Source organism: Pholcus phalangioides, unplaced genomic scaffold (genome assembly GCF_987345545.1).
Source record: "Pholcus phalangioides strain wild (caught in Gottingen) unplaced genomic scaffold, Ppha-v1.0 ptg000024l_1, whole genome shotgun sequence".
Taxonomy (NCBI): Eukaryota; Metazoa; Arthropoda; class Arachnida; order Araneae; family Pholcidae; genus Pholcus; species Pholcus phalangioides.
The window spans coordinates 6,861,057-7,005,235 of record NW_028301616.1 but is presented as its reverse complement, the minus strand read 5'-3'; the positions used below and the strand labels follow the sequence as shown (position 1 = coordinate 7,005,235).

Below are 144,179 nucleotides of genomic sequence, written 5' to 3'. Positions count from 1 at the left end.
TATGTTCCGTGTGACACGTGTCTGCTCGACATATTACATTTATGCATAGATTAAAGGGAAAAAATATCAGAACCTCCTGGATTATTCAGAAAAGCAAAATTGATGGGAATAGAATTTTCTGCTTAACGGAAATTTCTTGATACAAGATTGGAAAGAAAAATATTGCATATAGCATTTTTACTAGAACACTCCATGAATTGATTCCTTTGTACGTATTTATTATGCAGGGAAAAAATGTCCTTTATGTATTTGAGGTTTTTAGATACACATGCCAGATATTAAAATCTATAGCTATATTGAAAGTATTTTTCTTTACTGTTACATTGAATTTCAATATACATTTTTTTAAATATTGCAGGCTATTGAAGAAAAACTTACAGCGGTATTTTATCTTACCGTACTACTTCGCCACACACCAACTCCGGCCATATCCGTTTTAAGGGATTTACTGCCTTAAACGAGTTTGGTTGGAAATGAAGGCACCATGTTTCGGTGGTCGACTTAAGCTCATTAGGGAAAATTTATCGCGTTATCTGTATTCTTCCCCCGGCTCGAACCAGGGACCTGAGGAGTATCTTACCACCACTCCACGCTGGCTCCTACCTTTTCGTACTGGAGTCACATCGTGAGGATTCAGGTTCAAATCCCGTGGTTGGGGTTGATGTGGGTTTTCTCCTACTTCGAGACTATAATGCAAGCCTTTCTCTCATTCGATAAAATCGTTCCGCAGAAAGTTGGCAGAAAAACGGTACTTACATAGAATGAAAATTCAGGCATCTGCAACTTCCACTTTTAATATTTGAGGCTGATATCATTAATAGAACACGAAACACACAGAATTCTGACAGCATAAAAATCCGTCAAAGTCACGTAATATATATACACATAAAATGTTTCAGAACGCATCGATTCGGAGGAATGTTCACGGGGTATATATACGGTCTAGAAGTACACTGGTGTAAGAAATTAAGAGAATTTGTAGACTTGTTCGATTATCTCTAGAACTACTGTACCGATTTTAATGAAATTTGGAATGTACATACATTGATACAATAAAAAACAAATAACCATTCAATAATTGTAATACACACGCATGATCGTGCGTAACACTCGTTGGAGTCGGAAGGTATGAAACAGCGGTTGCAGAATAGACAAAAAAATGGGTTAATAGGAGGTATGGTCCCCTCTTACAGATATACAGGTCTCGCAGCGTGATTTCATACTTGAAATTAGGCAGTTTATCATTTCCTGTGGCAATTGGTACCACTCGTTCAGCAACGCTGTTTTCATTCCCTGGATGGTTCCCGGAGGGGGGGTTGCGAGTTGCCATTGCCCTCCCCAGAGCGTCCCAGACATACTCTATAGGGTTAAGGTCTGCAGATCTGGCTGGCCAATCCATCCGGCGAATATCCTCACTCTCTAGAAAATCGTCGAGCAGAAGAGCTCTATGTGGCCTCGCGTTATCGTCCATTAAAATGAACTCAGGGCCAACTGCACCCCTGAAAAGGCGAACATAGGGCTCCAAGACCACATCCCTATACTTCACACCAGTCACAGTGCCTCTTTCCAAGAAATGAAGAGTTGTGCGGCCATCCAACATGATGCCTGCCCAGACCATTAAACCTCCTTCGCCATAATGGTCGATTTCGCGGACATTGGAAGGTTGGTAGCGGGTCCCTGATTCTCTCCATATGTAGGTACGGCTGAACCGGGACTCATCAGTGAAGACAACGGTCGCCTATTGATCCATACTCCAATCTCTATGCTCTCTGCACCATGATAAACGGATTCTCCTGTCCGTAGAAGTGACCGGGACGAAAACAGCACGTCTTCTTGCAAACAACCCTCTCTCATGAAGTCTTTTGGAAACATGAAGTCTTTTGGAAACAGTCACCCTCGATACACGGGTTCCTGTGGCTGCATACAAGTCACGAGAGAGCTGAGAAGCTGTAGCACTCCTGTTACGCCTCGCTATAATCGACAAATGGCGATCTTCTCTGGCCGTCGTGGCTCTTGGACGACCTTGCCCAGGCTTTCTCTCGATGGATCCGGTATCCTGGAACTGTTTCCATAAGTTACACACGACGCTGGGCGTTAAAGTGAACTCTCTACAAATCTGGACTTTAGATTGGCCTGCTTCTAGCCTCCCCACAATTTGCCACCTCATTCCATCATCTAAACGTTGGTGGTTACTCATTTTTACTGTTACAATTTGAAATTAACCGATTGCTGCAAAATAACACCAATAAATTCGCCGAGGTGTGCTAGGGAACGAAATGCGTCTTAACTTACGCGCGCTTATAAAGCCTGTTTCTCTACTGGCTCCACCTACACACACGTGTACGCTTACGTCTTTGACGTACAAGATTTGCATTTTTGTCTAGAAGCAGTGGTTTTACATTCAGTTCAGTTCTTTTCATGAAATTCGATAAAATATGCAAATTCTCTCAATTTATTTCACCAGTGTAGTAGTAACGAAGTAGGGCTGAGGACGTTTTTGGATAGGGCATCAATAACGATGTGATTGAGAAAGAAAATTTTCGGTAGTAGTCACGATTCTTTTTGGCTTCGTTTAGCAGCAAATGAAGTTGCGACGAGAATCGGAACAAACGGCTATAATCAATAACACCTTTTATTTTCCAGTGCTGAAAACAGAAATATCTCCATGTGCTAAAATTAACCGTACGTTAGAATACACCTTAAATGATACGCCATTATGGTGACCATTTTTTCAATGTCTCCTTTAGTTTGGCCCTCACACCACTACGACGCTTTTTCCAAGCACTACGGTGATAAAAATGCAAACTCGAAAAACCACGCTGTTGTTATAGATTGAGATTGATATATTATGTTTTCTGTCTTTTGCGCGTGTATCAGTTAATAAAAACCTGTGAGGACATCCTGCACAGTAAACTTACCAGCGTGAGTAAACCATCTCATGAGAGTATCAATGTCAAATTCTCGGAAATTGGAAGTTGCCATTCCCACACACATATTCAATGATCCTCCATTACCCAATAAAAACACCGAAACAGTAATGTTAGCTTTATTCTCCAACGCAAAACTTTTTTTTGTTTTGAGAATTCACGTAAAAATAAATGGAATCACCGTCGCAAAAAGGAAGGGATACTAAAAGTTGTTTATCTTTGTTACAAGAGAAGAACGATTCATCTATAAAAATCAGATACATCCGAACTCTCGAGAACGTGTTTCTGTCTCCAATTTTGTCCTGTATTTTGGTGCCTCTTCTCACCATGATCCGATACATTTTCTTTTGTCGTCGGTGTAACATGTGCTCGAAAGCAACATCTTTCTCTGCTCTGGAACACATGTATGCTTCGAGAGTGAATAACACGTCCAAAGCGGATTTACACATCCCATACATAACCAACGATAAATATATACAATGAGAACAGAGAGAAAAAAAAATCAGACTATGTATGCAATTTAGTGTTATTCGTGTTTCTGAAAGACAGGAGAAAGCTTTCAGAGGGTACAGCTATTTCAGAAAGGAGAATATATATAAGGGTAAAATATACAATGGGCTGGAAAATGAGGAGAAAATACGGTTTTTTTGGGAAGAGAATAGAATATATAGTCGGTGTTACACGTGTCGGTTGGACATTTTACATTTATGCGTAGATTGAAAAAAATATCTGAACCTGAATCACTCAGAAAACAAAATTTATGGAAATAGAATTATCTGCTCAACGAAATTTCTTGATATTAAATTGGTAGAAAAAATTGCATGGGATTTACTGAAGAATTCCGTGAATTGAAACCTTCGTATGTATTTCATTTTGGAAGATTTTTTTTTTCTTTTTATTTGAGGTTATTTCATTTATTTCTATATGCATATGACGTTTTGATACATGCTAGATAATAAAATCCAGAGCAGTTGAAAGTATGTTTCTATACTGATGTGATGGATTATCGCCAATGGAACCGCCAATCGACTGCTTTTACCAGTATCGATTGGTGAGGGACAATGCAAGGTTATGGTGTCGCAGGGAATTTTTCTCTAATAGGGTTGTCAATAAATGGAATAGCTTACCCCCGGAGGTAGTTAATTGTAACACAACTGACACGTTTAAAAAGAAATACGATAAACATGTTGGGGTAAATCGAGAAGAGCTCTATCCATACTTAGAACAAGACAAACATAAGTATTCTTTATGGGCGTTGTATAATATTTTATCATGTGTATATATTGTTTATAATTTGTGTTAATTGCATTTTTAATTGGTTTGCTGTATTTTTGAAACATATGACATCCATATTTTTATGGGCATCTTTTTATCAGCCACCTCGTTGGGCATTTTGCCTGTTGTGGTGTTGTATTTGTATTTGTATATTTGTATTTGTATTATCGCTCCGTACCTCGATATACTTTGAATATTTCACGGCACGGAATGGAAACTTACCGCTGTAGGATATTTCACTTTGTTATCGTTTACATTTAACTTTATGTTTGAATGTTATGTTCAATGTCATTTAATCGTTATTCAAGAATAAGATACCTAGATAAAGATGGCGGAATCTTAACAGCAGCTAATGGTTATTTTTTACAGCGGAAGGAATATCGAGCGGTGCTCAACGCAGCTGTTATTGTCATTAATGAAGTCGGATGACACTTATAGTATAATCACGTTCGGTTCCGCTCCGAAGGAAGGCGGGAAGGCGCGTGCAATCATTAGGAAATTCTGCGATTATTTTTTATCATTAAAATAACTTTGATACACCATTCTAATGCTACCACCACATAACCATACCAGTTGCTCTGCGGAATTTCTTACGAATCGGTACATCCCTGAATATATTTCAGTGCCCTCAATATACTTGTGGCCCCTAACGTTATCCATGTTATCAGAGTTGTGCTTGTTTCGTCTTCCTGCTGGCACTGGCTACATTTTGAAGTAAAGAGGTTAAATACTTGAATTTCTATGTTATGTATATTATATGTCATCGTCATAATAAAATGAATAGTGATTTTGACACCCAACCTCTCGTCCAGGATTTTCTGCAATAAGCTGCCACTGAATATTTGTACTTTAAATCACACATGCGCATCTCACCAACATTCCTCTAAAGAATTTCTATCGAATGAATTGGTGAGTGCTGAAAAGTGCTGCGTGTGTACGCCATGCACTTGAAGCAAAGTTCACACCAACGCATCCCGGATCACCGAAACAAGCAAAAAAGGAAAAGTTTGGAAAAAAGGCTTAGCTTAGCACGAGTGATTCTGATGACTGCATAATATTGTAAATTGAGTTCGGACAAACAAGATCCACTCAATGTTAACACAACATTGAATGAAATTGTCAACCACTCCTTCATATTGGTAATTGTTTGGTTCTTTTTTGCACTGAACATTCGATCTAGTTAACCATACACCAACTCCTGTCATATCACCATATGGTAATTTCCAACCAATGAAACTGGCTGGGAAATGAAGGCCTCCATCTTTCGATGGTCGCCCCGAGCTCGGTAGGTAAATAACTTGTTTTTGATCATCTTTCCCACGGATTCGAGCCCGTGGACCTTGACTGTAACATACATGGTGGAAGAGGTGCATCTTACCACTGCGCCACTCAAGCGCGGAAAGAGCGATGTGCATTCGATCTGGTTCCAGTACAATGTAAATGTAACTGTTCAGGGGATCTGCTTCGTACCATTTAAAGTATTATTGCCGTCTACCCCTCAAGGGCAGAATAAAAAAAAAATTGTCAGATTATTGTATCAATGCATAGACTTAAATGCTGTTGGTATGACTGTGCTCTCTACGCAGATCATTGTTTAAATGAGGCCCGCTCGTCTCGAAAACAGGAAGCCAACATCAGCTAACTACCACTGTGTTGCCAGTGGTAATTGAATCTAAGCTCCACCGATGCGAGGTATTCACGATTCTAGAAACACAGCAGATAACACAAGTGTCACTGTATCACATTCAGCCATAATCATAAGGGTACCGAAATGAATTTTGTTTTTAACACAATCCATATGTATATAGATATACAACTAACTTTCTGTTTGGCTGTCTGTGTGTTCTGTATACAAATCTACAATTTTAGATCGATCGTTGCCAAATATTGAATATACGAAACTTGGCCCGACTTGAATAATAGGCTACTTTAAAAGTTCGTCAGAGCTGGGAAAACGCCGAAAATGGGCAAAAAAACTAGGACAACAATGGTTTCTCGGCCTTAACAATGGATTTCGGAGTGTTTACTTTCATGGTTCCCAAACATTCGTTTCAAACATGTTTACTCCTTTATAATAATTTGTCACTTTCTTAATAATGCCAATACATGGAGAAAACCCGGACAGCCGCGGATATTATTGATAATTCTCTTAATATAAAATATTAAATAAATTTCCATACATCCATATTCTTAAATCTTTCCATTAAAAAAATGTTCATGTGAATTGGTATGGATTCAGTAATTCCAATAATTTTTTATAGAATTGTTTACCAAAAAAAACATATGCTGAGGAAACAATAGTCGCAGAATCAATTGAACTACAAATTCAACCAACGTAACTGATAAACTCAATTAGCTAATTCGCTGACTTAAATGACTATTTTCTGACAGCTGACTGTATAACTAGGTCTCTATACATCTTCATAAACGATTGCCCTGAATTCACTGAGTTCATTTCTTTTCTTTAGGGATAAATCATAAGAAAAAGGAAATTTTTTTGGAGGAAAGGAAATGTCGTGTCAATATTCAAATTCCTGAAATGTCGTTTCAATTACTGATAAAAGAAGATAAATTGTTTCCAGCGTAGGGCGTTGAACTTCCAACAAAAGAATAAAAAGACAGAACTCAGTTCATTTGTTGATGTTTTCACATATGTTGATCAATGAATTGTTATTCAATCATCTTAGTTCTCCCTATTTCTTCCTTTTTCCCGAATTTCCGGAACACTGATCAATCGCCATCCAATTCGAGATAAGTGAACTCATCAAAATGAATGATATTCATTCCTCGTACTATTAAATAAATGGATTCTTATCATTTCTACTCAGTTATGCTTTATTATTTTCTATGGATGAAGAGAATCTTTTTCCAATAGTTTTTTTTCACTTTCTTTGAAAATCTGAATTCGATTAAATCACATTTGATTTTTCTTTCCGCTAAATAAACTCTTATGTGAGAGTTAGGGTTATTTTTTGATGTTTTCTACATTAAAAAGGATTATTATTTTTTTCTTAATGTTTACCAGCAACAGATCTTTCATGAATTCTGACAAATACAATTTTCTACTTGTCAGAGCGATATCACAAAATTTCGTGGTGTTTTTTTTTTCTGAGTAATCAAATTTTTTTGAATTGAATAAAACATTTATTAGATTTGATTAAATGAAAATCATTCGATTGAATTAATTGAGATTGGCAGGGATTTTCTGAATATGGTAGTATGTTAAGAGGAAATGTGATGTGCATTTTTGATCGTTCTAAAAATGTTCGTACTCCGAGAAAATTAACACATAACGTGAAAATTTCCTCAATATATTTTATACACATAAAGATATCGTTTTTTTATTCCCGATGCATGGGGAAAAAAATATTTCCAGGTCCAATAAATACAAGCACCATCAAAAAGCATTGCCAAATCCAAAAAGTAAAGCAAACCAGAATCTATCAAATGTAGCAATTTCTTTCAATATATGTCGTCCTATCATAATTTTCACTATATAACGGACGATCTCGATTCATGATCACAACATGATTATTAACAGGGCATAGTCTCTTCATAATACCAAAGCTGCATCAATTTCCACCTGGTAATTTCATCCCCACCAGTCCAACTTCAAAACAGCAATTGCTTGATTTATCTGGGAGTCTATCGGCAGCTTCCTATTATTTGAAAGACACGTTTCTTCTCTACAATGATACGTTGGGAAAGTTACATCCACCCATGGAAAACACTGGTCAACAAATTTTAACTTTTTTTCTTACAACGTGAGTGAAATAACTTGATTTTGGGGTGCTGAATTCAAATATGAATGTTAAAAAACTCCATCACGTACAGTTTTTTTCTGTGTGCATGATGATCAATTTTTGAAATACACATACACTATGAAAAAGTTATACATCTTGAAAATGGATATAACTGGCATATTCTTAATAACAAATTATAAATAGTATATTTATTACGACAGTTATTTTACCATATCCATACATCGTTATAAATGAAATAGCAGAAAAAAGGTTTTTTTCCCCATACACATATAATGTACATAGAGTGCACATGCATATACCCAAAATGAAATCCATACTCATTTTTCCAGTATTTCATAAAAAAATATATATTTGTTTCTCTTATGTATCGTGTTTTGTCTTCTTTCTGCAAAAAACCAACAGTAATCACTCATCACTGAAGGGTCCCACCTGCGAGAGAAACCTGGGCCAGATTTGTGCACAGCCTGCATAATGTTTTTCATCAGCCCCGGGGACGTACGCAGGATCGATTTAGGAGGGGTCACAAAAGTTTTAGGGAGGAGGGCTTCACAAGGATTTTCGGCCAGATAAATGTCTAGTTATTAACTTTCAGAAAACCGAATTCGATTAAAATAGCTGGTAAAAGGTCTCCAAAAATAGCTGATCATTAGTCTCCAGAATATTTATACTTTTTATATTTTATTTTCTACAAAAATATTTAAAAATATATTTTCAATTTTTGATCGTCTTAGGAGGGACATAAGCAACCCCATCTCCGCCTGCATACACCTATGATCAGCCCCAAATTAATGTGAAGTGGTGGCAGCAAAGCATATTGCAAAACTTATTTGGAGCATTAAATGCATCTGTGACATTAACTTAGTCCCATATTTTGACTAGAAGGTTGTACATAAACACGTGGCCTGTGTTTCCTCTTTCAATTGGAAAAAAAAACGGATACTATCCGGTTGCAATTGGAAATTAAGACAGAGTTGCCATTCCTTAGTTTTATATTAAAAAAAATAGAAATATGAATTCTAGTATCATATTTCACACGTATATAGCTTAAATATGTAAATTTTGATGCATATTCAAAATTAAATACCATACAACAATAAAACTAGAAGTGATAGCCATTTTTTAAGGCCAGATCTGGAATCAGCATCCGAAAATTAATTAAGAAAGATAAATTTTTCCGTGTTAAAAAAAACCTACTTAACTAGTGTAATTAATTGACCCCGGTATGTTTTCTCGTAATGTGGCTTTTTTGAACTGGATTGTTGCATGCAAGCATTTCGAAGGGTATGTATTTTATTGGCCCTAAAGACCAGACAAGACCCGTACTCTGTCCCTTGAGTGATATAAGCCTTTAACCCTATTGGGTTAGGTCTTGTTGTAGAGAGGCAGGAGGGCCGGGGTGGGCCCCCCCTTAGGATCTGCACCAACAGCCATGGGAATCCCCCCCCCCACCGACCAATGCCCGAAGCAGGCGTAGAAATAAAAAAAAAAATTGAACATTGCATTTTTTTAAATTTTCCTATCGACGATGATGCAATTGGGTTCCTACACACATGCTTGGAATTCTGTAGAAATGCTTTCTTTGGCAGCCATGATGGAAACCTGCAGTCTACGTTTTCTGATCTATTTCCACGGTTCTGATATTTACCAGCTCGAACAGATCATGGGCCATCATATTTTACTAAAACTTCGTAGTTAATTTTCAAATATTTTCAAGATATTTTGTGCAAACATTGTGTGTCAACAGAATATTAACTTATACACTTAACTTACGTAACGTTTGAATAAGCGTATGGACCAAAATTTCCGTTAATTTCCTCTGAACAGTTTCATAGAAAGTTAAACACATTAATTTTAATTTAAATGCATTTTTTTTTTTTAAATCTGATTAATAGCGAGACACTAATGCGATTCCATGAATCGTATATAATGGAACGTCCTATGGATAAAGCTTATAAAAATAATATTTTTTGCACAGGTTTTTTCCCACTAAAAACTATGAATAAAATATAAGAAAATTAACAATATATAACAAAATATTGAATAAATATATGTATGATTTTTTTTGTATAGAAAAAAAAGAAAGATTCTTTCCATAAAAACTAAAATTTATGACTTTATATTTTGCTTCATCGTACGTAAGTATCTTCTTTTTTCCTATGAATATAACGTTTTTTTCTCTTATATCCTATTATTTATTTAACCTGACTTCTTCTTTTAGTTACAAAAATAAGAAAAAAAAATCCAAATTTTAAAATTCTTTTCAAATCTTTTTTCCCCGAAAACTCCTAAAAAAAAATTTCCACTGTCACGCGAATCAGTTCGTTCTTCGTAAAATATTTCTATCGTCCTAAAAATTGAATATCTTATCAGTTTAGGGAAAAAAAATTCATTGAATTTTTTTTTTTTTGAAAATCAAATTTTTTCGGTGAATATATATATATTTTGTTTTTGTGAAATTATGTATCACCAAATAAGGTAGAAAAATCGGAAACTTTCATGTATTTCATTTCAGTAAATGGCGCATGGATTTTATGTAGGAGTTTGTTTTCTCCTCTGAATAAATTCGAGGAAGGATGAAATGTACGGCGTAAATATCTATAAGCGTGGATGTAGGCTTCCATCATGTTTAGAAAGTGAATAGAAATACAGTATCTGTGTTGTTTTAAATAGAAAAAAAAATCGCTGAAAAGATTTATTATCATTTTGGTTTTTATACAAGTGTGACGTCATTCTCCGCTACCATACGAAGGTTTTTAACAACTGGCTGTTGCAAAGATGAATTTTTGGAAAGAGAGAAAATTCAACTGCCTATGTGGGGAATCCAACCAAAATCGTATTATGATTTTTATCATTTCATTAATTTTTATTTAAATTATCTTTTTATGGCTTTTCCTTCCCGTTATTCAAGTTCCAAAACCTTGGCGATCAAATTTAGTATTTACCATGACTTGATGGATTCACGTGCAAAATTAATTGTAGTGAAGTGAATTTATACGAATTTTATTATTTTTTTTTACAACCTAATTTTGTAAAAATGAACTAAGCAGCAAACTCACAGATCACATAATGACCCACGGTGTAGTTCTGGATCACTTAAGTGACCGGCGGCGCAGTTCCATATCACTAAAACGGCCCGTGACACATTTACAGATCACTTAAGTGACATGCGACGCATTTCCGGTCCATCCGAGCATCCCGCGGTGCATTTACAGATAAATCGACTTGTCCACGGCACAGTTTCATAGCATTTGAGTGACACGCGGCACATTCCTAGATCACTTAAGTTCTCTACGGCACATTTATAGGCCACTTGAATAATCCACGGTACATTTACAGATAATTAAAAAAATTACTCTGGGCACATTACCAGACCATTCATGTGGCCCGTGGCAAGTTTGTAAACCAATGAAGCGGCCCACACTCTGCAAAAGGTTGAAACACCCTTGCCTTTGTCAACTTGCCCCTGTATCCCCCCCTACATTACAAATTATTTTAGGGCAAATTTGGCTATCCAAGTCAAATATGCATAGCTGTAAAAATACAATACGTAGTCGCTTGTGCAATAACAAAAAAAAAAAAAATCTAGCTAAAATCTTTATTAAATTTTCATGGACGAATTTTTTTCCTTTTTTATTTGCTAAACTCGTTGTTTTACTTGTGAAATATGTCTTGCGCGTTCACTTTTTTTCACTTGAATTCACTTCTACGTACCAAGCCACGCACGTCTAAAAAACGCTCCATTATTTGCTCACGTCGGAATATAAATTAGCTCGAAGTTACACACGCCGAGACCTGTATACAGAGAGAGAAAAAGATTTTTGTGTGCCTAAGCTGAAGAAAAAAAAATGCAAAGTAAGAAATATTTTTATATCTATATATTTTTCCCTAAGGAAAAGTAGGATATAAAGTATACAAAACCTTGATTTAATGAGTTCTGCAGCGCACGTGAAGAACTACTACAACCCAAAAGTTCGTTTCGAAACACAGCGTACGTTCTCGCAATGGAGGATACAGAGGACGTGTCTCATCAAAGAGATCGTCGATGAAAAATGTGAAAACATAAAAAATTTAGAAATTTTTTCAAGAAAGTAATACATGTAATATTTAATAAACTGGAGTACGTGGTTCAAAGTAAAGTATTTGTTTAAAAAAAAAAAACTCTCTCGTGTGGAAAAGCTTCTCAAATTGAATTTGGATCTGGTTCTAGATTTCAATCATGAAAGAATTCGATCAAGTTGTGGCCGAATTGCTGTAATGAATTCGAGAGATTAAGAGGAATCTCTTCAGCACTCAAAGAGTCCGGCACCATCATCTGGACGTAAAAGAGATATAGACGAATCTCGTTTCAACAATTAATACAAATACAACGCCACAACAGGCAAATTGCCCAACGAGGTGGCTGACTTAAGAACATCATAGATCCCCGAGCCATTTTTTGGAGGCCCTACCTACTACTGCTACACCACACATGCACCCTGCCGAACCCCCAACGAACCGGTACATGCGGGAATGTGCGTGTACGTGTAGTGAAACCTGACGTGAAGTTTTTTTCGTAATGCTTGTTATGTGTAGTGCTGCCATCTGCCACCAGTTTTTCTAACTATGAGTGAAGTGTTATGATTGAATGATTTATCGTTGTAGGACTGTTGATCTCTGTGGCGAGACTTTTTAACGGGGAGATCGGCTCGCATTTGCGCCTTGAAGTTGGGAACCACAGAAAACCAACTTCAGTCGACCACCACTGTGGGGTTCGAACCCGGATCCTCGCATCGCGAGTCCGTCACTATTACCACTCGACCACCACAGCGGCACAGGTATAGCGGAAATCTTGTTTTAACGAACACTTTTCTAATCCCCCAAATAAGTTTGCATAGGAACAATGCAAAAAAAAAAATAATAATAATAACAACCTGGAATTCCTTTATAACGAAATGATTTCTCTGGTCTGTGGGAATTCGTTATAATGGAATTCGACTGTATTTTGAAATGGTCTGTTTTCCAACATATTAAGAATTAATGGAGCGGTAACCCAAGGTCAATAAGATACTCCCGGTAATGTGCCAAAGGATGATCAAAGGTGTCACGAGTTCGATGCGGGGTTCGTCTTTGTCAGAAACTTTCCTGACACAGGAAAGTACAACAGAAACGGACACATGACCATACAAAAATGGACAAATGGTCAAATTCCAGGAGAATATTACATATTAACATTTATTTTACATGGTCATTCTCTTAGGCCGGGATTACACTATGAAAGTATTCTGAAAGTTCTTTTATAAAATTTGAAAAATCCAACCAGTTATATAATTCGTTGCATTTGCTCAAATGTAATTATGAGCTTTAAAGGCTGGATTTTACAAGTTTTATAAAAGAAATTTTATCAAACTTTTATAGTGTAATCCCTGGTTTACAAATAATGTATTTCTGTTGTTGCCTCGATATTTGATTTAGAATAAATTTTTGTACTTAAAATTCCGTTTCATGAAGAAAAACTGAGGAAATTTCTATTCGCGCTGTCATTTTAACCATTTTGTCATGAAATACAATTCGAGCAGGTTTTAAGAAATCATTAAAAGACCCACATAAATTGACTAACCGGGTTGTGGTTTGTGGCCTTAGTCCAGGATTAAACTGTAAAAGCTTTATAAAGTCATCTTATGACTTGAAAAATGCAACCAATGAGCATATCGGTCACATTCGAGCAAATGCAACTGCAATAAGCTTATTGATTGCATTTGCCAAGTTGTGTAACATAATGGTGTATATTTTAGGGTCTGTGAATTGCATTTACCATTTACGCTATTTATTTTTTTGCCTCTTTATCCGCTGATTATATCACGCATTTATTTTTTGCTTGTCCTCAAGCTAGTATTACACTGCCTAGGCCAGTATTGCACTGAAAAATGTTGATATAATATATTTTACAAAACTTAAAAAATGCAACCAATAAGCTTATCGGTTTCATTCTAGCTAATGCAATCGATATTCTTACTGGTTGTTTTTTTCAAATTTTGTGAAATATCTGTGATAAAACTTTTGTGATGTAATTCTCCAGCCCTAATTGTTCATTTCTTTGCCTGTCCTCAAATTATTTCTCCTATTTACGGTATTTACTTTTGGCAGCTCCTCAAACTATTTCATTCTATTTTGCAAGCCATTTCCACCTGTCCACGATGTTTTTCAAATATGGAAAAATACACTTTCAGCGATCCGCGTCTGTAAAAATAACTAAACGTGGGTTTTTCCACCAATGCCAACAAAATTCCAAAAGAAAAGAAAAAAAGCAATTTGGTCATGAATTGGGGAGGTCAAAAATGTGTTGGAAAGATTGAATTAATAGCTTATTATCAGGAAGAAAGACTACAACACTACCTATCGGCTGGAATTTTAACTAATTTTGTTTCTTGTACGGCGGGAAAAAATCAGACTCTGACAAAACTAACGGCACAAACCACACCCTGGTAATTCATAATTTGTTGATCTTTTAATGATATTTTCGAAATTACCACAAATTAATGAGCCATTTTGTATGCAAACACCTTCCATAAAAATCGAACACTATAATTTAAATTTTTATTCCATCGGTAATTATACAAGCTTCCTACATAAATGACATTCACATTCTAATACAAGTTGATTTGAAAGCAAGTTAGTTTCAAACTTTAACTGCTTTCTGATATTCGAGATGTTTGGAATTAATCTGAGTTAAAATATTGTGGGCGAAAAAAAAAAATTTCAGAGAAATGTGTTTTTTTGGATGGATTATATTTTCAGAAGCATTAGCATTACATTTATAAATTCATGCAGTTTTCATTTGTGGGCGTTTCTTTTGAAACTGCAATCAGGATTACAGAATGTGAATGGTTCTATCAGCAGAATGTTTTTTCCGTCAAACATACTATAACATCGGAATTTTCAGAATTATAACCATACTAGCTATAATACAAGGCGCTGCCCGGGTTTTCCTTAATGAGAATTTTTGGATCACGTGATAACTCCCTCTTTCTTTGAGGGACATACAAACCGCGTTCAAGTTAACCAATATGGAGACTTCCTGCGCGACTCATGAAAGAAACAAATATAGATTTAAAGAAACGTAGAAATAAATATTTTTTCCCCTTTTTTAAGGGGCGCTAGGTATTCCGATCCCCCCCCCCTTGAACTTCAAGTTTTCGATCTGCCTGTTTCTGCTTGAAAATATGCTTAATTATTAATAAAAGCACACAGTGGAATCGATATACTTTACGGCCCATAATTAATTTTAAAACAACCTAAACTATATGAATTTATGTGCAGTTGAATATTGAAAGACAATACGGAGACATATTAATTCTCATGCTTGAGGAGATATAAATGAAATGTTGAAATCAATATTATATTGCATGAATATCCAACTCAAAAGTAGGTCCGGCTAATTACTTCATGTTTAATTTTCTGGGATTCGTATCTCTAAGCAAACTTAATATTTCAAAAATCGAGAATTCAATACAATTTTTAAAATTATTGATTAGTGGCGGAAAACCCCACTAAATTTCCGCGTTTCTACAATAAAATCGGCAATTTTAACATTGATTTCTATGGGGATCATTCTTTACAAGGATGACGTCACTCTCCGCTACCAGACGAAGGTTTTTTAACAACTGGCTGTTGCGAAGATATATTTTGGAAAGAGAGAAATATTTCAACTGCCCCGGCGGGGAATCGAACCCACGTCCTTTCACTTTCCTTGGGTGCCCTAGGGTGAACGCCCTAGACCAGTGTTTCTCAACCGCCTGGCCGCGACTGATCTGCCGTTTCCTTTTCTCCCATTCATGCTCTGTTAATCATGTGTTTGACCAGGCCTTCCACTTACAAAAATAAATGAAACCGGGCCGCGGGCTTCCAAAGGTTGAGAACCACTGCCCTAGACCACTAGACTACAAGGGCACCGAATCGCTCAATCTTTCCTTGGAGCTCGTGTACCTGAAAGGGACCGTACATGGACGGTCCGGCCTAACATTTTAACGTATACCGTAATCGTAAATATATAAATAGAAATACAATATAATATGTCTAATCTTTATAAAAGCTGTTGTCTGAAACAAATGTGATTATAATCCCCTTTAGACCTGCTGGAAGGACTTATTAAGTCCCTTGGGGGTCACAAAGTGTTTGTATTTATGTGTTTTTATGTTTGTACCTATATGTATGTTTATGTTTGTACCTATGTGTATATTTATGTTTGTACCTATGTGTATGTTTATATTTGTATATATGTCTGTGTTTTTGTGATTTGTTCACTAAAAAAAAAAGTAGCAACCTATTGTAAAGGCACGTACACGTCTGAAACGCATTGCTAGGGAACCACGGTAACTAAAGTAAAAGGTTCCGAAATTGATTGTTGAGGTCGAGAAACCGTTGTTGCCCAACAGTTTTCCCGCCCATTTTGGGCATTTGCCCAGGTCTGACAAACTTTTAAAGTAGCCTATCGTTAAAGTCGGGTCCCATTTGGTATATATGAAAAATTTGGCGGCTATCGATCTAAAATTGTAGATTTGTATAGAGAACACACACACACAGAAAATCAACTTTTATGTATATAGATTTACTCCTTAAAATCTTGCTCTAATTTGTTGCTTTATACCTTTACACTTGAACTTCTCGTATGAGATTAATTAGGGTTCGTTATAAACATCCGTTCTGGATCCTGTTAAACGCTTTTGCAACATATCATAGATTTCGTGAGAACATGAATATTCGGTTTCAAAATATACATTAACAATATTTTAGATCGTCGGTCCCACCAATTGTACTAATGGGGGGAAATCGCATTTGTCTCGTCAGCGCTAAACACGGCTTAACGCAATGCGTTTCGTATTACTAGACATTATTGTGTTCGCATACGTAGATGATAAACATTGGTATTTCTTCGTAATTTCCCACGCACTGCTTTGTGTTACGACAGCACCAACCAATTTGTATAGTCTCATTTAGGATAACTCGTCGTGATATCAGATATCCGCGTTATAAGCAGGCGATGGGGATCCTTCTTAATGCTTCATCGATTAGCTCATCGGATGTTGCAGTAATACGAGAATTAAGCTGCGAAGACTTACCGAGAATACGACACCCAAGGAAATTAATTTCGGCGCTGTCGGGCTAATCTCGGAAGGGAGCTGCGCCAAAGTTTCCAGAACGAATGAGCTGCTGTTCGTTCAATAAACGGATATCCTTTTAATGAAAGTTATTCCAGGTTGACCTTTCCCCCCCCCCCCTCTTCTCTTTCCGAATTTCAAATGAGGCTGAATATTTTTCGAGCCTTAAATACTTTTATTAGTACTTGCACTCGTGGATGAGCGTTACAACCAATAATAAAAGTTTTAATCTTCCTCACATAATCGGAGGAATAGGTTATAAATAGATTAGAAAATAGCACTCATCCTCTCGTGTTAATTAATTCCCATGCTTCGACACGTTCTTTCAATTTACACTCGTTCGTTAGATAAGAATATATTTTTAAGATCGGTATAAGGCGTAGGGAAGGGGGGTAGATAGGATGTTGATGGTACGTACAGTTTTAAAATGCAGTTCAGCTGAAGAAACTGCGCTATCGCACAGCCGAGGTATTAACGTCTCAACGCCAAGACTCACGTAGGGTCCATCAGACCCCTGATACACATTTAAGTAATATCATTAAAGTACAGGAAAATGGTTTTCCTTATTCCAAAGGCATACATTTGGACTCTGCTCTGGGACAACCTCTCTGTCTTATTACACACCGCTAATGGAGTAAGTGCCACGGTCTCTGAAAATTACTTCATCATTTACTTCACCGTTGCCTTCAAAAAATTATTGCCTAAAAGATTCTTGTTTAGCCAGAATGACTTCAAACCATCTTCATGGGGAGAAGTACAGTAGACTGTCGATATTCTCCGGCCGTGTGTAAAACCGACCCACCGAATAGTCTGTCTTTTTTTTTTTGGTGGATATTTCTTGGACTATAGAAGAAAACATGCATGTCTGTTAGCAGTAGTGTATATTATTTAAATGGGCTTTTTGAGTCGACTTCTAGCAATCCGGTGATTTCGAAAATCTGGCACGCCCTGGTCTGATATGTGCTGGGTTGGCTGAGAGTCTACTGTTGTTTTCACTGTTGCCAAGCTTTTGAAACGCATTTTGAAAAACCTTGAAAACGTGCATCAAGTTACTGGACACCAATTTGTTTTCTTTATATAAAAAAAGAATTTATCACCGAAATGACTCTTGTTTTTTCACAAAAAATAACACTATATAAATACTGTAGATGTTGCCTGAAAATAACGATCAGAAGAAATGAAGAATTTCACGTTTGTGGGTTGAGAAAACGTGTCAGTGGTATTAGGAATATGGTCAGTTGAATCCCACGCGTGCGCTGCCGGGTCAATGGATAATAAAAACAAAATATACACAAAAAGGTAGATAGAAAAATATTTATTTTTTTAAAAAGACAATTTTTCAAACAGCAGAAAACCCCTGATTAGAAGGAAATATTCAACACAGATTTCTATTCAGTACTTTTACAAGTATAAGAAACAGCTGCCATGTCTCCCAAATTTCTACTCCATCTTCCGGAGTCCAGAAAAGTTCTTATGTATCCCGAATTTCGGCAGATTGTAAAAAAATGCCTACTTTTGGGGAAAAATATTTCTAAAGAATTTACGGATTTTAAAAAGACCGTCGCACTCTTTTTTTAATCCCGAAACGACGTCACAAGGCGTCTAGTAAATTGCCGTCATTGCGTCAAATCACAAGATAAAATTTCGTTTTCGGTGGGTGGGAGACGAAATTCATCAAAGAGCCCAGCGCCAATGCGTCCTATCGACATTTGAGATTTACGAAACGACTAATTTATATCAACTTGACCATATGTCCCGTTTTCGGCTTGATGCTGAATTTTTTGTTGGCGAGATTTGATTTTGGTGTACTATACATAGTACGTAATTTATCCACTGGTTCAGTGGTTCGCAAATAATGGGTCGTGACCCCCCTAGTCGTCTAGAGCTACGGGGGTCGCGAGAGATTCTTAAAAATAAAAACTTCCAAATGAGAAATTAATTTTTATTTTTAAATATGTCAAAACCAAAGAATGCCATTATTCAGCTGGACTTATTACCATATATATCATACAATGTAATTTCATCAAATTGTACTTGTACAATAATCAATATATCGGCTCCATCAGGCCAGAATAACAAATGTGCAATGCCCTTGCAAAAAAATAACGTAGGAAATGACGTTTAAATGTTATCTCTACTCATGTTATTCTATGGAAGTTATTTTCCTGAAATGTTTTGTAATGTGTTTCAATAGGGACACTTGACAGGGTGACTTGTTGAGAATCACCCGATTTCAAAATTGTATGCAATGAAAATTAAAAACCCAGAATATAATGATAAGTAAAATGTGAATTTACGGAATGGGGAGGGGGAGGAGGAAACGTGTCTACTTTTTATGAACAATTTTTGTTAATGGTCTATTTCAAGTGTAGAACCATTTTGATATCGAATGATTCTTTCTTAATCACCCTGTATACAAAAATCAAGGACCATACACCTCGCTACACTTACATATTTCATAAGGGACACTAAGTGTATAAAAAAAAATAAAGTACATATTTTTTATGATATAAAACAAGAATTGAATATCTTTGGAAGTCAATATTGCCAAATAAAAATCGTAACAAACATTCCGAAAAGGGCTTTTTGGACAGTACATTTACTCTCAAGAAATCGAAATGTTCTGGAAAACCGGGACATATGGTCAGTTTATGTGAAGGCGCGAGACATATGGTCATCATATGAGCGTTTGACGAAAATTTTTTCGTCAAAAGGCGGGGGGTCGCGCTTCAAAAAAGTTGAGCACCGCTGCAGTGGTTGATGATGATTAGCGACTTGGCGCGAATGCCCGATTTTTCTTCATGGCTTGCCTGATGTCACGTTTTTGCGAGAGAAGGGGGAAAATTCCCACAATATTACTTTTCTTTATGAAAAATCCCTATATTGTTTTTCGAAAATCACTTTTATATTTATTTTTGAACGGAAGGGTTTTTTTGGACACAGGCGAGAACCTCCCTGATATTATCATTCTCCAAAGTTGGACGCTATGATATAATATCGAAAATAAATAAAATATCCTAAAAGAACCGTAATTACCTGATCTATAAAAAAAACACAATGTGTCTTTGGGTGGTGAGCTCCCAAGCGAGCCCCAGTGCTCGATTGAGCCCTTGTTGCCTTGCCATAGTTTCCAGCCTGCCATGAGGCTTGCCATTGGTATTTGGATGGAGGGCTCCCAAGTTAACCCCAGTGTTCTCGGTTCAGCCCCTGCTGCTCTTGCCAGCCCGCGCTTACTAGGCGTGGACCAAAGTGTCTTCGGTAACGCCCTCAAGCCCCCTTCCCTCCCTCCCCACAGATCAGCCCTCTCTGGACTCTGCTTGATCCGTTATATGGATCTTTTCAGTCCCGACTGGCGCTTGTTAATCGCGGAACAATGGGTCTTTGGTTCCGTCAATTTGAGGTACACGTTTGTCAAAAGAAATTAAAAATCCACACGCCCATCCCGTCGAGGTCACCTGTCCTTCACCCACGAATCGAGCCTATTAATGGCCAGTTGCCTCAATGCAAATCGTTGAAATATAATCCTATTGAATGGTGGTCTATAGAACAACTAAAATATTGATTATGACTCATAGCTATTAAACTCTTTTCTCGTCGTTTCGAAACCATTTCTCAATCCCCGCAATAGAAGAAATTATTTTGATGTTTAACACGTTCCGAATGAAACACGAAACAACGCTTCCATCAGGTCAACACTCCCGGTGTGTCACGAGGATTCCAGCTAATCCTTACAAGACCAAAAGTAAATCCCAGCGAAACCACCGTCCTAATCCTCAAATACACTAATGTCTCACGTGTCGATAACGATGTACAATGTCAAACTTATGAGTTTTCCCCCCTTTAGCCGATTCGTTCTCGGTAGTGGCTTCATAAATAACACCGTTTGTTTTTTCCTCTGGTGTGTACGTCGATGAACGAGCCTCAGCAGGGTGTGAACAATAATGGGACCCCCCAGAAAAACAAGAGTAGATTATGCCATTAATCCTTTCACGGGAATTTCTTTGTCTGAGCACGTAAGAGTTATATTTCACCACACACACACACAACACCTCAGCCTCACGACATTTTCACATTTTTTAGACTCTACCAACATGTTTTCAAGCTTACATGGACTTAGACAGTACACATACATGCATAGCTCTCAAGAGACACATTTTTCTGCTTTTCAAGTTTCTTTTCTTTTGTTTATGTGATATTTCGAGGGTAAAAATGGAGAGAATTTCGCGGAAGGTTTACTGGATATGTTTCATTCTTATTTGGTTTCGCTCTCCAGGTTCTATTCTCGCATGTTTTTTTTTTTTGTTTTCCGCGTCTCAGTACTTTAAAGATATTCAGCCTGTCACTGTAAATCTCAGCTGCCTCGGTGATTTCTCACCGATGTTAGGCATGTTTTCTATTTTTTGATACCTTACCATATGCTAGAAAACCAACTGAGGCAAATATGTGGAGACCGTGTTTTAGTTCTCAGAATGGCTGCACTGAGGATTGTGATAAGCTCTGAAAGTTTATTATTAAAAACATTTGTTTTGAATCTATCTTTAGTTTTCAGGTATAGTGATTTGATTCATTCCTTTTCATCTAAATATGTTACTGCCCAAAGTTGGCCAATTCGCGAAGTGGCCGGGTCCGTCGCGAATAGGCCAATTTCGTTAAATATTGACCCAGCCAATCTCCGAATTTCGGATATGCTTGCTATAAACTCATTTTAGACAGAGCCACCAAATAGCACAGTCTAGGAGGCCATATCTTTCAGCACGGCACCACGGCTGTCATTGCTGGACCACCCTTACCCTGAGCCCCAACCAAACAATTTTTCGGCCCGGCAAGCATGCCCCCCCCCGTGCAGGTTTAAATAAATCGTTAAAGAGAGAGAATTCAGCGCTCCCTTTGGTCCAGCGCCCAAGGTCCCGAAACCGCGTGCACTCTTGGATTGGGGTGAAAACTCTAAGCTAAGATTCTTGGAAAGAATTTTAAGCTATTACTTTCTTGCGAAGTCAAAATGTTTCTTAATAAAAAAAAATTCATTCCGTTTTGCGGCCCCTCAAATTTAGCGGCCCGGTACGGATGCACCTTTCGCACCTTTCTATGTCCGGCTCTGACGTTACACTATAATGTAATGATAATTATCATTCTTAAATACAATTACATTGAAAATTGCAGAGTATACTTACATAATCATTCCTGAATGGCCCTACGTTCATTGTAGAATAAACTCACTCTTTACTAATAAAAAAAAAAGTGAATTTTACATCTACATATAGAATAAAATGTAGAATAAACTAACTTTATCAGCTCTGAATGAACATATATTTGTTCTAAAGCGAACAAACATACTTTATCACTTTAAAACAGCGTATTTAATCATAATTTATTGACGTGACATTCACTGAACATACTTAAAAATCGTTTCCTTAAGTAAATTACAATCCTAAGTAATGCGAATCTTCAGTTTCAGATGTTTGGATTACATGCGGAAGCAAATATTCTCACCAATTATTGATTTCTTTTCCGTGAAAGTAATCCTACATGGATACACCTTCACAATTTTACTGAGAGTAAAATCACAAATCAATAGATTTTGCTTTTAATAGGCTAATTAAATTTTTATTCACACAACTTTCACAACACGTGTTGCTTAAAATAAAGCCAGATTGAGCGTCATTTCCATGAATATATATATTTTTTAACGTTTCATTCAGACTAATATTCAGACTGGAGATGACATCCACTCAAAATTTTCGTTTGACGCACAAACATAATCACGGAACTTTAATTTCCTATTAAAAGAGTAGTTCTCGGAGCACGTAATTCAGATGACATTTTCAAAGAATCCACTGAAACTGTTTGCTGAGCGAACGAGTCTTCCAGATAGTTAATTAGAAGGAGATGCCGAATATAGATAGCATTCTATCGGAATAAAATCAACCCGTTCGTTAAATCTGAAATTCGGTTACCCTTGCCTTAATACCCGAGATTCGAATATTAATAAAGTCCCGGAAACTTTTGATAACGCAGTTTATTTTGGAGTCTGAGAAGAAGATTTGAATAATCATATGAGTGGGTGCTGGAAGTCCTCGAGAACGTCGTATGCGGGGATGCAGTATTATTTTGTCGAAGGATGGATGGAATATTAATTCAGAGACAAGTCGAGATCCGAATCCTATATTCATTTTGGGAATAAATACAGGGTGGAAACTTAAGTTCGTTTCACCTCAAATAACTCGTTAACCGTTCACTATAGAAGCATCTTTTAGATAGAAAATGGGTAAATTTGAATAAATACACAGGTCTACAAAACAAACATACTTTTTGAAAATTGTTTCAGTTTTTGTCTCTGATTCTTATATTGTTTTCAGTGCTGATTCTAAAAATGAAACCCATTTTTTTCTCTATCACGTAAGGGTTTTTCACTAAAACGATTTCATATTTTGGGAGGAAATAACTCAAATCCAAATATTTTGGAATTTTTATTACATTATTTTATCACCTCATAAATACATACTTCGCATTTATATCCTAGCTCTATCATTATAATGATAGTCCCTAAAATCAACCTAAAATCAATAAAATATATTTGGCAATGATTTAATAAATTCATTCATAACGCACAGATTCAATGTGATTCGCATACTGCTCATGTATTACCGTTGAAATTTGATTTTTACTCTATCTCAGAAAGTGGAGCGAATATAACAAAACCAATGCCACATTTTTGGAATGAGCACCACAAAATCATTCTAAAATCACTGAAATATATTTGGATATGATTATTTATATTTGTTTATAGTGCACAGTATTAATGTGATACGTATGCTGCGGTTATAGTATAACTATTGAAATTTAATTTTCATCTTCTCTCAAAAACCTACACGTGATGGAATTTTTTAATTATTTTTCAAGTAATAAGTATCCAAAAGACTATAAAAGAAGACTAATTAGTTTTAAGAAAGTTTGAAAAATAATAGTAAATTAGCTATATTTAATACCATTTTTTTAAGCATTATGAAATTTGATCAATGAAAGAATACCATCTATTTAATATAGAGAATATGAATCTGTTGGACATTCATTTAGATCACTACTTTCCTAATAATTAATTTCTATAACTTCTTCTTGTACGTATTTGCCGCCCTAAAATTTTGATTAGGGGTCGTTCAAGTATTACGTAAGCAAATTTAATTTTTAGCCATTTTTGAACTCCTCCCCCACCCCCTCGTCAGCAAAAGTCAGCTGACCCCCTTCCCCCCTTGTCAGCAAAATTTCGTCATCAGCTCTGCCACTCTGAATCCTAACGCATATTGGTTTGGTGGGATCAGAGAGGTACACGGGGAGGAGGGGGGGGGGCAAAAAGGGACCTCATGCCCCCCCCCCCCCGAAGATCAAAAATTTATTTCTTTAATGCAAAAACAAATTTTGAAGTGAAATTTCGGAAGTAAATACTTTTATATTTTAATATAATCAATTTCTGTTAATTTCAAAGTTATTTGAAAGTATGAACTCAAAATTTATCTTTAATAAATTCATTGCGATCCACCCTCTAAGCCATATAAGGATAAATGACATAAAGGCTCTTTGCCCGCCGACCAAATATGGCCCTGGGGCTTATCTGATGTGTGGCCTGCCCTCTTCAAACCTAATTTTGTAAAAATGAACTAAGTGGCACATTTACAGATCGCTTAAGTGTCCCGTGGTACAATTCCAGAACATTTAAGCGGCCCGTGACACATTTTCAGATCACTTTAATGACCCGGGACAGAGTTCCAGAACACTTAAGCGATCCGTGACGCATTTAGAGATTCTCTTGAGTGACATGCGACGTACTTTTAGAGCACTTTTAGGTGGCCCCCAGTGCGGTCCTACATCACTCAAGTTAACCACGGCAAATTATTCAGATTATTTTAGTGATCCGCGCCTCCCCAGCCCCCCGTCGATGATGACGTAATACTTGAACGGCCCCTTATGACTTTTGAAGAATAAAAAAAAATCAAATTGACGACAATGTATTGATTGGAATTCACTCTTTTTCTTATTTTGACACATAATAGCTTTTATTTGAAATTGGGAATTAAAATTTCATTGCACGCATGTATTTATACACGTACACATACACGCGCACACACACAAGTAGCGAATTTCTAAGGCTATATATTCAGCAGGTAACAACAAGCATATGATGGTGATGAAGTTTTCTATTTGATTGAAATATATTTTAAAATTTTCGATTAAAATTAATGACAAATCTGAGACAAGGAATGAAAATATGCTATGTTGGAAAAATTTCAAATGTTTATTCATATCTGCAGTTTTTCGTTTGACAATTTCTTTACATTTAATAAAAAGATAAACCTTTCGGAAGAAAGTAATTGGATTTTTGAGATTATGTAATATATATTGCAATGTTAATAATCATGCTGTTATGATTTTGTTATCATGTTTATTTAGAAGACTCTTTTTGCACTATATAATTCTTTGCAATAAAGTAATGAAACACTGTATAGACTTTTGATTTTCTTTAAAGGCAATGTAATCCGTTTTTTACGTATTTATTTCCGGTTGTAAACATTTTGAAAGGGTTTAGTGAAGTGAGAGTCAGGCAAAATGCCCAACGAGGAGGCTGAGAAAAAGATGCCCATAACAAACATGGATGTCATTATATTTCAAAAATAAAGCAACCCAATTAAAAACACAATCACCAAAATTATAAACAATATATGCACATGATACAATGCCCATAAAGAATATTACGGTTGTCTTATTCTAAGTATGGATAGCTTATCGATTTACCCCAACATGTTTATCGTATTTCTTTTTAAACGTGTGATTTGTGTTACAATTCACTACCTCCGGGGGTAAGCTATTCCATTTATTAAGTATAACTTAAGTATATATTACTGAACATTATAAATATCCACTTATATTGGTTAAGAGATAGGTCGCAACGAGTTATGGTGGACGGAGAATTCTCTGGTTGGACAGACGTCACAAGTCGAGTTCCTCAAGGAAGTGTCCTTGGCCCCATACTTTTTTCACTTTTTATCGATAAACTCGATCAGGGTATCGATGGGATTACTAGCAAATTCGCAGATGATGTGAAGCTAATGGGGGTAATCGGGAATCAAAACGATAGGGAGTTGTTCCAGACCAACTTAAACAGGATTGCAGCATGGGCAAATGAATGGGGCATGACGTTTAGCGTTGATAAGTGCATGGTCGCTCATTTTAGTTCGAACAACCCACGGTTCTCTTACGAGTTGGATGGTGTCACAATCCCGGATGCAACTAGGGTCACCGATTTGGGAATTCTCATTGACGAGCGGCTTAGGTTTTCTGAACATTGTTCAGCGGTGGTCAAAAAATCGAATAGAATGCTTGGTCTCTTTTTCAAAAAGGTCTCTTCGCGTTCTCCTAAAGTCATTCTTCCAATTTTTCGAGGATTAGTTCGTCCTGGACTGGAGTATGCTGTAAAGTTTTGGAGACCATACATACAGAGGGACATAGAATTGGTTGAAGGGGTGCAGAGAAGAGCTACGCGTGTCCTTGTTGGCACACAGGGCTTGAGTTATGAAGAGAGACTTCATTTTTTGAACATGTTTACATTGGATGAACGCAGGTGTCGAGGAGATATGATCGAAGTGTTCAAAATTTTCAATGGGATGGATAGGATGGACCATGAACTTTTAGTACACCGCCAATCGACTGCTTTTACAAGGGGACACCAGTATCGATTGGTGAGGGACAATGCAAGGTTATGGTGTCGCAGGGAATTTTTCTCTAATAGGGTTGGTAATAAATGGAATAGCTTACCCCCGGAGGTAGTAAATTGTAACACAATTGACACGTTTAAAAAGAAATACGATAAACATGTTGGGGTAAATCGAGAAGCTATCCATTCTTAGAATAAGACAACCATAAGTATTACAAATACAAATACAAATACAACGCCACAACAGGCAAATTGCCCAACGAGGTGGCTGACTTAAGACATCATGGATCCCCGAGCCATTTTTGGAGGCCCTACCTACTACTGCTACACCACACATGCACCCCGCGGAATCCCCAACGAATCGGTACATGCGGGAATGTGCGTGTACGTGTAGTGAAACCTGGCGTGAAGTTTTTTTTATTGTTTCTCTGTAATGCTTGTTATGTGTAGTGCTGCCATCTGCCACCAGTTTTTCTAACTATGAGTGAAGTGGATTATTTATGGGCATTGTATAATATTTTATCATGTGTATATATTGTTTATAATTTGTGTTAATTACATTTCTAATTGGGTTGCTGTATTTTTGAAATGTATGGCATCCATATTTTTATGGGCATCTTGTTATCAGCCACCTCGTTGGGCGTTTTGCCTGTTGTGGCGTTGTATTTGTATTTGTATAATATTCAGAGACAGTATTGAGATTCTGTTTCGCATGTTCGTAGAATAAACTTCACGAATTTCAGCGCTGATTAAAAATCTAAGAGAACCTAAATTTTATACAGAATACTTCAGACATTCTGAATATTTCTCTCCACGGTCCTCAAAGAATAGGGATAAACGGTTATGTAACTTCAAGTCAACAGATACAGTATAATATATTCATGATTTATATAATAGAGGTTTATATCACATGCATTTACGTATTGTCCAAATTTTCTACGACGACACTGACATCTTTAGTCTCATTGCATTATTGTTCACAGGAAACAGGAAAAAAAACACATATCATAGGATGTATGATATGATATACGCCCTTCACCTGGAAGCATATAAAAATCCGAAAATTCACAAAATGTACCAAAGTACGAAATAAATTTCGTAAGACATTTTTACGATATTTCTGTGAGTGCAGATATCATTCCATGCAAATAAAATCCGAGATTGTTTTCGTGTTGAATTGATAATAATTTATTCTTATAATCCTTCACGTTCTTCCACTGAAATCACTTAAAGTACATCAAGTTTTTGGAAAGCCTTCTTCATTCTTCTCCACATAATGCTTATTCAAGGACTGATCGGAAAAGAATGGTAAAAATCTCACTCACTATTGTTAAATGAAGAGAAATGCAAATCTCTATGAGCCAGAGAAATGAAACTTCTTTTCAACGAATGAACAGAAATATATAATGTAATCTTTTGAAAATGTTGCACAAAATATTTTTTTTAATCATTGTGCATAATATGATGAATATATTTATTCAAAAATATAAATATTGGACCCAATTTAACGTTAAGCCTTTTAAGATATTCTGATTGAAAAGAGCATTGAGAATATATGCATTTGTGATATGTGTTTATTTAGGTATGTTGTGTTTCCAATGCATGTTCGACGTCGTAGGTTTAATGCGGAAATGCAATGAATTTTGAAATTCATTTTAGCTGTTTTTCAGTGAGCGAATATGAATCTGAATTCAAAACGAAACTCAGACACCGTTACAACATTTGAGCTTCCCTAATATACATATGTATTGCTTTTAGTGGAATTTCTGTCTTTCAAATTTAGTCATTTTCCACGGCTGCAATTATTCAATAGCTCTATTGATTTGTTAGATTTGACTAATAACAAGTAAAATATGACAATTTTGGAAAATATATGTAAGAAATATTGCATTGAATAATTATACTTTCTCAAGTTTTTGATATTAGAGATTTAAATAAGAGATATCGATTATGTGTCGCATTATACAGGAGGAAAACTAAAACCCTTTTTTAACCGTTATTCTTATAAGTATGCTTCTACAGTAGAACCTCTCGATAATGGACACCCGTGGGAACAGAAAATTTTGTTCTCTCACTGGGAGTGTCCGCTTATGGGGAGGTACAATATGCAGTGGAACCGAGTTTATACGGCTTTCACATTTATACGACGTTCGGCTTCTATCATAATCGGTTCCTAAACATATTAATGTTAAAATATATATGTTACTGTGCAAAAGTGATATACCGGTGGTTATGCACAGTCATCAATCGTCTCAGTATAAAGAAAGTTTGATTACATTTCACTACATTTATCATTTTTATCGGCGATTATGCATAATTCCGATGATATATATGGGAAAACCTTTCTTCTGTTCAATTAATCCAATTAATTATTTTTACCTGTATATGATACGTGCGCTACGCATATTTTGCAATAAAAAGTGAAGAAATAAGTCTGAAGAACGCATTATATCAGTCTTATATTGTTGGTTTTCTTCACCCGTATTAACAAGAAAAACCCACATTACCATTTGAACTAACCATCCTGGACCACAGTTATGTTCAGTTAATAAGTAATTACTTAATGATTTATAATTTACCAACACGAGCATGGGATTAAACATAATCTTATTGAATATGATAAATTCTCGGTTCATGACCGAAAACTGCTAAATTGCAGTTTGGAATAAAATTAGAGTTTGCCTGATTTTACTGCCCGCTAATGGGTAGTGAAATGCATTAAAGCCCTATTCCATGGGACCGGGGATCAGAAACTGTTAACGGGGAGTGTCCGTTAGGGGAGGTTTCTCTGTAGTTGCAAAATCATGTTTCATGTACCGAAATGCTCCGTCTTCGTGATGAATGTGTTCCAAAATGCTCCGTGAACTTGATTGTATAAAAAAATTAACTAAATCATTTATATATATTAATACAAGTATTGTTTGGATAAACAGTGGTTATGTATTCCGTATTGCGCCTTCCACTGTGGATGCCATGGGTCTGTGGTTGAAATTTTATTAAATTGTAACGTAAAAGGCTCTTTTGTAAAATGATTATTCTGATTTTTCGTTTCAAAATTTTCTATATTGCTGTGTAAAAATTTATGACAAATTGAAAATCGTTAAACATTTTATATTGGTTCGTGACCCGCGTCTTCTTGTCTAACCACTCAAGTGGCGTATGGAAGATCGACAAATCACGTATAGTATAGTATATTATAGTGTAGTATAGTATAGAACCGAGCACGCTCAGGCTCTGTTGCTTTTGCGATATAAGCTCATTGATCGTGAGATCGTGTGCGTGCCGGAAAAAAAACTCAAACCGGCAAGCCGGCCGGGACCAAAATCCCGCCAATCCCCAAGTAGCACAACCACACCCCCCACACCGAACCCCTAATCCCAGGGCACATCACCGCTCGACAAGCCAGGACAGCACCGCGGGCGCAATCCCCCCTCAGCCCCGCCGACGCGGACCCCCGACCATCCCCACGAACCTCCACCGCGGACACGAGAGGGAACCTTCCACAGGACGGGGACACTACCCCCACCAAGAAAAACACGGACGCCTCGCAACAAGGGCCCCAACCGACGCGCCACTCCCGACCACGCACGAAGCCCCCCGACCGCCGACACCAATTCCCGCCCTCCTTGCAACCCCCCGCACCCCCGAACGGTCAACCCCCCCCCCCCTCCGAGGAGCCACATGCGGGCGCGACAGTCAAAGCCGCAGTGTCCGAGTGGCATGGTGGTAAGATGCTCGTCTACCATCGTGAAGGTTGTTGTCAGGGTCCCGGGTTCGAACCCAAAGGAGGATATAGGTAAGATATTTTCCCTAACGAACTCGAGGCGACCACCGATAGACAGCGCCTTCACTTCCAACCCATCTCACTAATGGCAGTAAATTGCAATAGAGCGATATGGCCAGAGTTGGTGAAGTAGTAGTCAAAGCCGCAGTTTGCCAAAAGACATGTGCCACATCATCAAAAAAAAAAAAAAAAAAAAATACTACAGATATATTAAATTGGTCCTCTGCAGCCATTGCCGAGAGGGGTATTCCGTGAAGTGCTGTGAACTTTGACTCTTACGGGTTCTCCGCATCATCATCTTCGTCGGTGAGATCTTGTTCTGCATATTCGACTCGTCTGTTGACCAGTCTGGCAGATCGCCTGAGTTGGCCCCTGTTTGCTGATGTTGTCTCCTCATCTGGGCTGTTATCTTCATCCAGTTTGGCTTATAATACGCCGTTTTCCTTTACTTTACTGTATCTTACAGATAAAATCTGGCTTAGCAAAGTTTAATAGTTGTTTCACTGAATTTTATTTCCGATTCTCTCAATTTAGTACGATTTTATAGATCTTATAAACACGTAAAATTTCAGCAGCTTTGAAAAAAATACAGACCGGGAATCAACATTTCTTCGATTACAAAAATATATATTTCACTTATATAGCCATATATTGCACAGAAATGGCACTAAAGGATATCTTACACTTTTTTGAAACATCGAAAAAATTGAGAAAATAAATTGGCATAATCAGTTTTATTTTACCCACACACACTCATATTATTCACATATGCAGGGTTGCTTAAAATGACGTTCAAAATTACTAGTGCTTCATTTCTAGAGAGAAATTACTTCTTTCGTTTATTGTTTTAAACTCCTATTTATGCCATTAGAAAATAACGGGGAATTGTGTGTGCTTTCACAGAGTCACGTGATCTCCCGACGAATGATGTTGGAGACCGTTCCCAGAACTGCCAAGGCGGTGACAGCTGGCGTCATACTCCCTTCAGTAATATAAGCTCGATGCTTCTAATATTTCCGTGATCGAGTACCCAGCCAACTTGGCGAATTCTCCATAACAAGTATGGGCATGCGTCTCCATCCTGCAGGTCACCCAAAACAAGCAACCAATGGAAAAGCAGAATTTATTACGTCATCAAAAGGGCAGCCCTCTTTTTCAGGCGTTTTGATAAGTATATTTAAAAGTGGCCTCCTTCCTCGCGTGTGCCAGTTCTGAGAGTGGAAATATAGTGCGTCACACAAATTTAAATTTTTATACGATTCCCCTGTCCTCTAACTTCCGATTAGAAAGTTATTGCCATGTGTTTTCTGAAGAAAACAGAAAAAATACATGTTTCTTAGTGGAACGTTCACAAAGATACTTGAAATCAAAAATCGGAGAAAAGTTATGAAAAAACAGAAAAAACTAACTGACAACGCGCCATTCCCTCATTCATGCAGTCTTATCTAAACTTTTCACCAATTTTTGAATTCCAATATCTCAACGAATATTACCCTTAGAAACTTGGACCCAGAAGAGACAGTACAACAACTTCCTAATTGAAAGTTAGAGGACAGGGGAACCGTATATAAATTTAGATTTCGCTCTCAAAACTGGTACAGAGTAATTTTCGAAAGAATTTTGAGCATTTTTTAAATTGAAACTATATCTCTTCGACTTACGGTTGATGAGATAAATGCCGCATTAGCATTCACAGGACACCCTGTATACGGAATCATACGCGGTTAAGATGACATAAATATGCTCCAAAACCTTTCGTGATGTCTCTCATACGCTTCAGAAACATTCGCAGGCAATAATAGAGTCATGTGCATCAACCAGCCAGACACGATGATCATAGGGATGTTCAATATAAATATAACGCACGATAAATATGTCATAACAACCATTTTTTTTTTTTTCAAAAATATCTCGGCGTGCTTCATTTCAAGAGTTTTATCGTGCAGCAAAGAAGCCTCGTGATAAATGCTCGCTCATATTATTCAATATTGACCTTGCACTGAATCATGTCACTTACAACAACCAAGCAAAAAAAAAATCCCGCGTTGGACATTGGCCAAAGCGTTCTTTCAGTCAAGGCCGAAGTTCTCGCAAAAAAAAAAAAAAAATGATAGTAATACAGACCATATATATATTTTTTATTTTCCTCGGCAGCACCGACATGGCGGTGGCCTCATAGTCTGGAGATTGAAGAGAGATATCAAATGGATTGAACACACACACACCCTACCATGTCTGAAGATTTTCTTCTTTTGAAATGAAACTTTACTTTTATATTCGAGGGACTTGTGCAATTTTTATCGTCAAGGGAGCTGCCAAACTCAGTATATATATATATAATAATGCTTATAAAAATTCATGGTTTCTTTTTTTCGCATTTTATTTAAATTGTTCATAAGTAATTCAGTTTTATGACGGAGAAAAAATAACATTACCATAACATGACCCTTTTTTTAGAGAATGAAAGGAATTTTCAAATGTATTTTTTCCCAGTTATTTTGAATAAAGGATTCAAAAACAAAAATAACCTGAGATAGATAGATAGAACCGATCACAACCCCGGACTGATGCAAAGCAACTTACTTCCGTTACCTACCTCAAAAGAGGCAGCGTTGTGTCGGAAAAGTTAGTAAAGATTTATAGTGGTGACCCCCCCCCCTTGCCCCGTGCCCGCAAGTATCGAATCACTCGCGTCATTCTCCCCATGAAGACAGCTATCAAGTCGATGCAACGTCGCAGCCATCTGACTAGAAATGGATAGCTCAACAAAATGACCAGGGAGAAAAATTGCACATGCGCTTAGTGGCACATAAGGGCTGGAGTTCATGGTATTCCGTCCATGGCAGGCCTATAGATTTCTGTCGGAGCCCACGCCTAAAAGTGTTTTGGAACCGCCGATCTACAGGATTCATACTTGTACTTCTTTGCGCTGATGTAAACCCTCGCCCCTGCACAACTGAACTAAAGCACAAAGTCATCTATACTTAAATATTCCACTTCATATTCTTCACTTGGATTGTGTTAATTATCTTTTCATCTAGCGTCACTGAAGGTGGTCACATCTCACCTACAGCCATTGAAAATAGCAGGCCGACGCATGTGCCATCTTTATCCTTTTTTGTACTATATCCAACAGCTATCGGTGAGATGACCTTCTTCAATGACGTCACGAGCTTCGCGCTGAGGCCTTCTGCTGTAGATGGCGTTGTGGATAGATAGATAGAACCGCTCACAAGCCCGGACTGATGCAAAGCACCATACTTCCGTTACCTCAAAAGAGGCAGGGTTGCATCGGAAAAGTTTGCAAAGATTTAAAGTGATGGCTCCCCTTGCCCCGTGCTCGCAAGTATCAAATCACTTGCGTCGTTCTCCCCATAAAAACAGCCATCAACTCGATGGAACGTACAAAACATTTGACTAAAATGTATAGCTGAACCCAATGACTAGGGAGAAAAATTGCACGTGCGCCCAGTGGCACATGTGGGTTGGAGACCGCAACCTGGGATTTCAAAAGAAGTGAGGAGAAGACTTGTGGGGCAAGTAAGAAAATGTAGTTGGCATGTTGAGGTGGAAGATTCGAATGATCCAAATACACAATAGATACAAAATATATTCAACGCCTCCACTGTGACGAGAAACAAGGGAACAAAACCTCCGTCCACAGTGCTGGGCAGTTTTCTTTCCCTTTACTTTTACGGAATATGAAACATACACACACAGAAAACACATAGAGACTCCACTGCGACGGGAATAATCAAACAAAGCCTCCGTTCACAGTGCTGGGCACTCACATTTGAGTTATTAAAAAATTTGATCCAGTACAAAAATAACCTGACAGAGTTTTTTACCTCTATAAAATGCTATGGAGTATTTATGAATAATATTGACTTACGTATTTTATCCAGTCACGCCAATTCAAAGAATTCATCAAATCAAATAGTCGCCAAGGCCAATCAAGTCAGCCAAAATATTTTTATTAATAAGTCGGTTAGAGGCTTTATTAAGTTATCAATACTGCGTATGTGAAGTCTGTAGAAAAATATTTCTTTCAATCGTCAATAATGATTAGTTAATGCACAGAGCGATTATAATTAAAGTTTTCGTAGTCTGAGTAGTTTATCTTAAAAACTGCTTATATATCCGAATACAGCCAGATTTTTAAGATATATTAATGAGAACAAGGGAGAGATATTTAAGAAATTAAAAAAAGTTCAATTTCGGATCACCAGGTGAAAAAGTGGCAGATTTTATGTATAGCGTAGGCTTTATACCAAGTTTCAATGGAATACGTCCTCCAGAACGGGCGTAAGATAGGTCGGATAGTGTCAGTATACTGATGGGTGCTACATTCATCCCCAGAGGTATTCGTATACTGAAACTACTCAAACCTATATAGCGCCCTATCTGGTAGACGTATCTATTGAAACTGAGTATATATACGCTATATCAAGCATTGGGAAATTAAAAATTCAAAAAAAGCACCACTTTTTCACCTTTTTTTTGAAAACTTAACTTTCACAAATTATTTTTATTTCACAAATCTCTCCTCCCATGGTCTCATTAAGATATCCTACAAAACTGCCTGTATTCGGATAATCAGTTTGCGGGGAAAAACTACTCAGAGTACGGGAACTTTAATTATAATTACCCAGTACATAAAAAAAAACCATATTTTTCAACACATACTCAACCTCTCATGTTTTAATGAACGATATGGAACATCCGTGATCACATTCTCGGGGAGAACATGATAAAGAATATTCACACCGGAATATGATCACGATATATATCATTTTTCTCTGTGTCAAAAATCGTATCCGATAACGATATGATGTGTCACGTATTTTGATAAGAATAAAATTCGCTCTCATAAATAGACCACATATTGCTTTTTTATGAATAAAGAAAAATAATGCTAGACGGATTGCTAATCCAATACTTGAGACGTTCGATCATCGATGGAAGAAGTAAATAAACACCTTTCTTGTGAGAAACGTCGGTAGGCTACGGAAAGTATTGAAAAATAATTTATCATGTTCAAGAATAAGCTGTTTAGAATAACTAAAAACTATAATCCTATAACCAGAAGTAAAATCACAAAAAATATATATGTATTTATCTAAATTATAATCAGATAAATCATCCTCGAGTCTGAGGTTTGGTCATTCAGGTGTTATCTAAATCATAATAATAATTCGTATGTGAGACCATGTTCACCATGAGGTATTCATTAAGAAACTTTTTTCCCTTATGTAATTGGAGTTATCGAAATTTAAGTTACTTAAATTTTTGTTATCAGTGTAATAAAATATTAAATTTTCCTCTACATTGCAGTTTATGAGAGTATGAATATATAAAAATAAAGAAATACAGTCACAAAAAAAACACATAATGCCTATGTTAGTGACGGCGATGTTACTGAGCTTAAATACAGTAAAATATAGTCTAACACTGATGTAACGGTACTCTGCGGACGAAGAAAGAGGGATTATCCTTATACCGAAGGGAATTATTGTCATCGCATGCCATCAAATTGATACCGTTGTTGTCATCTTTTCAAAATCATTATTGTTATTACTACCAGAAAATGCGTATCCATGTATTTATTAGCCACAAAAAAATTATAATTGATTAGTTAATTGATAAATATCGATTAAAGGCATTGCCCCTGTAAATTTGTGTTCACCGTGTTGTACTGTAACACAGCCGCCGCCGCTGCGGTGGTTGAGTGATCATAATGACGGACTACCAACGCCGCAAGGATCGTCAGCTGAAGTTGGTTTTCTATGGATCCCAAATTCAAGGAGCAAATGCGAGCCGATCTCCCCGTTAAAAAGTCTTGCTACAGACAGCGACAGGTCTACAAAGTTATAAATCTTCGAATATTAAACTTCATTTCGAAAAATAGATGGCGTCACTGTAACAAGCACTACACAGCAACAAACTTCACATTAAGATTACAACATGGACACGCACATTCGAACAAATTCGTTAGAAGTTCTGCAGAGGAATATGGACGAGGGGTAGCCGTGGTTTAGTAATGCCAAATACAGATCGTAGCAATGTTAATTACTTCCTTAGCGCTTTTGGTGAGAATGTGGCGCAAAATACCTCCGACGTAATCAGACTCATTCAGAAAAACGGAAACGAATGACGAAGTTAAAATCTAATTCAAAACGATTTTGAGAAAAATTATTAAAAAATACTCTCGTAGTGATTTTGAAACATCGTAAAAACTATCGTTATATCGTTGTAGCGAGGTTTCACTGTATACGCATCAAATTTCATTGAACCATGAATGGAATTGGAATGAATTGGAATTCAAGTGCACCAAGATGCGCTTGAATTCCATTTCCATACTGGGATATTTGGTTGAAATTTCACCAGTTAAGAATTGAGAATTCACGAATATTTTTAAATACATCAGTATAAGAAAAGTAGACACTGGACGGCAATTAAAAACTGTAAGATATGACGACATATTTGAAAAAAATAATTTGAAATGAAACGGAATATTGTGATCGGAGTTAGTTATTCCCATTTAAGGGGGTTGGTGCACGCAAATTTCCCAAAAAACACATTTTCCAATTTCTCAATATTTAAGAACCATGAAATTTTCTGCGTCTAACTGTGTTCAAGTTTTTGTTTTACCTGTACTAAAAATATTTTTAAATTTTTAATTTAAACCGCTGGCAGGCATTACACATGGTAATGTTTTTCACTAAAATGTTTTTTTTCTCAAAACTAAGTTTTTTGTTGGATAAAGAAAATTTTTTCGAACACCACTCATTCAAATGTCTTGAAACTTTATGTGTCTCTCAACACTGTAGTGTTACATACTTGAACACAAGGATTTTTTATTAAAATTGTTTAAAAAATTTTAAGACACAAAATATTGATAAATTTTGGTGATTTTTGAAAAGTTACATGTTGTTGAAGTTGGTGTATTCGAGAAAAAATAACCAAAAATATTATTAAAATCCTAAAAGATGGTGTAAAAGTACGTAACACCATAGTGTTGAAAGACACACCAAGTTTCAAGACATTTGAATGAGTGGTGTTAGAAAAAATGTTCCTTATCTATCACAAAAAACTTAGTTTTGAGAAAAACGCATTTTAGTAAAAAACAACAGCATGTGTAATGCCTGCCAGTAGTTTATATAAAAATATTTTGGGCACAGACACAGCAAATTTCATAGTATTAAATATATTGAAAAATTGGGACTGTACTTGTACATGTTACTTTGAATTTCGTGTTTGAATGCATATTGTCAAAGTGTCGTCTACGCACACTAAAATAGGGGCTCCCGAACTCTTTGTGTGACATGATTGTTCCCGCCACAGAGAGCAACAGTCCTACAACGATAAATCATTCAATCATAACACCTCACTCATAGTTAGAAAAACTGGTGGCGGATGGCAGCACTACACATAACAAGCATTACAGAGAAACAAAAAAACTTCACGTGATGTTTCACTACACGTACACGTACATTCCCGCATGTACCGATTCGTTGGGGGTTCCGCGGGTTGCATGTGTGGTGTAGCAGTAGTAGGTAGGGCCTCCAAAAAATCGCTCGGGGATCCATGATGTTCTTAAGTCAGCCACCTCGTTGGGCAATTTGCCTGTTGTGGCGTTGTATTGTATTGTATTCGATTGTATTCGTACATGCTTGACCTTGCATTCTGGGATCCTTTAGGTCCCCCGATGAAGACCCCGCTTTTTTGTTACTCGTATCTCTGAATTTTCTCCGGTGCAATCACGACCTCTGAGGCAATCATCTATTTCGTTAAATTTGCTCCAATGTCACAACATAACGATTTCGAGAAGAATTTATGAGTTTTCAGACAACAAAATTTTCAGCTATATCTGCATTTTTTGCGACAGTTATCGCTAAAAAGTTCCGCGTGTCTTGTGAAATATATTCACAAATTTTGAAGGGGGAAAAAAATTTGAATTTCTCTAAAATATCGAATCATCTTCGAAAATGGATTATTGATGACCTTATGGAGATTCTTCACCATTGAAACTTTTATCATCCATTTCACATAAAAAGACGACATTTTTTTTTTTACAACACGGAGCAAAAAATTTCAAATCTAAAATTTCAACTGCGTTACAAATACTTCAAGCAAAAGAAACGGCATCGAGATTTCTCAAGTTGTGTTCTATTTCTTTCTTTTTTTTAATACGTTATTGAATTTGATTTTTATTTCTGCCATAATGTTCTCTGAAGAAGAACATTTTCAGGAAGTCAGGAACGAACGCGTAGAAATGGTGCGCGTTCTCTCTCTTTAGTATTAAAATAAAAATAACGTTTGAGAAGAATTTCTCCGTGGAAGAAGATACGCATTTCTTTCTTCTTTTTCGAAACATCATATAAGTTGAAGCAGCTGTGGATGGATGATATTGAAAAGATTCCTTTAAATCGATATCGAAGAATATTGATCTCGATCGTGAAAGAAAATTGCATCACCACAAAAAGAGCTTCAAAACGTGTGAAGAAATTCGAAGAGCGGATGCTATTATTTGGACAGCAAAGCTACAATCAAACTCGGCTAATTGCGCTTTGGACTCATTGCATTGAGAATTGTATATATATATATATATACACAGTCGAATCCCGGTATAACGAACGCCAAGAAACCGGATGAATCACTTCGTTATATTGAAATTTTGTTTTAAGAGAATTTCAGGTTACCTAGAATTGTTCCTATATAAACTTATTTGGGGGATTAGAAAAGTGTTCGTTAAAACGAGATTTTCGCTATAATGGTATTCGTTAAAACGGGATTCGACTGTATTATGAACGTAAAACGTTCTGCCAAACGCAAGGAGCGGGGGGGATAGACGAGTCGGAGTGCAGCTGTCCTATATCGAACTATATTCGAGTTATAGTGGATAGTTGATTATGAAAGAAATATGCATCAAATTTGAAAAAAAACCCGAATTTCTGGAGTTTTTGAGAGATTTTTTTCTTCCTTTCTTTCTTAACTGAGCACAACTCAGGTCTGTCGCCATGGGCAATTTACTACCTAGTGGGTTGTGCTGGAAGTGTAAGTGTGTGTGCCTAACAGTCTGGTTGCGCATCTAGTATTGTCTGATTTTTCAGTGCTGCCATCTGAACTTCAGAAGTGAAGTGTAATGATTGAATATTTGTACTGTTTGTAGGCCTGTTGCTCTCTGTGGCGAGACTTTTTAACAGGGAGATCGGCTCGCATTTCTGACTCGAAGTCAGAAGCACGGAAAACCAACTTCAGCCGACCACCATTGGAGCGACGGGGAGGGGGGGGGGGAGCGATCTAGTTCAAGAGATAAATTTGATCTTTTGTTTGAAATACATCACTAAAATCTGCGTTCGTCGATGCAGATTTTTGGATTTTGATGGCTCACTTGTGTTCCTTATTACGGGACATTCCTTTAATTTTGATCGTTCATTTTTTTTTTTTAAATAAATATTGAATTTGTAATACTTACTGAAGTCATGACTACGCACACCGTTTTCATAATATATAATTATGTTGTGGTAATTATGACAATAAATATTTATCTCCCATATTTTTCAGGTTCGATGTTTTTTTCGCAACTTTACTGCAATTTTAATAACAATTGGTGATTGTGCCGACTTCTGACAACGTTTTTTGATGACAATTGGCCCGGATTGATGACCCGTCTTTTACCCTTTTTAAGGTCCCAGTTTGACGTTTTTTCCTTAATGAAATATAGTCACCTGATAATTTGAATATTTTTCTCTGTGTGAAATACATATTTTTATATTTATTTGTAGCAGTCTTTCATATATATCCCTACCCTTCAGCAACAATTAGCAAATTGCATTTGAGGTAACAAATTGCATTTAAAGCAACAAATTGCATTTAAAGCAACAAATTGCATTTTTTGTTAAATGATGTGAAGCTAATGGGGGTAATCGGGAATGAAAGCGATAGGGAGTTGCTCCAGACCAACTTAAACAAGATTGCAGCATGGGCAAATGAATGGAACATGACGTTTAGCGTAGATAAGTGCATGGTCGCTCATTTTGGTTCGAACAACCCACGGTTCTCTTACGAGTTGAGTGGTGTCACTATCCCGGATGCAACTAGAGTCACCGATTTGGGAATTCTCATTGACGAGCGACTTAAGTTTTCTGAACATTGTTCAGCGGTTGTCAAAAAATCGAATAGAATGCTTGGTCTCATTTTCAAAAAGGTCTCTTCGCGTTCTCCTAAAGTCATTCTTCCGCTTTTTCGAGGCTTAGTTCGTCCTGGACTGGAGTATGCTGTAAGGTTTTGGAGACCATACCTACAGAGGGACATAGACTTGGTTGAAGGGGTGCAGAGAAGAGCTACGCGTGTCCTTATTGGCACACAGGGCTTGAGTTATGAAGAAAGACTTCATTTTTTGAATATGTTTACATTGGATGAACGCAGGTGTCGAGGAGATATGATCGAAGTGTTCAAAATTTTCAATGGGATGGATAGGATGGACCATGAACTTTTAGTACACCGCCAATCGACTGCTTTTACAAGGGGACACCAGTATCGATTGGTGAGGGACAATGCAAGGTTATGGTGTCGCAGGGAATTTTTCTCCAATAGGGTTGTTAATAAATGGAATAGCTTACCCCCGGAGGTAGTAAATTGTAACACAATTGACACGTTTAAAAAGAAATACGATAAACATGTTGGGGTAAATCGAGAAGCTATCCATTCTTAGAATGAGACAACCATAAGTATTCTTTATGGGCATTGTATAATATTTTATCATGTGTATATATTGTTTGTAATTTGTGTTAATTGCATTTTTATTTGGGTTGCTGTATTTTTGAAACATATGACAACCATATTTTTATGGGCATCTTTTTATCAGCCACCTCGTTGGGCATTTTGCCTGTTGTGGTGTTGTATTTGTATTTGTATTTGTAGTGATATATCCCCGTAGTTATCGTATGCCGTAGGGTCACAATTCCCGGAATTTTCCCATGATGGTGTAAAGTATGTTGAGCCAAAGTACGAACGTATAATTTTTATTTGAAACCATATGAGAGAGAGAGAAATATTTTTATGGGCATCTTTTTATCAGCCACCTCGTTGGGCATTTTGCCTGTTGTGGCGTTGTATTTGTATTTGTATTTGTATAAATAAACTAATATCAATTACAAAGGTTAAATAATTTTTCATTCAGTTATAATCAAGTTTTATTAGAATTAATTTTATCAAATTTGCTTGCGGACCATAGGCTGAGAAACACTGCTTTAGATGCTACCTTATAGCATTTTTTTATAAGATTCCTGCAAAATCCAAACTGTCAGAAAAATCATCTGTGTTCGCCAATTCCAAGTATTCGTCGAATATTTACTTCGATAAACGCTGATTTCATTGATGTATTGCGAACAAAAGACTAAATTTCTCCTGAACACCGATGTTTTATTGTAGGCTCTTTCCAAAGCTGGCAAAATGGAAACGTTTTTGGTAAATTTGACTGGTTGTAGCTAAAGAAATTGGAGATTGAAAATTCTGACGACAGAGTTCGATTCTGAACTTCGCCAATCTTTCAACGCTTGTAGCTCATCAAGGTATTTCGATGAAGTTGCCTGTCATGTTATAGGATTATGTTCTATTTTTTCCAAATATGCGATTAGTTTGCGTGTAGGTCTCAGAAACTTCACAAAAATTTATATTTTTTAAACTTAACGAAACTTTTTTTTTCTATAATTATCAACCATAACTCGAAAATAGTTCAAGATAGGAAAGGGCTGGTAGGCAAAGGGCGTGTTTCATGCTCCACTTGGGCTCGTCTAACAACCCCTTGCGTTTGGTCGAAAATATCACGTTAATCCTGTATATAAGTGAACTTTTCTTATAATCAGTGACAAAACAACGACCTCGGATATAACGACACATTTGCTGCTGCCTTTACTGAGTTTTCCCCTAAAAATTCCAAGAATTGAGACGCATTGGATCGGGATCACATTCAAGAATCAGGACTCATCACATTCAAGAATCAGGACTCATAACATTCAAGAATCGGGACTCATAACATTCAAGAATCGGGACTCATCACATTCAAGAATCAGGACTCATCACATTCACCAAATCTTAATCTGGTGCTCACAATTGATAGACAATTGTGATTGTCAACAACATTGACCTAATGTTGAAGAAAATATATATTTATAACGCGCGTGTGTGTTTGATGAGGGAATTATGCTCATTGGATCGGGATCACATTCAAGAATTAGGACTCATCACATTCACCAAATCTTAATCTGGTGCTCACAACTGATAGACATTGACCTATTGTTGAAAAAATTTTTTTGGATGCGTTCGATGAGGGAATGATTCGAATAAAATTAAAGCATGCATCGGATGTCATTACATGGTCAAAAATAGTGCTTGAATTAATGATTGCGCAAACACCAACGTGCACTTCAAACTGATACATGTTCTTTAAGAATAACAAAAAAAAAAAAATCAAGGAAAACGCAGTGTGTGTTTGCAAAACCCTTCAAAATAAGAATTTGAGCATAACACGGAGAATTTGAATAAAGGGAACTAATTACATCATTAATTAAGTCCTTAAGAAAGTAATTAGTTTTAATGGTCTTTTACGAAGCGGCTTTAATCACTGCTCAAAATTTTGTTAGAATTCTCTTATTTCGCCAAAACAGAAAGAAAGAAAAAAGGAAAAGACAAGAATAATGACAACAACAAAAAATTATATTTCTAAATACTAATTACAAAAATCTATATTTTTTGCTGATTATTTATTGATTATAACATTTAATCTCGAATTTAATTACATTCAGCATTATTAGTTTTTGAGCGTTAGCTATTATTATGAACGTATGAGTATTTTTCTCAATACAGTCAAATTTTAATTAAACGTATTATTGTTAAGGAATGAAATTTTTTTTGTTTTAATCAAATATTTTAATTTTTCAATGAGTGAAGGGAAAATACCCGAAATGAAATTAAATTTACGTAGCGATTATTATAATTATCATCCACTTGCGATAATTTTTTAATGTTTCTATTCATATGGTGAATAAAATGTATCTGTAAGTTACTGATGTTTGCAATTGTATATGCGACAGTGAATGTGATAAATTGGTTATTATGCATAATCGTGAATCGTCTCGATGAGTTTGATAAATATATTGTGGTTATAATCCAGCTGAAACTACAGAGTTTAAATATACTGACACCACTCCAACCTATGTAGCGCCCACTGTGGTGGACGTATTTCATTGAAACTTGGTATACGATATTTGCAACCTGGGAAAAGATAACTGCGACAAAAAACGCGAATTTTCCATTTGGTGGTGAAAAACTGAAATATTTTTTATTGAATATCCCCCCCCCCCGCATGTTCCATATATTTCATATACCAAGTTTAATCAAAATTCATTCAGAATGGGCTCTACATACGCCTGAGTACTAAACCACCCTGCATAAGACTTACCTGCGATTATGCATAATACTCAAGCGTCGTTGATAAATTTGATAAATGGTAAAAATGATACCGCTTTTACTAGTAATTACACATAATACCCCAGTATAATTGGTGAACTTGATGAATATGGAAAAAAATACCGAATGAGTCTCGGTGATATTTTTAACAACTATGGAGCCTGATCGGATCCTGATATTACGAACGCATATTTATTGAATTTCACGATTTAACGTATTTTTCGAATCCTGTCCCTCGGCGAATATGTAAAATTAGAAATATAATGGTTAAAAATCGTCAAATCGAAGAATTTGTTAGATAAAAGTTCGTAATATCGGTGCATGATAGTGAATATTGTAAAATGTAAATTCTTTATATAGGGGACTCGTGTGTAAAATTTGTTTAATGGGAGATTCATTAATCATGGTCCTATTGTAGAATTCGGTAAATAGTAGTTTGCTGTATTGGGGGCCTGTTTGTATGCTCATAAAACTTGTAAAAGTTCGTTAAATGCGAGATAATCATATCGGAGTACGATCGTAAAATTTGTCAAATGAGAGACCATCGGGAAGCGATCGTAAAATTTGATAAGTGAGAATATCGAATTCATTATATCCAGTTCCGATTTCAGTATTCGTCAAACATGATTATAGATGTACGGTATTTTAACGTGTATAACTAACCCTCCTGATTTTTTGGGCTTAAAAAACATTTGGAAATAAATTGAAAAGATATATTCATAATACTATCCACGTATAAAAAACCCCTCCTATTTTTGGCAAAAAGAGGGGTTGCTTATACACGTTAAAAACGGTAATTCGGAGGGAATGTTCGGAAAAATTCGTTAGATCGGAGTTCATTATATCAGGTTCGAACTTTGGCTCATAAGTACGGTCACTGAAATAATAAATCTTATCACGGCAAAGAGACCGATTTATCATATTTATCAATATGAAATGACGATTATGTAGGATAACCGGCAAATGTTAAGAATTTTTGTACGATTTATGTTGTTTACCAGCGAAGCTTGGTTATTATGCATAATCACCAGTAAAAGTGATAAATGTGCAGGGAAATTTATGAAACTTACCAATATGGTCGGCAAAATTATATATAGTATACAGGGTGCATAGGTGACAGGGCGTATGACATTTTACTGGGGAACCTTTTGTCCTAGAGGCATACTTCCAGTTAGAAAAAGTATCCAAATAACGTTTAGTACTCAGATACGTCATTCATATTGCAAGGGGGGTTTTATAGTTATTAAAATTAAAAAAAAAATAACTTAATTTATTAACACCCCGTGTTGAAGAACTCAATTAGGAAGTTGTTGCCTTGTCTCTCCTGGTGCAAAAAAAAAATAAAATAAAAAAAATATAATAAAAAACAATCCACGTTTCTAAGTGCAATATTCACTGAGATATTCAAATTCGAAAAACGGAGGAAAGTTTGGAAAAAAGAGCATTACATGTTTTTATGTTAGAATTACATTACATGATGAAAATCGTTTTCATCGTAATTTAATTGTTTCTTCCCAAATTGCCTCTGTTCTTGGAATTCGAATATCTCAGTGAATATTGCACTTAGAAACGTGTATTTTTCTCACGTTTTTTGGCATCAGGAGAGGCAGAACAAAAACTTTGTAATTGGATTTTTGGGCACACGGGTAAGTGTGCCCAAAAACGGGGACGGTATAAGAAGTATATATATATATTATTTTAATAACTGTGTAGCAGAATAACATGAATAACATATTTGCGTACTACACATGTTATTTTGATACTTTTTCTTACTGGAAGTATGCATGTAAAACCCAACGGTTTGCCAGTAAAATGTCACACGCCCTCTTAACGATGCACCCTGTGTAATGCCGCATTTAAAGTAACATATATATCTTTCTCCTTTAATTTTGTGAATATTTTGTACAATCCATTGAGCACATCAAGAAATATATCCGTTGGTTATTTTTATTAATATAAACTTGGACAACATAATTTTTTTTCTTCAAAAATTAATCAAAATGCACCACATATTTTATGTCCTTACAATGTTACTAATGATTTCAGTAAGAAATTATCTCGCTAAGGCATGTAACACCACAATTTTAAGAAAATATATAGGAGAAGTTTCAAGATCTTTTGCAACAAAGTATTGAAAATAAATTTTTCATTTGACAAAATTCATAGTGTGTAAAAAGAATATTTGTGTGGAAAACCTTAGCGTTAACTGTGGAAGTCAGCGCCCTGTATAAAAGTACAGGATGGGGGGAAAAGTCCATGCGATACGTTCTAAAAGTTAGTATTAAGGAAAACAACCGATTCACATGAAAAAAAGTACGATTTTCACATGATATATTTATTTTTTTATACAATATGATCATTCCGAAAAAATCCTTATAATCTGTACTGAATAAAAATAACAATTTTCAGTAATTATTATTTCAATCTCTAACAATAACAATTATCACGCTTACAAGAAAAATTGACTGAAATAGCATTAAAAGAGGGTCTTGAGTTCAAATTTGAAGATGGCTATTAATTGTTCAGGTTGCAAAAGCAAATACTGTACCTGGAATTAATGTGGTATGTGCAGTGGAACGTTCCATAACGGACAGTCCCCGTTAGTGAACACCTCCGGTTACCGAACACTTTTTGAATCACGTCAAAGGGATTCCGGATATGCGACTGATTATTTTACTATCCATTAACGGGCACTCCTCGTTAGCGGAGAAAACTTTCGATCCCGTGAGTGTGCGTTATTGAGAGGTTCTTATGTAGCTAAAAAAATTCAGGTGCGAGACGTTCCAACGCAGGCACAAATCTTTCAACAAAAATCGAAAGTACATACAGATATTCAGTTGTGAGGATTTGAGAATGCTTCGCAGTGAAACTAAGCGACAATCATCACACTTAGAAAATATCTATTAATAATAAAATTATTTTTATTAAAACTAAGTGACAATTGGTTTTCTGTGGTTCCCGATTTCAAGGCGCAAATGCGAGCCGATCTCCCCGTTAAAAAGTCTCGCCACAGAGAGCAACAGTCCTACAACAATAAATCATTCAACCATAACACTTCACTCATAGTTAGAAAAACTAGTGGCAGATGGCAGCACTACACATAACAAGCATTACAGAGAAACAACAAAAAACTTCACGTCAGGTTTCACTACACGTACACGCACATTCCCGTATGTACCGATTCGTTGGGGGGTTCCGGGGGGGGGTGGGGGGCGCATTTGTGGGGTAGTAGTGGTAGGTAGGGCCTCCAAAAAATGGCTCGGGGATCCATGATGCTCTTAAGTCAGCCACCTCGTTGGGCAATTTGCCTGTTGTGGCGTTGTATTTGTATTTGTATTTGTATTGTCGTTGTGTCTGTGTTTTTTTAAAAAAAAAAATTTTAATAACATCATAATTATTTTTTGTGCCATACGAAATTACTTTGATTGCAATCAATGTAAATGTGTGCATCTGTTTTGTGAATTATAATTTTATAATTCACAAATTTAATTTATTTTTGTTTAGCTGTTGAAGTTTATTGTAATCTTCTGAAACTTTACTGTAATTATTTTCAAATTTTTAACACTTTTTTATACTACCCTGTTGCAGGAAAACATATCGATGCAAAAAAATCGGAAATTTGTCACTGCATCTTTAAATTTTTTGTGTATGGATTTTTAAAGTCACTTCCAGGGGGGCGATGAGAAATTTTGTTGTTGAAAAGGGGGCGATGAGCTGAATAGGTTTGGGAAACACTGTCATAGAGGAAAGATTCACATTTTAAAAAAATGATCAAAATGTGTTCGGAAATTACTTTGCACCAGATTCAGATTTGTAATACGTGTCAGAAAATTGAAAAAATCCAAATTTTTATACGGTTCCTCCCGTTTTCTAAATTCCAATTTGAAAGTTGTTGCTTTCTCCTTGTTGTTTTTTTTCCGCGCTCAACAAAGAAAAAACTCCCACGTTTAATTGCGATATATGATGAGATATTAGAGCTAAAAAACCGGAGAAACTTTGGAAAAGAACAGCATAAAATATATAACAGACGATGCTTCTTTCCCTCATTTGCGCTGTTATTTCTTCATTTCTCCGGTTTTTGAATTCAAATATCTTACCGAATATTGCAGTTGAAAATGTGGGAGTTTTTTGTTTGGCTCAGAAAAGATAGGGCAACAACAACATTTTAATTAAGTTAGAGGACAGGGAACAGTATAAAAATTTATATATATATATTTTTTATTTTGTGATACGCTGTTTTTTTACCGTCGAAACTGTCACAGAGTGATTCCTAAACACATTTTGAGCTTTTTTAAATCAACACCATACCTCTACGACGAACGGTTGATAAGATAAAGACTTGATAATAAGATATCAAGTCTTATAAGATATAAGATAAGATAAAGAATTACTACATATAGGACACCCTGTATAATTCTGCATGAAAGAAAACGTCAACTACATTATCACTAAATCCCATGAATGTGTATCACATAATATACTAAAACTATTATAATCAATACTACTTCTACGTAGACTGTATAAATTTGGAACGAAATTGTATCTATGATCTGAGCGAGTCTTTGTTCTCGAGAGTATAATCCGATTTGCTTCCAGAACCAAGAATATGATCGTTGTGAAGACGAACAGTTAGTGTATGGATAATATCTTGCACGTAAATTTATGGTCGTTCGAAACAAAGGAAGGAACGCCAGTTTAATGTATGTTACGTTGGATTTTTATCAGGTTACCGAACTGATCGGAGCAGGTCAAATCTATTTTCCAACAAGGGGTATGTAAAAATTTTGACCAGGCAAGTACTTTCTTTCGAAAATTTCGGATCCGCTGGCATATAAAATACCGATTCCGGCATGTATTATATTCATGTCACCAGCCCGACGGGCATGTAAATTTTTGTACACTTGTCCAGCCCTGGTGCTGTTGCTACATTTCAAGGGAAAGTCCGTCTATCGAATTAAATTGGGAAATATATATCCTGGAATTAAATTGGGAAATATATATCCTGGTTCCTTGGTCATATGACGTGATGCAGGGAAATCAGTAACTTGAAAATTTCCGTGATGTCCCCAAAAAATCTGCACCTGGTTTTTGAGTTCAGTTCAAGACGGTCGAATTTATCAAGACATACGTTAGATATGCTGGGTGTGTCTCGAAGGAATAAAAATTCTGAGATTGATTGTAATTTTAGGGTAAAGTATGAGAATTTATCAGCAAGAAAAGGAAATATTCACTTGTGGTAAAGTACTAAAATTTAAAAAAAAAAATTCCGAAAATTTAAAAAATAATTATTCGACAGTTGAAAAAAATTATCTGCAGCAACAAATTTTATCTAAAAATTAAAACACCATTTATTCTATCTAAAAATTAAAACACCATTTATTCTATCTAAAAATTAAAACACCATTTATTCTATCTAAAAATTAAAACACCATTTATTCTATCTAAAAATTAAAACACCATTTATTCTATCTAAAAATAATTTAAAAAAATTATCCGAAAAATTAAAGAAATGAATTTTATCCAAAATTAAAGAAAAAACATTTATCTGAAATTGAAAAAAAAATGTATCCAAAAATTAAAGAAATTAATTTTATCTGAAATGAAGAAATAATTTTTTTTTTCCAAGAGAAACCCAGGAAATATTTTTTTCCTAGAAATCAAAGAAATAAATTTCACCCGAAACTAGATAAATGAATTTTACTCGAAATGACAAAAGTAAGCTTTGTCCGAAATGAAATAAATAAATTACAGCCGAAAACTTTTTCCACATCTTAAAATTAATCGAAAAATAAACTTGCACACACACTAACATCTCTGTCTATTCTATTGAGATATATTCTTCTAGAAAAATAATATTCCATACGATTTGAATGCAAATTAGTCATGATATCAATAATTTGTTGATTTTCGTAACTTTTTACTTGCTATAAAGAATCAAGTCGACCCGAAAACTTATTAGACATAGCAAAGAGGTAAAATTTTTCTTGAGAAGACTATAAGGATGACCGGCGTATAATAAATGAGGCTATAAAAATAAATGCATTACTTATTTACCGGAATGAAATCACATATTTCATGTCATGCAGAAGCAACACTTTTTTTATGCGCATCTCGTTCACTAAACTTCTCTGTATAAGACTATATATTAATAAATTGTGTTTTTGTTGCTTTTTTGTATTTTCCAGGCTAAAAACTTTGACTTTACGGAAAATCCAGTAAAGTCACTCAACAATTTTAACATTGTTTTTAATTTTCTAATCATTTTTAAATTATTTTCTTATTTTTATTAATTATTATATTTTTATTAATTTTTGAATTATTATATTTTTATTAATTTTTGAATTATTATATTTTTATTAATTTTTAAATTATTATATTTTTATTAATTTTTAAATTATTATATTTTTTATTAATTTTTAAATTATTATATTTTTTATTAATTTTTAAATTATTATATTTTTTATTAATTTTTAAATTATTATATTTTTTATTAATTTTTAAATTATTATATTTTTTATTAATTTTTAAATTATTATATTTTTTATTAATTTTTAAAATAGTTTAAACTTAAATTAGTTATTTTTAGTTTTAATTATTTTCACTTTTTTGCTTTTAATCCCTTTACTACTTTTTACCATTTATATGTTGTTTTATTTTATTTTTTAATTATTTACCATTATTTCCAATTTTTATTTTTAATTAATTTCACTTTTCAATCACTTTTGAATTATTTAACATTATTTTCAATTTTTCGATAAAAGCACTCATCACAGAAATAAATACCATTCCCCCGATCAATGAAATTTATTTTTATTCCTTGAGAGACAGAGAAACAGAAATTTTTAAACACTCTCCGAAGATGTTTGAAACATTATCTGTTTTTCGCCATTGAAATCACATAAAAGAAATTCCAAAACCATTTATCGGAAATTCGAGACATTTCTCGGAAAATGAGTCGCAAAACTCATCAAAGACAATAAGATAAATTTTTTCATTGAATTCCCACTAATCACTTTGGAGAAATCCGTGATAGAATTTCGCAGAATGTAATTTTGGTTTGAAATTACATCTAAATATATCATGAGCAATTTACTTGGAGAGAAATTTCATTAAAAGAAACGAAAGTGAATTTTTTTTTTTTTCGCTCCAAGTATATCTTCTTATTTGCTTCTGCGTCTTGGTCATTATATTCTGTGCCAAATTATCAGGCCAAGAATTGTGATGAAAAATAACAATAATAAGAAGAAAATAATCCAGTCATGCTCCGTGCAGTAATTAAGATTTATGTACCGGACTCTATATGAGTAATTTTTTTTCTCGTTCCCGGAAAAAACTGGAGAAAAATACAATAAAAAGATGATGTTTTCTCATTTACTTTCTGCCGTAAGAAGTCGGTGTTCAATTTCGTTTGCTCACAAAAACTTCTTTTCTGTTTGCTTTCTTTAAGACATCAGATTAAATGGCATTGAATTATGAGGCCTTGACTGAAATTGAAATCGCTTCGAGATGATGAAATAACAAACAAAAATTTCTCAAAGGCTAAAAATTTCTGTCAGTTCAGAATGTCAGAAGAATTTTTCATCGTTATTAACGTTTTATTGTGAAGGGAATTTTATTAAAGTATTGTAGAAATGTGATACGTGGGGTGCACGAACAAAAGACAATTATTTGGAATAATTTCGACATCAATGCAAATATTAAAACGCAATATGAAAGTACTTAACCTCCTTTTTGTTAGAGAGATCATAAGTAGGGCGAGGATTTTTATACTCTAAAGCTTTTAACAAATGCTCTATAAATATGCTATATTTATGCTCTATAAATATGCTATATTTATGCTCTATAAATATGCTATATTTATGCTCTATAAATATGCTATATTTATGCTCTATAAATATGCTATATTTATGCTCTATATATATGCTATATTTATGCTCTATAAATATACTATATTTATGCTCTTAAATTACTGTATGCCTTATAAAACTAAAAATATGCCCTATAAAACGAAAATTAGTATTAGCAAAATAATATGATAATGAGAAGTGTTGATGCAGTCTTTGAATCATTTACTTATTGTATGAACATAAATTCTTTGTTTTATTAATACTAATCTCATCGGGTCAATAATTTCCCTCAAAAACTGGCTGATGCGAAAATATATGTTGGAAATAGTGGAAATTAAACTGCCCCTGTGGGGGGAATCGAACCCATGACCTTTCACTTTCCGGGTGAACGCCCTAGACCACAAGACTACACCACTATTGGGTTTGATTCCCCGCAGGGACAGTTATTGAATACCGATGTTAATAGACGCCCTTGAGCGTGAGGAATTTGATTGAAAATAGTGATTTTGGGCAAAATATAAAAAAATATTATTGTAGCAGATTCGAAATACAACAATACCGTTATAGAGGAATTTATTGAAGTAATGAATATCGTTGTATCCAGAGGAGTTTAACATTATAAAACAAAACATTATAGAATATAGGCAATTCCAAATACGATTTGAAAAAAATATCGTTGTAACGAGGTTTCACTACATGTTATTCTGTACGTATAAAAATATCAAATGAATGGATATATGAAGTCAGTCAAATGTATCTTAAAGTTGAAATGCATAGAAAAATGTTGATGGAATGAATAATTTCATCCATGGTAGTGAAAACAGACATATTATGATGGTACTTCAAGTTAAGAGGTGAAAATATAAGAAGTTGTTTTTCCAAAAATGTTTCAAATTTTTATGCACTATTTCAACACAGTATAGTGCTAGATGAAAACTTCATCATTCTCAAAAATAAGTGATATTCAAAACAAAGAACATTCAGATAGAGCACACTCTAAATACCACCAAATGATCTCTATTGATTTGGCTTTTAAAATAAGAGAACCTACTCGACTGGTATTCATAGAGAATTCAAAGAGAGGGTCATAATGAACTCTCTCTTAACACTGATTGAAAGCTATTATCAATTTACACTCCAAACAACTGACACTCAGCCAGTAAAAACAACATCGGTGTGCTTCAATTACGAAAATTCATTATCTTAGTTTCAACTGAGTACCCAACATCTTCTCAAATATAAATACGCACCCTAATTAATCATTTCTTAATGAATATAACAAAAGAAAGGTTCAAGAGGGTATGGTAAGTCTTTGTCTAGAGATATCGACTAGATCTTTTTAACAAGGATGTGGTAGATTTGTTTGATAGGTACGTCTTTTGTGGAGCTTCAAGGGTTTTTTTCATTCTATTCATCGGGAAAAAAACATATTTTTTTTTCACTTAACAAAACCACCGAAACCATTATGTGTAATAGATATGCCATTCATGGTTTCAATTACGAACGATTTTGGATAAAAAGAAATAAGGAGAGCTTTCGAAAAAAATGTCCTCCTGCTGGAGTTATCAATTATTCACAGCGTTCAAGAATAATGGAGAGCATACTAGAAACGCAGTTCATTTTTGCAATCAAGATTCATGTAATATATCGTAAATGTTAATGAAGAAAGTTCAAAGTGAACAATGAGATCTCTCATGAGACATGTTCTAGTATATATGTATATATATATATATAAAAAATGATTCGCTTTTAAGAACCAAAGAAAAGTATAATATTCTGTGCAATAGCGATGATTTTCCACTTTGAAGGAGTAATTCTCGATGTTTGATAGTGAAGTTATCTATTATGATTCTCGACTGCAAGCAAGGAGTTGTTCTTAATAATGGGAAGAACAAGCATTTTCTTCGAGTTATCGTAGAAATTGCACCGGTAAATATCTGATAATTGCTCTTTTACCACTAGCTCTGAAAAATAAATGGCTTTGGATTGCCAAGCATTCTGAGCACTCGACGCAAAAGTCACTGTTTCTATTACCCTTTGGGGAGAAACTGACGGTTTATGAAGAGATACTAAACGTAGGAGAGAAACGATGGTACGTACCGCATTAAAGTCGTCGCAATCACATTAATGTTGCTGAGAGTTTTGCTGCAAATTAGGATATAGTTTGGCTCTCAGGTTCTTGAAGCTATTTGCTAGAAGCGGAAGTGTTTTTGTAGATATTGTCTTTACATTTTGGTACATATACGAACGAAATAATATGAGATTATATCTGATGAAAAAATATATAATATCTTTGACAGACTTGAGATGACGTTGCTGAATTGAGGAGGGATCTATGTACTTATAAAAATCCTCAATAAATAATCCTTAATATAATGTACTATAATATTATAGTTCATAAACAATGTTCACGTGTTGTAGAAAATGTAAAGATTTTATTATTGAAATGAGGTGATCTTCACCAATCTTTACACTAGTAAATTAGTATTTAGTCAATTCAAATTTACATTTAAAAAAAAGAACTTTGCTATTTGATATCATTTTTTGACGACATTACAGTCACAGCTATCAATTCTTCAAGAATAATGGAGAGAATACAAGGAACGCAGTCCATTTTTGCAAGCGAGATTCATGTCATGGATCGTAAATGTTAATGAAGTAAGTTCAAAGCGAGCAATGACATCTCTCATGAGAAATGTTCTAGTATTTATACAAAAAAAAGATTCGCTTTGAAGAACCAAAGAAAAGTATAAATATGTACAATTTGTAATGATTCCCCTTTGAAGTGGCAATTCCCGATGTATGATGGTGAAGTTATCTATTATGACTGTCGACTATAAGCAAGGAGAGTTGTTCTTGATAATGTCAAGAATAAGCATTTTCTCAGAGTTCCCGAAGAAATTGCGTCGGTAAATATCTGATAATTACTCTTTTACCACTAGCGCTGAAAAATAAATGTCTTTGGATTGCCAATTATTTTGAGGACTCGACGCAAAAGTCGGTGTCTCTATTACCCTTCAGGGAGGAACTGACTTTTATGAAGCGATATTAAAGGTAGGAGAGGAGCGATGGTACACGTAGACAACAAAGTCGCAATCGCAGGAATGTTTGCCGAGGGTTTCGCTGCAAATTAGGATATAGTTTGGCCCTCAGATTCTCGAAGCAATTTCCTCCAGGCCGAAGTTTTTTTTATAGATATTGTCTTATTTTAGTACATATACGGCTGGAATAATGTGAACTTATATCTTTTGCGAAAAAGTATTAAATGCCCTCAAATGATCTTTGAAGAACTGGAGATGAGGGTGCTAAATTGCGTGATTTATGCATAGTTCATAAGCAATGTTTATGAGTGTAGCAGTGTAACATCACTTTGTCTTGAACAGCATATTGGTTGGTTACAAAAATTGTGCGTAGGTACCATAGTTTGCGCTTAACGTTGCTATTTTGGTGTGTGCATTTACGAACATTCTGAGAACATTTTGGCGTGAATGCGACTTTAACTTAAAAAATAGGGTACCGGTTCAGAATACACAGCGGCAGAGAATATGGAATGTTTTCACTCGTAAATGTATCCTAGACCACTGTTTTTCAACCTTACTTTTCTTGCAGGCCGGTGAAATTAAGTTGAAAATTTCCTGAATCAACATAAATGGGAGAAATAATTTTTGAACCAGTTAAAAAAAATTGTAAGAAAGAGAGAGAATTTCTATAACCCTCTTTTCTTACTATATTTCGTATTTATACTCTACTATTAAACATGCAAGAAACGTGTGTTTAGCTGGAACCCTGTTTATTGTCGATTCCCAAATGGCAGGCTTTTTTTATACCCATCGAGAGGTTGGTGCGCTAACGCCTCGATAGGGGACTCCCTGCGGTAGAAATTTTTCTGCGGTCATGTCACCGTTTCTGTTGTACCCTGTGTCAGGAAAGTTTTCTGACAAGGACGAACCGGGTATCGAACTCGCGGCACCTCTAAACATCCTTTGGTACTTTAGGCGAGTATCTTACCGACCTGGGCTACCGCGCTCGGTGTTGGCTTTAAACCAGTTTATTAAATATGTGACTACAATACTATATATATATGTGTGTTGCAAAATTTCAGCAATATTACTTTGTGGTGTGCTAAATATGAATGCAGTTGAACGTTTGAAAAAAATTGACAAAAAGGATGTTTTTCTTCAAAAATTTTATGAGGGCAGAGTTCTAAAATGTAACAATACACTCTATAATTATACATGAAAAAACAGCTTTGCTGCTGCCATCTATCAAATCAAATTGAAACAATTTGAGTGTAATTTTTTAAATTTGGAGATGGTTTTCAACTGGTTTTCCGAATAAATATGATACATATACAATACAATACTGACAATATATATTGCACGATAGACCACTATTAATATCTCGGTTTATAATACCGGTTAATATGTTTTTTTGTTTGCCGCAGAATTTCAGCAAATAGTTTTTGGTTGCTGAATACGAGTATGCTACTATAACATTGATATGCTGTTTTATACAGCACGAAACAAGCGTATTTCCGAGATTTTTCATGCCACCTATCGAATAAAAACGAAACTATTTATTATAATTCTTAAAATAAAAATGGTTGCCGGCTGTGCATCATAAAAATGAATATAAAGTTTGATATGATATACTGTTTATTTATTTATCTTCATACTGCTACTAAACCACACATGCACCTCATCCATATTCCCCTGCGAAAGCTGAATGTGCGTGTAGCTGTAGTAACCTCCCCTAAAGTTTGTTTGCATGTAATGCTTGTTATGTGCAGTGCTGCTATCATTTTTTCTGACTATACGGGAAGCGCAATGACTGAACAATTGTACCGTCGTAGGCATGTTGCTCTCTTTGACGAGACTTTTTAACGGGGACAGCGGCTCGAATTTGAGCTTCGAAGTTGGATATCACAGAAAAGCAACTTCAGCCGATCACCGCTGTGGCGACAATGGGGGGTTTGAACCCGTGTTAGCCCGTCACTATGACCCACCACAGCGGCTTATCTTCATACTGCGCACCGATGAAAAATTTAAATGGCATAATACCTGTTACTATGCTTTTTTGTTTGCCGCAAAATTTCAGCAATTACTTTCTGGTGTTCTGTATTACGATTTTTTACAAGATGGCTATGGCTGTTTCTTTGTTAAAAGTATTTTATACAGCGTGTCCTGTAAGTGCTAGCACGGCCTTTGTCTCATCAACCGTTCGTCGTAGAGGTATAGCTTCCGTTTAAAAAAATGCTCAACAGGGGTTCAAAAATTACACTGTACCAGTTTTGAGAGTATATCACAAAATAAAAAAAATCTAAATTTTTTATACGGACTTTCCTCTGCTCTAACTTCCGATCAGAAAATTGTTGTCCTGTCCCTCGTGATGTCAATAAAATAAGTTCCATTTTTCTAAGTGTAATATTCACAGAGATATTCGAAAAACGGAGGAAATTTGGGAAAGAACAGTGTTAAATGCGGGAAAAACATGGAAACATGGAATTATAATTTTTTTTTGCATCAGGAGAGACAGGCAAACAACTTTCCAACTGGGTTTTTTCGGGCACAAGATGTCCATATAAATAGCTATTTTTTTATACATTTCCATGACTATATAACCCCTTGCAACATGAATAACGTAGCGCGAAATGTTTCGCGTGGACTTACTTAAAATTTTCCCACAGATCGGCACCGTTCCCCGAACCAGCGATTATAAGCATGTGTTGAGGCATTTCCACCATTGCCAGTGGGTCTTAGATGACTAACAGGTGATTTCACCATTGAGAAACCTGAAGTTTTCTTGGTTCGATAAAACTAGAGGTATTGTGACGTATTGAGTCAGAAAGTGCGTCTGGGGTTCATTATTGACTGTAATTTTTAGTATTTCCTCAGCCACTTCATTCGGAATTTTGCCTGCTGTGGCGTTGTATTTGTCACTGCACGTGTTGTACCCATGAAAACATTATCCTTATGCATATGATTATGGAAATGTAGTTAGTGTATAGCAAAAAAAAAAAGAAAAAGGATTTCTTCTTAGAATTTTTTAAACTGTGAAATCCAAAATAAACATAATGATTAGAACCTGGAAGTTCAGGCAAAATGTGTTATAAATGTTTTTTTGTCCCCTATTTTCAATTTTTTTGAAATTTTTCTTTTTCTACCGTAAATGCCTATTTCGACATTCTTTTATGTTTATTCGTGAATTTTAAAGGCCATTTTCTTTAGAATTTAGATATTTTTAGCGTTGAGAACAGAATTTTTTTAAGTCTTTAACCCTTAGTATTAACTCTCATCAGAAAGCCTTCCTTTCGTCGGCCCTATTTAAACACAAATAGGCATAAGTGCCTGAGAGATAGGAAAATTGGTGTAAGGCAAAAGTGACAAAAACTTCTCATCCCTCCTATACGTAGCTTTCAGATAGCAATCAGTATAGCGTTGAATTCGCATCAATGCATTAAGAGTTCTACACGAAAGCAACCCATATACAGCAGGTGGGGCCAACTGCTGCTCCTCCCCGAGATGATTTTGTAATACCCGCGACAAGATGAAAAAACTATTTAATTTTTCATATATTAGTTTCGATTGAAGAAATTGTATTTGATGTGGGAAAAAAAAAATTATTCTCGATTTGACAAAAATTGTATTTTTAACACACAAACACAAAACCTCCTTAAACAAACAGGTTACGTGATTGATTTCAAAAACCTACTGTTGAAGTTGTGAAACTGCAAGTAGCAGGTTTTCTTGCGCAGTCAACGGAAGTCAGTGATGGTAATTTCAACGAGTGAAATTTCCCTCAAAAACATTCAAATTTTTCATAAAATTTCAAAACCAATGTGTTGCCACACATCTATGTTGGTAAAATATCCAGTCAAAATTTTATCTAGCAGGAGGGGAGGGGGAAACAAATTAAAAAGTATTTCACGAAATTCTAAATAACAGATTTGAAATTGTTTTTCTGGTTGGATAAACTTTAAGGGCGGTATTCACCGACATGGTTTAAACTATAATAAATAAATAAATAGTTATTTAAAAAGAAAGAAAAACAATATATATAAATACAGTATTCTACTTAAGGGATCGCTTGATTCGTCCAGAGTATACAAACATACATTTTTCTGTGGTGGCAAACACTTTCGTATACTAACAAGTACTAAACAAAATACTCAAGTGTACAAATAGACAAATATTACAGAGGCCTTGGTGTGACAATACTGTATACTGGGGGCAGAGAAGTATCTTCCTATTGCAGTAAAATATTAATATAATTGATAATTTTTTAGTTTAATACAGTCAAAATTTTTGATGAGAGATCGAAACGGATTGGTTAAATTCAGGTTTTTAACCAATCTATGCCGATCTCTTATCCAAAAATTGTGACTAGAGTTTAAACCATGTCGGCGAATACGGCCCTAAACGTTTCATAAAGTAGCATCCTCCACTCTGGTGGAGAATGGAAAGGTTCCACTCTGTGGAAAGGTCACCGGTTATGGTTTTCATGAAATTCATTAATAATTAGTTTTTTTAATATACAGGTATAATTACTTTTATTTTTACATATAATTAGTTTTCAATTAAATTAAGAGTTTAATTATTTAAATCCCGTCAAAATGTTCGTTTATCGTAATGCCATAGCAAACAATTTTACTGGGTCTGGAGGCCTTCCTGCATCATCATGCGGCTTATATGGCAGAGTTTTGTTCCTGTTGTGCGCCCCCCCCCCCCACGGTGTCTGATAGATAGAACCGTTCACAATCCTCCAGACCAACCATGGCCCCCGCTGTGTCCCCCTAGGGGATATAAGCTGGTTCGTCTCAGGAGCCACGTGGGAAAAAAAAGTGATGCCAACAGAACGTGTTGTTCCCAGGTGGTCACCCTCCCAAGTACTAACCGCGCCCGATACTGCTTAACTTCGGTGTTTTCAGCATGGTATGGCCGTTCACAAACCCGGACTGATGCAAAGCACCTTACTTCCGTTACCTCAAAAGAGGCAGAGATTAATAGTGGTGACTACCCTTGCCCGAAAGTATCGAATCACTCTCGTCGTTATCCCCATGAAGACAGCCATCAACTCAATGCAACGTTCAAGCGATCTGACTAAAATGGATAGCTGAACTCAATGACTAGGGCCAAAAATTGTACGTGCACCGTACATAAGGACCGGAGACCGCAGCCTGGGATTTAAAAAGAAATGTGAAAAAGACTTGTGGGCAAGTAGAAGTTGGCATGTTAAAGTGGAAGAGATTTGAGAATGGTCCAAATGCACAATGTATACAAAATATATGTATACAGTGACTCCACTGTGACGGAAAACGAAGACTTCGTCTGACCAATACGACGCCGCTCGAACAGAAAGAAGAAGTTGACCACCCCTGATATACAGTATAAGAAAAGCTGAGAATAAATTAGAAATCTGTTTCTCCACATGTTTTGCTCGTGCATTTGCATACCATTGTAGTTGAATAGCTGACAGGTAACTGCCTTAATAGCCCTTTACTTGACATCATATTACAAAAGATCGAAATGGGACCCCTTGAGCCCATGTTATTTTGAACCACCGATAAATTTCAAACACAACTTCGTGTGCCTTTTGCGAAGTCGAAAATGCTAATCACAAATATTCTAAAAAAACCAAAATGTGTGTTTTGTTTTCAAAAATCATTGAAACCATTCAGTAGTGTCTTAACGAGTAAGCAATGGAGCCCGAGCCACTGTATCAAACAGGTGTCCCAAAATATCGAAAGCTTTCGTTAATTCCTAAATTATTTTCGGATAAATCCAAATTCTTTTCCATTTGGAAAATATTTAATATGGTAAATTTCTAATTACTGCTTTCATTAATTTTTCTTTAATTCTCTCTCTTTATAATCTCATTTTATCAGACCAGCACCAAAGAGCCAATTGCGGGATTAAGAACTAACTATATGTATAACATTTCTTATTATATATTTTTACAAATCTTATTATTTGCTTCATTTGTTTCAAGTCAACTTTAAAAATAATTCTGTAATGCATTTTTTGCAATAATTTTATACAATTTTATGTTTGAATTTTGGTCCCGTTTGTAAAAATTCTGGTCTCGGTTTGACCAGGTTCAAACCCCGGAAGAATATTGATATTTTCCCTAACGAGACTAACGCAACCACCGGTTGGTGATGGCGCATTCACTTCCAACCCAATTCTTTGATGGCAGTACATTGTAATATAGCGATATGGCCGTAGTGTCTGTTGAAGTGAGTCCGTCGAAATTAATACGCCCCCCCCCCCGAAACCAGTGGTGCAAAAAAATTGGTTCATAACCAATGGATTGCATGTATATCTGGGCGACCCATCTCAGAAGCCACTGCTACGACTGCCACAGTCACGAGATCCATAGGTTAAGAACCCCTAATTACAATGATAAAATTATTTAACTTTGAGCAATTATCAAAATCATGTAATAATTATATTAAAAAAAGAATTCTTATTCGGGTAAAGTATGTAATGCACATGTCATGGTAAATGTTATGTAAATCCGCTTATTATGCATAATAAATGAGTAATAGCCGTCCATTTCGGTAAGTTTGACAAACTTCCTTAAATTTATTTATTTTTCTCCGGCGATTATGTATAATAATCAAGCGTCATTAGGTATTATATATATATATACATGATTAATCATACTAAATTCATCACATTTGCCGGTTCTTATGCATAATCAAAATTTCTTATTGGTAAAAATTATAAATCGTTCCCATATTGCAGTGATAAAATTTATTATTTGAATGACCGTACTCGTGAGTCAGCGTCCGGCTCGTACCGGATATAATGAACTCCGATTTAACGAATTTTTCCGAAGATACCTGAAATAACTCCTATTTCATGAATTATGAAATCGGACCTCGATATAACGAACTCCAATTTTACAAATGTCACGAATGTATCCCGATATAATGAACTCTTCTTTAAGAAATTATCCAATTTAATAGAAGATTAATTCAAAAATTCACTGATTTTTCATTTTTTACAAAATTCTCTGCTTATGCAATTAAACCCCAGTATAACAAATTCCTACTTAACGAATTGTGCAATCGGACTCAGTTATAATTAACTCACTACAATCGGAACTTGATATAACGAATTCTTATTTAACAAATTTTACTGTAGAACTCCCGATATAATGAAATGTTATATGGCAAATTCAAATTAAAATATAAATTCCAAGTATTTATCAAATCAACAAGGTACGCTTGGTTATTATGTACATCGGTATAATCACTGGAAAAAGTGATAACTTTTTCATCAAATTCGCCAACGTTATTTGAGTATTATGAATAATCACCACAGTATAAAAGTGATAATTTTTTTAGCGTTTATCAGATTCACCAACGAGACATTTGGGAAGCATAATCGCCGTTATAACTGACGAATTTGTTAAACTTAACAATACTATTGGCGAAACACCTCGGTGAGTAGGTGAGTAGGTAATAGATATACTAACCGGCTATTATGCATAATTCCCACTTTCTCATATTTACTCTGAAACACCCACATTCCTGAATCTTACACTCACCCCACCGATCTAGTTTCCAGGTGATCCACAAGTCGTCGTGTCCATGTGTGTGGGTGTAGGTACATACCTCATGTGTTTGCCCTCCTATACTTCTCTCTCTCTCTAATACACGCCACTGCTTCTCCTCTCGCGCTTTCCGGATCTCTCAACTTCGATCATTACGCCACTGACAGCCACCGAGAATAGCTGGGAGAAAATTCCGGGAACCTGACGGCAGGCAGCACAGCATAGCACCGGAACAGCACAGCAGCTCATCGATGAACATTTTCTCCTCCGGAGGCGAAACTGATTCGAGTTTGCGAAGACAAACTTCTCGAGGGAGTTTCTCACTTCAAAAAGCGTTCAAATTAAATATTCAATAGAATCACTATTCATTACGGCTCTCAGTATTAAATACAATAACTATTTCACGTTTTTATTGATGTTAAAATTTCAATAAATTAACATGGAGTTTTCGGGACGCTTACGGGACATATGGATGAGCTTTCGTAAAGTGATCTGAACTTTTGTCGGAGTTGTGACGCTTATCGGATTTAGGATATAGACTTCAATGACCGCAAATGACTGCATTCAGAATATTTTCAGTGACTGATATCCAACTGAAGGGATCCAGAAAATGACCTCTTCGTTATTTCCATCGGACTTTGGTTGCGAACCTTCCAACACAACTTCATATCTGACGTCGAGTATGGATTGCAACAATACGTTCGTGAATCCGAACGCTTCCGCGGACGCATTCGATCCGGATCCGGTCTACCTGGATCCGTCTTATTACTCGCTGAATTACCGGATCGTGGGGACCGTTTTCCAAGGGATCGTATTTATAGTCGGAGTTTTGGGTAACATCATGGTGGTGATCGTTGTCATGCAGACCAGAAGCATGCACACACCTACGAACTGTTACTTGATGAGCCTGTCTATCGCTGATTTCATGGTTTTGATAGCTTCTGTACCGAATGAGATTCTCGCTTATTACCTACTCGGTAAGTTAGAAAATTAAAAATTACATTTTTTCCCTAATACTTATCTGTTTGATAACGTTTTACATTTAAGCAATTTTAACGTTTACAAAAATGACGGTATGAATGTCTGATAAATATAATAATTGGGACCCGAATTTTCACGATATTCGTCTATGCCTATCATGTGTGAATGATAATTGTCATTTAATAATAACTCACAGGGGTCTTGAGACTTTCAGACATTTAGGGGAATAAAAAACAAACCTTCGTGAAGCTCGAAGGCCAAAAAATCATACTGCAGTATCTTAATTCATACAGCGGCGTCTTAACGTGTGGTTGGCCACACGGGGCCCACTCCCACAGTCAAGCGGAAGCCCTACATTATTGGCGACATTTTAATTATTCTAAGATTTCTCTTTTGCTAAATATTAAAACCTACATCTACACTTATGAATTTTTCATTAAACGTAAATCTTGAATTTTGAAAAAAATATATTTCTTACACTAATTCTGTAAATGTTTTTTATTAATTATGAATTTTTATGACTTGCAAAAATTAATTGTTTCCACAAATTCTGAAATTATTTCTTCCTATAAAAATTAAATTATTTCTCTCTGTCACAAGTTCTGATTTTTTTTTGAAGTCATTTTGAAGTTATTTCTCTCACACCAATTGCGGAATACATTTCTTCATTGCGGTCGTTTTTCAGCACATGTCTATAAATGCTGTCACTGTGTGACTGTTCTCGTCAGTGTGACACCGCGAACAGCTTGGAGGGCCGTATCCAGCCCGCTAAGACCCGTGGCTTGAGATTACGAAGACAAGTTTCGCAATAATGAAATGAATAATCAGTTCCGTATAGCAATTTCATAAAAAAAGTTGTATGATGTAAAAGAGATCGAAATAGTTTCATTGCAAATGATAGTTAGTTATTCATAATAATAAAAATATAGTAATGCAAGACTATTTAAAAATGGATACATTGCTAATTGATTTTGAAACAATTTAACAGTTTTTCAAATGTGTTTACGAAACATGTTTTGTTTCATTATTATAATTTATCTACATCAGAGGGGACCATAAGCAGCCAACTCCCTCCCTCGATGATATATGATCGGAATTAAAAATATCTTGTGAAGAGTAAATGTAAATATTGAAAGTAAATGCCTCTATATGCTGCTGTTTTAATCAATTTCTGTTAATTTCAATGTTTCTTCTAAAGTATTAGTCACTAAAAATTTCTCTTTAAGTGATTTCCTGAGCTTTGCCTCCCTCAAACTCTTCAATCTAAGATTTTGTAACCCCTACTCGCATTAGACACAAGTCCTGCATCATGCCGCCCCCCCCCCAAAAAAAAAAAATCACGCTGCAGGGCCTCAAATGTTGGTGTCTGTGGCGGGTCCCCTGTTCAGTCAGACTATACCCGGTCCTCTCCATAGTGAGTTTAAAATTTGAAATTACAGAAAGATGATAATAATGTACCCTAGCCCAAGGTTAAAGCCCTATCGGCCCGCACCGTTTGTGGGGGGGGGGCGCGGGACTTTTCCTGTGTACGCCCTTAATCTAATTGTCATGCAAATTTATAATTGTGCGTCTGAACCGAATTTTTCCAAATAAAATGACAAATACCATTTCGGACCACATATTAGTTAGCTGAGGAGAGGCACTCCGAAATTCAGACTTCCAAACCAATGTCAAAAATATTTTTTTAAAAATTATTTTTGAATCTTCTTAGTGGCAAGAAGCACGTGAAATTACCAGAAACCGCATAAAATGTAACTAAATACACTAAAATAGACTAAATCTTAAATATGGATTTTCGTTATTTTGGGAATTACTCGGTTAGATAGATATGGCTCCCTTCACTGATTTAGCCCTTACAAGATCTTCTCCGGCCCTTAAACAATTAAAAAAAATATTTGATTGTACTTATAAAAGTATATCATAGGACAAGAAGTTAAATGTATGATACGTGTACAAACCAGAATTAGGAGAACTGAAGATGCAAACGTACAACATGAAGATGCAAACGTACAACATGAAGATGCAAACGTACAACATGAAGATGCAAACGTACAACATGAAGATGCAAACGTACAACATGAAGATGCAAACGTACAACATGAAGATGCAAACGTACAACATGAAGATGCAAACGTACAACATGAAGATGCAAACGTACAACATGAAGATGCAAACGTACAACATGAAGATGCAAACGTACAACATGAAGATGCAAACGTACTCTTTCATAAAGGTCCTGCATATAGGCCCTCGAAGAAATAATTCCACTTTTATACAGCTTGGGAAAGTGTCTTTCTGGCCGAAAAAATGGCCCCAAAGAAGAAAAGTTTATGCACCAAATGTTTCTTACGAAGATATCATCACAAGGTCGTAGAAATTGTCGAAGGCGTTGGCTCGGCCGAGAATAAAGTGTCAAAAAATGATCCAGACCCTATCGATAAAACGCTATCTAGATATGATTTTTTTGAACCGAGAATAGACGACCGTATATTTCGCCAAAATGTCAGACCATTTACGATCTCGTCGGTTCTTGATTTTTGCCACATCATCCTTATTCTATTTTTATAAGATTGATACTTTCAAGTTTTTTGTTCTCTATATTCGGATCACATTTTTCTCCATTCAGCTATTTTCTATTGATGCTTGGGGGAAAATTACTATATTCGTAAAAAATCTCTTCTACACAATAATGGTAGCTTTCGTATTAGATCTGCCGTTGGTGCCTTTTCTCTGAATGGTACATACAAATTTGTTATAAGGTACATTTGTTTGCAAAACCTCAAAAAACCCCGTGAGAATCATATGTAAAATATAAAATTTTTGACATTTGCGCAACGTTTCGTTTAATTTTTTTTGAAGTGATTATTTACATTTAAATTTTTTGTATGAAATAAAAATTTTAAGAATTGAAAATTTTAATGAGTGCGTCATAGTTCTCATAATTCTTTAAAATTTGTTTAGAGAGAAATTACAATTTTTGTGACTTTTAAAAAATGAAATTGTGAGAATTTTTATCCTGATTTTCAATCTGAAATATATTTTTTTTCATGACCATGAACAGAAATATCGTTTTTTCTTCAAAAAAAAAAAACGTTTTTTCCCAATTTTTTTTTTTGTTACAAGATACATAACATTTTCCAGAAAGTCATAATTACTAATTATTTCAATTATATTCAATTGATTAATTTTATATTAATTGAAATTTCAGTTATGCATTAATTACAAAGAAAAATTCCCAGTTTTTTTTAACTTCTCAAATATAGAGATCATATCATTCAGATTGATAATTTCCAATTGTTTTGTTCTCTCTATTCGGAACACATTTTGCTCTATACACTATTTTCTACGAATGCATGGGAGGGGAGGGGAATTATTATATATTCCAAAAAAGTTTTATAAATTTCTTCCACACAAAATGCCTGTTTTATAAACAGATGCCGTATAAATTGTGCCTTTTACCTGAATGGTACGTACAAATTTGTTGTAAAGTACATGGGTGTTTGCAGAATCCCAAAAATCCCGTGAAAACCATACGTAAAATGTAGTCGATAAGCATGTTAACTGACGTTGCATTTGGGCAACGCTTTGCCTCCAAGAAAAAAATGGCGTGGGGATCCATGATGTTCTTAATTCAGCCACCTCGTTGGGCAGTTTGCCTGTTGTGGCGTTGTATTTGTATGACTATGAACATATTTCTTTTAAATAGAAGAAAACAAGTTCTCATTTTCTTTTTGTCACAAGCTACATAACATTTTCCAAAATCATAATTACCAATTGTTTTTATTAAATTAAGCTAAGTAATGTACAATAATTGAAAAGTTAATTAGCTGAGAAGTTACATTAACAAAAAAAAATGTCTAAATTATTGCTTCATTTTTTGTACCGTCCCAAATATGTTATTTAACACTAGAAAGACGGGTAGGGGGACTAAACCCAGAAAGACGGGCAGCGGTCTGTGCGACCCCATAGCTTTTTCCGGCAATTTTTGAATATTTTAATATTTTACAGAGGGGTATAAATATTTTTATGACATAATAGAATTATAACACAGAGAATTAGTGGATGAAGCTATTGATCTATTCATATGTCTTTCTTATCATTCAGTTTTTAAAGAATTCTGTGCAAAATGACCTCAATTAATGAGCGTCAGTGTGGAGGATACTCGAGCACGGGGGATTCCGTATTTTCTATATTCCCGATAGGATTTCAGTGTTACATCGCTTCTAGGTTTTGAATAGGATCAACAAGTGTGATATTGCTTCATTTTTTTCGCAGTTGGAAGCACCTGACGATGTGCTTCCCGAAAGATTTCAACCAAGCTTGTCCATTTAGATTTGAAAAAAAAATTCACATTATTCGAGATCAGTATCTGTAAGCAATGAGTTTCTGGTAGAGCAATTTGTACTACCACTACTATACCATACATTCACCTCGTTCATATTCCTCTGCGGAACTTATGTGGAATGTGCGTAAAAATGAACCTGAAGTGAAGTTTGTTTCTATGTAGCGCTTGCTATGAAGTGTGCTGCCATCTGCCATTAGTTTTTTTAAAAGTGAAGCGTAATTATTAGGGATACGTAAAAGTGAATTTAAAAATCATTAATTTCGCATTTATTCGCAAAAAAGCAGGTTCAAAATTTCGTATTTGTTCGCAAATTTTTTTATTTTTTTACAAAAGATAAAAACTTAAAAAAATTATTAAAATATATAGAAAAAACAAATAGCATAATATAGACCATAGACTAAAGATATAATATAATAATATAATATAATATATTATTCTAACTCTGTGATATAGACCCTCGGCTAAAATTATTTCCCTGAGGCCCCTACCTTGCTGGGAAAGTATATTCTCGGTAGTTTGAACCAGATCTCATTTTCATGAGGCCTCTGTCAAACCCATGCATTAAAACGACACTGGTTGAATGACATGTGTAAAGTCAACTCTTTTCTGCTGCTGTGTCTTCAGCAGAATACTATGCCGTTCATCAATTCCAACATACAGTAGAGTCCTGTTTATCCGATCCTCCGTATCATCCGACGTCCCACCGCAAAAAAAGATCAAGCACCAACTGTTGAGCTTTCAGTATTTCACATAACGACGGAGTTAAGGCTCTAGAAACTGCAATTAAAAACATTGAGCAACAAGAAGCTACAGGAATCGACATAATGATGCTGTAAAGATGGCGAGATTTGGCAGCGAAGAAACGACACTCGTCACGAAAGCAGACTACGATTAAAAAAATGTTAAATCATCACGGGACTGAACTTTTTTAAGTACTATGTATCTAACTTCAAAATATTCTGTAGCTATAAGTTCATTTACTCAGTGTTGTTTTGCTGTAAACATGATTATTAGGTTCGTAATATGCAAAATTATAACATAGTTTGACGTTTAATAAGCTTTTCCTTAACACCTCAGTATTATCCGACGTTCTGCCGGCCCGTTTATGTCGGAAAAGCGAGACTCTACTGTACTCACTTGCCTTTTTTTTTTCCTCGTAAAAATGTCCTTGAAATTTGAGTCCAAAAGATTTCAAATCTACTAACTTACTCTACAAAACATGTGCGAATGGAAAGTTTGATCCTTTCAAATTGTCGATTAGCATAATTTTCCTACAGAACTCGGAAACAAAAGTCAAATGAAACCGTATTTTAGTAGCTAGAATTTCATTGTCAAAACTTATTTTTAAGAAACTTAGCTCAGATGAACGACACCTTTGAACCACGAATTCTGCCTGGTTACTACAGGCGTCGGGAAGATATTTTCTGCCAGTAATAGCCTAGTCTTATACAGTGATACTTTTTTTTACTTTTATGGTTGCTTAAATACTCACTGCTCCTTTTTCTTGAGTACAAAACAAGTTATCTTCGTCTTGGCCACAACAGAATTAAATTCTTTGAATTCTCTAATCAATGCGTCAACCACAAAATTCACTTTATGCGCCCAGCACTGGTAGTACATGTCTGGTTTAGCACAGAAAATGTTGCAGAATTGTTTTTAGTAATTTGAAGCCCACAGTCATCAGCCACCTCGTTGGGCATTTTGCCTGTTGTGGCGTTGTATTTGTATGTAACGCGCTGAGTTTGATACTAGATCCATTATTTTCGTATTTCGTATTCTTTAAATGTATTAATTATGGCTTGTAAACGCACGGAAGAATTAACGATAAAATTTAAATTATCGAGATTTCGCAGAAAAGTAGTAAAAATTCAAATTTTTGCATTTATTGGTCAAAATTGGCAAATTTCGCATTTATCGCGTTTATTTCGTAAATACGAAAGTTACGTATCCCTGGTAATGATTGAAGAACTGTCGTTGTAGGCCGGTTGCTCTTAGTGGCGCATTTGCGCCTCGAATCATAACTACTTCTGGGTTTTTTCACCTGATTTTTGTGAACTTCTGAAAGGTTTTCTCTTCGGTGAATCTGTGACTTTTCGCCATTTTTACAGCAATTATAAAGGATATTTTGTACGTGGATATTTTTAATTAGCAGAACAAATAATTTATTGGAAAAAATGACAAAAATACTCTACAACGAAAGCTGAGACACCTGCTGATCGACATCCACAGATAAGAATGAAGATAAAAAAAAAGTTTTGCCAATACACATATTAGATGAGAAATAGACGAGAGATGAGATTACAAAGAGACTATCAGAAGAATTTTGACCATATAAAAACCAATAGTGACAATATGGGTAGTATTATACGGCGAATGTGCTCTAAAGTACATGAGAGGGTCTGTGTGACCCCCCGTTCCGTTTTTATATGTATATCGAGTCGTATCTCCTTTGAAAGATAATGGAAAAATATTTGTTACAATAAGAACATGGCAGTTCAGGAAAAGAAGGGAAATTTTGCAGCTTCTGGTTTATTTTCACTTGAGATATTGGAGTACAAATAACGCGCAGGGTCACACCCCGTACGTCTTTCTATTGTTAAGTAACCAGCCATCACACAGTCGGATCCCGTTATAACGAACTCCAAGAGACCTTATTTAAAAATGTCGCGATGTAAACTTATCTGGGAGATTAGAAAAGTTCGTTAAAACGAGATTTTCGCTATAACGGTATTCGTTAAAACGGGATTCGACCGTATAAACAAAAATTATGCAATTTGGTCAAGATTTTTAAGAGCAGTCAAAAATGGGTTCAAGTAGCAGCTTTTTATGCAATCTAGAATTTCCCATTTTCCAAGTTTTCGGTGATGGAGCGAAGAAAAGAAAGGTTACATACATAAATATAAACTATCTGAATTCAAATATACAGTATTTATACAGTCGAATAGCGTTTTAACGAATACCGTTGTAGCGAAGATATCGTTTTAACGAACACTTTTCTAATCCCTCAAATAAGTTCACATAGGAACAATGCAGACAACCTGAAATTCCTTTATAACGAAATTTCATTATAACGGAGCGATTTCTCTGGTCTCTTTGAGTTCGTTATAACGGGATTTGACTGTATGACATATTATTATATAACCACCCGACTAATGTGCGGTTACAGCAGGGGTCGCTGGTTTTTTATCTGAGTTTGGACGTGGAAAAATTTTCACGACGCTTTGGATACGGTTTCAAGCAAAATTCTCTGATCTAATCGATTTTCTTATGTCACGAGTGACCATCGGATAGGAAAAATTAAAAAATAATAACTTGCGGAGCACTTCGTAATAAATACAGTCGAATCCTGTTTCAACGAATACCGTCGTTATAGCGAACACTTTTTTAATCCTAAAACCTGGGATTCCTTTCTTACGAAATTTCGTTATAACGAAGTGGTTTCTCGTGTCTCTTGGAGTTCGTAATAACGGGATTAGACTGTAGCAAGCATCATAATTCACGGATGTCCAAAAAAATTTTGTAGGGTTAGGTTCGTGGATGTGACAGGGGTTTACGTGAAAATGTCATCAAAGACTTTTTGAACCTCAATAAATGAGATGCTGGTAGATTTGGAGATCTGTCAAAATATTTAAATAATAATGTGTGGTGTTTTTTAATGTCATTTGGATTGTTAATGTTTCAATGTATATTTTACGTATGGAAATATATTGTAAAATGTATTGTATAATTTAGTATTGATCGACTTGATAGTTGACAAACTATGTCGTTGCAAAGTTGACAAAGTGCAAAAATTATGCACTATTTAACACTTGCATACATGCGAATCACGTAAAAAAATCACTTAAGGCAAAGACTACTTTTCTTAGCACTTTGTTTTATAAAATGGTGCTTGAGTGAGCTTTAATAATAATTTTTTGATAGAAAACATTGATAAATTTTGAACTATACATGCCATTTTCTATGAGGAATTCATTTCTTTATATGAAATTTCTAGAAAAATTCAAGTAATATTTCAAACACGATTGCAAAACATTCTATGAATCAGATGTTTTGTTGTTTTATTATTTTTACAGTGCATTCCACTAGTGATGGCGCAGGTTGTGACCAAAAATCTATAGGATTATATGCATGCTCATAAGTTTCACGTCATAAGTACGTGTAAATGTTTTGAAATTCCATTCAACATATTGGGAATGAAAGCAGAATATAATTAGACATATATATGATAAACCTTAGATTTTAGTTCATAACTTTCAAAATATGTGGAAGATTGTCATATTTGTCATATTAAAATTTTGTAATGATACAATCAATTGATTTTTATGAAATTTCGAAGTCAAGTTAAATGCCAAAAATATCAATCTCCATAAAATACGTTTTACGAATGAGGGAAATAAAAATCCACATTTTATCGTAAATGGCGTTCCAAACTTAGTAAGATATCCCAATGACTGTGAAAGCTTCGAATTTTATAATGCTGAACTGTAATTTAACTTTAAATTATCAATTATACTAGCTATGATATGAGTATTCAATGTCACTCCTTACTTTATGTGAAGATCAGATTTTTCGGGACAAAAACTCAGATCGAAGCTCACAGAAAAATAAATCCTCGAAAGCATTACACCAACTGAAAATCCGTTTCAACTCATTTACGTACAAGGAAGGCTTCTGTCAACAAATTCGGACGATATACAGTTGAAGTATCAGACATAAATCTCCAAAACTTCTATTAATCTTAACATATAGGACATGAAGCAACAAAAAAAAAGACTAGTGGAACAAGTTTTACATTCTTCCCTCCTCTCGCAATGACGTTTTCCCTATATATGCAATACTATACTTTTTTTTTTTATAAACGTTAAACCGTAGCGAGTGAGAACAGAAAAAAAAATGTATAAATTGGATCCAATTTGTAAAGGGAAAAATACCCTTTCTGGTGAAGAATTTTAGAACTAATTTTATTTCCTTTTTTCGTTGTTTCAAGAGTTTCATATCTCCCTGATGGAAAGTAACGGCTGTACACAGCTGTGAACAGGTGAAATTTAATTATGTGCTACCTGTGCAAAATAAATCGTCAAAATTATCATGCTAGATCATTACTGATATATCAGTTTTGATCTTTATCCTTACGCGTTTTTAATTTTTATCCTTACGCGTTTTTAATTTTTATCCTTACGCGTTTTTAATTTTTATCCATACACGTTTTATTCTTTATCCTTACACGTTTTATTCTTTATCCTTACACGTTTTATTCTTTATCCTTACACGTTTTATTCTTTATCCTTACACGTTTTATTCTTTATCATTACACGTTTTATTCTTTATCCTTACACGTTTTCAATCTTTATCCTCACATAAAAAAAAAGAGTGAAATGCGTTTAAATGCTTTGATTTCTAGCATAGAATTACACAATCAGTGATGAGAAACAACGCGTATTCAAAGATATACGAATATTAAATGACAATTCTCCAATTATAAATCTATTTTTCTTCTAAAATGTTCGAAAAACTCAATCAATTAGCACTTTCTTAACAATATTTATATTAAAATTTTTTTTACTAAAAACTTAAACATCGTAAAAAAATGAAAAATGTATTAATGTTTTTGTTGAAATTAAAACGCAACCTTATGTTCTACGTCTGACAAGAACCTACTTCCAAAAAAGAAATAAAAAATGATGTATGAGGATGGGAAAAAATTAATGAGCGAAATTTTCACTATAAAGAGGATTAACTCCTCAAAAACTAAACCTATTCTCTTCATAAACAATATCAATCACAAACTAATAGCCTCTAAAAGATCCTGTCTAAAAAACATCAAACTGTCCACACACAAAAAAGTAAAAACTGACGAGGAGAGACTCAATCTTAACTCACATGATTTGTCATCGTTACGGTCAAGTTTACTGTATTTATTTTTATTTAACTAAAGATTAAAAGAAATTTTTTCTAGAAAATCCTGTATTAGAAAAATATTTCATTGAAACAACAAGAGGGGTTTTTTCAAATCCATCGTCAACTACCAACGTGGCGAATCCCAGCTATAGAAATGTCAAAAATAACATCGGGTTCCACCGAATGGATTTAATCCTCGAATAACCACCCAGAACTTTCAAAAAGGACTTGAGTTTTTCGGGATTTTATTTTATTTTATGGGGTTTTTTTTTTTGCAATTCTTTCTGGTATGGAACGAGGAATAGAAACCACTCGTAGTTTCTTCCCGATAATCTTAGAAAAGAACCTACGATAACAGCTAAAAAAAAAAAAATTCTTTCTCTAACTCTTTTGTTTCTTTTCCCCGCAAAAAGAGAATATCGAGAACAATACACTGAAAGGTTATCTATTTTTTTTGTTTTCTTGTATTATATTGTTTTCTCGGAAAACCCCCGTTTGGTAAACAATTTCGAAAGTCGGTGTGCGTTTCCTCAAAATCCTAGTTAAAAGGGAAAAGGATTCTTTGAAAGAATACCCTTGATCCCTTTTTTTTTTGAACTGCTATTTTCCAATTCGTCCGTACTCATAAATACCCCGAGGGACTAGAAAATCTTATGTATTAGAATACGAGCTATAAATTCCGGTCCCACTGGCAGATCAGTATTGCGGTCTTTTTCGTCGCCGTGCATTTTTATACGATTCCAATGACTGTATGAAGTGATCCTCTTAAATCATGGCGTAAAGAAATTCTAGTCGTGGTACATACTCTTTCAAAAATGAGAGAAAGAGGGAGAGAGACAGAGAGAGAGAGAGAGAGAGAGAGACGGCAAATTTGTATAAAATACTCTCAAAAAATTCATAAGGCGCTTTCAACTGATTTGTAGCAAAGACTCGAAATTAATATTCGATCTAGTTCAACTGATTTCATTCAGTTAAAGGGTTTTCCGGTTCGAATTGCATATTTTATACACGGATACTGTATCAGATGTAATGAAAATTGCATGTTACTCGATTCAAGCATTTTCCAATGAATTTGAGTGATCCCCATTTGCTATTTTCGGAAATTGAATGAGGAAAGTTGCTTTTATAGAAACACATAAATTGGGTTAAACAAATATTTAGTTTCATTGTGAATAGACCTAATTTGAAATCTTATTTTATGATAATGTGAATTTTAGACATTTTTCAAAGCAGAAATGCGCAAAATTTTCAGTCTGCAGTCGAGATACAAGGTATTTCTGCCATTGGTGGTCCAGAAACTAGTATATACATGGTGAATATATGACTCGTTTTAACGTGACGTTATAGTAATTTTATCTGTCCGGACTTGTAAAAAGTATCTAAGAAATCCAACAAAATTCCTATTATGAAGAAGATTAATCCCTCAGGAACTATATTATCTTCATAAACAATATGAATCACATACTAATAGCCTGTAAAAGTTCCAGTCTGAAAAAAGATCAAACCGTCCACATAAAAGTAAAAGCTTAAGAAAAAAAGTCTCAATCATTACTCATATGATTTGTTATCGTTATACAGTCAAGTGTTTACTGTATTTATTTATTTTTCTAAAGCTTAAAAAAAAATTCTGGAGCAAATCTAGTATCATAAAAACATTTCTTTGAAAAAACAATATGGGGTTTTCTCAAATATCCACCGTCAAGTACCAACGTGGCCAAGCTCAGCTATAGATATGTCAAAAAAAAACATCAGGTCACTCCACAGAATGGATTTAATCCTCGAACAACCATCCTTTCAGAAAAGTCTTGAGTCTTCTGGATTTTATTTTACGGTTTTTTTTTTGCAATTCTTTCTGGTTTGGAACTAGGAATAGAAACCCCTCGTAGTTTCTTCCCGATAATCTCAGAAAAGAAACCACGATAACAGACAAAAAATTCTTTCTTCAACTCTTTTGTTTCTTTTCCAGCAAAAACAGAATATCGAGAACAATCCACTGAAACATTTTCTGAGGTTTTTTTTTGTGTCTCATTGTTTTCTCTGAAAACCCCCGTTTGGTAAACAATTTCGAAAGTCGGTATGTTTCCTCGATGTCCTATTTAAGGGGAGAAAGATTCTTTGAAAGAAAGCCCTTGATCTTTTTTTGAACTGCTAGTTTCCAAGTCGTTCGTACTCATAAATACTGGTGGAACCAAAAGAATCTCATGTATTAGAATCTAAGCTATAAATTCCGGTCCCACTGGGAGATCAGTATTACAATCTTTTTTGGGAAGTCATGTATTTTTATACGATTCCAATGACTGTATTAAGTGATCCCTTAAATCATGGCGTATAGAAATTCCTGTCGTGGTACATACCCTTTCCAAAATGAGAGAGAGAGAGAGAGAGAGACGAGAAATGGGTATAAAATACTCTCGCAAAATTCATAAGGCGCTCTTAACTGATTTGTAGTAAAGACTCGGAACTAATATACGGCCCAATCCGACTGATTTCATTCCTCTAAAGCGTTTCCTCGGCTCGAATTGCATGATATTTTACACACGAGTACTGTATCAGATATAATGGAAATTGCACGTTGCCGAATTCGAGCATTTTCCAATGAATTTGAGTGGTTTCCGTTTGCTATTTACGGACGCCGAATGCTAAAGGTTGCTGTCTCTGTCATTGAAAGACGTAAATTATCGCAAAGATATCTCGGGTTTCATGTTGTGCAGGCCTAATGTGAATTGATATTTTATTTTATGGTTATGCGAAAATGTTTTAGAAACTCTTCAAAGAATCGATGTTCAGAAATTCACCAGTCAATTTGCTGTTATGAAAAAACATATGGAATGGGAAAGGTTACGTTTGGGGAATCGGATTTACTTTGAAGTGGCCTCTGGAAGGAAATTGGTTGAATCTATTTTTTCGTTATCAGGAGAATGTAGTTTAAGGCTCGGACGATTCTTCTGGTTTCAGATAGAATATTCTAGTTACTGGTGAAAAAGCTTCGGGTTATCATGTTTAGGCTTATTAAAGTGCAAATACAAATGCAAAGGCCACAGCAGGCAAAATACACAAATGAGCGGACTGAAAAAGAAAGATACCCGTAGAAAATATGGATGTGAAATATATAAAAAATACAGCAAGCCGAAATAAAAGAAAATGTCCTAAAAGTTGCAGTCTTATAACGTACTTTGTTGACCGAATCTGAGTGTTTCGAAGGTATAAGGGGAAAGTTTGTTTTTAACGATTAATGTTTTCTGTTGAACCCAAATAATCATACAAAATGTTTATCTCTTTTTTAATGCATAGATTTAAACTTTATTTTGTAAAAAAACTAATTGTTCACTCATACTTTCTTTGTAACGGGTCATTTGTCGTTAAACAATAAAAACATTGATTGGGTGATTGAAATGTGCACAATTTCAATTTCTGGGACATTATTTTTGAATTTTGAAAAATCTAATCCTAGTCTTTTGCAAATACGTTTGACACAAGAGAATAATGGGGTTTTAATCCGAGTTATAACAAAAAATTAGAAAAACCAACAAAGCAAATTGTGGCTGTGCCACATGACACGGCCGATAAATGCCTTTTAGAATACGTCAGTAGGGCAAAATCGCCAATGAAAATGAAAGAAATATATGATCTATATTACATCAGAGGCGGCAACGTTGAGAGAACATTCGGGAGGCTGGAAGTTGCTTGTCGTCCAGTATATACGGGACTCAAGCGCGTACGCCCGAGAGAGAAGGTGTATCACATTGTTTTTCAGAAATTATTAAGGGAGGGACAAACCCCCTCACAAAATTAATTGTGGGGGGGGGGAGCTCAAATGATCTCATCCCGCAGGTTCCAGCGCCTATATGTTGCTTCTTTAGGCAAGCCCCCAGAGCCACATGGGCCCCCACTGTAAATGCTGGGGAATAGATTCCACGGCATTTTCACTCATGCGCCATTTCTGAGGACAAATACTCACAACTAAAATCGGCTCAAATTTCGCTGCTGAGAACGAACACTCGAAGACCCGGGTTTCTACACCACTGCTGAAACAAAAATCCAATACCCAAGATTTGTACGCAGCTACTGAGAACAAGCACTAACAACATCTGGCTCCGACACCACTGTTGTGTTGTTGTTTAGCACCCACAACCCACCTGTTTTGAAGCTACTGCTGAGGAGAACACTTCACACGCTTTTAAAACCACAGTCGGTGACAAAAGTTGCAAGGAAAAAAAAATCCTATTGAATACAGTTGTTCGATGCCACGAAACATTCGTGAGCTCAGCTACATCCAGTGTATACGTAATTCAAGGGAAATATACATGGTGGAGTGCGTTCATTGTACAGTGGAACCTCCCATACTGGATAGTTCCCGTTGCAGACATTTCCCTTTAACTGACACTTTTTTTTTATTACGTCACCACGGTACTCAAAATATTTTACTATCCACTCATTGGGAGTAAGGCTCAAGAAACCTTAGCCTACAAGTTACAGCTCCTACCGCTGTATTCACTAATCCCCGTTTATCAAATATGATTTTCATCATACACGGAAATCACTTAGCAGCACTCGGCCTATTTAAATGTGACACGCTTCCCTTTGGCATTCAATTTTTTTTTACTGTTTGGAACGTTCTTGTCTATCGTTTGGATGCATTTTTAGATAATTTTGAAGGCACTTATTGACATTATATATTGTGACATTTTACGCAATAAAAATTAGTTTTAAAGTTCTTCACTCCAAAATTTTGCACATGACCGCTATTTGATCTTTTGATTGTCGTACATTTGTAAAACGCAATGAAAAAATATCCAACGACACCTCAAACGTAGTGATACCACTGAGTCTAGAGCCACACTATGTTTTAGCTTTGCGGTACCTCGATTTTGGTGCCTCAGATTGGCAGCCCTATTGCATCCGCGGGTGATGATATCTCAAGGTCAATGAGTATTTATTACACACTTTGTTTAATGCTCTTTCAAACGCGAAACCATTCAATCCCGTATCTTTTATAGTTTTTAAGTTATTTGACTTCGTGATCAACACTTTTTCGCAACACTCACGAATCCAGCATGGCACCCCTGTTCCAATTATATTATACGTCAAAAAACACCGAGCCGATCAATGTGAAGTTGAACCTTCTATATATATATAACATTGAGCTATAAATCAAAGTCCAATCTAGACAGAATTCCTGAGAAAAATTCCTAGCGTAGATTTGTTAGAATAGAACCAGTGTTGCTTAAAATTCATTACCAGCTCTTTTAATACATATGGCTAAAATATATTTAAAAACCACAAATATTTCGTTACATAGAAAATTTAGTTGCATAGCTAAAATTAAAATCGACCAGTGTTCTCATATTTTGTAGTACAGCCGACGCTCGATATAACGATCACCTTCGTCCCGTTGAAAACAGACGTTATATTGGAAAGTTCGTTACATCTATATGACAGCAGTTCTAAGAAAAAAAAAAATTAGGAGCTTATCTTTTAGGTCGTTAGAATGGAATGGCCGCTATAACGAGCGTCGACTGCATAAAGGTGCCTAACCACATTTGTAATGCATGATTATTTGCGTATCATTTATTACCATTATATATTTCATTGTTCTTTTAGGTGATGAATGGGTATGGGGTAGAGCCGGATGTGCAATTTTCATATTTCTGCAGTATCTGGGTATAAACGCCTCCTCGCTCTCTATAACGGCTTTCACCATAGAACGTTACATAGCCATATGTCATCCGATGAAGGCTCAGATGGTCTGCACGGTCAACCGGGCCAAGAAGATCATAATCGCCGTGTGGATCTTCGCGTGCTTGTACTGCAGCCCGTGGCTTTTCCTCACGAAGACGGAGCCGATCTATTACAAGGGTCACGTTAACAAAGAGACGTGCACTTTCGCTTTGTCTCGGCAACATTACCTCGGCTATTTTTTCGCGGATCTAGTTCTGTTCTACGTATTACCGTTGCTGTTGTCTTGCGTTCTGTATGGGCTCATAGCGAGGATTCTCTTCTCTAACGAGATCACAAAGAACCCTGGCAAGAATGGCACCGTCACTGGACAAGATTCCAAGAAATCCATCAGCAGTTCAAACGCTAGAGTACAGGTACGTTTTCTGAGCTTTTTTTATGTTCTTATCTTTGTTCAGATGCTTTCAAAAATGTAACTGATTTATTAATGCGAAATTTGCAGATGGTTTTTTCGCCGTTTAAGCCGCCATACCATTCTATACAATTATTTTTTTATTTTCTCTTTTTTTGAGTCACCATGTTAGGTAATGCCACTGTATTGACATTGAGTATTGAGTATTTGTATACACTATAAAAAGTGTGTCACCACTTGCTTTATGGTTACTGTGGTGAAGGCAAATCCGTCGTCGCTTCCTGAGGTTGGAATCTATCCTGTGCACAGTTTTTGCCAGAGAATGACATCCTTCGGTAATATTTGTGTCTTGTATATGAAGGTACACACTATATCCAGCAACCAAACATTATGAAAGAAATACAGTCGACCCCCCCCCCCCCCGTATTCGCGGGGTTACGTTCCGGGGGGAGACCACGAATACGGAAATCTGCGAATAACAGAAACCATAGGTTTTTTTTATATACATCTTGTTTATTAAACATCATCAGAAAGAGCACAGAGGTAGAAGGGAATGTAAAAGAGGGTGAGGCAATTGTTGGCGATGTTTTCTGAAAGAACATTGTGATTTCTGTTCGCCGTTTTTCTTCTTCTTCATATCATCAAGTATGTAGAATCTCTCCCACTTCAACATGCAGACTCCGTCCTCTTACTTGTCCCACAAGTCTTTTCCACGGTTCTTTTGAAATCCCAGGCTGCGGTCTTTGAAATCCCAGGCTGCGGTCTCCGGCCCTTATGTGCCACTGGGCTCACGTGCAATTCTTCTCTCTAGTCATTGGGTTCAGCTATCCATTTTAGTTAAATTGCTTGTACCCGAGAAACACATGGATCCCGTAGGCGATGCAAAGTTATCGCTGACAAAAGTGCAACTACAACCACGGCTGTTCGGATTTTAGATTCCTTTTTCTTTTGATATATCTTACCGTAGATGATTCCATAATAGCGGGCCACAGCAGCAATTGCCTTACTTTAAGCATTGTCAATATATTCAAGTTTTCTTGTAAAGTATAAACTTTTGTTTGCCTTTTCGAAGCATTATCAGTAGCACTAGGAAAATGAGCCATGCTAAACACACATAACTCAAATTTTGTGAGCAGAACACGTGAATGACGAACGATTGCTGAGTGTTGCCAAAAAAAAATTCCAATAAAGGAAAAAAAAAAACTGAGGATACGGAAACCGCGAATACGGGGGGGGGGCGACTGTATTAACTGTCTATGCTTGAAGAAAGTAAATCAATTGCTGCTGTTGCCCGCCATTATGGAATCAACGAATCTACGGTGAGATATATCAAGAAAAAGGAATATGAAATCCAATCAGTCGAGGCTGTAGCTGCATCTATGGCAACGAAAACTTTACATTGCCTACGGGACCCATGTGTTTCTCGTACAGAAAATGCTGTTTTTTTGTATGTCAAGACTCCCACAGAAAAGGTATTCCAATTGATTCTAATAATATGAAAGAAAAAGCGAAAAAAATTTACTCTTCTTTAATGGAGAGAGCTGGTGAAACGTCTATTTCATCAGAACTTTATGCAAGTAAAGGTTGCATAAAGATCTGATGCATAAGTTGCATAAAGTTCGGGTTTCCGTATTCGCGGTCACCTCCGGAACGTAACCCCCCGCGAATACGGGGGCCGACTGTATAACTGATATTTCCTGCACATGCGTAATCAACGTCAACTTAATAATCCACGACATTAAAATGCTCATATCTCATCGAATACATTGCACTATTGCATTTGATATTTTTTTACAGTGTGTCTCATCCTCATGTCAAATTGATTGTGAGTTTATAGCAAAAAAAATCATGCGATAAAATTGGAATTTTCATAAGAAATATTTATATCTTCGTGAATAGACGTGTTATTTTCACGAAAATGCATACATGTATTGCACGAAACAAGTATCACGTTCTGTGAAAGTAACAAACATTTTTCAGCTTGCTATCATGCAGTGTTGATCAAAAAAAATTTCCTTTTTCATTTAAAATTTTTTGCCGGTCCCCTGAAAACACTGAATCTGCACTGAAAAGTGTAAGTTTAACCATTATGCTTACATGTTCAAAATTAGAGAACGACTCGTCTAGTATTCTTACAGAAATATAAGTCTAAACTACAAAATGAATACTGACTTAAGGTATATAACAGTGGATCTTATACTTTTGTCACCTGCTGCTTGCTCCCTTGCCCAATTCATGTTTCGACTACGGCTCCCCAGAATATATTGTTAGATATTTTCCATTATAAAATAAACACTTCAAAGCCTGATTGGAGCACATATGGATATCTTCACCTCGTTGCGACGCCCCTAGTAGCCGCGACGCACACTTTAACACAAAAATGTGTACTTTCAAAAATACCAAACAAATTTAGAAAAGAAATTTGTGTAATGCATTTTTTCACCACGTAAAGTCAAATATGAACACATGCAAAAGTATACACAGAAAAATCATAGACGGTCAATGCGTTTGATTAAAATCAATGAAAAATGATCTAACCATGAAAAATGATGACCATGAAACAAATCTTGAAACTACAGTATATGAAATCTCACCAGAAGAAAGATGATTCTGATACACTAAAACCTGAAACTTTTCTTGCGGACACCGGTGGGTCAAGAAAATTCCTCCGTAAAATGGAGGTGACCATTAAACAGGGGATTGAAATACATACTTTTATTACACAAGGGAACATTATTATTTTTCCGTAAAATAGGAGTGACCGCATCTGAGAGGTATCCGTTAAGATGGGTTTTACTGGAATACTCTATCATTGTGGTAAATGAAATGATGGCTTGAAGAAAAGAAATATATAAAATGTTCGATTCACATCCCATATAAATCGCAAGTACAGTAAAACCTGTCTAAATTAGATACCTACGGCTTCACTGAAACCTGTCCAAGTTAGAGAGGTATGCAAGATTATTAGAGTTACATAGAAATACTGTGGTGTTTGGTCAGAACATGTTATCTGCAAAAAATGGCTTTTTGATCTACAAGTAAGTCTTGCTAATTATAACTAATTAGAAGTGAGATAAATGCACAAATGCAATGCTACGGCTTAACAACATGCTGATGTATGATATTTCCATTTGCATTTGTGTGTGTGTGCTTTATTTTTGATTTTTAAATGACAATGAAAATGCTTATATCTCAAAAATGTGATTTTGGAGTTATATCATGTTCTGACCAAACACCACAGAACATTTTACGGCACCATTAAAAGGTTTTAATTAGTACAATATGACAAAAAAATATATGTATGCTTATCAGCAGCCTTTTTGATCAGGTGTTGGGAAATGATTGCGTATAAAATATCTCTTTAATTACTTAACAATATTTTACAATAAATAAATTTAAATGCCTCAATTAAAGGTGTTTTTGAGTGTAAGTCATTTCATTTTTTTTTTCTCACTTATATAAAATCAATGCTTATGGGAAAAAATGGACTAAAAGGCATTGGCTATCGACGGTTAAAAATGTCCATTCGCTATGAATTTTACCTCCTTATCCAGGTAAATTTTCAATTATTGCTGGTTGATTCAAGATCACGAAACGTTCGATAACTTCATTTTTCTTTTCGATTGCCAACTCTACAAATTTTCGTTGATGAGCACTCAAATACTGCAGCAAGGGTCTAGGGTTGGGATCTTTGACACCAGATCAGATTTGCACGAGCTGTAAAAATCTTCACCTTCTACAGTGAATTTATAGTATGAACAATAAAGAAATTGATAAGAACCGTTCCTCAACCTCCGTGATGGCTCACTTTCATCCCCGCCCTTGATGAAGTCATGATTTATTTTACTCATTATGCCAAGTTTAAATTTATTTGCACACTTGCGAGACGTCAAAAATGGCACTTCACATACAGAACACTATTGAAGACTGAATAAAAGTTTAAAATGCAAAGAGATAGAGAGATAAGAAAAAAGATAAAGAAAAATAAAGGGATGCACAGAGTTTGTTGTATATGGGAAAAAATAATGTGGCTGTTATACACCCCTACTGTTGACCTATTTTGCAGGTTAACAAGAAACCTGTTTCTTTAATCTGTCTGTGATACGGGAAAACCTACTCTCCCAACAGCTTCATATACACTGCCAAGTATATTTAACAGTTGATATTCATAATCAGCAAACGATGAGCTGTACCTTTCCAAGAAAAGAACCCAAAGGGTGTTCATTGTTGAATATAGGGAGTTGTCCAAGATACAGAGTATTGTGGACATGATTTGTGTTGTAGGAGAATGAGCGGTTCCATTCAAAACTGTCCAATATAGGGAGGTGCCCAGGATGCATGCTTAGAAGGCTATAGCCCAGGGTGGCGGAAAAATTTATTATAAGCCTCAATAGATCCACCTCTGCTCAGACAGCTAGGGACCAGGTCAGTGAGTGACTAAGAAAGGGACCCAGCGACACTGTAAGCACGGGAGTCAGCAAAAGAGTAATTGGAGCGTGATCAAGCATGTGCAAGCTTGCCAATGACCTAAAGTGCTTACAAACATGTGAATGACCTAAAAGTGCTTACAAACATGTGAATAACCTAAAGTGTTTACACACCTGAGAATAACCTAAAGTGCTTACACACCTGAGAATAACCTAAAGTGCTTACAAACATGTGAATTACCAAAAGAGTGACCCAGCAAGGAACCATGACAGTGAGAAATCGTTGAGAATATGCAAGCATGTGAATGACTTAAGGAGCGACTAAACAGTGTGTGAGCATGGGAGTGACCAAAAGATTGACCCAGCAAGGGACCATGACAGTGAGAAATCGTTGAGAATATGCAACCATGTGAATGACTTAAGGACCGACTAAACAGTGTGTGAGCATGGGAGTGACCAAAAGAGTGACTTTGAATACTTGCAGTAGTGGATGGTGGTCAGGCGAGTTATAGCACAGGGTGGAGAATTCGAGGAAAAACTAGTCAAGAAAATTAACACCAGAATGGGAGAAAAGCAGCAAAATTCGCGTAGCCCACAGGTGGCAAAACCATAAGTACACCTCTGGTGACAGGTTATACCGCAAATGATTGAAACGTATACAAATAATGAAATCCTTTATTTATATTGAAGAGGGAGACTGGATTTTAACAATATTTAAATGTAAGTAAGTTCTCTCGTTTGTGTGTGGGAATACATTTAATGGCATCTCATCTCGTCGGAAACGAGGGTCGCGGTGTTGCAACCGTTTAAGTGGAAATTCGTAACTTCTCCAGGTTGTTGCTAAAGTTTTAATTTTATCTTCTAATTCCATCCGGAACATGCGGAAGCGCTTTTCCCATGGCACCAAAGGGGAAATTCATACACGAGAATTCAAATTGCATTTAATTCTCTTCTAACTTCGTTGGTATGTGCGGCACTTTCTCTCTCGATACGGTCTGTTTTTGCTTTTCGTAGTTTCTATTCCTGGAAACGTCAGTTCCTCTTTTTTTTTTTCATTCTTTCTCTCCGTTTCTGGAATTTTCCTTTTAGTGAATGTTTTCGAAAGTACCATTTTTATTTTTCTCGTCATTCGATAAACGTACGCTTATTTTATTAGAAAAGCTTATTTCTCAACGGGGCCAAACGAATCTCAAGTTACGATCTCAATTTGAGGCCGTTTACAGTCTCGCATACCGAGGAGGTGTATAAAATAAATTTTTGTGTGGAAACAGTTTTCAAATAGTTATTGGCTAGGATCGATTATGCTTGTGCACATTCGGAATGAATTGATTAAAAATACTTTATGTCGATTATTGCCGAATAAATTATGTATAAAAATACCCTTTTTAAAGGAGTTTGTTTCCGAATTCTTCGGCATAAACGCCTACATACCTAACTATAAAATAATTTGGAATTACCCATACACTAAGTATATTATACAAATGTGAGTAAATTCACTTTGTATCAGTTTATTTGTCCATTTGTTCTCAATACAAACTTTAAATTCATCAATAAAACTCTCATCTAATTCAAACACAAGATCATAACAGGAAAATGCAAAACGATGTGGCTGAGGAAAAGATGCCCGTAACAAGTAGGGAGGTCACACATTTCTAAAATACAGCGACCCAATTAAAAATGGAAATATAAAAACTAAAGACTATATATATATATACAGGGTGGGCAAAAAGTTCGTAGAAACTTTAAAAATGAATAAAAACCGGAAAATAACCGAAATAAAAAACGGTTTGTGGGGTTAGCATCGCTAGGTCCAGGGAATTTTTTAAGACGGGGGAAAAATAACTCAAAAAGCAGCCGATAGGTCTGGTGCGAACGACTTCTGTGGAAATAAGCAAATGAGACGGTTATAAGAACTTGTACTCCTAATCCACATTGAATTAGGAGCACAAGTTCTTATTACCGTCTCATGTGCATATTTCCACAGAAGTCGTTCGTACCAGACCTATCGGCTGCTTTTTGAGTTATTAGTCCGTAGAGCATGAGACTCCTAATCCACACCCAGTTCACGGTTGTAAACCGTGTATGTGGACCTGCTGCACTCTGCAGTAGCTGGATTTGCGACTCGCCTACAATGTGTTATTGCAGGCTTATTCATATCATCACATTATTGCAGGTTATTCCCTGTGGTGGTCATGTGGAACGCATACTGCTGTAATAAACGATTTGCAGGCAATCTGTTCGTTATTTGCGTATCTTTTCTTTGACCTCTGTACGTCAGCGCCGCATATCGGCGGTTTTTTTAGGTTTTTTTTTTCCCCGTCAAAAAATTTCCCGTGACCTAGCGATGCTCACCCTGGATCCTGTTTTTTATTTCGGTTATTTTTTCAGTTATTTGTTCTTATGAAGTTTTAAAGTTTCCACGGAATTTTTGCCCACCCCGTGCATGATAACATATAATGCAACGCCCACAATAAAAGATATTGTCTGAATAAGGAAGTTGTCTTATTGTAAGTATGGATAGCGTTTCGATTTACCCAACATGTTTATCGTATTTCTTTTTAAACGTGTCAATTGTGTTAGAATTTTACTACTCCCTAGCTATTCCATTAACCACCCTATTAGAGAGGAAATTCCCTGCGGCACCATAACCTAAAATTGTCCCATAATTATCTCAGAATTATTGAAAACAAAATCATCTCAGTTATTGGAAAAAAATCATAGTTATTGAAAAGAAATAATCTCAGAATATTGAAATATAATTGTCTCAGAATTATTGAGAAAATAATTATCTCTGAACTATTGAAAAGAAATAATCTCAGAATTATTGGAAAAAAATCCTCTCAGTTATTGGAAAGAAATAATCTCAGTTATTGGAAAGAAATAATCTCAGCATTCAAGGAAACAAATATTTTCTGGATATTATGTTGAGGTGAACTCTGAAAGAAAAGTCATATTGTCTCCACCGTCTATACCACTGGAGACAAGACCCTGCCCTCCTTATCTCAGAATTATTTAAAAAAATAATTAAAAAAAACCAAAATATAGTGCACAATCATTTGAAATAATTTCAGAAAAGTTAAAAAACAGGCAGAGCAATTAATCAACAAGTATTTCAGAAATGGTAAAAGAAATTATTTCCGAGCAAATGAAGGTCTTCAATTATTATTGTCCTGCCTCTCTAATAAAATGACAATGTGAATTATACGAAAAGAATGCGAAGATTCCATCTTACAATTGTAAATACTTCAATATAAGTTGATCCTGAGAAATTTCGATTTGGTCCGTGATGTCTTGTCCTAAAGTCTTGAAATTAGCTTATATAGCAGTTGTGTGTGTGTGCATAAAGTTGAATTGAGACTACCCTTGACAAATAATACTGTTATCAACAGTATAATCTCAGCCGACCTACGTTGGAACAAACATATTGACTACGTTTACCAGATGTGTCTAAACAAACTTTTCTTCCTCCGCCGCAACCTTAAACACTTCACTCGGGATATCAGACTACTCTGTTACCAAACTTATATCTCCCTCGCTCTTTCCTTCGCCCCTGAAATCTGGAACCCCTACACCTCATGTAATACAGACAAACTTGAATCAATCCAAATTAAATCCACCCGATTTGCTCACGACTGCTGGTCATCTTTCGTTTCCGTGTCCGAACTCAGAAACGAACTTCGTCTACTCTCTCTCTACTGTCTGATTTCTCGGTTAACATTGTATAAAATTTTCCACATGGTCAATTCAACATAGATACTTCTGGTATCTTAGCCAAAACATCCTGCATCTCTAGAAGACTCGACCATTCCCTTAAAATGAAACCTATTTTTCTTCCACTGATTGCTTTAAATACGACTTCTTTCCTCATACCATTGGTGAATGGAACGAACTCCCAAGCTCTATTGTCGAATCCCCCCACTATCACTAGTTTTTTGTCCAATATCAAAAAATATCTCTGTCATTTTCAATCGCATCCTCTTGTATAGGACTCAGAGCCAACAATGTTGTATAAATAAATAAAATAAGCTTATACAGCACATTATCTAATTCAATACAGAATGAATATAGTTTTTGGTCAATGTCTTCTGAGGAATTTTGAAAATTTATTGAAGCTATGCAGTACATACATACAGGCAGGCCCGTAACGAGGCCGGGGCAATCGACGCAATGCTACGGACCCCCCCAAGTCAAATAGGGTTACCTACACAAACCTTCTTTTTTCTGTGCATAACCTTATAACTCTCTGAAGGAGATCACAAGAAAAAAACGTTTCCCTAAGGCACGTTACGGTCCTGTATGCAGGGCATACATGCCTGCAGTACATACAGGATACATAGAACACATGCATACATTTCTTTTTTAATTTAACTGATTTCACCGATGTTGTTCGAGTTTATGCTAATGGTTTTATTCAGCATTAATACAATAAATAAATGAAAAATCAAATAATGTTCATGGATTTTACTTGTCATTAATCAACATGCTTTTGCAAAGTCTTTAAACAATAAATTTTGATCCTTGATGCTATTAAACAGGGCAGATTTTTCTGCTCTTACCGATCACAACATTCGTTTATCACTGCCCCTTACGAAGTGATTCGAAAGTTACAAGAAAGTAAACATCTTATAATTTTAAGAGCATACTCCATGCAGTTTTCACAGAAAAGCACAGAAAGACAAAATATCTTTAAATACCTCATAATTATATTGCAAGAGTAATATTTTTAACTAATAAGGGACACATTTTAGCTGTAGACCATTTCAGTACAAATGTAATTATTGACAGTTAATTATTTCGATAACACATTTTTCGTTATTATAAAAATTTCCACGACATACTGTGGAAAAAAAAGAACCCATCAAGATAATATCATCTGCATGCAATACAAACGTTGCATAAATAAGTCAGATGTGGGCTTCATTCTACGACGCTTTTGTTTGCGGTATGTTATATCTGAATTATTTTCTAGGTAACGAGATTGTTTTAGGTATGTTATATCCACAGTGTACGTTGTAAACGAAATATGTAATAACAGAAAAAAAATATCGGCCAAGAACGGCGATTACAAAACTGTGTATTATATATATGGTGTATGTTATATCCAGGAGCCAGATTATGTTATGAGCGTGTACAACAGTATTTCCGTTTTTCATCTGTGAACATCCAGAAACAACCTCTTATTTAAGTTTCACGGCGGAATTCTGAGCGAATCTGAACCACTTCGCGAATCGGCCATATTTCCAACTTTACCCCCGACATATTTACAGAGCAGAACGGGACGGAACGCAAATGGGATTTTTTTTTCGGATGAGCGAAAGCTTTAGATTAATTAAAAATTTCCTATGCTTTGGTATCCCCACCTTCACTTTTTTTACCAAATAAATCAGAAAATTCTGTGTGAAAAGCGATTGTTTTTTTTTTAATTGGTAGACTTTTTTTTGATTTTCAGTACGTGCAAACGAAAGGTTATTTTTTGTTTTGAAATTTATTACGCAGAACAGTTTTCCATTGAGAAATCATTCTTTACAAAATGCCTGGGCTGGTCAGAGCTGAAATAATGGCTTTCATGGAGGCGTCATTGGTTTAATAAATCTTGTAAAACTATCATATAGTCAATATTTTTATTATTTTGAGCACTTAAATCGAATTATTATCGTTTGACGGAAGAGAATATGCATTTTCTCAGGGCACAGCGAGTCTTTAAGATTCCCACAAGCTTCCCTCTTTGATATTTGGTGAAAACCAGATCAATCGGTGAATCAATGTATATTTATATCCTATCATATAACTCTCTACAAATATATCATACGATAACTTTTCATTTTTTCTCATGATTACTTTTAAATATTCAAAAGAAATATTACAAAATTTTATCTTTGATTGAAATAAAAAACATTTTTTTCGAAAACCTCGATGTGGGACACATGTCTGTTGATAGTTGATAAATTTGAAATATGGATGGCAGCACGAACTAAAATGTAATATCTTATGTGAGAGATTTTACAGAGGATGCAACTACAACTGTTATCACGAAAAATATAGCACTAAGATTATTCATTCCACTTCCATTGAATTATGAGTGTTAATTTGAGTCGTCGGTGAATATATAGCCTACATATATATAACATGCATTCTAAAAGAGAAACTGATTTAAAAACCAAATGTATTTGAATCATCAAAAGGTAGAGTACATCGCCAAAGGCATCTGCATACACATAACTAGAAATTATAATATTACACGGTACCTTTCACTTTCCGGGTGAACGCACTAGACTACAGAGGCAACGAATATCTCAATCTTTCCTTGGAGCTCGTGTGCACTGGACGGGACCACACATGGACGGTCAGACCTAACTCGGGCCAAAACTCACAATTGCTGACAATCCACCACCAGATGGTGACTGGGACGTGGTTCGATTCTCCGCAGGGGCACAGTTGAATTTTTCCTCTTTCCAAAATATATCTTCACACCAGCCAGCTGTTTTAAAACCATTTATAGAGTAACTTCACCAAACACCAACTCTAGCGATATAGCTATATTGCAATGTACTGCCATTGCAGTTGGGCTGGAAATGAAGGTATCATCCATCGGTGGTAGCCTCAAGCTCGCGCGTTAGGAAAATATATCTATATTTTCCTCTGGGTTTGAACGATGACAAGCTGGGACCATAACGCAACCTTCCCGGTGGTAGGGGGCCGTTCAAGTATTGCGTAAGCAAATTTTTAGCCATTTTTGACCCCTTCCCCCCCCAGTCAGCAAAAGTCAGCAAAACGCTGACCCCCCTTCTCCCCCCCCCTCCGTTGTCAGCAAAATTTCGCCATCAGCTCTGACCCTCTGAATCCTAACTCATATTTTCATAAAGGGTGGTTGATGACGTAAGCATTATCCAAACCCCCCCCTCTCCCTTGTCATCAAAAGTCAGCAAATCGGAAACTCCCCCCCCCCCCCATCGATGATGACGTAATACTTGAACGGCCCCTAGACAATCGTCTCATCACCACGCCACGCGGGCGTGGCAAGGATCTAGCACGGGGGCCCGTGACAAACTGTATTGCTTTTTTATGCTATAAATGCTCTATAGAGGACCCCCCACCAAAGATTTCACTTTCGGGGGGGGGGGCTGGCTCTAGGACAGGGGACATGATGTACATCAAGATGATCGAAGGAAAAGAAAAATATTAATTATTTTATGAACAATGTGTGCCCCTTCTTGAATTATTTTTTCCAGACAGGACACGTTGTCTTTTATTTCACCTGCACAAATCTGTATTCCTCTGCTCACATGATTTTAATATCCTTGGGGGCCGTTCAAGTATTACGTAAGAAAATTTTTAGCCATTTTTTACCCCCTCCCCCACCTTGTTAGCAAAAGTGAGCAAAACGCTGACTCCACCCCTCCCCCTTGTCAGCAACATTTCGTCATCAGCTCTGCCCCTCTGAAACCTAACGCATATTGGTGGGATCAGAGACGTACACGGGGGGCATGTGGGGGGGGGGCTCTCTCGTGCCCCCTTCTCAAGAACGAAAATTAATTTTTTTAATGCTAAAAAAATAATTTTTTTTTAAATTGAAATTTTGAAAGGAAATGCCTTTATATGTTATTATAATCAATTTCTGTTAATTTAAATGTTATTTGAAGGCTACGAACTCAAAATTTATCTTTAATCAATTCATTGCTACCCACCCTCTAAGCCATGTAATGATAAATCGCATAAAGACCCTTGGCCGTGGACCAAATATGACCCTGGGGGTTACTTAATGCGGCCTGCCTTCCTAAAACCCAATTTTGTAAAAATGAACTAAGCGGCACATTTACAGATCGCTTAATTCCAGAACATTTAATCCGCGTGGAATATTTTCAGATCACTTAAATGACCCGAGACACAGTTCCAGAACACTTGAGCGATCCGCGACACATTTAGAGATCCCTCGAGTGACATGTGGCGTAGTTTTAGAGCACTTAAGTGGCCCCCAGTGTGGTTCTACATCACTCAAATTACCCGCGGCACATGCTCAGATTATTTAAGTGATGCGTGGCACATTTCCAGAGTACTTAAGCGGCCCGGGCACATTTCCAGAGCACTTAAGCGGTCCGGACACATTTCCAGATCACTTGGATCCGCGAAAAATTTAGAGATCACTAAAGTGGCTCTTGTAGGTCAATTATCAATGGGGGGGGGGATGTTACTTCAACGGCCCACAAACTGTCGAAAGGTTTTTCTCGTTTTTGGCGCACCGAGTAAGATGCTGTTAAAAATATTTCATATTTTCATAAAGGGTGGTTGATGACGTAAGCAATATCCAAACTCCCCTCCCACCTTGTCATCACAAGTCAGCAAATCGGAAACCCCTCCCCCCATCGATGATGACGTAATACTTGACCGGTGCCTTGCTGAAAGACAAAATAACATGCTGCCTTATCCAATATGGGGAATTTTGTTTCTTTCGCAGCAAAAAATGTGTCTACACGGAATGTAAACCTCAGGGGCACTAAATTTTTGTTCGCGACATAAAAGTGGTGCTTCCTGAGGTAAGGTAATATTTTTGTTTTTAATAGAGTCTCTGACATCATCAAGGCTCTCCGAGACCGCCCATCTCTTTGAAAGGAAACCATCCCAAGATGGTCTCTCTGCGTGGTCAGCGGTCACGTCTGTGTAAACGGAAACATTTCCCGTCGTTTTCAGACATTGTAAACGCCCACATTCTGCAAACCTATTCACCATGAAAAAATGGGGATCAGATAAAACTGTTAATAATCATCGATTGAAATTGATGAACGGTTTTTGATGAATATACCCCCATGAATGAAATTAATACGATGTGATATCAAATGATTTACAATATTAGTCGAACTGCCAAGTTTGCCTCAAAATTGCAACTGTTGCAATTTGCGAGCGGTAAAATAACCACAGTGATATTGAAAAATCGCGACAACCACGTTAAAAAGAATTTTCTCATGTTACTTTACCTTACGAAAATAAAAACTGTTGAAATTCTGAAGCAAACTTGATAATTCAATTAATGTTATTACTCACAACATAAAAAATAATATCATAATATATTGATTTTTTCTCATTTGATGCATTAATTGCAAACCAGTCATCCATTTCAATCGTAGAATTATGACAATCTTATTTTATAGGTGGCAGCAGAAGTTCTGTTCGAAGGGATGTTTCTCCCTCATAATGTATATCAGTGATTCCCAACGTGGGCGTTAACGCCCCCTTGGGGGCGATGGAATGTTCTAGGGGGGCGGTAGAAGCTACGGGTATAACATAGGATCCTATGGGTTAGATTGCGTTGGGGGGCGGTGGGAGAAAAAAAATTTCGAAAGAAGGGGGCGATAGGACAGAAAAGTTTGGGAAACTATGATGTATATAATACAGTGGAACTTCGGTTAATGAGCTTAATTCGTTCCGCCATCGTGCTCGTTATCCGAATACCTTGTTATTTGAATGAAATTTCCCCACAGGAAAATAATGATAACTCGGACAATGATAAAAGGCCCACCACAGATTGGGTGCAATTTTTCCTCTGCGTAAGATTAAAGGCCCACTGGAATGATTGAATTGGACATTAGCGCATCGGTACCAGCATGTTCTCAACGCTTGATGGCGTGGTGGTAAGATGCTCCTCTGCGGTTGCTTTCACGGTCCTGGGTCCGAACCTTTTTCCTTTACGAACATTGAGGCGACCACCGATAGACAGCGTATTCATTTCCAACCTTTCTCATTCATTAATGCTGTAAATTGCAATATAGCGATATGGCCAGGTTTTGGGGAAGTAACATCTTTCCTCCGTGTGGTGTGTTTGGGGATATTTTTAACTGAAGTTTTATGTGCTATAGTATTTAATTTTGATGTTCAAACCTATAAATTAAGAAAAAGCTAAGCTGATGTATGTCTATGGCCGGGATTTCACTATAAAAGTTTTGTAAAACACTTTGATAAAACTTTGAAAATTCAACCAATAACATCACCGGTTGCATTTTCTCGAATGTAACCGGTGCGCTCATTGGTTGAACTTTTCAAGTTTTATAAAAGATCTTTTATCAGAGTTTTATAGTGTAATCCCGGCCTATATTCGGCTTTAATGAGTATTGTGATGGTACGTCCAAGGCGCTGTCTGTCCATGTGTTCTCATATTTTGCGTATTAATGTTTTTATATCTTTCTATTATTCCGGAAAGGGTCTGCGAGATGCAAGTCCAGCACCTACAGTTATTGCCTTAATTGTTATAAACTTGGGACCTCTTCCCTTTGCGTACTTTTCGGGTGTGCTTTGTGGAGGATGCGATGGGAGAATGTGTTGGGTTTCTGTGCCTAATGGGGTGTTCTGGACCTCCGTGGGAGGTTTGACTACTTGCCTACAAGCTCCCTATACGTTGGAGGATCTGTAAACATTTGGAAATGTGTGTCGCGGAACACTTGAGTGATCTGTAAATGTACCGCGGATAACTTGAGTGATCTGTAAATGTACCGCGGATAACTTGAGAAGAATGTGCCGCCCCAAGACAACTCCAGTGATATGCAACAGCATAGTGGATCGCTTTAATGTTCTGGAATCGCGTTGTGATCTAGAACTGTGACGCGGCTCACTCAAGTGGTCCGTGAATGTACCGGTGGTCACTTGAGTGATATGGAACTGTATCGCAGGTCCCTTAAAAAATCTGTAAATTTGTCGGAGGTCACTTAACTGCTCGCTTAAAAGCGATTGACAAGAACTTTGGATGATTTCGGTTTGACGAATCGGTGATAAATACGCTTACCGGGTCTTAACTCAACCGCATGTTAGAAAAACGAAGGAAAAAAGTAGAAAAGCAAGAAAAATAAATGCAAAGGAAACAGTTTAATAATTCTCTCTCTTATCTCTTCTTATTCTTCTCTCTCTTATTCTGTAATACTGATAAGAGACTAAGGTACGAAGTAGATTTATCTTTTCACCCTCACCTACCTGTTCGTTTTCACTTTTATGTGAATGTATATAGTACAAATATATATTACAGAGGTAAAACCTTTTTCCCATAGGGTTGCAACAAGTTTCGCGATGATGAGGCGAGAGGAAATAAAACAGCTAGACTTGTTTGAATTTATTCCCCTGGTGTTTGGACTCAATATTACGTCCTTGATCGTAAAGTGCTTAAATGTGATCTATAAATGTGCCAAGGGACAATTAGTTTATCTGGGAAAGTTTCGCAAGCCTCTTGAGTGATTGATGTTCAACTGCACAGTGGGTCACTCAAGTATTCTGAAAATGTGGTACGGGCTGCCTAGAACCAAAGGCGGAGATAGACTTGGAAGTCTGGGGGGGGGGGCACGATGATATGATGTCAATTCTTATATATATATATATATATATACATTAAATCAGTCGACTCCACCTTGGACGCTGCCCCCCACCGTATCTCCGCCCATGCCTGGAACTGTGCCATGGGTCTCTTGAGTGACCTATAAATGTGCCGTGGGTCGGTTTAGTGATCTGTAAATGTGTCCCGCTTCACTTGAGTGATCTTTAAATGCGCCGCAATGCACTTAAGTGACCCGTAAATATGTCACGTGTCACTTATGTGATCTGGGAATGTGCCACTTGGTTCATTTTTATAAAATTAGGTTTCTGAGTTTACGGGGGCCACGTTAGATGACTGCGAGGGCCAAATTTGTCCAGCGGGCAACGAATTGAGTATTTATGAACTAAAAACATTGCCAAGAATACCAAAAAAACAAAAATGCTAGTTGGATTTTCGATTTATTGGCGCAAGGACCAATTTTGTCAAACTGCGCCAAGAAATGCTTGCGAATTTAATAATCTTGAGATTACAGCATTCAAAAAAGTTGTCATTTCAAAATCACAGAGAGATTTGCCTTCATTTTCTGTTCATGGCATTGAAAAGAAAAAGAGAGAATATATATTCTAATATAATTTATTTTCAAGTATCATCTCCAAAATATTTAAATTGGCCTTTATTACCCCCTTCATACGTATTTCACTGGTTTATAATGCCAAAACTCTCTCGTCCTCTTTTTTTCTTGCTCGAGGTCACAACACGAAGATCCCATTACCATATCCTCATTAATATTAAACGATATGCCAGGGGCATCCCTTTTTTTTTGAAAATGGGGGGAATTCGGGAATATACACCGAAATTCATCCGTTCGAACTTCAGCTCCAATGGATCAGTCGATATCTTAAAGGCATATGAACTGTCAAGCGAATGCGAGAGACGATTGTGAGGATTCCGTGGATTTTTCGAGAACACATCATTAGATCTGCACAAGTCGTAAGAAATCCTTGAATACATAAATTTAAATTGGGGAGGAAAAACGCATTTTTTTACACATCATTGGAAAATTTGATTTTTGCTCACGCATACGTGCACCTTATCACGAATTCAGCGCTTTGCATGGCCAAAACAACAATAGTTTTTGGTTGTTTTTTTTTAGTTTTGAAGGGGGTTTATTGTACTGTAAGCTAGCCTTTGTAGATTGTAGAAAGCTTCGTGGAAATTTTTTGGAATCAAATTTTAATTTGATTCCGTAAAATTCAATCGATTAATTGCATACATGGATAATCGAGATTTTATGGAATATATTTTTTTTTCTGCTGGGCAGATTTATATAGGCCCGTTACTGACAAGCTTGTGCCCTGGGTAGAAAATGAGTTTTTGGGTTCTTTGAGGATTTGTTATGATTATTATGAGGAAAAATATATATTATATATATGTGGATATAAATGCAAATATTTATGCATGTATATGTACAGTTCCGTAACTATCCAGGTTCACAGGTGCACCCGCACACGGCCAACTTGAGGGGGGGCGAGATTAGGCCAAAATGGGTGACTCTGGGCCTAAGAATGGGCCAAAATTGGCCTAAATGATTATTCTTGCACAGGGAACAGGAATCGCTAGTTACGGCACTGTATGCATATATATATATACAGTACGAAGCTGAACTTCATTCGGAGATTTTCGCTTCTGACTTGAAAGAGAGGTGGTGCCACTTCGCACGCACGTGAAACGTGCACTCGGATATAAATGGGACTCATTCTCAGACTTCAAACCCATGCATATATATATATATATAGGGTGTCCTATATATTGGTTCATAAAAATTGAAGAAATTGGTATATTTTAACCCTTAACTGGCGTTTCGGGGTCATTTTGACCCCACGCATTCTTCATCTTGCCACACCTTGAGAAAGAAATGAAATTGGACCATTTTATTTTCAGTACCTTTCAAGCTAGTTGTTTACATGTGTTTGACAAACTTATGATATCATCTACTCTTTTTTTCCTCCACATCATTGATCAATATTTCCTTGGGGTCAAAATGACTCCACCACACCACTTGCGTGAATCTTTTTTTCGTCTGACGGCCGGAGTGTTCAGATCGAAATCACATGCGCGTATCATTCTCAGACTTGTAGACACTTCTGACCATAACCAATAAACGGTTAAAAATAAAATTTTATCAGCAAAAATATGCCTTCTAGAAAATATTGAAAACAATTATGCAGTACAGTATTATATTACATGCGAGACAAATATACAACCTTTCTTGTTTTTAGAAGTAGTTTGGAGCTAGTCCCTTGATGTGGGAATACATGGACGACACCTTCAAATATTGGTGCAGATCGGTGAGGCGGAAAATTTTTGGTTCTCCAGTGAAGCACTGGAGGACACGATTCTGGGATCGTTGTAGTCTTTACATGTTGCTCTAGATGCGAAAGCCCAAGCTGGGGCACCATGTGTTAACACTGGGAGAACGATTTGCTCGTACATCAAAACTTTGTTTCTCAAACTGAGTTTGGAGTTCGGAAAGCGGAATCTCAATAGATTCTCTAAGAGGATCTGAGCCTTTTTGATTTTGTTCTTTGTGTGGCCCCTGAAGTTGAATCTTTCAGTCAGGGTGACATCCAGGTACCTAGTTTAAGTCGATGACACGATAACTTGTCGCGCTATGATCATCTTCGTGTTTGATGGGATACCACGGTTTGTGAGTCATATCATCACACATTTGTTCACATTCAACTTGACATTGTTGTATGCTTTCCATTTTTCGACATTTGTGATCAGTTCCTAAAGGTTACTTAGAGCCTACAAGGGTTTCCTGTCGGTTGAAATTAATATAACATCGTCAGCTTGTTAACCCAGGATGTCCTTTGGTACCATAGGAAAATCATCCATGCAAATATTGTGTATCATCGGGCCCATCTGGAACCTTCGTTGATTCCTGTGGTTTGAGGTGTTTTTTCTGATAATGAGTCCTTTATCTTGACCTAAAAGGTCCGAAAAAATAAATATGAACTCGAAAATTTGTTTATGATTGAGGGGTAGCCCCTATTTATCATTTTGAAAAATATCCCTTCATGACAAATTTTATCAAAAGCTCGACTGTAATCTAAAAGGGCTGCAACAGAGTAATCTCTATAATTTTTAGTTGCTTGAAGGCATTCGATCACCCTACTGATCCGTGCTCTGCCTTGAAACCAAACTCTTCCATTCGGGCCAAGTTGAATTCGTTAGTAAATTCAGTCAGTCTTGCAACAAACACCCTATCGAATAACTTGGACAGATGAGAAAGAAGAGCGATAGGCCTATACGATGATATGAATGTCGACCAGGTTTTGGAATTAATTGTATTATAGCATTTTTCCAATAGGCGGGAAAATAAGCCAGAATTAACATGAGATTGAAAATGTTTGTAAGAGATATGAGACGATATTTGGAGTTAGCATTTTCATCGCTTCATATGTGAGGCCATCCATGCCAGGTGCTTTACAGGGCTTCAATTTGGATAAGATTTCTTCTATCTCGCCCGGGCTCGTCGGTGGCAAAACTGCGGAGCCGCTATGGTGGTCGAGTGGTCATAGTGACGGACTCGCATCGCGAGAACCCGGGTTTGAACCTCACCGTCGCCATAGTGGTGGTCAGCTGAAGTTGGTTTTCTGTGGTTCCCAACTTCAAGGCGCGAATGCGAGCCGATCTCCCCGTTAAAAGGTCTCGCCACAGAGAGCAACAGACCTACAAACAGCACAAATGTAATTCAATCATAACACATCACTCACTTCCCTTCTGAAATGTAGATGGCGGCACTGAAAAATCAAAATACGACACTACATGCACATTCAGACTGTTAGGTACACACACAGTTACACCTCCGGCACAACTCGCTAGGTAGTAAATCACCCATAAAATGGTGATAGACCTGAGTTGTGCTCGGTTTAAAAGAAAAGAAAAATCCAACGGAGTCGGGTTATCAAGTACTCTCTTACTACTTGATTTATTCGCTGCCGATGTTATGAAGTGGAGACGCCATTTGGGGAGAACTGCTGTTTTAGATCCACTGCGAATTCATTTACTTTCTGCTCGTGCTCAAATATGAATCCCTCGGATCTGCTGTGGATCGAAGGGTCTTTCTTTGTTCCTTTTTTTATAGATGTCATGCACTCCCCCATCTTCTGGCTTAGCGTCAATGACCCATTCATCGAACTTCTCGTTTAGGAAATTCTTGATAAGGCGTCACGTCTCGGCTTTTCTTCTGTTGTACTCTAAGTGAAAATATGGATCTCTGGTTTTTTCTGATACAATTTTCTGTACCTGTTTTTCTGTCTTACCTTTTCTTTGAGGAAGTATGGAAGCGGATTATGACTGAAAATTTCGTGGAAGATGCTTTGTTAAAGCATGCCTGTATGTCATTCGTGTTCTTTTCCAACTGGGTTTTCATTTCTTTCGTTTCCTGCTGTGGAATATAGGTATGTCTTGAGAGTGTTTCTCCCCAGTCTGTCTGTTTGGAGGTGTAGGTTGGTACACGGGACGTGCAACTTATAATACCTTCGGATTTAAGAAGTGGGAACATCCACAATCATTTAATATAAGTTTAACTCGTAATGTTTTACAACATACAAATAATAACTGTTATAATTTTGAAGCAAACTTGTTTAACTAACATTATTTTTTATAAAATATCAACTGATATTATATCAGATTGTTTTTTTTTCAGAGTATATTATTCAAAATTCGGTTTCCCAATTTAAATCGATGAATTGTAGCTTTTTTATTTGATAGGTGGCGGTGGGAATTCTAGTTAATTGATGTCTTTCTCTCCTAAATACAGGGTGATTCACGATACCTAAACAAGCATTTTTGATCACAGAATGTGGGGTCGAGGATGTTTTTGGAGAGTGCAAAACAGCATTTCACCAAAAACATATATCATATTTTTCCGCCGGATTTGCTGCGATATGTGCCATGAACCATTCGAGGGTGCACATGCACCTATAAATAATTTTTAATTTATTAATTTAATTTTTCTACCTAAATATCTGGAAGTATTTTGAATTTTTTATCGTCTTGGGGAGGGCAAGGGCTCCCGATGCTCCCTCCTGCGTATTACGCCTCTGGTCCCTAACGTATGAACGCAGGGCTGTTACTTCGCTGAAAAATTTCTCAGCAACTTAAAAATTAAAAGGTATCATTTTGCTACAGCAACATGTAATTAATCAACATGGCGCGGAGAATCACGATTTTGAAGTAGGAAATGAGATCGATTCATGGGCTTTCAATAAATATTTTCATGTTTTCTCATGCGAATGCAGAAAAGCACATTTGTAATACTTGATTGAATAAGATTTCTCTACAAATTATGTTTAGTAAATTTTAACTAGAGTTTTTATGCGTTATATGGCATGCATATGTGCTAAATAGCTCAATTAATCCTTTGAAGGGCAGACATTTCGCAAAACCAATAGGAAAAAATATAAACTGGTGCACCCACTATGAGACCAACCCCCACCCCTTCAAAGAATAATTATTATATTGATTTGATATATTTACTCTCATCGGGACGTTTTTATTTAGGAAATTCTCTCGCGATATCTTAAATCATGAACGTTACCCACTTCCCCTAAGGGGAAGCCATTGAACCACTGTATCAAGGTAATAGAGGTGAAGAAAATAAACTTTTCTGACAGTCGCATCTTAAGGGCGACAAAATATTATTCGCCTCAGGTGGCAGAATGTATAGGACCTGCCCTGAATTTTACTATCTTTCTTTCTTACTTTCAAACCGAGCACAACTAGGGTCTATCACCATCTATGGGCGATTTACTGCCTAGTGAATTGTGCCGGAAGTGTAACTGTGTGTGTACCTAACAAGTCTGAATGCGTATGTCGTGTTGTATTTGATTTTTTCAGTGCTTCCATCTATATTTCAGAAGTGAAGTGAGTGATGTGTTATGATTGAATTTTTGTGCCGTTTGTAGGTCTGTTGCTCTCTGTGGCGAGACTTTTTAAAGGGGAGATCGGATCGCAATTTTACTATCTAATGGCATCACTTCTTTTGAAATCCCAAGCTACGGTCTCCAGCCCTTATGTGTCACTGGGCACACATGCAATTTTTCCCCCTGGTGTTTGGGTCCAGCTATTAATTTTAGCCAAATGAATTCTATGTTACATCGACGTGAGTGATTTGGTACTTGAGAGCACGGGGCAAGGGGGCCACTACTATTAATTTTTGCTAATTTTTCCCTCACAGCTCTGCCTCTTTTGAGGAAACGGAAGGAAGTTGCTTTGCATCAGTCCGGGGTTGTGAGCGGTTATATCTATCTATCTAATGGCATCATGCGCTGTACCCAGTTACTGAGAATCATCGAATATTTTCAACATATACTCGGGTATTTTTTCGAAAGAAATACATTTACAAACCTAAATTACGTGCATTCCGCATTTTTGTTTCAGGTGAATACTTTCGGACTGTCAAAATGTCTGCAATATATGCCAAAAGTTAGATAAGGCTTCATCTTTGTTGAAGAAATATCGGTTATCCGATAGATTCGGAAGAACGTGAGAGCTTATGTGACAATATAATTTACTTTTGGATGATTTCGAAAGTTTTCTCATTTAGTCCCGAGGCAAACTTCATATCATCACAGTAAAGCTTGAATGAAAACAAGTGATATGGATAAGGTATGAAGCACGAGTCGTTTCTGGGAACTTTCGCTATATAATTAAAACACTTCCTTGATGCTGCTACCAGGTATAAGATGTTATGGTATCTATATTCTTTTCCAACCAGTGTTTTTTAAAACACCGCTAGAGATCCTACAAGAAATAGTAAAGCATAACACTTGCAAATCATGCTAATAATTTTCTAGAAAATGTTTTCAATGCTTAGGGATTTTCTAGGATATTCATTCAAGGGCTGCAAAATGAGTAAAAATTTGAACACGCTGATAGTGTTCTGTGAAGAATACGGGTTATTTCAAATGTTTCTTAGAATACGCATATCGCTTCAACTGCGTTCTAAAGTAGTGTTCTTCAAACTTTTTACTAGCGGCCCGACACAAATTGCAGAAATGATTCGCGAACGGACAAGCCACCTCGTTGAGCATTTTGCCTGTTGTGGCGTTGTATTTGTATAAAAGATAAAAGGGGAAAATTTCCTGACCTCCTACTTATCACATTTTAAAGTCTATTATTATTACGCATGCGACCTTTTCAAAGTTATGAAACAGATACGAAATTCGTCATTTTTGATGAATAAATATGAAAAAGGGATTTTTGCTACGTGTCTGTGAAATCTTCTTAATATTGACCTTTTCAAGCGAAAATAAATAGTAATGTTGCTAGAACTTTCAATTGATTAACCTGAAAACTTCAAGAAAAATTTGTGCTGTTGGTTTCATTTCATTTTTGCGAAGGAATGTAAAATTTTTGATTTGAAAAGAAGAAGAAAAAATGAATGAATACAAAGATTTTATTCGATATTTTTTCTTTGAAAATGAATTCGATTCGGAGAATCAAAGAAAATTATCTTATTTCAATTTTTTTTTTTTTTTTGGTGAATGAATGAAATTTTTTTTTGTGTACGAGTGCAATTTTTTTCGATTTGAGAATTTTAATTTTTCTTTTCATTTTTGTAAATAAATACGAAATTTCCGATTATGGATTTTTTTTTTCGAAGTTTTTGGATTTTCTATTTACGCGAAATATGCGTATCATCATTTATTTTACATGCGAGAGATAACACTGGGCTAGGACTCGTGCTGCCACTTATCTAGTAAAAAAAACGGTTTGTTGTGATTCTTGAAAATAAATTAATGGTTTGTTTTAAACTGGTTTGCAGCAGCAGAATGAACAATATTGTGATACTTTCAAATTCTTATTTTCATGTTGCACTCCTGTGTAAATTTTATGTGCAAAAATATTGGTAAATATCTTTTTCTTTTATGTTGGTCTCAATATAACTTTGTGGCCGTTCTAGTATTACGTCAGCAAATTTTTAACCATTTTTTACGACCCCCCCCCCCCACCCTGTCAGCAAAATTTCGTCAGCACTGCCCCCTTACCTCCTAACGCATATTGTTGGGATCAGAAACGTATGCGGGACCGGGCATAGTAGGCTCGAGCGCCTCCCCCTCTCAGACGAAAATATATATATATTTTTTTTAATGTAAAAAACATTTTGAAAAAATTACAATTTCGAAAGAAAATACCTTTATATGTTTATTATAATCAATTTCTGTTAATTTTAATGCTATTTGAAGGGTAAGAATTCAAAATTTTCTCTTCAAGAAATTCATTGTGACCCACCTTTTAAGCCATATATGGTAAACCCTTGACCCGCCGACCAAATGTGGCCCTGAAGGTTAACAGATGTGGCTTGTCCCGCAAACCTAGTTTTGTAAGAATGAACTAAGCGGCACATTTACAGATTGCTAAATAACCCAATGCACAATTCCAGAGCGTTTAAGTGGCCCGTGGCATATTTTCAGATCACTGAAGTAGGCCCGTGGCATATTTTCATATCACTGAATAAGGCCCGTGGCATATTTTCATATCACTGAATAAGGCCCGTGCCACATTCAAAGATCACTTAAGTACCCCGCGACACAGTTCCAGAACAATTAAACGATATGTGGCACATATAGTGACATGTGCTTGAGTGATATGTGGCACAATTTTAGAGCACTTAAGCGGCCTCCCAGTGCGGTTCTACATCACTCAAGTTACCCGCGGAACATTACCAGATCACTTAAGGGATCCGTGGTATAATTACGGATCACTTGAGTTATGCGTTGCACAGTTCCCGCAGAAAATCTGTCCGGGCTGCACTTAAGCAGCCCGGACAGATTTTCTGCGCAATTGAAGGATCCGTGGCACATTTAGAGATCGCTGAAGTGGCTCTGTAAGGGACGCATCAATAGGTGGAATGTTAGTTCAGGTGCCCACAAACTAGCATAAAAATTTTCCCGTTTTTGGCGCACGGAGTAAGCTTCCATTAAGATTGTTTCATATTTTCATAAAGGGTGGTTGATGACGCAGCATCATCCAAACCCCCCTCACCCTTGTCATCAAAAGTCAGCAAATCGGTAATCCCCTGCCCCTCATCGATGCTGACGTAGTACTTGAATGTCTCCTTTGCAGCAAACATAAAAATATAGTGACCGAGAGAGAGAGAGAGAGAGAGAGGAGCAGACATTTTCATGAATAAGCTTTACATTGGTACACAGCATGAAAAAAAAAGTTTTTGTGTCATATCGCCTGTTGCTCATTTTCATGCTGCACACCAGTATAAAACAAACGTGCAATTACACTCAAACAACTTAATAACAGATAGTTTTGTTTCTATATAATAGATGGCAGTAGAAGTCCTAATACAAAGTTTATTCATCAAGGAATTTTCATGTATATTACTGTTTTATGAATAGAACATTAACTCATCAACAGGGTGATTCTCAATTCATGGGAAAAAGTTGAAGAGGTGATGAAAGACATCAAACAATTATTTTTGGTCATGGAATGTGTGGTCGAATCGTAACAAGAAAGGCGGTAAAGGGTGTTTTTAGAGAGTGCACAACAGCTTTTTCACTGAAAGAAAATAGTATATTTTCTCGGCATATTCGCTGCGATATGTGCTATCCATTATTCGAGGGTGCAGGGGTTATAATGTGGCAAGCTTCCTCATGGTGCAACCTGAGTAACGCAAAATCCACCTCAATTCATTGTACCGCTTGTGACTGCAAGTATCCAGAGAGGAGCGATGTGGGCGGTCACTCCTCCCAAGACCAGAATAACATGGAAAAAAATTGTGTCTCGTAATTTACAGATTAATCACACGGACCTACACAATACATTGCCCCCCAACACATTTTTCTGGATCCAAACCCGACTTTTCATTGTTTCGTTTTGCTTATCATTTTTATGGTGGAGCATGACCTTGACTGTTCACACACTAATAAAAACAAAACTTTGGTTTGGTTTTCATTGGTGCGAGGACAATGGAGGTTATGCTAAGCCAAACAATGACAAGCAATATAATGTCTTGTGGTAAATTTAGCGTTACCCAGGTTGGAGGTTGCACCACGTGAGGAGGTACTACCACATTAAAACCTCCTGCACCCTCGAGTTCGTTGATAGCACGTATCGCGACAAATACGTCGGAAAATATGTTATTTCCTTTTGGTGAAATGCTGTTGTGTACTCCCATGAAAACATTCTATGCCGCGCTTGCTATTGAGATTCGACTACACATTCTATGACTAAAAATGCTTGTTGAGGTGTCATATCACCTCTTGAACTTTTTTTAATGAATATATAATCACCCTGAATCAGAGAACTGGAAAGTAAAAAAAAAAGTTTGAACTCCTTCATTAGTGTTCAAGGAAAACTTTATCCTTGTGTCACACTCGGATATTTTACAAACATTTCTGACAAACATCTTTCATTCGCACATCTCTGCTCTGAAGTTATTAGGAAAGCCATGTTTACCAAAGGGTATTTTTCTCCCAGCAAAATATGTCGACAAAATTGCAATGATAACAATGATGGAGGAGGCTCCGAGTCGTTATAATCTCGCCTACGACAGCCCGATAAACGAACTGAGATTCGGTTCGAGATTCCATTTTTTTCAGTACTTTGGCATCCACTGTTTACTTGGCTTCGGTGTTGTTTTTGTAATTATATAAAGAGCACTGCGTCAATTTCTATTCGATTTCTCTACTTGATTTATATTACTTACATGGCTCTGAGCGTAGTGTTTGTTTTTCAACACATAACTATGAGTTTCATAAGCACCCTTCTGACCTTGCTGGTGGCTTTTACCCTATATTGTCTACTTTATCACACACCAACTCCTTGCCATATATCGCCATACGACAATTTCCAACCAGTGGAGCTGAGTGGGAAATGAAGGTTCCATCCATCGGTGGTCGCCCTAGGCTCGGTAGGTAAAAAAAAACTGGTTTCTGACGTTCTGTGCCTGATTCGAATTCGTGGACCTAACGGTAGCCTTCATAGTCAAAGACGAACAACTTACCACTGCTCCAATCGGGTGCTACCTTATATGGTCTGGTGTATATTTGAATGGAATGCAACTATACAATTATTCAATCATTACACTTCACTCATAGTTAGAAAAATTAACGGCAGATGGCAGCACTACACATAACGAACATTACGCAGTACCGACTTAACGTTTGGTTCACAACACAACATCCACAGCTTCTAGCACGGGCCAGGTCTTCTTCAACCACCTGATAAAATATCTTCATTGAGACAGAGCAGTGGGCCATGATCTGGTTAGGGGTTGTATATACAGCCACTTCGTTGGGCATTTTGCCAGTTGTGGCGTTGTATTTGTATATGAATATGCATGTCAAGTGCATTAAGTTTCCCTACACTTCGTTTTTCAATTTACTTAGTACAGTATATTAAAAAGTACATCTATATGATTGTTATTTCAGACAAAATACGACCATATGTAAGTATAATACTTTTATTACATAGAAACAGATGATTCGTTCTCTGCGTCATTTTTTAACTGCTGATGAAATTTTACAGGTTCAGAGTGAGATTTATAAAATCGCATCAAATTGAGAGAGTTTGAGGAAAATTCAAAATAACGACTATTCAACATTGAGTAGTAGTGTTTTATCATTTCGTAGATAAAAGAAGAATTAAAGAAAACTGTGTGCATATTTTGCACTTAATTGGTCATAGTAAGAAATTAAAAAAAAAATCATTTCTTATTTATTAAATTTGTGTGTTGATGTATTGTTTCCATTAAAAATATGCTAACAGCACAGCGAATTTAAATTCGCTTAAAAAAATCGGGAAAAGGTTTTTAGCGGGGTGGACCTTAGCTAAGAATTTGGTTGTTTCGCTGACCGGTAGGAAATTCTCACGGACCAGTGGATCAGAACCACAGCTCTAGAGAGAGACCATGGGTTTCGAATTTGTATTCCGCCGAATCCCTTAGGTAGACAAAATGTCTCGAGAGTCTTATAGACTATCTGGTGTTCTCAAACAAAATGAGCTACTACACGCACATCACCTTCTCGTCAATATTCCTATAAGGAACTTCTAACGAATTGGCTGTGCCGAAAAGGACGTGTTATGTACCTAACTACAAGTTTGTTTCTGAGGAATGTCTCTTATGTGTTTAAGAAGCCCTGCGATCTACCTTCCCAGTTCAGAGAATGAACTCGGTTTCAACAAAACAACTTGGCAAGTTATTTTGCCTGCTGGGTTATGCGTGAATGTTGTTTTCCCGGTTGCTGTCTTTCAAAAGGCTTGTTTTAATTACACTAGAGCAGATAATAACAGAAATAGTGTCAGTGACAAAACCAAGGATTTAATTAAGAACATTTGATATAAAATTCATTTTGTTCCCCCATCTCTGCTCAAACAGACAGAATACAAAAACAGACAGACAGAATTTAATTTTTCTCGTCGCTGCCCAGCCCTAGGGGACTGCCTGACGACTTACAGACTGCCCTTGCTGGTTATGAAGGGGTTTATAGACAAGTTTGTGTAGAGTGCTTATGGAGTGCTTGTAAGTAAGTACAAAAAAGAGAAAAAAAAAACACAAACATACTTGTCCGGTAAATGCTACCATCAGAATAATACAATACACAAAGATCTGCCATGTATATACTTCATGAAAATATTACCCTATGCAATAGAGCTGATCAGTAAAATCAATAGTAAGAACAGAAATATTACGCGATAAATGCGAGTATTATAACGGATACAAAAATGAAATCACTTATGCACAATTTACAGGAAACGAAAAAAACAAGAATATAACTTAAAAAATTTGTAAAAACAGATCATTGTCATTTTACAGACGGTCTCATAAATTCGTGAATAATTTAAAAATTTGTAAAAATTGTAGGAATTGCTTTATATTTGAATGCAGTTCACGAAAAAAATATTCTCACAAAGGGAATTTTTTTATTTTGATACAGAAACTAAATTAGTTCAAATTTCCGTGGATAAAGGATGCTGCACAACACTAAACCACAGAATTTAGCACCTGTAGATCTTTCCCTTTAATCTTTTCTGTGTCCGGAATGTTCGTAAAACTTCAGCTGGTAATTCGAGGTGAACATGATAATGGTAAACCTTATGTTAACGCCAGTAATGGCAAAATTGGGAATGAGGTGTTAATTATAAACCCTGCATTTTATAGGTCTCTGATTTGAGTAATTCCAGTGATTTGCTTTCGTGCAGTGTCCTCTATCGAAGGAAATTTGAACCCATTTTTTTCTGTATTGAAAAAAAAAATTTCATCGCATGATATTTTCAAGTAAACTGCTTTCTAGTACACTGATTCGTTTAATTTTATAAATATTTAAACTATTCAAGTATTTATAAATTGCTCAGTATATAAGATATTATATATTATGTAATATAATATTTTATAAAGAATGTATATGCATATCGAGTTTTAAAGCATGTCTAATGTAAGAACGGTGGAGGACTCGGGGACTTGTCCACATAAGTTTGCGCCTTGATTGTATAGCTCTTTAGAGAGTTACGTATTCGTATAATTATTATTTACGTACATTCCGAAGTATGCTATGGGATTTGCTTACTTTGCATCTTGGGAAAAAATCCACAAGATGAATAAATATGTAAATACTCAGAGCAAACTCTTAAATTTTGGAATTTCGTGGGGGGGGGGTGCGACTTGGAAATTTTATGCCTCGGTCGCATGCCCTGTTCACCTATGCGAGAAACAAGCTCCAATAGGGTTGTCCAATGGTGAATTAATTCATTTTCTGAAGACTTATATTGAACATTTTGTCCAAGAAGTCCGTTATTCGATATTATCTTGGCGACGGATATACGCATATAATCGTGGGACATCACATTAGATGTATGACATAATATTTCACAAGCCATAATGACAGTAAAATTAGAATCTTCTGCAATAGAATAAATAACAAACACTGATCAACACACACGCAAAAGACCTAATTTTGTGATTTCCCAAGATTCATTCAATATTTGATTATTTTTAGATAAAACGAATAACAATCCCGTATACTGCAAAATTTATAGCTTTTTGATATCAGTTGTAATACATAAACTTGACGTATAAATATTTACTATACGAAATGCTATAGGTCACGATTGGTCATGAGAATTCACTCATGAATATCTTTTACGTTTTACTGTAGAGCATAAACCTATAAATGAACTTATCAAACTGGACTTTCTGACGTCAAGAACGGTTTTAGAATCAACTTGGAATTTTATAACTTATTCTAAAGTTGGGATAAGTAACAAAAAATATACAAAACTAGACGGTTCTTTTTGCAGGTGCTTCCGTTCATTTTATATTTTACGTCTTATTTATCCATTTATTATTGCCGTTCTGGCATCTCTCCAGCAGTCAACAAACTCTTAAGTACGGGTTTTTTTTTTTTCCCATAACACATGAATCTGTCAGTTTAATGCACGAAAAAGAGGACAAATTCATGAGGACAACCATGTAGACCACACATCGGACAGCAAAAGAATGGATGAAGACAGCAGCTGCGAATGTGGACAGCGGGAAACACACGAAAATATACGAGCGTTGGATTGCGATGCGGAATCGTCGTTTAGCCCCGGTTAATGATAAGATGTGTGTCATTATACCAGAATGGAGCAGGGAAAAAAATAAATTATTTCTTACGAAAATGAGGAGGAAAAAAAATGGCGAACAAAAGGATTATGCATTAACCACAAGGGACATAGAAAGAGATATTTTTCTTATATACATGTATGGAAGGGAGATGAAAATCTAGAAACACATTTTTTTTATGATACGCGAGTTGAACGTTAATGATGGAAGTATATAATGGCTAAGGAAAATGTACAGATGTGTCTGGACTAAGTATAATACAGAACATGATTCAGAAATAATAATAATAATAATGTTGATGTGCTTTTGATAAATGGGCATTGAACCCCGTGAAGTTTTACATGAAGCAAAAGATAAATCTTAAACGAAAATTATTTTCATTGAAATGAATGATTTTTCATGACATGAAAATTTATTGAAGGATTTTAGTCAATTTTTTTTTCTTGAATAATAGGCACGTTGTAAAAGTTTATAAAACCGGGGTGATTGTATAAAAGATTTATAAACATTCTTTTATAAAACATGAAACTGCAACGAATTGCCTTAGTGGTTATAATCGAGCAAATGCAACCGATATAAACTTGTTAGTTGAATTTTTCAAGTTTTAAAGAGAGAGAAAAACTTCTATAAAATTTTTATAGTGTAATCCTGGCCTAAGAGATATTTATAATAAGAACCGTTTGAAATTTTGCACATTCACGTCGGTTCTTGTCTTTTAATGAAAGGTTGCTCAACCTTTTCTATTTCAGTGTTAGGCCGGTATTACACTATTCATTGCCTGTGTCTGAAATTTATTTCCTCCATTTACTTGTGTTTTGTTGGTCCGCAACCTATTAGTTTCTTACGGCAATGAAGAGCCATTGTCACGTTAGCGAATGGTGACGAAAAAGAGTTCTGCATTAATCACTTTTGTTGGCTTTGCCCGCAAAGCCAACAAACAATTCTATAGAGGACACAAACAGTTCTATAGAGCCCAACTGAAGAGATTATAAAAGGCATCGTCACGTTAGCGAAACAGGTGGGTGGAGAAGGGTCAGTGATATGAATGTAGAAGTCGAACAGCTAATTAATAGCAGTTCAGAGGTATTGACCGAGAAGGAATTAATGCAGCTGATTGCTCCTGAAACTGAAGCGGTACCAGATGAAGTAGATCAAGATAAAGAAGTGGAGGACAAGTTCACCATGAGTAACCTTGCGGAAGGACTTCGTAAGTTCAAATCAGCAATAAATTATTTTCATGACATAGATCCCTCTATGTTACGTTCTTCACATGTAGAAAAATTGGTAGAGGAAGCCTTGCCAACATACTTGATGATATGAATAAGAGAAGAAACGGCAAACAGAAATCATAATGTTCTTTCAAGAAACATCGCCAACAATCGCTGCACCGTCTTTTACATTCTGTCCTACCTCTGCGTCACCCTGCTCTTCTCATGATGCTCAATAAACGAGATACACAAAAAAATTGTATGGTTTCGGTTATTCGCGGATTTCCCGTATTCACGGCCACTCCCGGAACGTAACCCTCGTGAATTATTATAATTTATTACGCCCTTTTCACCTGTAAATTGTCATTATTTTCTGTAATAATGAAAATTAACGCATTCCTATGTAAATATCACCCAATTGACAACAAACTTAGCGAAGTTTGGCGACAGCTCCTATGATTTGGCGACGTCATGAAGCCAAGAGACTAGACCGAATAGTCGAGATTCTACATATCAAAAGGCGATGAAAATCTATTAGCATGTTCTTTTTGAGACGTTAGTTGAACGCTAATGATGGAAATAATGGCCTAGGAAATGTACAGATGTGTCGAGATTAAGTACAATACAGAACATGGTAGAACGATAGTAATAATGATGATGATACTTTTTGGTAAGTGAACATTGAATACCGTAAATTTTACACGAAGCAAAAGATGAATCTTAAACGAGCATTATTTCCATTTAAATTAATAATTTTTCATTGCATTTATGAATGGTGATTTGAAAATTTATTGAATGATTTCGGTTTTTTTTGAAAAATCGTACAAGAGATATTTTGAATAAGAACAACATTGTTCATAATTTTGTACAAACACGTCGGTTTTCGTAGTTTATTGTAGGGTTCTTCTCAAACTCCTTACATTTGTATTACTGTTCATAAACATTCTGCATAATTCATAAATGGCCGCTAGATAATTCTAGAATCAATTAAATATTATACGTGCCTATTACATTTTTTGATTCAGCAGATCTGTAAATTATTTCTCCAATTTACATATTTTCGCCGTAGGCAAATTATTTCTTCTATTTACAGCATTTTTTGCCCGTCCGCAAATCATTTCTTCTACTTACAGCATTTTTTGCCCGTCCGCAAATCATTTCTCACATTTATTTGTTTAATTTTTTTTTTGCTAGTTCGCAAATTATTTCTCATTATTAATTTTTTGGTGGTCTTAAACTTATTATTGTACTCACTTGTTGGCTTTGCCGGGGCGCAAATTATTTATCCCATTCTTTTTTGTTGTCGTTCCTCAGATTGTATCTCATTAAGTGTTATGCTGTTGACAAATTATTCCTAATCTTTTCCTGTCTGCAAATTATTCCTTCCATTCATTCTCAAACTATATTTATATTTATTAGTTTTCTTGCAGTAAAGTTCACCGTTCATCTTTTTTTTTTTTGCCTCAAAGTATTTCTTTTACACATTTTTTGCTAGTCATCAAATTATTTCTCCTATTCATTGTTTGCCTGCCTGTCCGCAGCTTTCATATATTAATGGGTGATTATGTTGTTGGATGTTGTTATATAATAAAATGTTATAAAATATTTATTATTAATTTATTAATGAATATTCTCTCATTTTCTAATTGTTGCCAACTACTTCCTTCGACTTATTAATTAATATATATATATATATACCTGTCCACAAATTTTTTCTCCTACTTTTCATTTTTTTACTGGTTTGTCGCAAATTATTTGTCCTACTTATTTATTTTTTATCGGGCTGAAAAATTATTCAAATTATTTCACCTATCCACAGTTATATGATCCACACTCTGCCACGAAGCTGAGCTGGAAGAGATCTCGGCAAAGGGATAAGTCCAGTGGCAAAGTTCCGGTGTTCATTCATTCATTCCACAGTTATAAAACAAATTTGAAGAATACTGATCTATTGCACTTGAACAGACGGCGTTTTTAATCACCGTGTATGTTTAATTTAAATGAAGTCTTGAAATTTTTTATTTATGAAACTGTTGCAATTAATTTCTTAATAAGTACTTTATGTAAATTAATTTGAAAAAAAAATGGAAATTTTCTATTTAAATTATTAGAAAAATGTTCTTCGAACAACATGTTAAGTTCCCTGGCATTCCTTATTTAATTACCCAAAAATTCTACGGCTCTTTCTAAAATGAAATGTATTTTTTATATCGTTGATCCGCGCATATATTCACCGCTTGCAAGAAAACTACCTTAAATTAAATTTCTCGATGTCTAAAAGGGAAAATGTTTAAAGGAGAAATTAAAGTGTATGTCTCCTTATAAAATATATTTTTTCCTTGGCGAAATTCCAATAGTTACCTCATGAAATTTCTAATTTGTTTAGATGATGAAAGAATAGCTAAGCTAATTTTCGGGTCATCAGTTGTTTTTCCCCTTGACACAACTGACGGTCAATTCGAAACATAAATTTACCGTTGACCTGTGAAATAAGAAAAACTATAAAATACGAAATATTTGTATGCACTTATAAAAAATTACTCTGCGAAATAATTTAGCAACTTATTGCTATTGGTTTTATAGGTATAAAGTTATACTAACACAATAAAACTGCATTATACGTATGTTATAAGTAATAGTAATCTTTAAATGAAGGCAGGTAATGGACTAAACAAGGATGTTCAACCTATAGAAGTGCGCGGGCGACTTCACTGGTTTGAAAACACGTGTCGCGGGCTGCTTAAGCTATCCGGAACAGCACCTCACGTCACTTAATTGATCTGTGAATGCACCGTAGATCATTTTAGTGATCTGGCACCATTTCTTAATAACTATACACCCCACCCCCGAAATATGAATGACATATCTGAGTACTACACGTTATTTGAAATTTTTTTCTTATTGGAAAAGGATGTTAGAGGTTTCCTGACGCAGGGGTACAACAAAAAACGGCGACATCACCGCAGAAAAAATTGCTACCGAAAGGAGTCACCCATCGATGAGTTAGCGCACCAACGTCTCAATGAGTATAAAAAACAAGCCTGCCGTTCGGAATCGGCAAGAAATTACAGGTCAAAGTCTAATAAGCTCTCGTGTGCAGAAAATGACCGTTATTGCGACAAAAATGATCGAATTAAAATGCCATGCCCCCTGTTTGCTATGCACCCTGCATACGAACGGTTGTTTATATGAAGTTAAATAAATTTCTTCAACCCATTAAGTGTCACTGAGACCCCCCTACTTTAAACCATCCCAAAATCGGCAGAAATCTACTTAATTGAAAAAGATATACAACATTTTTAGGTTGTTTACTCATTTCTGCTATGCCGATGAAAGCGTAACTCGTTCATTTCCTCTTCCCACATGCCACGATTATAATTTTATTTTTTGCAGTGATTTACGCTTTAATTAAATTTTATTATGATTATGCATCTTCACAGTTTATTTAATATTAGTATTATTTCTTGATATTGTTATTTTCCTCATTAAAATTCTGTTGAAAAATCCGTTCATTTTGGAAACGAATTACTTAAGATACAGAAACGAATTACTTAAGATACAGAAACGAATTACTTAAGATACAGAAACGAATTACTTAAGATACAGAAACGAATTACTTAAGATACAGAAACGAATTACTTAAGATACAGAAACGAATTACTTAAGATACAGAAACGAATTACTTAAGATACAGAAACGAATTACTTAAGATACAGAAACGAATTACTTAAGATACAGAAACGAATTACTCGATTAGTCATTCTATTACCACCGTTTGTAATATTATTTACTTCAATATCATTTTCTTAATAAACTTCAAGAGCGTTTACGTATAAACTAGATATCGTGAACTGAGTCAAAACATGTAAAATTATCTGGTTTGATAGTACGGGCGAAACGGTATGTAGGAGTTTTATGGTAGGGATACAGGATTTTTGAATTTTCGGAATTCCTAATTTTAAGGCCTTCTAGATTTGGGGGTATGCGTCTATTGAAGCGACGAGCGCGTAATATTTGTGTTCAAAAAATGTAGTTAATGATTCTTATCCATTCTTATCAGAAATCCCATCTTTTTTCGTTGCTTAATAGTCCCATACAGGAAGATATGATGACTCCTGGTGTTTCTGCAAATAAGCAAATAAGATGCATTAATAAGCCTTAGACAAGTAGCACAGACATCCATGGGAACCAGTAACCGACGGGCCATATAACTAAAGTGTAGGGGCGTAACTTACATAGTTCATCTACGGATGGTAAATGAAATTGTAGAATCGCGACTTTGGCGTGATAAATTATCGCTAATATATGATCACAATTTGTCGGTGCTTTATACGTCTTTGATCTTTGATTCGGGTCTGAAAAGTTTAATTGTTAGCTCACACTCATCTTATAGTAAATAGTTGATTTGAATAATCGTTGTATCGCCACGACTAATTAAGATTGTTTGTCTCTGGAATATAATCTCAATTTGCAAGTTGGTTAAACATTCGTCAGTACGAAATGTCGATAGGCGCAACGTCGCTTGGCTCTCAGTAGATGGGTATCAGCGACGAGGCCGCAGTACTCCACTAATACCACAAAACTATGAAAAATGTGGCTGAAAAATTATGTTCATATCGAAATAATATACACAAATAAAGGTCAAACAATGTAATGGCTTAAAATATTTCTAAATATAGCTACACAACAAGTGAACAACGATTTCGAGGATTGTACTTAACCCATTCTTCCCAAATGTGATTATTCTCAGCCTTTAAAAAAGTAATTTTAGAGCTAAAAATTTTCAGTTAGTGCATTAAATATTATGTTTCTTCCCATTTCGTAATAGTTTCTTACAAAAAAAACAATTTCTCAATTCATGATCAGTTAACGGTATAATATGATGGATATTCCATATAAAATAAAAAGTTATACAGAAATCGAATCCCAAACAAAAACTGTTTTTATTCGGTGAGTAACAGAAATTATACTTTGAGTTTCGGAGCTCCGTACATCGAACGTATACGTTTTAGAATTCTGAACACGTTGTCAGAAAATTCTTTGACATGCTGTAATGGTTATTTATCAGAGTATTTTGGTAAAAGAAAAGTGGATAAGAATGTATTTCTTTTTCTTATTTACTTGCTGAATCTTTTGTTTGGAGGTATGGTTTTTCTATCCCTGCTTTCATTTATATAGGATTGTTTTTGTTTTCTACATGTTCTGAAGTTTGTTTGTTTTTTTCCTATTACTATTTTTTATGCGACCTGCCATTGGTTGTTTCAGATTTTACTCTCGCCTCATAGACCAAATATAACAAGTTTTCCTTGTTGTGATTTTTTTTTTTATAGAATTTTATTCCGATAACTTTGAAGGGTGAATCATTAAATTTCTGGTTCGGTTTTCTTTAACAAGTATTTTAAGGGCATCCTTTATGTGACAAATGATAGAATTCTTTCATGTGAGTAAGGTTTATTGAATATAGTTGATTCATTGTATAACGGAATCTGTTGATTCCATCAAAAAAAGAAAAAGAAAAAAGAATTCATTGTATAGAAAATTCGATATGGAGATATAAGTCAATGAACACCAAGTATTTTAGTATAAATCGTGTTGTATAGGAGTTCGTTATCGAGTCTGATTCAAATTGTTTGTCGACGAGACAAACGAGACAGACTTTGCATCCGTTCACTTCAGAAGTATGGTTCCACTTACAAATTGTTTTCTAATATGTTGTTTCTTAAAAAATTATATATATGTATGTATATAAAGTGAGAACGATGTAAAATACAAAAATAAAATGGAATAATGAGGAGGTCATTCTCAAGGGGGAGCCTTCCATATTGTTCCAAACAGCAAAAATGATTCTAATGATGGTAGACCAAGAATAGACATAAATTTACCTTCAGTTCCCCGGACATTTTTGCGAAAAACAAGCTTTGGAAGACAAAAAGCAAATATTAGAAAAGTTTATTTTGGAAGCCGAAAAGCAAATATGAGAAAAGTTTTTCTCATATAATTTGTTTTTTGACTTCCGGAATACACTTTTCTCATATTTGCATTTTGGTTTCCAAAATAAACTTTTCTAATATTTGCTTTTTGGTTTCCAAAGCTTGTTTGTCGCAAAAATGTCGAGGGAACTGAAGGTAAATTTATGCCTATTCTTGGCCTACCATCATTAGAAACATTTATGTGTATCCAGCTGCCTTTGGCGCTATGTTCTGGCTTTTAAATTGTTTCAAAATACATTTGGTTTTTAATTCAGTATTGCTTTTAGTATGTGTGTATATATATATATATATTTTTTTTTTGGAGTGGGGGGGGGGCAGATAATACATATATAAAACATAAAAAACATTTTATACAGTACCCGTGTACTCAATTTTACGATCAGTGAGATGTAGAAGTTGCTGTGAAAAGTAATATTGTAATATTTGCAAAAAAAATCCATATTTTTAAATGCAATATCTATGGAGATATTTTGCTTAAAAGTATTGTCGCCAATGATTGAGGGTGTGGTTCAGAAATTTTGAAAACTTAAATTCAAAGTGTGAAAATTCTGTAAAATATCTAATTGCTCTGTGATTAAAAAAAAACTTCAAAATTTAATACTTTTAGCAATAAAATATCTCCAGTAAAATAAATTGTTTCACACAGTAACCACCTATTCATTTGCGTTTCTCACGTGACCCAGTGATTTGAAGTTGAAATCACCAACGTTTTCTGCATTTCCTGCATCTTCTGAAGAAACATTTACAACAGATTGCTTTTGATTTCATTTCTTGGTCTCAGAAGGCTGAAAATAATCATGTTTTTTATAACTTTTTATAAGAGGGATGAAAAGTACCTAGCTGTGTATTAACTACACAATAGAATATAATCTAAATAAAATAACCAAAAGTTCAGACTATTTCATCTGGGTACAGTCACTAAAAATGAATATTAGCCAATAGAAACTCTTCAACACAGTTATAAGTTGACAAAACATAGGCAATTTTCAGCTTTAATATCTTGATAAATATTGCATTTGAAAATAGGAAATTTTTTTTGCAAACGACTTTACGTAGGAGTTTCTGCATTTTACTAATTGGAAGTTCTAGCATTATAAGCATTACATAGCATTATATTTTATGTTCACACAACCCATTAACCCTCTAAGACGGGAAATTTTTGAAAACATGAATGTGTTTGTTAAGTATTTCACTCGCACGATCGATCGAGAGCTCGGTCTTAAAGGGTTATGGCGTGCACGCAAATTTTCCAAAAAGAAGAAAAAACACATCAAAATTTTCAAATACTATGAAATTTTCTGCGCCTAACTGTGTTCAAGTTTTTGTTCTACCTATAATAGAAATATAATATTTTTTTAATATTTTAATATAAACTGCTGCAGGCATTAAAGATGCTAATGTTCTCCACTAAAATACTATTTTCTCAAACTAACTCTTTTATTAGAAAAGGAACATAAAGTTCCATTCGATCTTACGTTCCTGTAAAGAGATTTACCGTAGGGTCTCGATAAATGGAGACCCGAAAGTTCGAGGTTCCGGATAATCAGAGTAGCTAGGAATTTTTGAAATTCCTTCTCAAAGCACTTTGCGTATTTCTTTTGTTTGATCCTTTCAACGAATGCGAGTAATTTCAGTTTTAAAGGGTCTTGATCCCTAGGCTGGGATCTGTCAGCCCCCATGCCATAATTTTCCACAAGGTCCTTCCTTCTATAACAAATTTATGATGTAAAATAAAAATAACATATTCATATCGAGGCCCAGGGATGTTGAGGGCTGTCAGCCTCTCTTATGAAGAGGTCATCGGTTTTGACAGATGTAATCCTTAGTTCAAAGCCAGTGGTTCTCAAAGTGCACGTTGCGGATCATAAGGGCGTCGCCAGCCTCTGTCAGGGTTGTCACGAGTTGATGCAGTGCGGAGTCATCAACCGCTGACACAACACGGGGCCCCATGAGTCTCTGAGTTATACTACACACATGTTATATAAGATCTCAGCAGGCAACAAGTATCTCGCGGGCCATGTGTTGAAGACCCCTGGTGTAGTGATTTGCGCTTGTTCAGTGCTTTGAAGAGATATTTTTTTCTAGGGAGCTGCAAATACAAAAAGGTCGAGAACAACTGAAACAAGCCATTGAGTTAAGAATAAAATGAGTGAAATTACAGAGTAAGTCAGCACCTCCTAGAGATAGAAGGTCTCCGTACGGGTTGCCAAGTTCATCTGTAACGCCATTAAGATTCCTAGCAAGTTTGCCACATTTTGAACCACACCATCCTATTTCGTTTCTTCTTATTTTGTCGTAGAATCTTCCTGGTTGCGACATAAATACCGCATGTTGATTGGATGTGGGGCATAAAAATCGTCAATTCTGAGGCCGATCGTTTGTTTTCCGCACAACGATAATACTGGCACGAGCAGCGGAATTTTTCCCTGAATATTCTGAGGGAAATGGACTACTTGCTGAGGTCACGAGCAGCGTGCGGAGGCCTTCTATCTCTAGGAGATGCTGAGTAAGTACGAATACATAAGTCTAAGGGCCCCACTCCCTAAAATCCGATTTTTCTATTGGGTTTTTTTTTTGGATAATTTGAGTTTTCAGAAATCCGCGAGGTGGCCTCGATCCCATTCACCTCGGATTATCGAGACTCTACTGTGCTAATGATGGGACGGATGCCCACTACACTGTTGTTATGTAGTGTAAAACACCGATGTTATTAGACATCCTAGGAGGAAAAAAACCGGTGGAAAGTTCAAAAATTTATTGTACGAAATTTTGAGTGCGATGTTAGAAAAAAAAATACTGTTTAAAGTACTGTATAATACTGTTTAAAGTACTGTATAATACTGTTTAAAGTACTGTACAATACTGTTTAAAGTACTGTACAATACTGTTTAAAGTACTGTACAATCCTGTATAAAGGGACTTTATGGAAAATATCCTTATAAAGGGACTTTATGGAAAATATCCTTATAAAGGGACTTTATGGAAAATATCCTTATAAAGGGACTTTATGGAAAATATACTTATAAAAGGACTTTATGGAAAATATCCTTGCATCGAGAATTTTTACTAAAATAGCGTTCCTAATTTTTTTTACAAAATGTTTTTTAGAGAAGGGGTTTTCAACCTATGGTACGCGGACCCTACGGAGTCCTTGGAGAGATTTCAGGACATCCGTGAGCTTGGATAAGAAGACAAATTTACTCATTTGTGTTTGCATTATTATACATGTCAAATATCATTCTATTAAAGGGGAACGTGACGTTCATGTGCCACGAGGGCGCCATGGCTTTCATTTTATTTTCCGTAGGGGCTTCATTGCCGCAAAGGTTCTTGTAGTGAGATGTATGGAAAATTATTGCATTTTGTACGAACTGTTCTAAATATCTTTTCATTAATACAGATATTCTGAGTGTTCACTCATCTGTTGTTTTTTTAACTTTCTACGAAACTCAGCCAATGTAATAGTTTTATGTAATCAAATAATATATATAAAGAAATTATTTTAATTAAGTTTACTTATTAAAAAGATAATTTCAAGGTGGATCATTTATAAAGATTTAATATTTTTAATTCAATTATAGTAATATATCACGAGTACGGCAGTAACTGTGACATATTGTGTGTCATGCGTTGAAACATTAATACGAAAATAGGTAGCGCTACCAATGGAATTCCGGATAGTAATCTAGCATAGGAGTTGGAGTATTTTGAGATTAGGAAAACTATTTTCTCTGTGTGTGTGTGTGTGTGTGTGTGGGTGCGTGCGTGCGCGCGCGCGTAAACTCTTCAAAGAAAACGTCTAAGTTACATTTACGTTTCATTTGTCTGACTTGAATCTATGACGCTAATATATCAGAGCTCGACAAATCCCTGAAATCACCTAATGCAAAGAGGGAGGGGAAGTTCGAGCTAATAATCTTTACATGCAAGAAACAACAGCGAAAATGCATCCTATTAAGGTAGAAAGCAGAGAATAAATTATAAAAACTAAAAAAAAAGCGTAACCATTATAAAGTCGTTTTCTCTATAGATTTTCACCGTCGTATTTGATTTTCACATCCATTTTCTCGAGAGAAACAACGGAAACACTTGCGAGAATTCCTTCCCGAGTAAGAAAAGTTAATGTATTTACTTATATATATATACACACACTCACAAACTTATATGGTTTTTTTTTTCCCCTTAACATCTTAGAAACGCGAAAGAAACACTAGCTGAACAATTCCGAAAGCAAACATACAGCCACCAAAATTTGCAATTTAAAAGCGGAATTTTCAACATTCCGAAAACGTAAAAAAATAAAAGCACTTTCTCCCACGAATGTCGCCTCCTTTTAACCGAGAGGTCCTTCAGTATATTCCAATGTATGTGCGTGTTGTAGTGAAGAAGATAGCACTTAAATAAAAAGAATTTTATTTCACGGGGAACGGAATTTAAATGTTACTTTCTCTCCTACGTTGAATACCGGAATAGTTATCGCCTGTGCATATACTGTGCCTTTCTCTTTCTTACTCCATCTATGATAGGATAAAAGAGAGAGAGTGAGAGAGATTCGAAAGGGTTGAAGTTTTGTTTTTGAAAATAGAAAAAAAAAAGGAATGAACCTTAACTGTGTAATAGTGTTTCTCATATTCATCCCAAGGAAACACCTTCCGAACACACCTCCGTGTTTGTCTACGTCTAGGATTATTGGATAAAGTGTGCTTTAGGTAGTGTGTGTGGTGGCGGTGAAAAGTTCCCCCCCCCCCGTCTTCATTTTCCGAGTTTCTTCTCGAATAACTTGGACCACTATTTTCTATTTTTATAGCCTTTGAAAATCCCATCGATTCGCTATATACTTGCGCAATCGCGATTTCCAGTACTGTGGTGAAAAGCTTCGTTAGGTACTTTGCATTGGAATTGTATGAAATACATGGACGAAGAATAGATAAAAATTCAATGTGGGAGATTGGTATTTTGTTATTCATGTTAATGTATCAGTTGAAGTGGTTTCAAGCAAAATTTCCGTCAAGTATATAATAGTGTTTTTCTCAACATCTCTTTCTATTCGTGGACCGGCGAAATTGCTTGAACAATTTTGCGTTTTGAGGACTGGCATGAGTGGGAGATATAATTTCTGAACCGGTTATACAAAATGATAAAGTAGAGCCTCTCGGTAACGGACACCCATGGGACCAAAACTTTTGTCGAGGAGTGTCCTCTATTGGGGAGGGGGGTACAATATATATATATACGACATTCATATTTATACGACGTATTTCTTAGTCGCAATTGGTTTCGTATATATTACTGTGTGTAAAAATGATACACCGGCGGTTATGCATAATCATCAATTGTCTCGATAAAGAAAGTTTCACTAAATTTCGCAATATTTATGATTTTTACCGGCGATTATGTATAATTCCCAAATAATGTTGGAAAGTCTTATAAATATATAAAATTTATATAACCATTCTTCTCTTCATTAAACTAATTAATTTTTTTCCCGGACATGATAAAATTAAATTAAATTAAAGTATGTGTGAAGAAGAAAAAACATTCATAACAACATCATCAGTAACGTTGGTTTTTTCCACACGTATCAACATGTGCAAACAAAACCAATATTACCATTAAAATTTACCGTTCTGGATCATAGTTATGTTAATCAAATAATTTATTGACGAATTGTCATATTTACCAATACAAGCGGGGGATAATACATAATCACCGTTAAGTGTGATTAATTCCCGATTTCTGAACAAAAACTCACAAATTAGAGTTTGCCTGATTTTACTGTCCGCTATCGGGAGTATCCGCCAACGGGGAGTGAAATATATTAAAGCTCTATTCTATGGGACCGGAGATCAGAAAAGTGTCCGTTAACGGGAGGTGTCCGCTGATGGGCAGCGTCCATAAAGGAAGGTTCCACTGTATGAGGAAAATTTTTAAACTTTCCTTACTTTTTGTATTTCCTGTTCATCATTTATTACATCGTACATGCGTCAATGGGAAATGACATTGAGCTCGGACCCTTGCTGAGACCTTTGCGCCACAAATAAAAACAAAAATATTTCTATATTTCTTTAAGTGAAATTGGGTGTTGGTGTTCAACCAATTTCCTGCATGAAAATGGTCAATATGTGGTGCGATACCGGGATGAATTTTGTGCGTAATATTCCGGTAATGTTTTATCTTTGCGCGCAGAATTTCAGCAATTACGTAATTTCCGTATTCCAAATTTGAATATTGCTCGAAAAAATGGGAGATAGGATATTTTGCGATGTATATTGGTAGTATTATTGCTTGTAGATGGCAGCAGTGGTTCCGTATAACAATAATATACCCTATTTATTATACGTGAGAGAAAAATGTTTGGACTTTTTGCTGCAACCTATCCACACACACACACACACACACACACAGTGAACATAAAACCATCTCCTATATAAATCTTTTTGCAAAATTGGCTGTGCTTTTAAAACCAGTGTGCAGTATCACAACGAGCTATGTCACAATTATCATGTACTGTTTATTTCAATGCCGCACCGCGGTGTAACTTTGTATCGGTTAACATATTTTTGAGTTTGCCGCAAAGTGCCAGTAATTACTTTTAAGTATACGAAAGTATGTTTTTAGTAGTTAGGTATTTGCTGCTTCTTTGATGATTTTTTTTTGTATTTTAAAGTAAATTTTCTGTGATATAAAGAGTGCATTAATTTCCATTCACACCCACAAGCACCCCGCCCGCACGATCACATACTTTTCTCGTTATTCCGCGCGCGCGCGCGCGTTTCCTTCTCTTTCTTTTTTATGTCACTCTCACCTCTGAACATTTCTTTTCACATAAATAGAAATTTCAAAAGCATCCTTTTTTTCACTCCCACAATACAGTCTCTCCCAATCATGTATTCGCTTCAATAAGTTGACGGAGAGTTTCGCGGATCACAAGAAAGACACTACAGATCGGTGCTCGCGAGCACTTGAATCAACGCTCGAATTAAACCCACCTGGTACAAATTGCATTGAAGGATTGGAATCATCCTGATTTCATGCATTTGTATACTAAACTTGCCATAAGTGTGCTCTTCTTTTGATGATGGGTGCAGACAGTGCTCGCGACTGGAAAAAGATTGAAAACCTCTCTGTACTATACTATCATACTCGAGAGAAAAACCGTTGAAATAAAACTTCTGCTGACTCCTATCAACTAAAAGCAAAACTATATTCGTAAGAATTCTTGAAATAAAATCAGGTGTTGGTTTTAAACAGATGGCGGCATGAAAACTAAACAATATATGGCATTATACCATAATTTGATCAATTTTGTTGGTGAAAATTTTATGCATCATATATAATACGGATTACTATGAATACTTTATGTGGATTTTTTTCCTATTGCGGTCAAAATCACCGCTACCGTCGTTCTAGGTAGTTTGAAATTCCCGTTACGTACGTTAATGCTTTTACGTACACTTTTTCAGAACGGAAACCTGCCTGAAATGAAATATTATTTCAGTGTCTTGACTTTCCGTTCCGTACAGGTTCCATAGTGCAATAGAATCAAAGGTGTGATCTCTGGGTTCGAACTCACGAAATCAGTGACAAAACCGTCATTGGTGGAAAGGGAGGCATTCTACCATTACTCAACAGTGTACACTTATCATATTTCGCACAAGCAAATCTGTTAAAAATAGAGCGAAAAATAATACTACGCGTACTCTATGCGTTCTCTACTTGGTACGAATATGCGTACTCTATCTAACGTAATTTTAAGAAATTCATGTTAAAGAGAAAAAATTTCAGATGATTGAGCAGTCTATTCACGCTGATTGTGGATAATGGGAGCACATTACGAGGGTTCGATAACATTGTAATCTTGAGTTGATGAAGTTGTTGATTTTTTTGCAATGGTTGAATTATGTGTATAAATATAAAATGTCTTAAAGTTTGTTGGTTTTGCTATTTTGCAGGTAGTCAAAATGCTTGTGGTGGTCGTTGCCCTCTTTGCGACATTATGGCTCCCATACCGTGTCCTGGTGGTTTACAACTCATTCGCCACCAACCGTTACATGGAGCTTTGGTTTCTAATGTTTTGCAAGACGATGATCTTTATAAACAGTGCCATAAACCCGATCCTCTACAATGCGATGTCTGTCAAGTTTCGAAGGGCTTTCAAGAGGATGCTTTCATGCGGTAAGTTATACTAAGTAAGTAATTGTAAATTGCTACTGAATTGTAGTCAAAGAAACATTGGTTTGACTCTGAAAAACCAGATAATAGTTCGTGAAATATTTCCTGACTATAGCATTAATTCAATTACTGATAAATGATCGATTTTAGCAGAAACTGTAGTAAAAAATTAAGTGTGCATTTATTCGCGATACTTTCTACTTCTGTAACAAAAATGTTATTATAATGAGCTTAATCATTTCAACGTTTTCTCACAGTGGTGTATCGGAACAAAAATAATACTTAACGCATGCATTATGGAAACGCATAAAGAAAAAAAGAACCCCGGCTAAGAAATTCAAATTAAAATCTATAGAATACATTCGCCGATCCTGAAGCATTTACTGGACATAAAAGTAATCGATTTACATGTAATTATTCTAATGTCTCACCATGTGGCTATTTCTCTCGCGGTTTTCTTGGCCACAAACCAAATTGCTGTGGAAAAAAAGTAAAAATAATAAAAATAAAATAAAGATGAATTTGTGGGGGGAAACTTTTAAACACTTAACGGGTTGAAAAACGGCGGTGGCTGCGGGCAATTGCTTTTTCATTGAAGGGAACCCAGAAATGTTTCCAAGTTTTAAACAAAAATCATCATTAATTTCTTAACCCCCTTCCTTCGTCTGGCATCAAAGCCTTGACCAACCGTATGGATGGACCATTATTAGTCTGGCGCAACTTTCTCGAGCATAGTTTAGTGGTTGTACCATCTCAACCGGAAACCCACTGGAACCTAGTGTTCTCCGCATTTTCACTGTAAGTTCCCTGAGAAATGATAGAGAAATATGGATTATCCTTTAACTGGCGTGGTGGGGGGGGGGGCATTTGACCCCCACGCATTCTTCATCATGCAACCCCCTTGAGAAAGAAATGCATCTGGATCATCTTATTTTCAGTACCTTTAAGCTAGTTGTTTACATGTGTTTGACTTATGATGTTGTTCTACTTCTTCTTCCCTCTGTATCATTGATCAAAGTTTCCGTCAGGTCAAAATGACCCCACCTCACCACTTGCGCCTATTTTTGTCTGACGGCAGGAGTATTCCTTTCAGGATTGAAATGTCGTGTCGGACGAGCGCCAGTTTTCTCGATAACAGTTTCAAATCAGTCGTGAAACATCGGATATCCCAAGATGAGCAGGAAGATAATGTTGTTAGTGAATTGTACGTAAGATCTGCGTGATCAGCATGTAATAGTGTTGTTTACAATTACTGTGTTGAATGAAGACTTAGAATAAGTCTAATTTTGGTGCTTCTGGAAATATAGTAAATATTATTTTAATTTGTAAATTTTATTTTCTGAGTATATTTCAATCATATCTGTTCATTTTTTGATCCTGAAATTTGCATTCAAAAATTTTGATTAATTTCATTTTTTTTTTCAAAAGCCATGTGTCCCTCAATTCTTTTCGAATGTGTGTCTTGATAAAAGGAATTTTTTGGGAAAATAATTAAACTTGAAAAATTATTTAGTGAATAAATTTTCGAAGATGAATGAAGGCATGTAAAAACCCATTGCTTTTATGATAATGGGGTCATTTTGATCCCATTAAGTATTAATTCATTTTAAAAATCAACAAAAATATCAAAATGATATCAAAATGACCCCACGACGCGAGTTACGCACAGACTTTTGAAAACACCAGTTAAGGGTTATCATGATTACAAATGATTAGGGAATAAAAATGAATAACTGTTTGTATTAGTTCTGGTAATGTTCTAGATAATCTTTCTTTATGTATATCAAACATATATATATAGTAATGTAAGTTCCATAGAATTTACAAGGCAATTCAAACGAAAATACAACTTTAAACAGTATCGAGGGTCCATGAATATGTATATATATAGATATAGAACCTTTGTATTATTTCAACAGTTCCATGGACCCTCAATACTGTTTAAAGTTGTATTTTCGTTTAAATTTCCTTGTAAATTCTATGGAACTTACAAGAAAAGGGTCCCAAGAGAGGTGTCGTCTTCAAAAAGTTATGAAAAAATGCAAGTATATTCAATCTCACCAAGAAACAAATTAAGCAAAAATTAGCGGCGGAATATAATTATTAAAAATGACAAGTCGGTTACTCATCGTCTTTCGCGCTTCTTGGCGATGTCTATATAAAATATTTATTTTCCCTTTCTTTCCTCCTCCACAGCTTCTCTGTTCTAGAAAAACTAGCTATTTCTCTTTCCTTTCTCTTTCTTTGTCTGAGCTGTACTTGATTATGTGCTGTTTGAATAACGTCAATCTAACACTCTACGGTTGCGATATTTTTAAATTCATTCTTGGCCTCTTTTGGCGTTCAAAAATATCAATATTTGCAATTTTTGTCGAGTGACTCATAATAATTCCACCGGGTTTTTTCATATTTTTGTACATATTTAAATGAGTAGAAACAGTGGCAATTTTTTTAAAACTTTCCGAAGACGTCACCTTGGGAACCGTTTCCGTTTTTAGGTATAACTTCAAGGGTTTTCTGGAAGACGGGTTTTCTCCAAGGGATAGTCCACTAACACCGAGTATATCCACAAACGTTTAAAAGAGGATTAACTGATAAATTATGGATGGCAGGTCATCATAACGAAGAAGTTGATTGAAAATACATTGAGCAACGATGAATGACATAGCCCAGGTTGCCTTTGGTAGTTACGTTCATTGATTAAGGGGGCTTTGGGAGCTAATTGAAAAACCTTGTTTCCTTGACCCATGTATATTTTCCTCGTGATTCCTATTATATGTGTGTAACTTTGATGTTTCTTTTGAAAGTGAATGGTATTTCAAGGTTTCTCTCAGAACAAGGATGTTTACCATTTAAAAGAATGCGTGCTTCTTAAGCTATCTGAAAACGGTCACTTAATTGATTGATCTGGAACAGCACCGCTGGTCACTTAAGTTATCTGTAAATGTGCCACGCCGCACTTGAATGGAATAAACCTGTGCTGCGGATCATTTAAGTAATCTGGAGGTGTGCCACTTATCCCTTTTAGACCCTAGTGCCACAATTTTGTGGGTTTCTTTTCTCACTGCAGATTCTTTTTCTTTTGACCCTAGGGAGTTAAACACGGACTTGAAGGATTGTTTAAATTTTGAATTAGAAATATGGTGAATATGAATTTCATCAGAAGACAGCACTTAAATTTGAAGTTTTGGAGGGGTTTTTATGGTGACTTTCAGCAGAAAGAGCCTTAAGGAGAAATATGATTTATTATATAAAATTCAGTAATGTAATGAAATTCCGTAAAAAAAAAATGTATGAATATACCGTGCATCGCATCTTGGCTTAAAAAAAAAATGAATAAAGTGCGTTATTTATTCACAAAAAAAATTGAAAAAATAAAGATTTGATGAAATTTAGTTTTTAACGCATTTTTTGGTCTCAAACATACCAAAAACATTTTGAAAATTCCAAAAAAATCGAATGCTCGAGTCTGAAAGGATTAAAGGGTTCCCCACATGCCATAGTCTCTAGAACTCTGTCAATTTACCTATCCCGTGGTCCGTTGTCAACATCTCGTCCAGTCTGACTTCTCGGTAGATTCTGTTTCCCAATACATGGAAATCATTTTACGGGTTGTGTAACCCACAAAAAAAAAAGCTGATAAAATTATACGATGGGTGTCACGAATGGGAACATTAAATTTATCTTATGTGATACCCACAAAATTTTCTCTCATTTTTCTCGTACGTGATTCCGTCGTAAATCAAAATGTAATAAAACAAGCCTTAACGACGTCTTAACAGCCTTTCTCTCCTAAAGAGACCTACCATTCTGTTCACTTACCGAACTACCAGACCAAGACATTCTTAAGCGACTTCTCCATTGTTTCTTCAGTTTATTAACTCCCTTAGCTTTCCATTTATTTTCTATGAAGCACTTTCCTTTAATAACAAAAAAAATCCCCTCATAAATATGAAGAGGCAAAAAATACATTTTAACACTTGGTGATGGTAGTGTACACTGCTTATGAAAGGGATAATAAAGTGGATGTTATGTATTGTGTAATATATATATATATATACATGTTTTTTACCCCTTTTTGAAAGTTACTTAAAGAAACTATAGTGAGCTTATCTTAATTCGAGAATTTTGCAACAACTCGTATGAAAACTGTTTTTCTCCCCGGATTTTCTTCTCTAAGACTGAAATCAATACAGGAAAAAAAAAAACGCTCCTGGAACATGATTAAGGACATCACTTATTACGGTACTTAAGGATTAACTCTTGACAAAAAAATCTACGCTGCATTATTCATCCGATTATTTTCGGGAAAAATCCGTATATAATCTCATTGTTTATAGAATAAAGAATGGGAAAAAATATGCAGCACAAAATCATTTACGTAGCGCTTGAAGCACGTTGATAAGATTTCACGGGGAATGGTACTTGTATTTCACATGGAGAAAAATATCCGATTGTTTTTCCACGTGGAAAAATACACTGATAGTTTCTTCATTTTGGACATTAATTAATTCAAATAATTGCCCTACAAATATTTGGAAAAATATTCTTTTGACTGCTTTCCTCGAGTTACGCATCACTACTCGGCTGTTTTATTATGGGCATCTCGTCAATATTTTGTTGGACCACCTTCTGCCTTTCTGCAGCATTGATTCCGCTTGGCATGGAATTTACGAGATGTTGATAGGTCGTTTGTAAAATTTCAGACCGTGCTTGATGAATAGCACTTTCTAATAACGTTATATTGTTGGATGATTATGGATCTAGATCATTGGTTATGGTCCTGAGATTTTCTAACGGGGCCACGGGTGAAAATCAGGTAAAAGGGGAGCCGCAGAGAGGTGTGTAGAAATACGTTTTCAAGTGAAGTATGGTGGAAAAAATGTACAGTGTTGTCCATAGAATCCGGACCATCTGAACGCATGGGACACATCTGGGGGGGGGGGGGGCATCATGCTCATAGAAGGCCTACATGATGAGATCTGTAATGATCTTTACGAGTAAGTGCGAAAATTACTTTGTGTAAGTATAGGATCGGTCTCAGACCACTTTTGTCCGAACGACTTCGTCTCGGTCCCGGTTTGTGAGGGGGGGGGGGCTGTATGAGACACGGGAGCCACAAAAACAAAAATGATCCAATGGGAGTCCATCTCGGCTGGAAGATGTTAAGAAACCACTGGCTCAACCTCATTCCCTCTGATGCTTTCAACTTGATACCACAAATGCTCAATGGGATTGAGATCTGTGGATAATGGGCGCCACCTAAGCAAAGCAAACTCTCCTTCATGTTCATCAAACCAATTCTTTACAATACCAGCACTATAGGGCTCATTATCATTCTAAAAGTAGCTACCATCTATGGAATAAATTATTAACATAACAGGATTTGTTTGATCAGTAACGATGTTTGGTTATGACGTCTTATTATTATTATTCAGACGTTAATGAACACGAATTAAAGGGTCCAATGCATAGCCAAACCATCCGATTGGCCTCCACCAGCTTGAAATGGTGTAACAATGTACTTGGCATCCATGCTTTGGTACAATTTCCGCCAAATTCTTACTCGCCCCACCGGCATGGTGTGAAGCAGTGACCACATTCGTGCCAAGGTTGGTCCAATACGTTCCTTGGGCAAGCAGTGTAGCCACTCTACCAACGGCCGCAAGTTTCGACGGAAATATGTATCTTACACATCATTACAGTACAGAGAAGGCACCAGCTTAGTATAGTAAATCAGGGCCACCATTACTGCACGCAGGAAAACAATCGTAGTGTTCTTAGAGTTTTCTCCTATTAGCTCTTTCCTGTACCGATATTTTTAGTATAGAAGATAGATTTTATATCCGCATGAGACGACTGCTTTTTTTTTTTTTAAATAAAAAGTTTTGCTTTTAATGATTTCTGCTGCCATCTATCAAATTAAAGCAAAACTATATGTTATAATTCTTAAAATAGAATGGCTGTTCGATTTAAACCAATGCGCCACATGAAAATGACAAGTGGTATGGAACTGTGCATTTCGTACTATCGTGCCGAATATCAATGGGAGTTTTATGTGCCAAAATACCGGTTACTGTGTTTTTTGGTTTGTCGCAAAATTTCTTCATAAATACAGGTATCCTTCGCTTTTAACGATTTTTAAAAGTGGATTTTATGAATTCCAATCTGAAACTTCAGCTTGGAGTTTAACTTTAATCCTGGAAATGGGCTTGGAAATTGATGATATGCATATATAACATAGTTAAATCCTTTGACAACGAAACACGTAGGATTTTGATGATCTAGCTGAGACAAATATGAGAGAAATTCGCAGATACCACTCCCCAAATCTCACTGATGAACAATGTTTGCAACACATTGACAATGCCATGAAAAATTTAGTCGAGAAAAAACGGAACTAGATTTCCCATATTTGCGAGAAATATGCAAAATTCCCTGCCATCGCTACTAAAGTTTTAATAAGGTGACAAATGATGCTACTTGGCACCCGAATCTCGACTGTTTCATTAAAAATAGTTATCAACCACCTATCATACAGACAATATCCACATTAGAATCAATCAGAAGTATTGAAGACAGAAAAAAATATCAATTCAATTCACACTCATATTGCCTAAATTCGCAGGATTTAAATTCATATAACTTTGAATAATTAATTCATTTAAAAAAGTTCCTTTGCTGTTGGGTTCGATTGTTTTCAATAATTTTGAAGAAAACCAACCCCATCCCTATCTCTCTTTCTCACCTTCCGTGTTAAATTCAACTCACTTTACTCGATTTCGTCTTGCGCGACTGTTTTGCGGAACCAATTAATCACGTGAAGCGAGAGACACCTGTACCATTCGGTGCCGCTGTGGTGGTCGAGTGGTTATAGTGACGGACTCGCGATGCGAGTATCCGGGTTCGAACCCCACAGTGGTGGTCGGCTGAAGTTGGTTTTCTGTGGTTCTCAACTTCAACGCGCGAATGGGAGCCCCGTTAAAAAGTCTCGCCTCAGAGAGCAACAGGCCTGCAACGTTACAAATATTCAATCATCACACTTCACTCACAATTTGAAGTATAGATGGCAGCACTGAAATATCATACACCACACTAGCTACACACTCAGACTGTTAGGTGCACTCACTTTGTTCCAGACTCTGCCACGAAGCTGGGCTGGAAGAGATCTCGGCAACGGGATAAGTCCGGTGGCAGAGACCCTGGCATTCATTCATTGTACCATTCGGTGCATAATATGTACATCGGTATGTAGCATTAAAATAAAAGTATTATAGTTTCGTACCATACACTGTGTTACTGTGAAGGTTGCCATCAGGTCCAAACCGGGGGAAGAATATAAATAACAAGATATTTTTCCTCAACGAGTTTGAGGCGACCACCGATAGCTCTTTATTTCCAACCCAACTCGTTAATGACAGTGAATTGCAATACAGCTCTATGGCCAGACTTGGTGTTTGGTAAAGGAGTAATACCATAAATTGTGCATTTTTATGTTGCAAATTTGTTTAACGCCAACTTTTTTTTCAAGAATTATAATACACTTTTTTTCAGAAGGAATATATGTGAAATTTTCCTCGTAATACACTTTTCATTCACCGGTTCACACTTATGTTATTTCTCCCATTTATGCCGGTTCGCGAAAATGCTCATTTAATTTCATCGTTCTGCAATGAAAAAAAAGGGTGGAGAACACTCACAGGGGCTGCATCTAGATACTCATTCAACCGGGGCAAGCACGAATTTTGGTACTCCCGTGAGGCATAGAAGAAGCAGTTGAATGCTCTGTGCCCCCTCTAGTCCAGTGCATGGGTATTCAGACCCACCTGCAGTTAGAGGTTCCGTAAGGAATATTAACGTGGGTATCTGTCTGGTAGTCTGGTAGACCCACCTGCTATTTTCAGTCCTGAGAACACTGACTTAAACCGTACACAATGTCCAGTCTTAATTTTTATGTAAGTAAATCCAGTGATAATATTTTTCTGACTTCAATATTGATTGGAGCATCTAGTAATTTAAGTTACATGCTCCCGGTCACATAGATTTTGCATGAAAACAGGGCTGGAGATTTAGTCAGCCCTGTCTTGAACATTTCACAAATGCGGCGGTTTCTCAGACAGACATTCGCTCAACAGCCCCGAGCTCCTACGATCAGGGCCGCATTACCCATTAAGCAAAATAAGCATGTGCTTAGGGCATCAGGAAAAGAGGGGCACTACAAAAACTTATCAAAATGCTTTTTTTTATGCATTAAATTTTTTTCCAGCATCAAGCTTCCGGCAAAATATCCGGGAGTTTTTGATCGATTGTACACTTCTTGAAGACATTTATCAAAAGAATGACACAGATGCAGAAAAACTAATACTATTAAGAACTAGAGATCACGTTACCGCAGAGTTTTTGAAACGGGATTTCGTGCAAATTCCTTCCTCGACAGCATCATAGGGCTCATGAATAGATTGATTTTTCTGAGGCCCCTCTACCTAGCTAAAAATACCCGCCTGCCAATGTGCATATTAAATGTCGCAAGTTGTAAGCAGATCTAATTGTCATGAAGTCCTCTGGCTGTGTCCGGGTAAGACTCATACATTACGAGTACGCCATGTTCTACCGAATAAGGTCGTGAAGTTAAAAACGTGCAAATATTTATGAGTCAGTGGATCAATTGCGCGATTTAAGGGGGAAAAAGGCGATGAATGGGGAGCAAATGGGTGATGATGAATTCAGGAACGTTATCTTATCGTTAAGTGTTATTACCCGTGCGAGACAGTTTCGGCACCCCTCTGGCGTATAAGCCGCACCAGTAAAATAATACACAGAAAATTCGCTGCTGTGAAATGCATCAAAAATCACGGTTTTCTCTGCGAGTCGCTCAGTACGCTCCTAGTTTGAAATTTTGCATAAAAAATTTCTTCTAATTTTTTTTTTTTTTTTGCAATTTTTGTAATTTTTTTTTCCTTCACCCCTGATTCAGTGGTCATAGGAAGCCTAGAGTCACCCTTTTGTGGTTTAATCTAGAGCTTCTTAGAATGTAGGTATAAAGATGCCTTTAGTTCGATCCTCACAAGCAATTGATGGGAGAAAATATCTTGAAATATTTTCAAAAGATTTTGAAAAAAAAAATGTCCGTCAAGATCTGTCTTTTTGGAAAATATGAAAGAAACATTCCAAAAACATCCAATGACGTACCAGAAAAGCATTCAGGAGATATCAAAGACTTTTCAAAGTAGAAAAAGGGGGGAAAGGGTGGAGACCTTCGAAATGTTTGTGCTTAGAAATATTCACATCACAATTCTGCCTTAAGCCAGGATTACACTGTAAAAATTTTATAGTAATTCTTTTACAAATGCGACCAATAAGCTGATCGGTTGCATTTGCTAGAATGTAACCGATAAATTTTATAGTTTCATAACCTTTTAGAGTGTAATCCCATCCTTAGATTAGTTACTCATGAAATATAAAATTGCACATTTTTTTTAGTTTATAGATTCAATATCGAGTAAATATACTTGTAGGTATTGGGGGGGCGGGCACCAAAACTATTCAAGTGCTTAGGGCTTTCAAACGTCTTAATCCGACCCTGCCTACGATCATCCTTACTTTCCAAGTCCATCAAACCACTTTCCCTCCCATCAGGGCCGTCTTAGGAGCATCATGGGCCCCCGGGCCAAATGGTTTTGCTGAGGCCCTACCAAACAAATTCTCGAAATTTTCAACCAGATCTCATTTTTGTGAGGCCCCTCTTCGCTTGAGGGCCCCGGGCCGTGCCCAGGTGGGCCCATTCGTCAAGACGGCACTGTCTCCCGTATCTTCACAACCAATTCACCTATACTACTGTCTCAGGAAGCAAGCTTTCCTTTTTTCTTATGCCAGCTTTGTAGCAATTATACTTTGGCGGCAACAGTGTGACGCCATAGTTTGTTTGCTCAAAAGTGTCAGCTTGTCATAATAAAGTGACCACACACACACAGTGCACATTAAATACATTTTTTTTGCTAAAGAAGGATTTTACGGTAATTGCAGGATGTTTTATCGTGCCATCAAGGGAATTTCAATTTTTTTTAGTTTCAGGAAAAACCAAAGACCAAAAAAAATTGCGATTTATAAGGCTTAGTCTCTAAGTCCTGGATTACACTATAAAAATTTTAGAAGAGTACTTTTATGAAACTTGAAAATTCAATCAATAACCGTATCGATTACATTCACTCGAATGTAACCGATACTCTTATGGTTTTTTCCCAAGTTTAGTAAAATATATTTTTATCAAACTTTTATATTGTAATCCCAGCCAAAAAGTGATTTCCTCTCAACTTTACCAAATCTGAGGAAAACGGTTTCTTTCACATCATAAGCCATAACTTAAATTGATATCATTCGTATCGGGAGTTCCTGGATTCTTTTTTTCTTCTTTTTACAAAAAAATGACAGAGATTGATGCACAAATGATAGAAACCACATTTTTCTCTTTTTTTTAACTCGTATCAGTTTCTTTTCTCGTGACTTCTTCTGCAAGTAAATACGAGAAATGTAGAAGAAAAAATTAAATAAGATTTTCAAGATTTAGATAAAAATCTTCTCCAAGTTCTTTCTGAGTCACGGTAAAAAGAAATAATTTCGCATATGTGATCGGCAATTTAAATATCGTGTGGAAGAGAGCTGAAACCAGAACGGCAAGGGCATCCGTTGTGAATGAACTTCCAAAGTTTAAAAAAGAGACAGATTGTGTGTGTTCGACTATAAGTTTGCATAGGGGATAGCACGCACCGCTAATTAACGAAGCACCATCGATCGTAGAGGCATACTTCCAATTAGAAAAAGAAACCCATGTAAATAAAACGTGTCAACCTCAGATACGCCATTCATGTTGCAAGGGTTGTGTAGCTATAAAAATAATAATTTTTTACACGGACATACCCAATGTGCTCAAACACCCAATTAGAAAGTTGTTGCCCTGTCTCTCCTGATGCCGAGAAAAAAGAAAAAAAAAATCGACGTTTCTAGTGCAGTATTTGCTTATATATTTAAATTCAAAAAATCGGATATAAATAATTTATATCAAATACATTTTCCTAACAAATGAAGGGGCGCGCGGTAGCCCGGTTGATAAGATACTCGCCTAAGGTACCAAAGGATGTTTAGAGGTGTCGCGAGTTCGATGCACAGTTCGTCCTTGTCAGAAAACTTTCCTGACACAAGGGTACAAAAAAATAAAAAAAAAGGCGATTTGACTGCAGCAGAAAGTTGCTACCCCAGGGAGTCCCCCATCGAGAGGTTAGCGCACCAACCTCTCGACGAGTATAAAAAACAAGCCTGCCGTTCGGAATCGGCAATAAATTCTAGGTTCCGGTCTAATTAGCCCTCGTGTGCAGAAAATGACCGTGGTGTGACTCGAATGATCAAAAAATCTGAGAAAAATTGGTTAAAATATGCTGGGGAAAAAACGTTTTCCGTTACGCTATTGTTTTACAATTTTTCTCCGATTTTTCAAATAAAATATGTCCGAAAGCGTTGCACTTGGAATCACGTTTTTTTCCCTTTTTTGTTGGCTTCAGCAGAAACAGCGTGACCGTAACTATAGATCAAAATACGTTAAGTACACATTCGCTCATGGCTACCAAATGAAGTATTTCTGTGGAATTTCACGCATGTGTGTAGAAACCACTTGCATCATCATCAATGAAAAATAAATAAATGAAGTGCTCAAATATTCATTCTATACAGGGTGCATAGCAAACATGGCGTATGACATTTCACTAGCGAACCGTTGATCTCAAAGGCATACTTGCAATTGTAAAGAGTTTGCAAATAACGTGCATTACTTAGATATGCCATTCATATTACAACGGGTTGTATAGTTAAACATATAACAAAATAACTTCTTACACAGTCTCCGTGTGCCCCAAAAACCCAATTAGAAAGTTGTTACCATGTCTCTCTTGATGCAAACGAAAAAATTCCACGTTTCGAAGTGCAATATTCGAATTCGAAAAACGGAGAAAAACTGGGGAAAAGCAGCATTAAATGCGGCTAAAATAGTTTGCCAGCATTTAAATCTATTTTTTTTCCCAACTTTCCTCCGATTCTTAGTTAAGTTAGTTGAAAACTCGAAAACAGGAAAAGTAGAAAAAAACGCTGTTTAATATATATTTTCTTAATATGGCCGCGGCACGCATGTGGTCGAGGAAATAAAATACATGTCGGCTCAAAATTCTCACATGCCCCGGGCATGTCGTCCGGACCTGCTTCAGCCATATAATGAGAAAAAATCCTTTTCTTTTGAAGATTCGTTTCCTTCTGGGCAAGCTTTGCAATAATCTTTTCATTCATCGTTTTTTGGTATTTTTCGAAATATATTCATTTCAAAGGGGAAAGGTAATATCGTGTTTTAGTATAGATTCTATAATTACTCTTTCATAGCTTGAAAAAGAAAGTTTTTTTAATGTTTTTCGTGACTCTTTTTTAACATGAACCTTATAGTTGTTTTTTTTTTATTCACTTTACACAGGTAAGAACAAGAGGGCTCACATGCCTACCAGATATACGACGGTCACAACGGCCAGTTGCGATGACGCTGTATGAAATGGATTCTAGAATCAATAGGAAGGATAATGTCATGGAATGAGAAATCTGAATTCGAATAAAAGACGAAATGTGTTCATTATACGATGCCTCCCGGAGTGCATCGCAGATGTTTGTTACAAGTCATTCTTCGAAATAAGAAGACACATATTACAAGTACACATTGTATATTAGTTGTTTGCACGTTTATGGAGTATTCGATGCTATGGTTTTCATTTTCCCAGATTATAATAATTGTTTCGTATTTGACATGTATGAATATGTTTGCTCATATGGATATACTCTGTATACATTACATATATACATATATATATATTCTTGTGGCATTGCTTAAATGGAATTTGATGTAATTTTATGTGCAAGTATCTCTATCCACCTGGAACCAAAATTTGATTGACCAATAAAAATAAAATTTAAGGTAAGAGATATTGGATTTGTTATTTTGTCACCTTCAGGTCGAAAATAAGAAAATTGTGAGGACGAATATATGGAGTGTAGCTAGTTCTTGAGTTGGCCAGCCAATTTCCTAAGTCAACGGTTCTAAACCGGTGCTCCGCGGAGCCCTTGAGGGCTCCGTGTGCACTTCCCAGGGGCTCCGTGGCCTCTCGAGGAGAATTAAATAAATCAGTGAATTCGAATAAAAACAGTCAAACTCTATTATAACGACATCGAAGATTCGGCGAAATTTCGCCGTTTTAACCGAGGTGTCGTTTCAAACAAGGTTGACGCTTTCAAGACCTTCTAAGTATGAGAAATGTAATCAGATGCAATCAAGTAGTGTGTATATATATATATATATGACATTGTTTTACTTTATTTAGGGGTGACCATATTTGATCAGCAAAAATACGGGAAACAGATCGTATATACTGGGCATCGCCAGTTCTCACTAAAATGCTGCCAGTTGTCAGACAAATCGCCAATTCCTTAAAAATAACCATTAGCGAGGAAAAAAAAGGTGGGACCCAGTCAGGCCCAGTCAGTTAACAGCATCACAGGCACACGGGCAAAGTGATTATTCTGGGGCTTCCTACTTTTCTAGAGAGAAAGAAATATTTGCTACCCAATTTCGTACGCTCTCACTGTCGAAAATTTGACCAGATCTCATTTTCACGAGGCTTTTTCTGCACGTGAGGATCTTAGAAAGTGCGCGTTTGAGCCGCATGCGTTAAGACGGCACTGAACATGGCAAATATGTGAGAATAAAATTGATATTTATAGTCATAGTTATCGCACACACACATACGTCCCATATTTAATCGAGGGTTAATTAATAAACTTTGTTGAAGACAAAGGACCTTTTTAATAAGAAAAAATTTCAAGAAGGGCAAGACTACAAAAAATGTTCCGTATACCTGTCATAATATCACCCTAATGATGATAAATAAAAAGGAATAATGGCAAAAAATGCGTCGTTATACCCTAGGTCGTTGTGTTTGAATTGAAGTTCTAAGCGAGATCCATTAATATTTCTCTCCATGTAAATTAGTCACAACCACCAATTAATCACGTTATAACCGAATTGTCGTTACAACGAAAGCCGTTAGAATCGAGATAGTTCAAACTGTATATAAAAAAAAGCCTGCCCCATGCTCCGCCATAGAAATTATACGCTGAAAAGGGCTCCGTGGATAAAAAGGTTGAGAACCGCAGCCCTACCTTGATTATATTTCGAACTTAGATCGATAAGCAAATATGTTGGTGATAATTTCTTGAGCTTGCCAGACTTCACACATTGTGTATGTGTGTGTGTGTGTGACCGCAACATATTCACCGGAAAGAAGATGACTTGTGTCCACTTACAAATATATGTCATCGTTATTATGTAGAATCTAAACTTAAATAAAATATCGTGGTTTAATTCAGAGGCAGAGAATGGTTTGATGGTGAAGTTTTTAAAGGCTGAAACACACTATACTGACGTGACGTGAAATCACGTCTCATACCTGAAACAACCCAAACAATTTCCTACATTTGCGTATTGAAAAATATTGGGACTGATAGAGTCATGCGAGATCAGTCAGATAGAAAAATTTCAAAACCGCTGTGTTTTTTGTTTTTTTTAGATTTACGTAAAATTATGTAAATGAGACAAGTGCATTTCACAATATTTAGCACTTCTTTAGCTTCAAATACCTAGTTTCAGCTCTTTCCAATCAGAGGTATTCGTTTTAGCCTCTTCCACAGCTTATTCATTCATATTCGGAGTTCGTTGAGCCCTTTTATATCTCGAATGACGGAGGTTCAAACTACAGTAATAAAACTTTATTATTATTATTTTTTTTTTAATTTACAAACTTGCAGTCTTTTCCCAGGGGGAAAAAAACATTCAAAAAGGATTCCATTCGATTATTTCCTAATATTTCGGAATAGAAAAAATATTCGGGGAAAGTATATTGATGTAAAGAAAATTGCATTCATTTTGAGACTGAAGGGGAGAAATTCAGAACCAATGACCAAAAGAAAAGCAGATTGATGAAGGGAAGAGTTCAGTAAGATCCCAAAAAACAGGAAAAAATAACACTGATATTAAGCATAAAAGAACAGCCAGAAGTCTTTTATCTTGTGGGACACAGAGGGACACATTCTTTTTCGAAACCTCAAGGAGGTAAGAAAAGAAATATAACCTCGACTTTTCATTCAAGGAAAATCCTGATTTTTTTTCCTGTTTCTTTCTTTTCATTTACTTTTCCTGAACAAAAGAGTAAGGAAGAAGGAAAAGTGCCAGAAATGATGACACAGTTATTAAAGAAGCTGCTTAAAAAAATATTATAAAAATAGAGAAACTAGGAATTGATTAAAAGGGGGAGAAAAAGGGTAAGAAAAAATCAGTAAAGGAAGAGTGAACTGCAAAAATAGCTTTTTGACCCCAAAAATGTACTGGAGAAAAGAAAAAAAAAAAAATAAATAAATAACAGGAACACATCGTGAAGACCCTTGAAAATGAGTATTCTATGGGGAGTACACAAAGCCAACAAAAGATAGTTCAGAAGATTATAAGGGAAACAAAATTTAAGGAGATCATCGATTTCTTATTTGTATTTGGGAGAAGTTTTTTGCGGAAGAGTAAAGATGGTCGAGAACTTGGTTCAAAATAATGCATATAGAGTCTTCCAAATTTATTCATGGGTGAACTTTTCTTTTGAAAGCTTTAAACTAAGTTCTTGAAAAGCTGAATTTTTCAGTGTCATGCATGTTTGCGAAGTACTTTCAGGTTAAATAAGCCGCGGAGATGTATAAGCTGGATATAAGAAGAAAAAAACTGTTGAGTAAAATGCTTCTCTCTGTATAAATACCTCGGCTTTCTATACGCCAAGTATTATTTCCTGAAAGGAGACAGAAATATGTAATTTGGGAAGAAACGGTATCACCCTGTACTGTTCACAGAGAGTGCAATTTACTACGGAGCGAGTTGTTACGGAACGGCGAGAGAGTGTTCCGAGCAGTGTCTGAGTGTACATCTAGTGTTGTATCTGTAGTTTTTTAGTGTCACCATTTATGTTTCAAAATTGTGAGTGAAGTATAATGATTGAATGTTTATACCTATGTAAGTATGTTGCTCTTTGTGTTGACGGAGCGATCGACTCGAGTTCATGGATACCAAGTGGAGATGAAAGTGAAGTTTTATGCAGACCAAGTTCGCAAAGGAAATTCTCTCATTCTTCTGCGAGGTATCGAAAATGTCAGTCCTCTGTAGTTTAATGATAGAGCACTCCCCCGAACTGTGAGAGGGGTTGGTGGTTCGATTCCGAAACAAGCTCCATACACGCACATTCCAATTCATTTGAAATTCCGTAGAGGGAGATAATATATGCCAACACACACATACACAACTACGAAATTTCAGTATTTTCTACGGATTTGCACCATAAAATACCATTAAGTACCATTAAGGCACCTTAAACGAATACCATTTGAAAATCGGGCTAATAAATTTCTATAACATTATCAAGCCCCAAATAAGGAAGAAGGTTTCATATGCTAAGAACTGGGTGGAGAAAAACCAGTTCTAGGTTTTAGTGAGATTTCCTATTGCATAAGAATTTTTATCATGTGCATTAAATATAAGCTATGATGATAATAATAATGTACTCAACCAAACATTAAAATACACATTCTTATGGAAACGTTCCATGTGCAGTTGCCACTTTTAAAAGAATGAAAACAAGAAAACCATTTGGGAATCACGCAAGATTTTTTTTTTTTTGTGTAATAGCTTCTATTCTGAATGAAAGTTTAACTCTTTGTATGAAATATAGCTTGCTTAATAAGACTTGTTCGAAATTTAATAAAAATAGACTGTCTTGTTATAAAGCGGAAAATGTTTCACTGACTGTGTAATATATAGTATACATAAAAATAGGCGTCAAAATTTTACTTAAAACATTATTACGAGAAAATCCTCTTTGAAATTATGTTTTTCTCTTATATTCTCTCTCTCTCTCATGCTTAATGAATGAAGAATTTGAAAATGAAAATTTCCTTACGAACTAGCTTTCGTGATATTTCTATATTGGAGACAATGTAGAGAAAAACTCAGAATTAAGACATAACAATCCAGAGTTTCGTATAATCTGTTATAAATAAATAATGACTATATGCGTATCTAACAAACCAAAACATAGAGTTAGTTGTTAGATAGTGTCAAAGTAGACTGATGAAATATGTTGAAAATTAACAGAACAGAATATAATCTATTTCGTCGTTTCCCAGCCCAATGAGGCTGTCTGACGACTTACAAATAGCCTTTCTGAGGCGTTGTGAAGCAGTAAGCCAAGTTTGTACATGTATGTGTAAAGCATGAGTGTGTGTTTGTGTAGATTAAACAAAAGTCACGTCATATCCAAAGTACAAAAGTAGTATGCGCTCTAAAAGATCATAATAAGGGGGGGGGGGGGGAATTTGAAATATTTAATATTGAAAAAAAAATCGTTGGTAGACAAAAACCATATAACACATACAATACATATAAGACATATAGATAACACATACAATACATATAAGACATATAGATAACACATACAATACATATAAGACATATAGATAACACATACAATACATATAAGACATATAGATAACACATACAATACATATAAGACATATAGATAACACATACAATACATATAAGACATATAGATAACACATACAATACATATAAGACATATAGATAACACATACAATACATATAAGACATATAGATAACACATACAATACATATAAGACATATAGATAACACATACGGATACAAGAATAAGTACAATATACCGGTGGCAAAGTAGATAAAGTGGGATATAATAGGATGACTTATACAGAACAATAAAAATATAAATGCACAGTATAAATAAATATGTATTTTTAATTCCTTTTTTTTCTCGAAAACATTTATAACAAAAATAATAAAAGAATACATAATTTTGTTTATTAGTAGAGTGTCCAGTCAGAGTGCAATACCCTTTTTGGCCTATGGTATATTGTTCTCTGTAATGGGTCGTAATCCACTATCTCATTGAGATGACCATATTCAGAGTTCTGTAGTTTGTCATAGTGGGTTGTAGACACAGTTCCTTGATGAAGTCCAGTATAAGGGGTATACCCAGGTCTTTCCTGATGTCAGCTCCCTGTATAAATTTAGGTACTCTCACAAGAGACCTTAGGATCTTGTTTTGCTGAGATTGTAGTTTTTGCATGTTTCTATGACTTGCGTAGGTCCAGACCGGGGCTACTAGAATTAGTTTTTAGATAGTGTCAAATTCGACTAAAATGAAATTTTATCGTTGCGGTTTAAAAATAAGTACACACAAATATGTGAAATATATATTATATATTGTCACAAGCTAAATGCTAAACGAGGTGTCTAATGGGAATACAGGGGTGTCCCATAAATTCGTAAATAGTTTAGAAATTCATAAAAATCAAATTCGGTGTACTTGAATGTGGTTATAGCAAGAATAATAGCCTCGTGGAGAGGGATTTTTTGGTACAGAAAATAATGTAGTTAATTTTTTTTGTCAATAGAGGGCGTTGCATTGAATTTTAGACAGTTATTGACGTGAACCTTTCTTCAATTATTTCTGTGTCCAAAACGTGGAAAGCTTCATATGAAATGAT

The 144,179-nt window shown here is 35.9% G+C and overlaps 1 protein-coding gene across 2 annotated transcripts; it reads left to right on the top strand.

Moving 5' to 3' along the window:
- Positions 1 to 62,612: 62,612 nt before the first annotated feature.
- LOC149068649 (thyrotropin-releasing hormone receptor-like) lies at positions 62,613 to 138,497 on the top strand. 2 transcript variants are annotated; one of them, XM_089250624.1, is made up of 4 exons: positions 62,613 to 63,444; positions 79,293 to 79,783; positions 125,273 to 125,495; positions 137,998 to 138,497. In XM_089250624.1, exons 1-4 carry the CDS (start codon positions 63,078 to 63,080, stop codon positions 138,069 to 138,071), a joined length of 1,155 nt encoding a protein of 384 aa, XP_089106750.1. In that variant the 5' UTR covers positions 62,613 to 63,077; the 3' UTR covers positions 138,072 to 138,497. The 2 variants fall into 2 exon arrangements, with proteins under 2 accessions (XP_089106750.1, XP_089106751.1); XM_089250625.1 differs by having other exon boundaries at positions 125,273 to 125,509; positions 137,998 to 138,077.
- The last annotated feature ends 5,682 nt before the right edge of the window (positions 138,498 to 144,179 follow it).

What these genes read in the sequence shown, in the direction of transcription:
- LOC149068649 (XM_089250624.1), top strand. Translation starts at nt 63,078, where the DNA reads ATGACCTCTTCGTTATTTCCATCGGACTTTGGTTGCGAACCTTCCAAC. An exon ending in GTTCAAACGCTAGAGTACAG is followed by an intron (nt 79,784 to 125,272) that starts GTACGTTTTCTG and finishes GCTATTTTGCAG; the next exon opens with GTAGTCAAAATGCTTGTGGT. An exon ending in CAAGAGGATGCTTTCATGCG is followed by an intron (nt 125,496 to 137,997) that starts GTAAGTTATACT and finishes CACTTTACACAG; the next exon opens with GTAAGAACAAGAGGGCTCAC.